Genomic DNA, 120,996 nt, shown 5'->3' on the forward strand with positions numbered 1-120,996 from the left:
TCCCAACCACCCCGCTCTACCAGCTTATATTTCATCTCATTTCTATATTTTTTAGTTCTGATGAAGGGTCATATGGACTCGAAACCCTCTCCGCAGATGCTGTTAGACCTGCTGAATTTTTCCAGGTATTTTTGTTTTTGTTCTAGATTTCCATCATCCTTTTGCTTTTATCAGAGTGTAAAATGGGCTATTAGTTCACTATGAGCTCGAGTTGTGCTGGAAAATACCAGTTTTATGCTTGGAGTATGTGTTTAATATAAAAAAGACTCGAGAAATGTAAATTCAATGGAGATTTTGATATCTCTCCCCTTGTTTTCCAAAATTATTTGAAGAAAACACACTGGGCAGGAAGTGCTAGAAGCTAAGGAAAATATTGCTTCAGTGTAGCTGATTGAAGGGTTCTGGTTTATCCTGGGAAATTATCCTGCATTCAGCTATCAGCCACAGCACTGGGCAAAACTATCAAATCCAAGCCCAGGCTTTTGGAAAAGGCCGAGGCCTTCAGGTAATACATTTAAAGAAGGCATTAAAAGATATTTCAATAAATGTGTCTCCAGGTATGAGAGCCAAATTACTCTGGTGCTGGATTAACAACCAGAGATTGTGAGTTCAAATCCAACCACGGAAAGTTACATACATAGAATTACAGTGCAGAAACAGGTCATTCGGCTCAATTGGGCCATGATGGTGTGTTTCACATGAGCCTCCTCTCATCCCTCTTCATCTCACCCTGTCAGCATATCCTTCTGTTCATTTCTCCCTCATGTGCTTATATATTTTTCCCTTAAAAGCACCTATGCTATTTACCTCAATAATTCCATGTTGTGAAGGTGAATTTAATAAAGTTTGGAATTTGTGGAACAGAAACAAAATAAAAAAACAAAAATTTTCAGGTTGTCCTAAAAACCCAAAAATTGTCCTTCAGGGAAGGGAACCTGCTACAGCTGCCTGGTCTGGTCTATGTGACTCCAGTCCCACACAACATGGATGACTCTGAACTGCCCGAGCAAACAATGATGAACAGTCACTACAAAGTCCAATTATAAGAGGGAAATCAGATAGATCTGGACAATCCTGGCATTGTGTCAGAATAAGATTAGGGTGATCTCAGCCCAGTGAAATCTGTAAAGTCTCTCTTACCAAGGTCTGAGGACAAGTACCCAAGCGAGGAGAGCTGCCCCACAGACTGGTCAAGTAGCAGTGATACTCACTGAATCGTATCAATCTGGTAACATCCCAGACTCCTCCGTCACCATCCCTGGGTATGTCCCATCCCACTGGCAGGTGGGGAAGTCTCAATTATGACTCCATGGAGTCTCATGGCTTCAGGTCAAACAAGTTCAAGGAAAACTTCCACTCCCCTCCTGATGAATGAGTACTTCACCATGTTAATCATCACTAGGGAAGTAGACTAAGGACAAAACCCAACACTGGGTATCCATGAGGTGCAGTGAACCATCAGCAGCAGGATTGTTTTCCACCACAATCTCACAGCCCGGCACAGCCCTCATTCCATGATTATCATCAAACCAGTGGATAGACATGTCAGGAGCAGCATTGGCTTCCTCTCTGCCTCTTGCCTCTCTGTCCACTGCCTCCTCTCAATCTGGGCTGAGATCGGGAATTACCCTCAGCCCCACGCCCCCCCACCTTGGCAATGCAAGGAGGGGGACTGCAGCCTGAAGGTGCATCCTTCAGTGCTCCTTGACACACTGAGTTTGAACTAGTGTGCAGTCATTCCGACCCTGGTCTGCTGCCAGTTATAGGTTATAACCCAATCTCCCCTTACAATGAGTCTGCCCCCTCACTGGGGACAGTAGTTCATTGGCTGTAAAGAGCTTTGGGACATTTGGTAGTCGTGAAAGGCTCTACATAAATGCAAGCCTTTTTTTTTCTTTTCTGAGGAGCTTACAGAAATGGGGATGGGTGGGGGGAGGTGGGTGGGAGGCCTTGGATGGATTTGAAATGACAGGAAACATCCAGATCCCAACACACAGACAGAACTGACCATTCACAGTCCACAGGATAATAACCAGCTCCCAACACACACACACACAGAACTCAACAATAGGAAATCAGTAATAATCCTCAGACACTCTGCACCTCCCAGATAATTACACCTCACCTTCTCATATTCAGTAATGACCCAGCAACAAAACTCAGCCTGTAAATCAGAAGGGAAATGCTTCCAATAAACACACTCAATATCCAACACTCAGCTCCAGACAAACAGTTCAGCACAAAGCACCCAGTAAACAGCTCTCTCAGCTGGATCTTCTCACACAGCATAAGGGGCATTTCCACACCTGATTCCCCACAGGATAGTCAGACTGCCTTAACATTAGTGTGGATATTATGTGATGTAATTATTATAAATTCTGTTCCTTCACTCACCATCTCCTCACTTGGTTTTCAGTTCCTACAGGAAGTGAACCAGCTCTGGAAGAGGAAGAGGAGAGATTGGGCAGAGTGGGTGGGCTCTCTGATTGATGTCTCTCACAGCCAATCCAAATATTTCTGGAGTAACATGAGTTTCCTGAAGCTGGGAAACTGACCAGTGAAACGGAGGCGACTTTGAGCAGCAGATCAGGTGGGGATTTAAACTTGTCATTGTCCCATCTGAATAAAACCTCACTTATTGCAGCTGCTGTCTCAGTTCTGCTGGTAAATGTTTGACAGAGATTCCTAGTGTGGGAATAGCATTCTTCATCCTCAGAGGCTTTCAAACTGACAACATCAGTGTGGGATGTGTAGCCTCAGATGTGTTTGACAGCAGATCAGAAGAGGAAGACCCACAGCATTCTAGGTAGCAATGTCGTGCAGGGGTGGGATCAGCACAGGCAAAGGAGAGATGGATGAATGGCCTACTCATGCTCCTATTTCTTATGATCTATCCTTTTCCTCTCCTCCTATTTTGCATCTTCTTCCTTTTACCTCCGTCTGCTCTCTCTCTCTCCTGGTAATGCAGAGGGTTACATGCAGGCTAAACTCCCCAAGAGTAGCAGGTAATAAGCAGACCAAAAAGCCCCAAAAAGCAGATCAGAGAAAAGCACTGTAGTCCTACCAAATCCTCTTGAGAATTGTAGACAACCAGTCAAGTAATAGGAGAAAACGGCTCCATTCTCAACCATGTTGGAGCCCAGCACACGAGCGCAAGACACAATGTTAAAGTGTCTTCAGACAAAAATGATGAGTGGATGATCAAAACTCGCCTCCTCCTGAGGTGTGGGGAGAACTTGTACACAGGGGAATAGCAAAGTGGCACTCACTGTGAAACAGTCTCTAACTGAGGAGTCAGCCCCTTCAGCAAAGGAGGAGAGAGAGTTGGATAAATCATGTTTCCTTTTCATGTTTTACAGAAGGATTGCACTGTACTACACCAGAGAATACAGAGAGGATAGACACTGCAGATAGATCCTGACCATCACCCAAGGAACATAGTTGCACAACTGTGGGAAGACATCCAGTCCCTTCACAGCATTGCTCAACACAGAGAAGGTTGGACAGTGAAACCATCATCTGGAAAGCAGAGGAGCTTTGACATATCATCAGCTCTGAAACTGGTCAGCGGTGTGGAACCATCCATCAGAACCAACCTTTCCGAAGGTTTGGCTGTGGGTGATCAGTCAGGGCGAGGCTGGGAAGAAGTGTGAATGGGCTTAAAGTGTGGTGAGAAATTCAATTCTTCATTGAGCCTCAAGAACCACTGACTCATTCCTACAGATGAGAGACAGTTCAAATGTGAAGTATGTGAGGAGGACTCCATAGGCTCACACGACCTCCTAATGCATAAGGTGCATCTGTTGTACAACTGTTAATACAAGGACATCTACATGGAAGAGAAACCATTCAAGTGTGAGGTATGAGACAAAATTTTCACACAGTTAGGGAACCTCCTGGTCCATCAGGATCCACACAGGGGAGAAACCCTTCAAGTGTGACGTTTGTGATAAAGCTTCTGTGGCATCTTCAAGCCTCCTGATACACCAGAGGATTCACACTGGGGAGACACCATTCAGGTGTGAGGTTTGTGAGATGGTTTTCACCTGATGTTCCAAACTCCTGATGCACCAGACGATTCACAAAGGGGAGAAACCCTTCAAGTGTGAGGTGTGTGACCGAGCATTCACACAGTCATTGAACCTCCGTGCACATCAACGCATTCACACAGGGGAGAAACCATTCATGTGTAAGGTGTGCAACAAATCATTCTCGAGCTCATCGTTCCTCTGCAAACACCAACCTATTTACGAGAAACTGTTCACTTGTGAGGCAGGTGACAAAGCCGTCTTGGAATCATGGCGCTTCCGTGAACACCGACACATTCACACTGGGGAGAAACCATTCACATGCAAGGTGTGTGACGAATCATTCGCACTGTCATTGTCCCTCCACATACACCAACGCATTCACACCGGGGAGAAACCGGTCAAGTGTGAGGTGTGTGACAATACTTTCACACAGTTAGAGAACCTCCTGGTCCATTAGAGGATCCGTCAGAGGGAGAAACTCTTCAAGTGTGTGGTTTGTGATAAAGCTTTTGTGACATCTTCGAGCCTCCTGATACACCAGAGGATTCACACAGGGGAGAAACCATTCAGGTGTGAGGTTTGTGAGATGGCTTTCACCCAATGCTCCGAGCTCCTGATGCATCAGAGGATTCACACAGGGGAGAAACCCTTCAAGTGTGAGGTGTCCAACCAAGCATTCACACAGTCATCGAACCTCCATGCACATCAATGCGGTCACACGAGAGAGGTGTTCACTTGCAAGATATGCAACAAATCATTGTTAACCTCATCGATCCTTAGTGCACATCAACACATTCACACAGTGGAGAAACTGTTCAAGTGTGAGGTGTGTGACAAAGCTTTCTTGTGGTCATCCAAACTCTTGCTCCATCAGAAGATCCACACAGGGCAGTAATCCTGCAGGTGTGAGGTTTGTGATAAAGATTTCCTGGTGTCTTTGACCCTCCTGGGACACCAGAGATCCACACAGGGGAAAAACGCTTCAACATTTGTGACAAGTCTTTCACCCAAACCTTTGAGCTCCAGAGACATCAGCAGATCCACACTGCACCTTAAGCAGAGAAAATGCTGATTGAAAAACATCACAATGCAGAACACATTCGTGAGGAGTTAAAAGAGGCTGGAAGATTTGCCTAGCTTGGAGCTAGCATAAGAAATAACAGTGTAAACCTCATTGTGAAAGATAGTTCTGGGATTAGATGTTACCTGGCTGGGAACGTAAATGGGAGCAACCTTTTTGGAAGCTGAGAGCAACTGTGAACTAAGCAACTGTGTTCTAAGTTCTGTAACTCCTGGAGAGTGTGAGATGCGATAAGTAAATCATTTCTTGAGTTTAAAGTATAAGTTGTCTTCAAAAGAAAATATTGTTTAGTCAATTGTGTTTTTGTTTGGAAATGTGACAGTAAAACATGAAATCTCGACATGTCATCCTTTCAGCTATTAACTAGAAGTTTAAATTTCTCTTTAAAAGTGATCAGTCTCCACAGAGCTCGTAACCTGAGAAGGGGCCCAAGTGCCCCCATTGTCACTCTCTCTGAAAGTTCCCAGAGCTCGGTGTTAGGACCCCTACTCTTCCTGGTATATATCTGTAGTAACTGTACCTTTAAGGAATGTAGTGCCTGCAGCTTTAAGACTTATTGTACCGTATAGTATCACATGATAGTGTGAATGAATCAGCCTGAAGCGTGGGGAGCCTCAGTGGTGGAGTTTGTGTCCAGTTCTGGAAGCATGTAACTGCTGCTGAAGCCTAAATAAAGTTCACTGTTTCCTATAAGAAACATATCCGGAAATTCAAGCCCATAACAACTGGCGACGAGGATAAATTAGTTCCAGTGCTGACCCTTGCCCAGTGAATGACAATATCAGATGAAAGGGAAAATATACTCACCGGGTATGCCACTTTTTCGCAGGATCAACCCTTTCGACTCATCCACAGAGGACTGTAGTCAATATATCGAACACTTCAGTTTCTTTTTCCAAGCAAATGAAATAACGGTGGAAAAAAAAAGCAAAGCAATTTTTCTAAGCATCTGTGGGAGTAAAATTTATAATTTAATCTGTAGCTTGACAGCCCCAAATGCTCCTAATTCGAAGACCTTCAGCGAATTGATAGAACTCGTAAAGGGTCATTTTCAACCCAAACCCTCCATAATCACTCAGAGGTTGATATTTAATTCGAGACTGAGTGCCCCAGGAAGACCATAGCAACATACATAGCAAAGTTGAAACAGCTAACTGGACATCGTGACTTTGGGGAGACCCTAAACGATATGTTAAGGAATTATTTGGTCTGCAGTGTGCACAATGATGCTATTCAACAATGGTTGTTAGCTGAAGTAAATATCGATTTTAAAAGAGCATTGGAAATAGCGTTTGTGATGGAAAGCACCGACTGGGATTCGCATGCCTTACAGGGTGTACAAAATGGCACCGTTTTCCAGTTATGGCAGGAACAGACCACCAGGTGTGGTGCAAAAAACCAGGGAGTCAGCCGCAAAGTGGGTGACAGTCCCTGCTATCCAAAAATTTACAAAATATACAGGAACCAGCTCAGCAGCAAATCTGAAAATGAATTGTTACCATTGTGGAAGTAACCATATCCCTGAAACTTGCTGTTTTAAAGACGTGGAGTGCCATCATTGTCATTAAAGAGGGCACATACTGAAGCAATGTAAAGAAAGATTGAGACAGGTTCCCAGGCAGTAAAGTAAGCTGATCGAAATACATAATGTAGAAGAACCAGAAACCACTAATTCACGTGTTTATTCTCTTTTTAATGTGAAAGTAGGGAAAACAGAGCCAATCACTGTTACTCTGCAGGTCAATGGAAAACTTTTGATTATGGAAGTGGATACCGGGGCATTAACCACTCTGGTGGGGGAGCACAGATTCAAATATTTAAACAAGGGTACTCAACGATTGTATATGAAGCAGATTTCAGCCAAATTGAAAATGTATACTGGTGAAGTCATACAGGTGAAAGGTATTACTACTGTACCTGTTTATTACAAGCACCAGATAGCAATGCTCCCTGTGATTGTAGTGGAAGGTGAAGGACCAAGCCTTCTAGGTCATGATTGGTTAAAATATATTAAACTAAATTGGTCTGAAATTTTCCAGCTGAGAGCTGGAGAACTGTCAGAGCTGATGAAGAAATATGACAAGGTCTTTCAAGAGGAATTGGGGAAAATCAAGGGCCTGTAGGCTAAGATCTATGTTGACTCTGAAGCAACTCCTCATTTTTTAAAAAATCCAGGCCTGTGCCTTATGCCCTGAGAAAGAAGGTTGACACCGAATTAAACCATTTAGAGAAGCTAGGTATTATTCAGCTGGTTCAATTTTCAGAATGGGCAGCATCCATAGTCCCTGTCTTGAAACCGGATCAGACCATCCATATCTGTGGATATTATAAACTAACAGTAAACAAGGCTGCCAATTTGGACAAGCACCCTATCCCTATGATCGAGGATCTATATGCCAAATTATTAGGAGAGAGGACTCACACTAAATTAGATATGAGTCACTGGAACTGGATAGTACGCCCAGAGGATTTGTAACCATAAACACACACAAAGGATTTTATTAACACACATGCCTGCCATTTGGTGTTTCTTCGGCCTGCTCGATTTCCCAGAGGACGATGGAGAACTTGCTGCAAGGACTACCTGACGTCTATGTCTATGTGGACAATGTCCTAATAACTAGGTTAACAGAAGTGAACACTTGGCTAACTTGGAAGAAGTCTTGAAACGATTCTTGGAAGCAGGGGTGCACTTGAGAAAGGAAAAGTGTACTTTTCAGGCAAATTAAGTCATTTACTTGGGCCACTGGGTGGATACTTAAGGGTTACATCTGGTAGAAGAAAAAGTCAAAGCTATTAAGGAGGCACCCTTGCCTACAAATGTCTCAGAGGTCAAGTCATTCTTGGGTATGGTAAATTACTATGGTCGATTCCTAACCAACTTATCAATGGTCCTAGCCCTTCTACACTCATTATTGAAGAAAAATGTTGATCTTGGAAGTCACCTAAAGCCTTCACAAAAGTTAAACAGCTCTTGCACTCTTCGAACTTCATAGCACACTACGACTCAACAAAAGAATTGGTGCTAATTTGCGATGCATCCCCCTATGGCGTGGGAGCGGGACTATTTCACAAGATGGACAATGGTTCAGAAACGCCGTTAGGCTATGTGTCCAGCCACCTCTCTATGACTGAGAAGGGTTATTCACAAATCGAGAAAGAAGGATTATTGATTATGTTTGGAGTTAAAAAATTCCATCAGGATGTACATGGCCAACACTTTACTCTAGTATCTGCTCTTGTATCTGTTTAGCGAAGAGAAAGCTATCCCTCCCATAGCTTCCACAAGGATTCAAAGATGGGCTTTGATTTTATCAGCATACAAATATACTTTTATGTAGACCAGGGATGCATATAGCCAATGCAGGTGCCCTCAGTCACCTTCCTTTGCAGGGGAGCATTGAACATGCTCCAACTCCCCAAGAGATGATATTAGCGATGAGTTTCCTGGATTCTTTGCTAGTCTGCACAAGAGAAATAAGAAACTGGACGAGCCGTGATCCAGTCTTGTCTAGAGTACGAGACCAAGTATTGAAAGGCTGGTCCTAGAAACCAGTTCTTGAAGAATTGAAGCCATTCTTCACCGGGAGGAATGAATTGAGTAGTCAGGATGGTATCCTATTATGTGGTGGACAAGTGGTTGTTCTTTCACAAGGAAGAGAACCGTTCTTAACTGAGTTGCATAGTGCGCCTCCTGGAATTTCCAAAATGAAAATACTTGCAAGGAGCTATATCTGGTGGTTAGGTATAGACAATGATGTAGAAAAATGGTTAAACTCTGCCTCCAGTGCCAGCAACAGAAGTTGCCTGCTGCAGCCCCACTACACCCATTGGAATGGCTTGGTCGACCCTGGGTGAGACTGCATATGGATTCTGTAGGTCCATTTCTAGGTATCATGTTTCTACTGATAATTGATGCACTTTCCAAATGGTTAGATGTGTAGGAGGTTAGATCAGGTACGACTATAGAAAGGTTACATTGAAGTTTTTCTATACATGGATTGCCAGAAGTCATTGTCTCAGACAATAGTACTGCATTTACTAGTGATGAATTTCAAAGATTTGTGAGCCTAAATCATATCAAACACATAAAGACAGCACTGTATCATCCATTGTCTAACGGATTGGCTGAGAGAGCAGTTCAAAGTTTTAAAGTTGTAGCGAAAAATTATTGGATCATTGGAGACTAAACTTTCACGTTTCCTGTTTCACTATTGAACAGCCCCCCTTCACTACAACAGGTTCAGCACCTTCAGAATTACTTTTGAAGTGCTGCCTTCATATGAGATTAAGCCTGGTACTTCCCAATTTGGAGGGGAAGGTGGAGAAAAGTCAAGGGAATCAAAAAGTGACTCGTGATTTGCATAGCAGAGAGCGAGAATTTACTGTCGGTGAAACAGTATTTGTAACGTTGGTTACCTGGAGTAATAGTTTCTGTGACCGGACCATTGCCGGACCATGTAGAAGTGGAGGGTTGAATCACCCGAAAACATGTGGTTCATTTGAGAAGAATGAAGATACCCCAGCAAACCAATGTTCCACCTGTTACCATTGTAGAACCTATGGTCTCCATTGTGATTGGTCAACCAAGGATAGATATACCAGATGTCTCTGTTGGAGTGGATAACACTGAACTGCCTGGGCCCAAGCAGGTACCTGATGTTGCTGCAGTTCCAGAAAATGAAGATTATAAGAGCTTCTAAAGTCGTGGAGATACGATGTTCCACCCAGATCAGGAAACCACCTGAGAGACTGAATTTATAATTTCATAACCCATATATTTGTAATGTCATGAATGTGGTTGTTCTTGCAAATACAAATTTATAAAAATGTAGTAACTGTAGATTTAAGGAATGTAGTGACTATTGCTTTGGGACTTATTGTACTGTGTAGTATCACGTGACAGTGTGAATGAATCATCCCAAAGTATGGGGAACCTTCGGGGTGGAGTTTGTATCTAGTTGTGGCTCTTGATGGAAGAATGGAACTGCTGCTGAAGCCCTGTAAATAAGGTTCACTGTTTCTTATGAGAAACATGTCCAGAAAATCAAGTCTATAACAATATTAAAGACAGAGACCTTGGAGTACAGGCACAATTTCAAAATTTGCAGGCAATACGAAACTTGGAAACATTGTGAACTGAGGAGGACAGTGTAGAATTTCAAAAGGATGTGGACAGGTTGGTGGAATGGGCGGACAAGTGCCAGATGAAATTTAATGCAGAGAAATGTGAAGTGATACATTTTGGTAGGAAGAACACAAAGACAATATAAAATAAAGGGTACAATTCTAAATGGGATGCAGGAACAGAGGGACCGAGCACTGTGATTGTGACCTGCGAGCATATGTGCATAAATCATTGAACGTGGACAGGTTGAGAGTGCGGTTAATAAAACATATGGCATCCTGGGCTTTATCAATAGGGGCACAAGAGTGCAAAAGCAAGGATGTTAAACCTAAAGAAAACACTGGTTTGGACTCAACTGGAGTACTATGTCCAGTTTTGGGCGACGAACTTTAGGAAGGATGTGAAGGCATTAGAGAGGGTGCAGAAAAGATTCACGAGAATGGTTCCAGGGATGAGGAACTTCAGTTACGTAGATAGGTTGGAGAAGTTGGACTGGTCTCCTTGGAGAAGGTTGAGAGGTGATTTGATAGAGGTATTCAAAATCATAAAGGGTATGGACACGGGAGATAGGGAGAAACTGTTCCCATTGGTGGAAGGATCGAGAACCAGAGTGCACAGATTTAAGGTAATTGGGAAAAGCAGTGGAGACATGAGGAAAAACTGTTCACACAGCAAGTGGTTAAGATCTGGAATGCACTGCCTGAGAGTGTGATGGAGGCAGGTTGACTTGAGGAATTCAAAAGGGAATTGGATCATTATTTGAAAATGTGCAGTGCTGCAGGAAAAGGGCAGGGGAGTGGCACTCGGTAAATTGTTCATTCAGAGGGCCAGCACAACACAAGGGACAGAATGGACCTGTACTGTTAAGATTCAGTGATTCTATGAGCAGGAGGAGGGAGATAATGATGAAGAGGAGAAGGGAGACAATGAGAAGAAGGAAGATGATAATGACAAGGAGCTGGTGGGAGAGGGGACTAAAGGGATCTGAGGAGTGGGCAGGAAAATGGAGTTGAAGTCCAAGATCGGCCATGATCATATTAAATGGTGGAACAGGCTCAGTGGGCCAGATGGTCAACTCCTCCTATTTCTTGTGTTCTTGTGACAGGACAAATAAGAAGACAGGACAGATAAGAAGACAGGACAATAATGAGGAGGAGAGATGGAGTGAAGGAGGGAGAGATGGAGCAATGAGGCTGACACTCCAGTGCAGTTCTGTGAGAGTGTTGCACTGTTAGAGGTACCATGAGTTAAACCAGCCAGCTGCCCTCTCAGGTGAATGTAAAAGATCCCATGTCACTATATCGTAGAAGAGCAGGGGACTTATCCCTGATGTCCTGGTCAATATGGGTCCTGCAATCAACGTCACAAAAACAGAGTGTGTGAGGAGGGGGAAGTTGGGGAGAAGGTGGGTATAGGGATAAGATGGGAGGAATGGTGGATGAAGAAGGGGTTATGGTGCTATGGGCTTTCCTGGGAAGAGTGGAATATTCCTCAAGTTTTATTCCTGACAGACTGTTAGAACTGTGCCTAAACAATAGAACTTGCATGAGTGAATGAAAGCAGAATGGTTAATCAGCAGTACTGATTGAAGGCAATCGCTTAAGATGTCCATTCCAGTTGACACAGGGACTTTACCACCTTTCACAGCTTCAGGACCCCAGACACAAAGACAACCCTGACACCTGCAGCTCTGACTAGTTACCACTTTAAATCAAATCAAACTTTCAGGTTGCCAGTTTACAGGGGGAAAAGCATTCTGTACACAGCCTTGGGATTTAACCCCTTAGAAACTGAATCTAATACAACAGAAATATTATGTTGTCAGTCGTGGCTTAGTTTTGCACTCTCGCCTCGGAGAAGATTGTGTGTCCACACTCCAATGCAGTACTGAGGGAGCGCTGCACTGTCAGATGAACCATCTTTCAGATGAGTTAAACCAAGTTCCCGTCTACCCTCTCTGGTTAATGTAAAAGATCCAATGACACCACGTTGGAGAAGAGCAGGGGAGTTATCCCTGATCTACTGGCCAATGTGGATCCTGCAATCAACATCAACAAAACAGATTATCTGGTCATTATCACACTGCTGTTTGTGGAAGCTTGCTGTGCGCAAATTGACTGCCATGTTTTCTATTACAACAGTGGATACATTCAAAAAGCACTTCATTGGTCTAAACGCTTTCAGACGCCCTTAGTTTGTGAAAGTTGAGATAAAGAAGCAAGTCTTTCTTCCGTTGGGAGATATTACACTTCCTGCAAACTGGAAAGTGTAAACCCATTGATGGAGAAAGTAAGCCAGCCCAGAGTGACATTAACCAATATATTGTGCACAGGACTCTTAGTATAGGCTCCTGGGTGTCTCAGTGAATAGGAACACACCATGCTATCAAATCAGTTGGTTTGGGCTAAGTTAAAAAAGTGAATTTATTGTGAGTTATAAATCTATACAGAAGATTGATAAAACAACAGATAAACAACAACACAATATGCAAAACAAAAACAGAATTACCTGGAAAAACTCAACAGGTCTGGCAGCATCGGCAGAGAAGAAAAGAGTTGACGTTTCGAGTCCTCATGACCCTTCGAAAGAACTTGAGTTCGAGTCCAAGAAAGAGTTGAAATATAAGCTGGTTTAAGGTGTGTGTGTGGGGGGGCGGAGAGATAGAGAGAGAGAGAGGTGGGGGGGGGTTGTGGTTGTAGGGACAAACAAGCAGTGATAGAAGCAGATCATCAAAAGATGTCAACGACAATAGTACAATAGAACACATAGGTGTTAAAGTTAAAGTTGGTGATATTATCTAAACGAATGTGCTAATTAAGAATGGATGGTAGGGCACTCAAGGTTTGTCTCTAGTGGGGGTGTTTTTTTTTATATATAATGGAAATAGGTGGGAAAAGGAAAATCTTTATAATTTATTGGAAAAAAAAGAAAGGGGGAAACAGAAAGGGGGTGGGGATGGGGGAGGGAGCTCACGACCTAAAGTTGTTGAATTCAATATTCAGTCCGGAAGGCTGTAAAGTGCCTAGTCGGAAGATGAGGTGTTGTTCCTCCAGTTTGCGTTGGGCTTCACTGGAACAATGCAGCAAGCCAAGGACAGACATGTGGGCAAGAGAGCAGGGTGGAGTGTTAAAATGGCAAGCGACAGGGAGGTTTGTGTCATTCTTGTGGACAGACCTTTCTGTCTGTCTTTCTTGGACTCGAACTCAAGTTCTGTCGAAGGGTCATGAGGACTTGAAGCGTCAACTCTTTTCTTCTCCGCCGATGCTGCCAGACCTGCTGAGTTTTTCCAGGTAATTCTGTTTTTGTTTTGGATTTCCAGCATCCGCAGTTTTTTTGTTTTTAACACAATATGCAGTTCACATCAAACTTTGAATCAACCAAAAGAATAAAGCGTTTGAAAATGACTCAAGATCTTTCTCAGAACATGAAATGAATCTTGGAAGAGTGTAAGGTGAACATATCACACTGTTAATACATGAAGGTATGATGGCCTGGGGTAACTCAGGTCTATAGAGACACGTCCCAACTCCTGCACCATACTCAATATAGTAGTTCTCTCAGACAGGAGAGTACAAACATTCCCCATGGTATGAGTCAAACACCCATTACCTGAAGAGCCACCAACAAACACCCATCACCAATTAAAGCAGGTTCCAACTCGACCCCATACCCACTCCTGAGAGCTGCCTCACTTTACTAACACACACACACACACACACACATCAGAGGAAACTCTCTCAGAATACTACAGACAGAAGTTCCTTTAAGTTCCCTGTGCTTTAGACTGGCTCCCAATTCTGATGGTCAGAAATGACACCGCACTTCAGTGGCACAGGATGGAGTTCGTTTCCATCATACAAACACATGCAGAATTGAAGAGATTGACAGTAGTTTGTAAATCTATTAGAGTGGACAATGACACTGCAGTCATCTGCAAACTGTAGATCATGTGTATCTATGGTGGTCAGTTTAGTTTTGGTACGGATGTGACTGAGATAAATGAGTTCCCCATAGTGATGGTATTTAATACTGACACCAGAGGGCAGTTGAACTTTGATGAGGTGAATAGTCACTGTCAGGTAGATTATAAATAGAATGGGGGCTATCACACAGCCTTGCTTTACACTAGTCTGGATTTTGAAGGCTTCAGTTTCAGATCTCCCACTCAAGACAGTTGCAGTCATATCATCATGAAGCAATTGCAGGATTGTGATGAAGTATCTTGGACATCCAAATCATTGGAACACAATCCACAGAGCCTTGCAATTTACTGAGTTAAATGCTTTGGTTGCATAAATGAATGTAATAAAGAGTTCCTGGTGCTATTCACAGCATTATTTTTTGGATTTGTCTGGCAACAAAGACCATGTCGGAGTCTCCTCTGGAAGGTCTAAAGCCAAGTCAAAGTTCTGAGTGATGTCTATATCACTTGATCCATTGGGGGACTGATGTCTGCTGGACAGATCATCGACTTGTTCGATCGGTGATGGACATCCATCCAGCACCACAACATCACAATGTCCAAAAGTCCAAGAAGAGGAAGATCAATACCTCAGCCCTAAAACAGCCTGACCAAAGAGAGGAATTCCAGGTGCAGCTCATGACCAATCTGGAAAATCTTCACATCCTGAACAGTGGGATCAAATAAAGTCCACTGTACTAAACTCCTGTGTCCAGACCATTGGGTTCGAGTATCATTGTCACCAGGACTGGCTCGATGAACATGACGTGCCAATATGTGACCTCCTGGAATGAAACCAATTGACCTTCATTGCCTGTCAGAACAATGCAAGGTCAGAACTCAAGAAGGCAGCATTTCAACATCTCAAGGCTAGTTCTCAAAGACAAACCCAGAATATAAAGGACATGTGGGGAGAGAAAGCCCGAGAGCTCCAACATGCGAAGCTTTTTTGATGTCATCAGAGCCATCTATAGACAGCTCAAATGGACAAAATCCCCTTTGTTCACAGGATGGTGTTTGTTTCTCTTCTTAAGGATGACAATGCTGTTGTTAATGCTGGAAAGAAGATTTTGAACAACTCCTCAACCATGAATCCACGGTGGCAACTGATACCCTCCAGTCTATCCCCCAGTGCCTGTGGTAGAATCCAGGGGTGACTCGCCATCGATGGGAGAGCTTCAACAAACAATCAAACACATGAAAAACAATAAAGCCTGGTGGCCCCAATGGTATTCCAGCTGAGGTCTTCAAAACTGGTGGACTTCTGCTCACATAAAGACTCCATGAACTCACCCTACGGATTTGAGTGAAAAAGAGCTCCGCCCAAATTCAGGAATGTGACAATTGTAACTATCTTCAAGAAGGGAGATAAATCATAGTGCGGAAACTATTGAGGTATTTCCCTCTTGTCTATACCAGAGAAAATCCTGATACATATTTTCCTGAATCGCCTACTTCCTGTGGTGAGGAAATCCTCCCAGAGACACAGTGGCATCTGTGCACAAGCGGGAGATTCTATACATATTGTTGTCTTCTTTTGGTGATGTTTGATGATCTGGTCAAAGGTTAAGTTTGCCTTTCTGAAAATTTGGGCTGATGGTGGGGAAGGTTTGAGACAGACACTGCTGAGACAGACAGGGCTTTGGAACAACAAGTCCCCTGTTGTGAACTATGGAGGGTAACCAACACAGACAAGTCTTAGTGGAACAGAAGCAGATGACCTGGCTCCAAGTCCATGTGGAGGTGTTGGTGTATGGTGAGAGAGGAGTAGGTGAAACAATCCTGTTGCACGTCACATTGATTTTGTCTCCCGTGTGGGATCACTGATGTTCCAGGAGATCCAACAACTGTGTGAAGACTTTATTACAGAACTCACACCGATAGGGTTTCTCCCCTGTGAGAGTGTATTGATTGACCAGGAGATACGCTGACACCTCACACCTGAATGGTTTCTCACCAGTGTGAATACACTGGTGCTTCAGGAGGTCAGAGGAGTGAGTGAAAGCCTTGTCACAAACAACACACCTGAAGAGTTTCTCCTGTGTGAATCATGTGGTGGCCCAGGAGGATCAAAGATGTCACAAAAGTGTTCTGACAAACCTCACATTTAAGAGTTACTCCCTTGTGTGGATCCTTTGGTGGAGCAGGAGTTTTGGTCACCTCGAGAGTGATTTGTCACACACATCAAACGTGAATGGTTTCTCACCTGTATGGGTGCGTTGGTGCGTGCGGAGGATCGATGATTGTGAGAATGATTTGTCACATGTCTCGCACGTGAATGGTTTCTCCCCTGTGTGAACACGTTGGTGTACGCGGAGGCTCGATGACACCGAGAAGGATTTGTTACAAACCTCGCATGTGAATGGTTTCTCCCCAGTGTGAATGCGTTGGTGAGCGCAGAGGTTTGCTGACTGAGAGAATGATTTATCACACACCTCACACTTGAATGGTTTCTGCCTTGTATGAATGCGTTGGTGTACACAAAGGTTCGATGACCGTGAGAATGATTTGTCACACACATCGCACGTGAATGGTTTCTCCCCAGTGTGAATACGCCGATGCATCAGGAGTTTGGAGGAGTGGGTAAAACCCTTCTCACAAATCTCACATCTAAAGGGTTTCTCCCCTGTGTGAATCCTCTGGTGTATCAGGAGGCTTGTAGATATTGCAAAAGCTTTATCGCAAACCTCACACTTGAATGGTTTCTCCCCTGTGTGAATGCGTTGGTGTGTGCGGAGGGTTGATGATGATGAGAATGATTTGTCACACACCTCACACGTGAATGGTTTCTCCCCTGTGTGAACGCGTCGGTGTCTATGCAGCTTGCATGACTTGGAGAAGGCTTTGTTGCACACATCACACGTAAATGGTTTCTCTCCAGTGTGACTGCGTTGGTGTATACGGAGATACGATGACATAGAGAATGATTTGTTGCACACATCACACGTAAATGGCTTCTCCCCAGTGTGAATGTGTTGGTGTACACGGAGATTCCATGACTGTGAAAACGATTTGTCACACACCTCACATGTGAATGGTTGTTCCCTTGTGTGGATGCGCCCGTGAACCACCAGTGCCGAGGACTGTGCAAAGCCCTTGTTACACACATCACACTTGAACGGCTTCCTCCCTGTGTGAATGCGCTCATGCGCTTGGAGGTTGGATGAAATCGAGAATGATTTGTCACACACCTTGCACGTATATGGCTTCTCCCCAGTGTGAATACGTCGGTGATTCACGAGTGTCGATGACCTTGTGAAGGCTCGTTCGCAAATCTCACACTTGAATACTTTCTCTTCCATGTGGCTGTCCTTGTGTTACAGGTGGTACAACAGATCCACCATGCGTATTGGGAGAACTTATCAACCTGTGGAGCCCTCCACACACACCTCACACTTCAACAGCCTCTCACCTGTGAGAATGAGTCAGTGATTCAAGAGGTTCAATAAATGATTGAAGCTCTCACCACTCTTGGAGCTACTCACATTTTTTCCCAGCCTCACCCTGACCGATCTCCCACAGCTGAACCTTCAGAAAGGTTGGTTCTGATGGAAGATTTCATACCACTGACCAGTTTCAGATCTGATGATATGTCAAAGCTCCCCTGACCCCACCGATTTCCAGATGATGGTTTCACTGCCCAACCTCCTACGTGTTGAGCAATGCTATGAAGGGACTGGATGTCTTCCCACAATTGTGCACTTGTTCCTTGGGTGATGGTCAGGATCTATCTGCAGTGTCTATCCTCCCTGTATTCTCTGGTGTAGTACGGTGCAATCCTTCTGTAAAACAGGAAAAAAGATGCTTGATTTTCCCTAGACAACTTGGCTACTTACTCTTGTCTGCCGAGCTCCACTATCTTCCCAGGCACCCTTGGGACAATGGAAAAGACAGTTGGGTGGAGTGTAAAATGGGCTATCAATTCACTATGAACACATCATATGCTGGCAAAGACCAGTTTTACCCTTAGAGTATGTTTTTAATATATAAACACTCAGGAGAAATGATAGATTTTGAAATTTCTCCCTTGATTTCCACAATTATTTGAGGAAAACATGTTGAGCAGGAAGTGCTAGAAGCTAAGGAAAATATTGCTTCAGTGGAGCTGATTGAAGGGTTCTGGTTTATCCTGGGAAATTAGATACACTGCACTCACTCAGACTGCACATCCCAAATTCAGCTATCAGCCACAGCACTGGGCAAAACTATCAAATCCAAGCCCAGGCTTTTGGGAAAGGCCAAGACCTTCAGGTAAAATCTCCAAAGACATTTCAAAAATGTGTCTCCAGCTGAATTGCTGTGGAGAATACAGAGATAGGGAGGGGCAAGGCCATAGATAAACTTGAAAACAAGGATGAGAATTTCAAAATCGAGTTGCTACCTGGCCAGGAGTCAATGTAGGTCAGTGAGCACAGGGGTGATTGGTGAATGGGTCTTGGTGTCAGTTCGGACGTGGGCAGCAGAGTTTTGGAGGAGCTCAAGTCTACAGTGCAAGATGTGAAAGCAGCCAGGAGAGCATTGGAATAGTTGAGTCTAGAGCCTACAAAGGTCTAGATGAGGGTTTCAGCAGCAGAAGAGCTGAGGCAGGACATCACTGGTCTCTCCAGTGAGTGGAGTTTGCACCTCTTCCTATGCACGGAGTTCCTATTCCTGACCAACACAGGGAAATGACAGTGACAGCCAGGGATGGTAACAAAGAACTCTTCATAGAATCATACAGACTAATAGAATAGTACGGCATGAAAGGAGACTATTCAGCCCATTGAGTCTTTGCCAGCTCCTTCCCCTAATCCCTACAATTGCTCCTCTTTTCAAGTATTTCTCCAATTCCCTAGTGAAGGTTACCATTGAATCTACATCCACTGCCCTATCAGACAGTGCATTCCAAATCCTAACCATACATTGTGTAAAAAATATTTTCCTTCAGCCGCCTCAGATTCTTTTGCCAATCATCTTTTATCTGCAAACTCTAGTTATTCCAATAGAAACAGTTTCTCTTTATTTACTCTAAACCCTTCATGATTTTTAACATCTCTAACAAATCTCCTCTTAGCCTTCTCTGCTCTAAGGAAACAATCCCAGCTTCTACGCTCTATCCATGTAACTGTAATTCCTCAATCCTGGAACATTCTGGTAAATCTCTTCAAAATTCTTCCTTGAACATACCCCAGACCACCTCAGCCTCTCTTTAACAGACAGGCTGAATGGACAACCTTAATGAGCAAGACACAGTCTACAAACCAACTAGCTGTTTTAAGTTACACAAGACAGCTGAATGATCAGGAAACAGTACAAAGCAATTCTGAAAGATGTCCGGTCGCTGTAAAACCGGAGGCAAAGGGCGCGCCAAGGCCAAGACTCGCTCCAACAGAGCCGGGCTCCAGTTCCCCGTCGGCCATATCCACCGGCTGCTGCGCAAGGGCCACTATGTCGAGCGGGTCAGGGCCGGAGCCCCCGTCTACCTGGCCGCCGTCCTCGAGTACCTGACGGCCGAGATCCTCGAGCTGGCCGGCAACGCGGCCCGGGACAGCAAGAAGACCCGCATCATCCCTCGCCACCTGCAGCTCGCCATCTGCAACGACGAGGAGCTCAACAAGCTGCTGGGCGGGGTCACCATAGCCCAGGGTGGGGTCCTGCCCAACATCCAGGCTGTGCTGCTGCCCAAGAAAACCGGACGCCCCAGCAAGGTTTACGCCTGAAGGGGAGACACCGGGAACAGATCAAATCCACAAACCATACATTTCTCTGCATCAAATCAGATTCCATTCACCCCCTCCCTACACATCGATTTCAAAGCACAACCTCACTTCTGAGCACTGAGCCAACTCTTCAGCTGGTCACAATGAACTCCAGTATTAACCTCTGGAACAGCTGGCTGTAAAACCTGAAGTAAGGATGGTCGTGTTAAACACACGAAGCTCAATATAATCCTGAATCAGGGAGCTGGCTACTGTGCTGTCCAGCAACAACAACAACTTGGATTTCTATAGCACCTTTAACATTGTAAAACATCCCAAAGAACTTCAAGGTGAATTATCAGACAACATTTGACAGTGAGCCAAATAAGGAGGTATTAGGAGAGATGACCAAACACTTGATCAAAAAGGGAGATTCGAAGAGATATTTTAAAGAAGGGAAGAGAGGTAGAGAGACGGAGAGGTTCGGGGTGGATTCCAGAGCTTAGGGCACAGGCAGCTGAAAGCTCGTCCACCGTGGTGGAACGATTAATTTCGCAGACGCTCAAGAGATCAAAATTGAAGGAGTGCAGAAGTCTTAGAGGTTTGTAGGGCTGAGGAGATTGTCAACCTTGGCTCAAGAGGTAGCACTCTGACCTCTGAGTCAGAGGATTGTGGGTTCAAGTCCCTCTCCAGGACTTGAAAATTGAGGCTGACATTCCAGGGCAGTGTTCAGGGACTGTTGCTCTGTAAGTGGTGTCATCAGATGGGAATATTAAACCAAGGATCCTTTAGGGCTCTCTCTGGTGGGTGTAAAAGATCCCATGGCACTATTTTGAAGAAGAACAGGGGAGTTATCCCTGGTGTCCTGACTAACATTAATCCTTCAATCAACATCACTAAAAACAGATTATCTGGTCATTATCACATTACTCTTTGTGGGAGCTTGCTGTGTGCACATTGGCTGCCACGTTTCCTCCATTACAACAGTGATCACACTTCAAAAGTACTTCATTGGCTGAAAAGAGCTTTGGGGCTTGGCCGAAATAGCCAAGTGGTTATGGTACTGGGTTTGTAACCCTGAGATCGAGAGTTCAAATCTCACAATGGCAAACTATGGAACAATGTAACTTCATCTGAAACAGATGGAAACGGGTTTGTACTCGAAAGAGTTACAGATGCTGCCAGACCTGCAGGAGTTAGGAGGCTGGTAAAAAGACCTGGTCTGAACTGAAAAAAAAAAAGAAAAAAAAAAAGAGAAAAAAAAAAAACAAAAAAAAGAGCTTTGGGACATCTGGTGGTCATGGAAGGCTCTATGTAAATGCAAGTCTTTTTTTTCTTTTCTGAGGTAGAAGGGAGGGAGGTGGGGGGTGTGGGAGGTCTTGGAGGGACCAGCAGGAAACATCCAGAACAGACAGAACTGACCATTCACAGTCCACTGGATAATAACCAGCTCCCAACACACACCCAGAACTCAACAACAGGAAATCAGTAAGAATCCTCAGACACTCTGGATTATCTCCCAGATAATTACACCTCACCTTCTCATATTCAGTAATGACCCATCAACAAAACTCAGCCTGTAAATCAGAAGGGAAAGGCTTCCAATAAACACACTCAATATCCAACACACAGCTCCAGTCAAACAGTTCAGCACAAAGCACCCAGTAAACAGCTCTCTCAGCTGGACCTTCTCACACAGCATAAGGGGCATTTCCACACCTGATTCCCCACAGGATAGTCAGACTGCCTGAACATTAGTGTGGATATTATGTGATGTAATTATTATAAATTCTGCTCCTTCACTCACCATCTCCTCACTTGGTTTTCAGTCCCTACAGGAAGTGAACCAGTTGTGGAAGAGGAAGAGGAGAGAATGGGCAGAGTGGGTGGGCTCTCTGATTGACGTCTCTCACAGCCAATCCAAATATTTCTGGAGTAACATGATTTTCCTGAAGCTTGGGAAACTGACCAGTGAATCAGAGATGACTTTGAGCAGCAGTTCAGGTGGGGATTTGAACTTGTCATTGTCCCATCTGGATAAAACCTCACTTATTGCAGCTGCTGTCTCAGTTCCCCCGGTAAAGGTTTGACAGAGATTTCTAGTGTGGGGAATAGCATTCTCCAACCTCGGAGACTTTCAAACTGACAACATCAGTGTGGGATGTGTAGCCTCGGATGTGTTTGACAGCAGATCAGAAGAGGAAAACCCACAGCATCCAAGGCAGCGATGGGGTGTAGTGGTGGAATGAGCACATTTTCTTTTATTCATTTACAGGATGTGTTTTTCGCTGGCTGGGCCAGCATTTATTGCCCATCACTAATTGCCCTTGAGAAGGTGATGGTGAGTTCCCTTCTTGAACCACTGCAGTCCATGTGGGGGAGGTACACCCACAGTACTGTTAGGAAGGGAATTCCAGGATTTTGACCCAGTGGCACTGAAGGAACAGCGATACATTTCCAAGTCAGGATGGTGAGTGACTTGGAGGAGAACTTCCAGGTGGTGGTGTTCCCATCTATCTGCTGCCCTTATCCTTCTAGATGGTAGTGGTCATGGGTTTGGAAGGTGCTGTTGAAGTAGCCTTGGTGAATTCCTGAAGTGGATCTTGTAGATGCTACACACTGCTGCCACTGTGCCTCAGTGGTGGAGGGAGTGATTGTTCGTGGGTGCGGTGCTAATCAAGCAGGCTGCTTTGTCCTGGACGATGTCAAGCTTCTTGAGTGTTGTGGGAGCTGCACTCATCCAGGCAAGTGGGGGTATTCCATCATGCTCCTGACTTGTGCCTTGTAGGTGGTGGACAGGCTTTGGGGAGTCAGGAGATGAGTTGCTCGTCGCACGATTCTTAGCCTCTGACCTGCTCTTGTAGCTACAGTATTTATATGGCTAGTCCAGTTCAGTTTCTGGTCAATGGTAACCCCCAGGATGTTGATAGTGGGGGAATTCAGTGATGGTAATGGCACTGAACATCAAGGGACGATGGTTGGATTCTAACTTGTTGCAGATGGTCATTGCCTGACACTTGTGTGGCGTGAATATTACTTGCCACTTGTCGGCTCAGGCCAGGTCTTGCTGCATTTAGACATGCACAGGAGAGACAGGCACAGGGACGAAATGGAGAGAGGCACAGAAGAGAGAGGGGGACACAGGAGAAATGGGGACACAGAAGAGAGGGGCACTGCAGAAGGGCAAAGGAGAGGAGACACAAGAAAGAGAGGGAACACAGGAACAGGAGAGAAAGGGAGAGCACAGGGGAGATGCACTGGAGAGAGATCAAGGGAACATGAGAGAGGGACCCTGGAGACAGAGGGGCATGGGAGAGAAAGAGGCTTGGGAAGCAGGAACAGAAAAGAGAGTGGGAGGGGAAATTGAGCCATTACTTGGGGAGTGACTATGTTACTCAGTGAGTGAGTCTGACTTGGGGAGTGAATTTGAGAGTAATCTATGCTTGGAGAACTACACTGTGACTTAAGGAGTGTGATTTGGAGATTGATACGAGGGTGAGCAACTCTGAGGAAATAATATAGAAAACCATGGGACAAAGGCAAGAGGTGGGCCAGTGCTGGTGACAGCGAGATAGGGCGGTGCTGGTGAAAATGGTGCTCGGGTCAGGATGGGACAGGGGGTGGGTAGACAAGCCACCCAAAATCCAACCCAGCTTCTGTTGAAAGGTTATCTCGAGCTGAAACATTAACTGTTTCTCTCCACAGATGCTGCCTGACCTGCTGAGTATTTCCAGAATTTGTCCACTTTTGCCTCTTCAGTTGTAGCCAGAGAATTTCCTGCAATGGTTAATCTTCCCACCCCCATCGCTCTGGAGTCCAACCAAGGGTGTATCCTCGGTCCCATAAGACCAAAAGAGCAGAAATTAGGCCATTCGGCCCATCAAGTCTGCTCTGACATTCAATCACGGCTGTTAAGTTTCTCAACCCCATACTCCCGCCTTCTCCCTGTAATCTTTGATCCCCTTACCAATCAAGAATCTATCTATCTCGGTCTTAAATACACTCAATGACCTGGCCTCCACAGCCTTCTGTGGCAATGAATTCCACAGATTCACCACTCTCTGACTAAAGAAGTTTCTCCTCATCTCTGTTCTAAAAGGTCTTCCCTTTACTCTGAGGTTGTGCCCCCGGTTCCTAGTCTCTCCTACTAATAGAAACATCTTCCCCACGTCCACTCTATCCAGGCCTTTCAGTATTCTGTAAGTTTCAATCAGATCCCCCTTCATCCTTCTAAACTCCATCAAGTAGAGACCTAGAGTCCTCAAATGTTCCTCATATGTTAAGCCTTTCATTCCTGGGATCATTCTCGTAAACCTCCTCTGGACCCTCTCCAGGGCCAGAACATCCTTCCTGAGATACGGGGCCCAGAATTGCTCACAATATTCTAAATGTGGTCTGACCAGAGACTTATAAAGCCTCAGCAGCCCATCCCTGCTTTTATATTCTAGTCCTCTCGAAATAAATGCCAACATTGCATTTGCCTTCCTAACTACCAACTCAACCTGCAAGTTAACCTTAAGAGAATCCTGGACTAGGACTCCCAAGTCCCTTTGCACTCCAGATTTCTGAATTCTCTCCCCATTTAGAAAATATTCTATGCCTCTATTCTTGCAACCAAAGTGCATAACCTCACATTTGCCCAAATTGTATTCCATCTGCCACTTCTTTGCCCATTCTCCTAACCTATCCAGATCCTTCTGCAGCCTCCCCACCTCCTCAATACTACCTGTCCCTCCACCTATCTTTGTATCATCTGCAAACTTAGCCAGGATGCCCTCAGTTCCTTCATCTAGATCATTAATCTATAAAGTGAAAAGTTGTGGTCCCAACACTGACCCCTGTGGAACTCCACTAGTCACCAGCCGCCATCCTGAGAAGGACCCCCTTATCCCCACTCTCTGCCTCCTGCCAGACAGCCAATCTTCTATCTATGCTAATACCTTGCCTCTAACACCATGGGCTCTTATCTTACTGAGCAGTGTCCTGTGCGGCACCTTGTCAAAGGCCTTCTGGAAGTCCAGGTAGATAACATCCATTGGCTCTCCTTTGTCTAACCTACTCGTTACCTCCTCAAAGAATTCTAACAGATTTGTCAGGCATGACCTCCCCTTGATGAAACCATGCTGACATTGCCCGATTTTACCATGCACTTCCAAGTGTTCTGAAATCTCATCCTTAGTAATGGACTCTAAAATTTTACCAACGACCAAGCCCACCTATTTCTCATCCACACGCTGCCCCTGTGTAAAACCATCTGATGACCTGATGTCAGATTCACAGAGGGTCTCTTACAATCTGTCCCATTTTACCTCGAGTCAGAAAGAAATGCCCCTCACCACCAGACAAAACAGAAATCTAGTAGTAAAAGAATGGCAAGCAAACAGCTTCAAGAGGAAGAGAAATGATTTGAGAACCGGGCCATGGAGTGGAGCACCTTAGATCTACAATCTTAACTGGGGCAGGGGCTAAATGGAGGACAGGCCCTTCAGCACCAGTAAGGGAGATGGAGTCAAAACTGGGAGAGTCAAACTTTTATACTTTTACTTCACAGTCTGGAGAAAACAGTCTCTCACCAGTCACAGAAAACCAATGTAGTCCCATGTTATCCATTTAACCAAGTTGATGGAGGGGGTGAAGAGAGGGGGGATGGGGTTGAGGGGGTTAAACGGCTGCGATCCTGGTTCCCGCCGCCTGAGGCTGGGATTTACAGGTGCGCACCTCCAATTCCAGCCCCGCCCACGTGACAGCCGCTCGGGCTCGCGCTTTCTCAGATTCAAACTCCCGAATGCTGGGCACCAATTGCCGCTGCGCGCGCCAGAACTACAACTCCCTTCAGGCACCGCGGGCTGGACCTCCCCTGATTTGACACCACCGCTCCTTAAGACGTTAGCGTATGGTCACATGCAGCATGGGTTATGTAGTTCCAAACTGGTGGCAGTCTGTCCCCATGGCGCCTGCACGGAATTGGAAGAAGCAATGAATTATGAAAGCCCCGCCCCAATTCTGAATGAAACAAAAACTGCTGGAAAAACTCAGCAGGTCTGACAGTATCTGCGAAGAGGAACATAGTTAACGTTTCAAGTCCGAATGACCCTTCAACAGAACTAAGTAAAAATAGAAGAGGTGAAATATAAGCTGGTTTAAGGGGGTGTGGGACAGGTAGAGCTGGATAGAGGGCCAGTGATAGGTGGAGATAACCAAAAGATGTCACAGACAAAAGGACAAAGAGGTGCTGAAGGTGGTGATATTATCTAAAGGAATGTGCTAATTAAGGGTAGAAAGCAGGACAAGCAAGGTACAGATAGCCTTAGTGGGAATGGGGTGGGGTGATCGAAATAGGCTAAAAGGTAGAGATAAAACAATGAATAGAAATACATTTTAAAACAATGGAAATAGGTGGGAATAGAAAAATCTATATAAATTATTGGAAAAAAGGGGGATCGGAAAGGGGGTGGGGATGGAGGAGAGAGTTCATGATCTAAAATTGTTGAACTCAATATTCAGTCTGGAAGGCTGTAAAGTGCCCAGTCGGAAGATGAGGTGCTGTTCCTCCAGTTTGCATTGAGCTTCACTGGAACATTGCAGCAAGCCAAGGACGGACATGTGGGCATGAGAGCAGGGTGGTGTGTCGAAATGGCAAGTGACAGGAAGGTCTGGGTCATGCTTGTGGTCAGACTGAAGGTGTTCCACAAAACGGACACCCAGTCTGCGTTTGGTTTCTCCAATGTAGAGGAAACCACATTGGGAGCAGCAAATGCTGTAGACTAAGTTGAGGGAAGTGCAAGTGAAATGCTGCTTCACTTGAAAGGCGTGTTTGCACCCTTGGACAGTGAGGAGAGGGGAAGGGGCAGGTGTTGCACCTTCTGTGGTTGCATGGGAAAGGGTTGTGGGAGGGGGTTGAGGTGTATTATTATATTATGTTATATTATATATATTATAATGACATATTACCACCAGTTTGGAACTATATTACCCATGCTGCATGTGACCATACGCTAACATCTTAAGGAGCTGGTTATTATCCTGATACAGTACCTCTGAGGGGATGTTGCCCAGTTGGAGCGACAGTGCTGAGGGAGAGCTGCCTCATCGGAAGCTTCTTTAAAGATTTTACCGGAAGGTCTTGGCCTTTCCTAAAAGCCTGGGCTTGGATTTGATAGTTTTGCCCAGTGCTGTAGCTGATAGCTGAATTTGGGATGTGCAGTCTGAGCGAGTGCAGTGTATCTAATTTCCCAGGATAAACCAGAACCCTTCAATCAGCTCCATTGAAGCAATATTTTCCTTAGCTTCTTGCACTTCCTGCCCAGTGTGTTTTCTTCAAATAATTTTCAAAAACAAGAGGAGAAATTTCAAAATCACCATTGAATTAACATAGCAGACTGGCACTCACTGTGGAACAGTCTCTAACTGAGGAGCCCAGGAAGAGAGGGAGTTGGAGGAAATCATGTTTCCTTTCCCTGTTTTACAGAAGGATTGCACCATACTACACAACTGTGCGAAGACATCCAGTCCCTTCACAGCATTGCTCAACACAGAGAAGGTTGGACAGTGAAACCATCATCTGAAAATTGGTTGGGTCAGGGGAGCTTTGACACATGATCAGATCTGAAACTGGTCAGTGACGTGGAACCTTCCATCAGAACCAACCTTTCTGAAGGTTCGGCTGTGGGCGATCAGTCAGGGTGAGGCTGGGAAGAAGTGTGAGTGGGCTCGAAGTGTGGTGAGAGAATCAATCATCCATTGAGCCCCATGAACGACTGACTCATTCTTAAAGGTGAGAGGTGAGACAGTTATAAATCTATACAGAAGATTGACAAAACAGCAGAAAACTAACAACACTTTATTCAGCTAACACCAAACATTAAACCAGCAAAATAACAAAGCATTTGAAAAAGATTCAAGATCTTTTCATCAATATGAAATTAATCTTGGAAGAGTATGAAGTGAACATATCACACTGTTATTACATTGAGGTATAATGGGTTGAGGGAACTCAGGTATGCAGAGGCTCACTCCCATTCCCTCACCATACACAGGATTGTAACTCTTTCAAGTACAAACCTGTTTCCATCTGTTTCAGATGAAGTTACATTGTTTCATAGTTTGCCATTGGGAGATTTGAACTCTTGATACTCTTTTGAGTAAACCTGTTTCCATCTGTTTCAGATGAAGTTACATTGTTTCATAGTTTGCCATTGTGAGATTTGAACTCTTGATCTTGGGGTTACAAACCCAGTACCATAACCACTTGGCTATTTAGGCCAAGCTTTGAACTCTTGATCTTGGGGTTACAAACCCAGTACCATAACCACTTGGCTATTTAGGCCAAACCATACACAGGATTGTAGTCCTCCCAGACAGGAGAGTACAAACATTCCCCATGGTATTAGTCAATAGCTGTCACCTGAAGAGGATCTGTCTATAATTCACATCACCAACTAAACCAGGGTCTGATTCTACCCCATACCCACTCCTGAGAGCTGGCTCACGTTACTAACACACACACTCTCACATTAGAGGAAACTTTCTCAGAATACTACAGACAGAAGTTTCTTTAAAATCCCTGTGTTTTAGTCTGGCTCCCAATTCTGATGGTCAGAAATGACACAGAACTTTAGTGGCACAGGATGGAACTCGTTTCCATCATACAAACCCACCAATGGTTACAGAGATCCAGTGGTTACATGGGTCCATGGACCCATCAGTTTCCTGGAAGACACTCTTCCCCCAGGAGCGTTGGACAGCGCTTTCTAATTCCCAACTCTGCTCTTTGGCCCTCTATTCACCACAATGCTTCTGTAGCCAAGAATCGGATTTCTCCCTCATATCCACCTTGTACACCCTTATTCCCAAAATTACTTTACTGTCTTCCTTCCTGGTTGATCTCCCTGTTTCTCAAGTCCAAGAGATAAGGACTTGAGCGTATCTGGTACACAACTGGTTTTGCTATCCATCACCAGATCTGACTGGACCACAGCAAGCACTAGTGGTCCTGCTTTCCTCTGCCAAAACTGCTCATTACTCCAGGACCATCCTGAAGAGAAAAGATAACCCACAACTTCTCCTCCTCAAAACCAACTGTGTCCTTGTAGAAGTTATGTTCCAGCTGTACAGAGCTCTGTTTAGACCCTATCTGGAGAACTGTGTTCAGCTCTGAGTACCGCACCTCAGGAAGGATATCCTGGCCTTGGAGGGAGTGCAGCGTAGATTCACCTGAATGTTCCTGGGTCTAAAAGGATAAAATTATGAGGACAGGTTGTACAGACTGAGCTTGTATTCCCTTGGATGCAGAAAATTAAGGGATATTCGAATTGGGGTGTTTAAGATGATTAACCGAGTTGATAGTTGGAGAGAAACTATTCCTCTGGTGGGAGAGTCCAGAACAAGGGGGCACAGCATTAAAATTTGAGCTGTGCTGCTCAGGGGTGATGTCAGCAAACACTTCTTCACAAAAAGGGGACTGGAAATCTAGAACTCTCTCCCCATAAAAATCTGTTCAGGCCGGGGGTCAACTGGAAATTTCAAAACTGAGATTGGTAGGTTTATTCAGCAGGTCTGGCAGCATCTGTGGAGATTCCTCTCCGCAGATGCTGCCAGACCTAAGTTTTTCCAGGTATTTTTGTTTTTGTTTTGGATTTCCAGCATCTGCAGTGTTTTGCTTTTATCTTGGTAGGTTTATTGTTAGACAAGAGGATTAAGGGTGACATGGCCAAGATAGGTAGATAGAGTTAAGATACGGCTCAGCCATGATCCATCTGAATGGTGTAACAGGTTCAAGGGTTTATTCCAGTTCCAACATTCCTTAAATTCCTCTCCATTGCCCTATGCTCTCTCATCTCCAACACTGAAGAGGTCAGGGTTATCCTTTTCAACCTCCAGCTGAGCTTCTGACCCCAAACCCTCTCCATCACAAAGATCACCCACTTCCCCCATGGTAACATCGCCCATTTCCAACACCCCCAACCCCACATTAGTCCATCTGCTGTTGAAATCCTCATCCAAGCTGTTGTTGCTTCTAGACTAGACTTGACCATTCCAATGCTCTCCTGTCCAGCTTCCCATCTTCCACCCTCCATAAACTTCAGGTCAGCTAATACTCTGCGGTCTCTATCCAAACTCAGACACCTACCACCCCTGTACTCACTGACCTACACTGGTTCCCAGGCCCCCAGTGCCTCCAATTTAAAATTCTCATGCCCCAGTACAAATTGCTCCATGGGCCTCACTCCCTCCCTATCTCTGTCACCTTTCGCCCCATCACCCTCCGAAATATCTGCACTCCTCCAATTCTGGCCTTTCGTACATCCACCCACTTCCTTCCCTTCACCATTGGTGTCTGTGTCTTCAGCCATCCAGGCCCCATGCTCATGAATTCCCTCCTTAAATCTCTTTGCATCTTTATCTCTCTCTTCTCATTTAAATCTTTGACCAAACTTTTAGTCATTCCATCTTCCTTATCAGCTCTCCCTTGATTTGAGGATGACATCTAGCCAAGGTGGCAAGTTTCTGCCATGGGTCTTCATGTGACTGATCAGGCTGATTCTCAACCCACAGCTCTTTTTGCATATGGGGCAGGATGTCCCACGGGATAGTGGGATTTGGAGCACAAGGTAGTGGGATCCGGAGTGAGGATTTGCTTTCGTTTCTTTCCTTCTGTGCCGTGGCTCTGCCTCATCATTAAGGTGTTGGAACTCAAAGCGAGATGCAGCTTGAAGAACGAGTATCCCCATTCTGAATGATTGGCAGCAAGCTCCTCCCAGTCATTAAGGTCAATGACACTGTGCCTCAAGGAAAGTATCAGTGTCATTGAAGTGTTTACTTTGTCCTCCCCTGGAATGCTGACCTGGTGGGACAGACTGTTTCTGACCATCCGCACACAGTGGCCAGTCCATCAAAGCTGTTTCTGCAGGACATTTTCCGGAGCGCTTGTGGACCTGGCTTCAAGAAGGACGCTGGCATTTGTTCGAAGCTCCTCCCATTGAATCCGCAGGATTCAGCGGAAACATTGTTGATGGATTTTCCCTAGTGCTCTGATGTGCCGCTCATACACAGTCCAGGTCTCACAGCAGTTTAGGAGTGTGGTAATGACAAGTGCTCTGTACACAAGGGACTTGTGTTGTCTTTGTCTTTACTTTTTTTTTAACTCTTTCATTTTAATTGGATCTGAGTATCACTGGCAAGGCCAGCGTGTTGCTCATCTCAAATTACCTTTGAGAAGATGGTGACGAGTCGCTTTGCTGAACGTCTGTAGTCCAAACTTTATTACATACATCACACTGATGGGGTTTCTCCCCTGTGTGTCTGTGTGTTGATGGACCAGGAGATACACTGACTGTGCAGAAGCCTTGTCACATACCTCACACCTGAATGGTTTCTTCCCTGTGTCTTGATGGACCAGGAAATACACTGACTGTGTGAAAGCCTTGTCACGTACCTCACACCTGAATGGTTTCTCTCCTGTGTGGATCCACAGGTGCTTTAGGAGATCAGAGGATTGGGTGAAAGCCTGGTCACAATCATCACAGTGTTTGCCACTGTGTGAATTCGCTGGTGAACCAAAAGGATTGAAGACTTTACAATACGTTTATCACAAACCTCACATTTGATGGTTACTCCTCTGTGTGGATCCTCTGATGGCTGCGAGAATGATTTGTTGCACACCTCACACTTGAATGGTTTCTCCCCAGTGTAGATGCATTGGTGTTTCACAAGCGGCGATGACCATGTGAAGGCTTTGTTGCACATCTCACATTTGAAGGGTTTCTCCCCTGTGTGAATACGTTTGTGTACGCAGAGATCCAGTGACCTTGAGAATAATTTGTCACACACCTCACAACTGAACATGTTCTCCCCAGTGTTGATACATTGGTGTCTCACAAATTTCGACAACCGCGTGAAGTCTCGGTCACACACCTCACTCCTGAATGGTTTCTCTTCCATGTGGCTCTTCAAAGATACACCTAGCGTGTGCAGACACCTTATGAGCCTGTGGAGACGTCCTCACACTTGAACAGCCTCTCACCTGTAGGAATGAGTCAGTGGTTCATGAGGCTCGATGAATGATTAAAGCTCTCTCCACACTTGGACCCACTCACACTTCTTCCCAGCCTCACCCGGAAAGGTTGGTTCTGATGGAAGGCTCCACACCACTGACCAGTTTCAGATCTGATGATATGTCAAAGCTCCCTTGACCTTACTGATTTCAAGATGATAGTTTCACTGCCCAACCTTCTCTGTGTTGAGCAATGCTGTGAAGGGACTGGATGTCTTCCCACAGTTACGCAATTGTTTCTTGGGTGATTGTCAGGATCTATCTGTGGTGTCTATCCTCTCTGTATTGTCTGGTGTAGTACAGTGCAATCCTTCTGTAAAACATGAAAAGGAAACATGATTTCCTCCAACTCCCTCTCCTCCTTTGCTGAAGGGGCTGACTCCTCAGTTAGAGACTGTTCCACAGTGAGTGCCAATCTGCTATTCCCCTGTGTGGGGAATCAGATACAAGTCCTTTCTTTTTCCTCACTTGACAGTCACACACTCTTTGTTTCCAGCAGGGACACTGGATAGTGACCAGGAGCAGATAACGTGGCTACTTTCTTTCCTCCTCCCAGGCTTTTGGGAAAGGCCAAGGCCATCAGGTAAAGTCTTTAAGGAAGGCATTAAAAGATGTTTCAGTAAATGTGTCTGCTGGATTAAAAATCCAGAGATTGAGAGTTCAAATCCAACCACAGAAAGTTACATACATAGAATTACAGTGCAGAAACAGGCCATTCAGCACAGTTGGTCCATGTTGGTGCTACCTCTCACCCCTCTTCATCTCAGCCGACCAGTGTATCCTTCTGTTCCTTTCCCCCTCATGATGCTTATCTAGTTTCCCCTGAAAGGTATCTATGCTAAGGATGCTAAGGGGAGGCAGCGGCATAGTAAGGGAAGGTGGTGACGTAGTGGTATTGTTGCTGGACTTGTAACCCAGAGGCCCAGGGTAATGTTCTGAGGGTTCAAATCACCACAGCACATGGTGGAATTTGAATTCAATGAAATCCTGGAATTGAAAGTCTGATGTCGGCCAGGAAATCGTTGCTGATTGTTGTAAAAACCCATCTAGTACATTAATGTCATTTTGGCACCCTCTCTGCCATTTGCCTCTCGGCCCACTGCCTCCTCTCTATCTGGGCTGAGATAAGGAACTACCCTCAGCACCACCTCCCACCCACCCTGTCTATGCAAGGAGGGGGACTGCAGCCTGAAGGTGCATCCTTCAATGCTCCCTGACACACTGAGTTTGAACTAGTGTGCAGCTATTCCTACACTGCTCTGCTGCCAGTTATAGGTTATAACCTGATCTCCCTTTACAAGGAGTCTGCCCCCTCACTAGGAGACTGCTTCACAACGATGGTCAGTAGGATAGTGAACCATGAGGGGAATCACAATGCTCCCACTGAATGTCAGGTCACTATCTAACTTTTTACATGACAACAATACACATCAACTAGTTCCATTTATATAGCACGTTTAACATTTCAGTGTCCCAAGGTGCTTTGCAAGAGTGTTAACAAAGTTTGGGAGCTTGCTGTGCCACATTGGCTGCCATGTTCCCTATATTACAACTGTGACCACACTTCAAAAGTACTTCATTGGCTGTAAAGAGCTGGCAGTCGTGAAAGGTTCTATGTAAATGCAAGTCTTTATTTTTTTTTCTTTTGAGGAGGTTACAGAGATGGGGAGGGGCGGGGGTGGGAGGTCTTAAAGGGATTTGAAAAGACAGGAAACATTCAGATCCCAACACAGAACAGAACTGACCATTCACAGTCCACAGGATAATAATCAGCTCCCAACACACATACAGAACTCAACAATAGGAAATCAGTAAGAATCCTCAGACACTCTGCACCTCCCAGATAATTACACCTCACCTTCTCATATTCAGTAATGACCCATCAACAAAACTCAGCCTGTAAATCAGAAGGGAAATGCTTCCAATAAACACACTCAATATCCAACACACAGCTCCAGTCAAACAGTTCAGCACAAAGCACCCAGTAAACAGCTCTCTCAGCTGGATCTTCTCACACAGCATAAGGGGCATTTCCACACCTGATTCCCCACAGGATAGTCAGGCTGCCTGAACATTAGTGTGGATATTATGTGATGTGACATATTATAAATTCTGTTCCTTCACTCACCATCTCCTCACTTGGTTTTCAGTCCCTACAGGAAGTGAACCAGCTGTGGAAGAGGAAGAGGAGAGAATGGGCAGAGTGGGTGAGCTCTCTGATTGACGTCTCTCACAGTCAATCCAAATATTTCTGGAGTAACATGAGTTTCCGGAAGCTTGGGGAACTGACCAGTGAAACGGAGGCGACTTTGAGCAGCAGATCAGGTGGGGTTTTAAATTTGTCTTAAATTTTAAGATTTCCGTATCTCTCTTTTGCATTGTTCATCTTCATTGCTTTCCATTTCTCTCCTGGTGTTTGACAAGATGTTCACTAAAACCCGCTTTCACAGCCATATCTCCTTTCTCAGTGACTGTCTCCGTCTCCGAATTACCCGACGTGGATTTCAACTGAAATTCCACCCATGTTTCGAACCCACCCAGGATAACAGGTATCTCCGGGACATACAACGTTTCTCGGACTGCTGTTCCCGTCGCATCCTGAGATCCACACTCTGCCATGCGCCGCCATATGAACACACTCGACCTCTCCCTCCAGCAGCAGCGCCGCACCCTTTTTCAAAGCTGCGCGTGCTCCCAGTTTCATTTTATTCTTCGTCTCATCCGACGCCTCAACAAGAAACTTTTTCTCTTTCTCTCAAGTGCTAAGGAATGCAAGCTCCAACAACTTATCGACACCAACACCCATCTAGGACCCTCCACCCCTGCCTGTCCCTCCGTCCCCACCCCATCTTCCAATCCCAGCCCCAGCCATGTATTCACTAGACCCCCTGACCTTCCTCTCTCCGATGCTGAACGTTCAGTGCTCAGCAAAGGACTTAGTTTCATACCCTTACGCCCTCACCTCAATCAATTTCGGGCTCGGCACAATGCTGAACTCTTCTTCCGCTGTCTTCATCTCCGGGCTCACTTCTTTGGGCAGGAGTCCTCTCCCCGTTCAACAGATCCTTTTACCCACCTCCAATATTCTTCCTCCACCTGGACCCCTCCGTCTGGATTCTTAACTTCTCTTGATCTTTTCATTGAGAACTGTCGGCGCGACATTAGTCGGCTCAATTTCTCTGCTCCTCTCACCCATTCTAATCTCTCTCTCTCTGAACTTACCGCACTCCGTTCTCTCAGGTCCAACCCTGACATTGTCATCAAACCCGCTGACAAGGGTGGTGCTGTTGTTGTCTGGCGCACTGACCTCTACCTCGCGGAGGCTGAGCGTCAACTCGCTGACACTTCCTCCTACCTCTCCCTGGGCCATGAAACCCACCACTGAACATCAAGCCATTGTTTCCAGGACTGTCACTGACCTCATCTCCTCTGGGGATCTTCCTCCCACAGCTTCCAACCTGATAGTCGCCCAACCTTGGACGGCCCGCTTCTACCTCCTACCCAAAATCCACAAACAGAACTGTCCCGGTGGACCGATCGTGTCAGCTTGCTCCTGACCCACAGAACTTATTTCTCGTTATCTTGACTCTCTTCTATCTCCCCTTGTCCAGTCCCTTCCCACCTACATCCGTGATTCCTCTGACACCTTACGTCACATCAACAATTTCCAGTTCCCTGGCCCCAACCGCCTCCTCTTCACCATGGACGTCCAATCCCTCTACACCTCCGTCCCCCACCAGGATGGTCTGAGGGCCCTTAGTTTCTTCCTCGAACAGAGGCCCGAACAATCCCCATCCACCACTACTCTCCTCCGTCTGGCTGAACTTGTTCTCACACTGAACAATTTCTCCTTCAACTCCTCTCACTTCCTCCAAATAAAAGGTGTGGCTATGGGTACCCGCATGGGCCCCAGCTATGCCTGTCTCTTTATGGGGTATGTGGAACATTCCTTGTTCCAGTCCTACTCCGGCCCCCTTCCACAACTCTTTCTCCGGTACGTCGATGATTACTTCGGTGCTGCTTCATGCTCTCGTCGGGACTTGGAAACATTTATTAATTTTGCTTCCAATCTCCACCCCTCCATCATTTTCACGTGGTCCACCTCTGACACTTCCCTTCCCTTCCTTGACCTCTCTGTCTCAATCTCTGGTGATAGACTGTCCACCAATATCCATTACAAGCCTACTGACTCCCACAGCTACCTCGACAACAGCTCCTCACACCCCGCTTCCTGTAAGGACTCCATGCCATTCTCTCAGTTCCTTCGCCTCCGTCGCATCTGTTCCGATGATGCTACCTTCAAAAACAGTTCCTCTGACATGTCCTCCTTCTTCCTTAACCGAGGTTTTCCACCCACGGTCATTGACAGGGCCCTCAACTGTGTCCGGCTCATCTCCCGTGCATCCGCCCTCACGCCTTCTCCTCCCTCCCAGAAACATGATAGGGTCCCCCTTGTCCTCACTTATCACCCCACCAGCCTCTGCATTCAAAGGATCATCCTCCGCCATTTCCGCCAACTCCAGCATGATGCCACCACCAAACACAGCTTCCCTTCACCACCCCCGTCGGCATTCCGTAGGGATTGTTCCCTCCGGGACACCCTGGTCCACTTCTCCATCACCCCCTACTCCTCAACCCCACCTATGGCACCTCCCCATGCCCACGCAAAAACACCTGCCCCTTTACTTCCTCTCTCCTCACCGTCCAAGGGCCCAAACACTCCTTTCAAGTGAAGCAACATTTCACTTGCATTTCTCCCAACTTAGTCTACTGCATTCGTTGCTCCCAATGCGGTCTCCTCTACATCGGAGAGACCAAACGTAAACTGGGCGACCGCTTTGCAGAACACCTGCGGTCTGTCCGCAAGAAATGACCCAAACCTCCCTGTCGCTTGCCATTTTAACACTCCACCCTGCTCTCTTGCCCACATGTCTGTCCTTGGCTTGCTGCATTGTTCCAGTGAAGCCCAACGCAAACTGGAGGAACAACACCTCATCTTCCGACTAGGCACTTTACAGCCTTCCGGACTGAATCTTGAATTCAACAACTTTAGGTCTTGAGCTCCCTCCTCCATCCCGACCCCCTTTCTGTTTCTTCCCCCTTCCTTTTGTTTTTTCCAATAAATTATATAGATTTTTCTTTTCCCACCTATTTCCATTATTTTTAAATATTTTTAAATCTTTTATGCTCCCCCCACCCCCACTAGAGCTATACCTTGAGTGCCCTACCATCCATTCTTAATTAGCACATTCGTTTAGATAATATCACCTACTTCGACACCTATGTGTTCTTTTGTTCTTTTGTCTGTGACATCTTTTGATGATAAACTTCTATCACTGCTTGTTTGTCCCTACAACCACACCACCCCTCCACTTCTCTCCCCACCCCAACACCAACGCCCCCCCCGCAACCTTAAACCAGCTTATATTTCACCCCTTTCCTTTGATTCACGTAGTTCTGTTGAAGAGTCATGAGGACTCGAAACGTCAACTCTTCTCCGCCGATGCTGCCAGACCTGCTGAGTTTTTCCAGGTCATTGTTTTTGATTTAAACTTGTCATTGTCCCATCTGAATAAAACCTCACTTATTGCAGCTGCTGTCTCAGTTCCTCCTGGTAAATGTTTGACAGAGATTTCTAGTGTGGGAATAACATTCTTTATCCTCGGAGGCTTTCAAACTGACAACATCAGTGTGGGATGTGTAGCCTCGGATCTGTTTGACAGCAGATCAGAAGAGGAAGACCCACAGCATCCAAGGCAGTGACAACGTGCAGTGGTGAGATCAGGAGTTATGGGGGGCATAGGAGGGAAGGAGGAGGAACAAAGGAGAGAGGCACATGACAGACAAGGCCACAGAACAGGGGCACAGAAGGGAGAGAGAGAGGTGATTGACAGGATGCTCCATTAGGTGTGAAGTGACTTGATGACTCAGGGACGTCCTGGCCCGCTCCCCTCCCCCGGCCCGCTCCCCTCCCCCGGCCCGCTCCCCTCCTCTCGCCCGGCCCGCTCCCCTCCCCCGGCCCGCTCCCCTCCTCTCGCCCGGCCCGCTCCCCTCCCCCCGGCCCGCTCCCCTCCTCTCGCCCGGCCCGCTCCCCTCCCCCGGCCCGCTCCCCTCCTCTCGCCCGGCCCGCTCCCCTCCCCCGGCCCGCTCCCCTCCTCTCGCCCGGCCCGCTCCCCTCCACCGGCCCGCTCCCCTCCCGCGGCCCGCTCCCCTCCCCCGGCCCGCTTCCCTCCCCCGGCCCGCTTCCCTCGCCCGGGACATCCCGGCCCGCTCCCCTCCCCCGGCCCGCTCCCCTCCCCCGGCCCGCTCCCCTCCCCCGGCCCGCTCCCCTCCCCCGGCCCGCTCCCCTCCCCCGGCCCGCTCCCCTCGCCCGGCCCGCTCCCCTCGCCCGGCCCGCTCCCCTCCCCCGGCCCGCTCCCCTCCCCCGGCCCGCTCCCCTCGCCCGGCCCGCTTCCCTCGCCCGGCCCGCTCCCCTCCCCCGGCCCGCTTCCCTCCCCCGGCCCGCTTCCCTCGCCCGGGACATCCCGGCCCGCTCCCCTCCCCCGGCCCGCTCCCCTCCCCCGGCCCGCTCCCCTCCTCTCGCCCGGCCCGCTTCCCTCCCCCGGCCCGCTTCCCTCGCCCGGGACATCCCGGCCCGCTCCCCTCCCCCAGCCCGGCCCACTCCCCCGGGACATCCCGGCCCGCTCCCCTCCCCCAGTTCCTCTCCTGGAAATATCCCAGTCTAGGCCTTGTTTGACAGTGATATTGTTCAGTGTGCAGTACGCTAGGATGATTGTGACCATTCTCTCTCTCTGGGGAATACTGCAATCCACTCCCAGGTGTAGCCAGTACCTGAAACAATTCTTCAGCATTCCACTAGCTTCTCTCTGTGAGCTGCCTGAGAGAGACACGGGCATCAATAAACATCACCTCCTCCTCAATGTGTGTTGCATAAAATGGTGGCATCAGCCACGGAAGGAAAGGATGGGCCTTGTTCCTAATCACCAACTCCTCAATCCTTTCCATCTCCCTCTCTCTCTTTATCTCCTGTATCATTACAAAGATGAGAGGGATGGAGAGGAAGCTCATCATTTTAAACGCTAACATAAATGAAAAATAAAACAGAAAATCCAGACAATATTATTGAGGTAATAATATAATTATGATAATATTTAAATAATGCAACTATTTCTCTTGTTCATATGACACAGCTGAAATAAACTATTTTCTGTAGTTTGCTGAAATAATTGCTGACCACAACATGTAGACTGGAGTCATGAACATGACTGACTGTTGGTGTCTGAACACCCAAAAACCCTGAGTGTAATTTGAAGAGCCGCCTCAAACAGGAGCAATCTGCAGAAACTCACCACTCTCATTATTCCCATCTGGGGCCGTGGTCATTTCTGTGGCTGGTACCAGCTTCCTGGGTGGTGTTTAATAAATCAGAGCCTAAGATCACAAAAGTTCAATTTACTCTTGATATAATTTACATTTAAAATTCCTGACATGGTCAATTTCAGCCGGGTAACACTGATAAATCTGAAATAAACTAGCGTAAACTCTCGGCCAAAATCACTATGGTTGTTGTATAGTTGCCAAGGAGTTTTACTGAAGCAATCACTTTAAAAACTTGTGTATGACCAATTGAAACGGTTTTATTTAAGGTTGGTACATTGTGATCTGATTGGCTTCATGATCAATGCAGTGTGCAAACATCTACAGGATAATTTCTTCACTCATTTTACAACATGTTTTTGTTTCAATAAATGGTGGGTGGGGTTTGTACAGGGAGCCCAGAGTCTGAGGAATTATTCGTGTGGCCCTGACAACAACTTTAATCCATGTTCATGGAAAAATCCATCTGGAGTTGGACTTGAACCCACAACCTTGTTCTCTGAGTCAGAGGGTTGTGGGTTCAAGTCCCACTCCAGGACTTGAGCACAAAAAATCATGGCTGACACTCCAGTGCAGGACTGAGGGGTGGAAGAGATTACAGAGATAGGGAGGGGAGAGGCCATGGAGGGATTTGAAAACAAGCTCAAAAACCTCACTAAAACTAACACTGAGCTTTCCTGGGAAGACTTGGTTATTCCTCTAGTTTTATTCCTGACAGACTGTTAGAACTGTGCCTAAACAATAGAACTTTCATGAGTGAATGAAAGCAGAATGGTTAATCAGCAGTACTGATTGAAGACAATCCCTTAAGATGTCCTTTCCAGCTGACACAGGGGCTTTACCACCTTTCACAGCTTCAGGAACCTGGACACAAAGACAACACTGACACCTGCAGCTCTGACTAGTTACCACTTTAAATCAAATCAAACTTTCAGGTTGCCAGTTGACAAGGAAAACAGCTTGGCCTAAATAGCCAAGTGGTTATGGTACAGGGCTTGTAACCTCAAGATCCAGAGTTCAAATCTCACAATGGCAAACAATGTAATTTCATCTGAATAGGAACAGATGGAAACGTGTTTGTACTTGAAAGAGTTACAGGGGAAAAGCATTCTGTACATAGCCTTGGGACTTAACCCCTTAGAAACTGAATCAAATACAACAGGAATATTATAAGTTACCGTCATTCATGGCTTTGGTAGCACTCTCATCTCTGAGTCAGAAGGTTGTGGGTTCAAGCTTCGCTCCAGAGACTTGAGCACTGAGGCTGACACTCCAGTGCAGTACTGAGGAAGCACTGCACTGTCAGAGGTACCACCTTTCAGATGAGGCAAACCTGCCCTCTCAGGTGAATGTAAAATATCTGATGCTATGTTTTAGAAGAGCAGGGGAGTTATCCTTGATGTCCTGGCCAATATGGATCCTGCAATCAACATCACATAAACAGATTATTTGGTCATTATCATGTTGTTGTTTGTGGGAGCTTGCTGTACACAAATCTGCTGCCACGTTTCCTACATTACAAAAATAACCACACTTCATAAAGTGCTCATTGGCAAGTGTTTTCAGATGTCCTGTGCTTCTGAAAGTTGACATATAAATGCAAGTCTTTCTGTCTTAGGGAAATGCTCTGCTTCCTGTGAACTGAAAATGATAAATCCATTGATGGAGAAAGTATACCAGCCCACAGTGACACTGGTCAATATATTGTGTACAAGACTCTTACTGTAAGCTCCTGAGTGTTTCAGTGAATAGGAACACACCGAGCTCATAAATCAGGGAGTTTGGGTTAGGCTAAAAGAATGAATTTATTTTCAGTTATAAATCTATACAGAAGATTGATAAAACAGCAGATAAAAATCACAATATTCAGCTCAAACCAAACTTTAAATCAACCAAAATAACAAAGCATTTGAAAATGACTCAAGATCTTTCCCAGAACATGAAATGAGTCTTGGAAGAGTGTAAGGTGAACATATCACACCGTTATTACATTGAGGTATGATGGGCTGAGGGAACTCAGTTCTGTAGGAACTCACCCCCACTCCCTGAGTAGCTCTGTAGCCATCGATACCTTTATTCTCTTCCTTCCTGATCAAAGGCAGCATTTACTGCCCATCGAGAATATCTCTTGAGAAGATGGTGGTGACCCGCCTTCCTGAATCTCTGCAGTCCAAACCGCTGCAGTGAAACACTTAGATAAAAGCAAAATATTGCGGATGCTGGAAATCTGAAACAAAAACAAAAATAGCTGGAAAAACTCAGCAGGTCTGACAGCATCTGCAGAGAGGAATACAGTTGACGTTTCGAGTCCGTATGACTCTTCATCAGAACAGAGATTCTTCATTCTGATGAACAGTCATACGGACTCGAAATGTCAACCGTGTTCATCTCCGTAGATGCTGTCAGACCTGCTGAGTTTTTCCCGCTATTTTTGTTTTTGTTGCAGTCAAACACTTGTTGCCTTAGTTTTTTAAATTCATTCATGGGATGTGGGCATCGCTGGCTAGGCGACGATTAGTGGGATTTATCATCCCAAACTGCCCATGTTTAGAGGGCATTTAAGAGTCAACAACATTGCTGTGGGTCTGGAGTCACATGTAGGCCAGACCAGGTGAGGGTGGCAGATTTCCTTCCCTAAAGGACATTAGTGAACCAGATGGGTTTTTACAACAAGAAACTATGGTTCACGGTCACCATTAGACTTTTAATTCCAGATTTTTATTGAATTCAAATTCCACCATCTGCCATGGCAGGATTTGAACCTGGGTCCCCAGAGCGTTACGCTGGGTCTCTGCATTACTAGTCCAGTGACAATATCACTGTGCCATTAGTTTGGCACAGCTAATCCGGTATTGGATATCCTCGTCGATGGCGGCCTTTTGAGAGAGGTGGCTGTTGAGGTCTGGGAAGTGCTCAACACATTCCAGAGTCTCTACTTCAACATATATGGGGGATGGAATGTTTTGTAAGAAATTGGGGTCTTGGTTAAACAGATATTTTCTGCATAATATAACACCCCCTAAAAAGCTTTTTAAAAAGGCAACAATTTTTAAACAGTCTGTGGGAACAGGCAAGGTCACTTAGTTCATGCTGTCATTACTGTGTTAAGATGGCGTCTCCTGTACCCCCTTATCTATGCAATTGTTTAAAAAGGACCAGGATATGACCCTCAGCAAGATGTAAACTAAAAAGCTGACCTCGAGGGGGGTGACGCACAAGGCGGGTGGTAACCACCCTGACGTTTGGAGTACCTGTCCTGTATCCATTGGTCAGAATAGTTAGATGATTGACACTGGGTAAGTTACCAGACCCCCAAAAAAGGGTACATAGATTGGTGTCATACTGGTGAGGTACTGCTGAGGTGGCAGTGCTCGTTGGGCAGCTGTTTTCTTCAGATGGAAGATGGACCAAAGGAGGAGGAGGAAGGTCGAGAGATCGAGGGAAGAGTTTCCTAACACTTTGATTAGAAAGCGGAATGCTGTTATCACAAGCTGTTACCGGTCATATACGTTTTTTTCTGTCTAATTAGTTAATGTATCATATCTAAACTGTTGTTTCTTTATAAACTTACATGCGAATAGTCAACTGCCTATTTAGGTATCGGTGGTCCAGAACCCAGAAATCTTACAGTTTAGCTGACCAGGTGTGTGTTGATATTTGAATTTTGACTTGGCAACGTTCAAAGACAGGCCGGGTTTCTTGTATGTAGAGTTGGAGAAATCGAGAATGGTTTGTAAATCTGTTAAAGAGTGGGCAGTGACATTGCAGTCATCTGCAAACTGTAGATCATGTGTATCTATGGTGGTCAGTTTAGTTTTGGCACAGAGGCAACTAAGGTAAATGAGTTCCCCATCTTGACGGTTTTTAATACTGACTCCAGAGGGCAGTTGATCTTTGATAAGGTGAATAGTCACTGTCAGGTAGATTGTAAATAGAATGGGGGCTATCACACAACATTGCTTGACACCAGTCTGGATTTTGAAGGCTTCAGTTTCAGATCTCCCACTCAAGACAGTTGCAGTCATATCATCATGAAGCAATTGCAGGATTGTGAAGAAGATTCTTGGACATCCAAATCATTGGAGCACAATCCACAGAGCCTCGCGATTTACTGAGTTAAACGCTTTGGTCACATCGATGAATGGAATGAAGAATTCCTAATGTTGTTCTCGACATTTTTCTTGGATTTGTCTGGTAACAAAGACCATGTCGGAGGTTCCTCTGGGAGGTCTAAAGCCAAGTCAAAGTTCTAAGTGATGTCTGTATCACTCGATCCATGTGGGGGACTGATGACAGCTGCACAGATCATCGACTTGTTCAACTGGTGATGAACATCCACCCAGCACCAAGTCATCATAATGTCCAAAAGTCTAAGAGGAAGAAGATCAATATCTCAGTCCTAAAACTGCCTGACTGAAGAGAGGAATTCCAGGTGCAGCTCATGACCAATCTGGAAAATCTTCACACATCCAACTCACTTCCTGAACAATGGGATCAAATAAAGTCAGCTGTACTGAACTCCTGTGTCTAGACCATTGGGTTCGAGCATCATTATCACCAGGACTGGCTCGACGAACATGACGCTCAAATATGTGACCTCCCGGAATGAAAACAATCGGCCTTCATTGTCTGGCAGAACAGCTCAAGGTCACAACTTAAGAAGGCAGCATTTCGACAGCTCAAGGCTGATTCTCAAATAAAAATCCAGGAGATAAAGAATATGTGGGAAGAGAGAGCCTGGGAGACCCAACAATACGCTGTTCATCATGAAATACAAATTTTTTTTGAACCGTGACTGCAATATCTTCTCCAAATCACTTTGACACTTGTCTGGAAGGTAACTCAATATTACATTTAAATTTTCAAGTACCTCTTGAAGGGGAAGTATGATAGAGGAAGGATCCTTGTGGGGTTAAATATAGAGACCGTGACTAAAATGCACGGTGAAGATTCAGAATGCAGCTGTCAGCAGAAAATACAGAACTAGACAGAGTGGGGGTTCCTTGATAAGCCACAAGATGTGCTTTGTCTATTGTAAATTGTAGGTAGAGTAACGGTAAAATCCTAACCTGCTAAGGACATGCTTTATTGTGATAGGGTAATCTAATTCTTGTATGTGTGAATTTGATTAGTGAATCATGGTATAGTAATGACTTGTGTTAATCTGTGATTGGTAGATGCAAATAAACCACTTATCAGGAACGTATAAGAATAACGATGTGTAATTGATCGGAGGAGTTCGTATGTCATCTAAGGATACGTGTGCGACTTGTCAATGTATATATAATCACACTGCATGGCAATCATGTTAAAGGATTTCCAGCATCTGCAGTTTTTTGCTTTTATCTTGTTAAAGACAACTGCTAGTTAAACAGGTGATGGGCATTGATTATCCCATCTAAATAAAATCAAAAAATACAGCTGGAACACTTTGTGTGGAAGCTACTTGGAAGTTAGTAGCACTGAGGAGTTGTCTGGAAAATAAACCAGCTTGAACCAAAAGCCCAGCTTGGATTAATTCTTCCACCACAACCTCTTATTGTGAGTAACATGGTAGCAGAGAATGGTTTTAAGCTTTGCTGATCAGTTGCTGTATATGAAGATTTTTGTTTTAATCCTCTGAGGGAAAAGAAGTTTACTGTTGCTGACCATTTAAGTTACGGAATGGCAGAAGGACAGTGCAAAATCGCAAGCTTTGATTATCCACCAATTTTTTTTTTACTCTGAACCTTATCAGCAATGGAAGGCTAAAGTCAAAATGTGGACCCAGGTTACTTCCATACCCCAGAAGAAGCAAGGTATGGCTTTGGCATTATCATTACTAACCAAAAGTAAGATAAGGAGTAAAGTATTTTCAGAATGGAAAGTGGATGATTTGGATCATGAAGAGGGATTGAACCTTCTGTAACAATTTTTGGATAAGTTTTACAAAAAGGATGAGTTATTGAAAGCATATGATTGGACAATCTTTAATAGGTTTAGGAAATCAGATCATCAGTCCATGGAAGAATATATCATGGATTTTGATAAATGGCACAGGAGACTACAGAGATTTGAACTTGAAATTCCGGAATCTGTATTGGCATTTAAATTACTGGACTGCGCTCGCATTTCCCACGTTGATAGTCTTTTAGTACTAACAGGAGTTCAGTTCCAAGGGAAAGAATCTCTTCTAGATCAAATGGCTGCTGCCCTAAAAAGATTTCTGGGGAAACAGTCGTTCCCTGCCACTTTCTTAGCAAATGCGAACAAATATGCTGTGAAACAAAGGATAGAGGATTCAATGGTGGCTAAATTTTGAGGTCAACCAAATATTAGATGAAGATGCCAATACAAAGATAGGGCTAATGACAAGAGGTCTGAAAATTGTAACCCTAGCCAATTTGAGAGTCGGGACAAAAAGTGAGTCTGGGACAGTGACCATAGGCATTTAAACCCAAAAAATGCATGGGGAATGGTTAATCGGTGTTTTTGGTATGATTCTCAGTATCATTACGAGGTGAACTGCCCACAGCGAAGGAATCGTGTTTTTGAAGTGACCCATGAGACGAATTCATCTGAAACTGAAAATGATGATGGTCACTGTCACAATGGAATTATATTGATCACTGAGAGTTTGAATACGGTGATGAGTATCTTGATGTACATTCCTTCCTGCAGTTCTGGACAGTGGTTGCACTTCTACGGTGTGCAGCATGGATTGGCTTGACTGCTATCTGGAGTCTCTTGATGATGCAGACCTGCAGAAGGTCAAGGAATATGAAAGCTCTGCCTGCTTCAGGTTCGGAGATGGCAATACATTAACATCCTCCAAACGGGTGGTTCTTCCTTGTAAAATAGCAGGGATCAATCCGTTTATCAGTCCTGATGTGGTTTCTAGTGAGATACCGCTATTGAGTCGATCTGCGATGAAGGCGGCTCAGATGAAGCTAGATATGAAGAATGTTAGAGTAGTCGTGTTTGGAAAAAATGTGGATCTACGTTTTAGGCCATTACTGCTTGCCACTAAGGAAGCCAGAGATTTCTCATCAAAAAGTTCATGAAGTTTTGTTAATGGCTGAGAGCCACTAAGGAAGCCAGAGATTTCTCATCAAAAAGTTCATGAAGTTTTGTTAATGGTTGAGAATAAAAATTTGGTGGATAAAAAGATCGTTTGGAAATTACAGAGACAGTTTGCACATCCGGCACCACAGAAACTGAAAACTCTGCTCTGAGATGTGGGAATGGTCAATTTGTTTGGGACAAGGATAGGGATTTTTTTTTTAATACACTTCATAGATATGGCAACCAGATTTAGCGTATCTACTGTGATACATAGTAAAGACAAAAGGACCATTGCCGATGAGGTAATGGAGAAATGGGTAGCAACAGGATTAGAAACACCAACGACGTTCCTCACAGATAATGGTGGGGAATTCACCAATGATGAATTTCGAGATATGTATGGAAATTTAAACATCATAGTTATGCACACTGCAGCTGAGAGCCTGTTTTAATAATGGTCTTTGCGAAAGAAACCATGCGGTAATAGACGACATGTTACATAAAATATTGGCTGATCAACCAGATTGTAAATTGCAAATGGTGCTAGCATGGGCGGTGCATGCAAAGAACTCTCTGCAAATGGTTGTGGGGTACAGTCTGTATCGGTTTGTGTATGGAAGAAATCCAAAGTTCCCTTCAGTGTTGTCAGATGCTCCCCCTGCTCTAGAAGGGACCAGCATTAGATCCACCTTTTCTGCTCATCGCAATGCTTTGCATGCGGGCAGAAAAGCTTTAATTAAAGCTGAGGTTTCGGAGAAAATTCGGCAGGCCCTACGGCACCGCATAAGACCATTGGGAATGCAGTTTAGACAAGGAGATGTGGTATATTATAAGAGGGAAGGCCAGAAAGAGTGGAAAGGGCCTGGCAAGATAATAGGGAATGATGGGAAAGTAGTAATTGTGCAACACGGCAATCAAACTGTTAGGGTACATTCTTCAGAGTTAATTGGTGCTGTCTATTCCTTTACAGGTTCTGAACAGGATATAGAACACGAGGAAGCACCATGTACTTCACATACACACAGACTGGGTAGTTACGAGGAGCAGACGAAGGCAGATGCAGGGTTGACTGACTATGAACAAAGTAATACTGAGGTACAGGATAACGCTATTCATCCAAAAGGGCAACTACCCAAAGTAGGAACAAAGGTAACTTACATGCCAGAAGGGACCAGTATGTGGAGGGATGCCACCATCACAGGGAGAGCAGGTAAGGCCACTGATAAATACAAACATTGGTAAAATGTGCAGGATGAAGGACAGGAGAAAAGACCTATCGATTGGCAAACCGAGGTAAAGATGTGGAAACCCAGAAAGTGCAGTCTGAGTTCTGAAGTGGACCAGAAAGTGGTTGTGACCCTAGAAAAAAATCAAGGACTTGCAAACGGGGTTCTGCTCACATGGGAGGATGATCATATAGCAGTGCAGAAAGGGAGAATAGAGGCTATAGCTTAACAAGAAGGACTAGAGAGCAAGCTAGCAATCTCAATAAGAGTAGAAGTCCCTGTGACCAAGAGATTCTAGTAGTTGCTAATAAATTGGAAAATAAGCTGATAAAGGAAGCGAAACGGAAAGAATTGGAAAGTTGGGAGGAATTTGGGTATATTCTGAAATACCTGACAAGAGGACAGCCAGCTTTATCTCACAGATGGATCTGTATAGGAAAGGTACTCCCAGACGGCACATATAAGGCCAAAGCGAGATTAGTAGCCCGAGGCTTTGAAAAGAGACTAGGAGATCAGGATGTCAGAGTAGATTCGCCTACTGCAGGGAAAGTGAGTTGGAAGGTTTATTTAACTATTTTGGCATCCTATTCCTGGGAGTGCAAAACGATTGATATATAGGCTGTGTTTTTACAGGGGGAGGAGTTTCAAAGGGAAGTTTTTTTGAAACCGGCCAAAGAAGCCGGGGATGTAGAGGGAGAGATGTGAAAATTGAACAAGTGTGTTTATGGGTTGATGATATTTTTCCGTGAGGTCTGTCCTGTTGAAAACAGGTTGCATTCAGTTAAAGGCAGACTCCGTGATGTTCTACTGGTACCATAAGGAGAAACTAGCTGGAATCTTGCATGTTGATGGTTTCCTGTGGGGAGGCTCTGTCGAATTTGAACAATGTGTAATCGCGAAGATAAAGGAATTCAGGTCGGAAGTCAGGCTTGAGGGGCCTTTAAATACATAGATTTAGACATTAAGCAGAGCAAGTTAGGAGTGACATTGAATCAAAAATCTTATCTAGAAAATATTAATCATATTCCAATAACTCGGGTTAGATCTTCACAAAAAGAGATCCTGCTACCAAGGAAGAAACAGAACAGTTAAGAAGTTTGATTGGGCAGCTGAATTGGTTGTGCATTCAGACTAGGCCTGACGCTAGTTATGATGTGTTGGAGCTGAGTACCATGATGGAACATGCTACAGTTGAGCAAATTCTGAGAGCAAATAAAACACTTAAAAAATTAAATTCTGAGAGATGTGTGCTCAAGTTTCCAGCCTTGGGTGATCCAGAAGATGTGCGATTGGTCATTTTTAGCGATTCTTCACATGCCAATCTTTCAGATGGTTACTCTAACGCAGCAGGGTTTATCATATTCTTGGTGGAAAAGAATGATAAGTGTTGCCCACTGGCTTGGGAGGCCAAGAAAATAAAAAAAGTCATGAAAAGCACCTTAGCTGCTGAAACACTGGCCTTGGTAGAAGCATTAGATATGGGGGCTTACTTATCCAATGTACTGACAGAAATATTATATCAGGGGCAATGTGAGAAATGTTTGCCCATAGAATGTTATGTTGATAATCGGTCTCTTTGGGATAATTTTCATTCCACAAAGTGTCACTGAAAAAAGACTAAGAATAGACCTAGCCAGCATAAAAGAAATGTTAGAGAGAAGGGAGATCTCTAAGATAAAATGGGTGGACACAAGTCACCAACTATCAGACTGTTTTACAAAAAGAAGCACCTGCTCTAAGAAATCATTAAATATATTGGAAGAGGCGTGTCTTATTTTATAACGATGCAATAAAAAAAAGCTTTTTTGTTCATGTATGTATATATTTGGTAAAGGAAATATGGGAACTAAAGATGTGGAAAAACATGACATTATTTCCTTCTGTTTGTTTAAAAAAATGTTCTTTAAGGTTTATTTTTCAAAGTTTTCATTTAAAAAGAGGGGAATCTGTAAATGTATAAATAATCACACTGCATAGCAATCACCTTGTTAAAGACAATTGCTAGTTAAACAGGTGATGGGCATTGATTATCCCACCTAAACAGAATAAAAAGATACAGCTGGAACACTTTGTGTGGAAGCGACTTAGAAGTCAGTAGCACTGAGGAGCTGTCTTGAAAATAATCCAGCTTGAACCAAAACACCAACCTGGATTAATTCTTCCACCACAACCTCTTATTCTGAATAACACGACCCCGCCACCCCCTCCCCGCCTCACATATGCTCGAATAAACCAGTGAAATCTCATCTGATCATTGAAAGTAAGGACGGTGATGGAGCTCCCACTTCAACCTTATTATCCAATTTGATTAGCGGAAGATAAATTTCAGAATCCTTCATTTCTACCTTTTTCTTTATCTACCACCACTAATACCTTCTTTTGGTCCTCTTTCCTGTCAAAGTACTTTTTAAGCATATTTACATGACACACCTTATGTTTCGTTCTTATATCTCGAGTACTTGTTAAATAATTTGCTTCACTCAGCTTCTTTTCAATCCTGTAAGGCCCATTAAACCTTGCCTTTAATAAGTCACCCAGTACCGGTAACGGAACTAGCACTTTTGCCTCATCAACAAAACCACGAGCTGTAGTTTTCCTATCTGCCTTCACTTTCATTACTTGCTGTGATATCTTTAAATGTTCCTTAGTTAACTCTCATACTCTGTCCAATCTTTAATACATAGCCCAGGAGTGCCGTTTCTGAATTTTGACCCGATTTCAGATGAATCAATTTCAGTGGTCCTCTTACCTCATGACCATGGGCTAGCTCAAAAGGACTAAAACCAGTCGATGCATTAGGAGCATCGCTAATAGTAAATAACAAGAAGGGATTCTCCTATCCTAATCCTGTGGATCGTCCTGGCCATATGCCCTCATCATAGTTTTTAAAGTTTGATGCCATCTTTCCAGAGCCCCTTGTGACTCAGGATGGTAAGTTGTTGACTTAAACTGTTTTATCCCCAAACTGTTCATTACTTCCTTAAACAGCTGTGACCTGAAATTTGAACCTTGATTTGATTGTATTTCTTTTGGTAAACCATATCTTGTAAAAAATTTAGTCAACACCTCCACAATTCTCTTTGTTGTAATATTTCTCAAAGGTATTGCTTCAGGAAACCATGTAGACATAACCATTATGATCAGCAAGTACTGATTTCCACTTATAGAATTAGGGAGGGGTCCGACACAATCAATCATGACCCTAGTAAAAGGTTCTTCAATGCTGGAATTGGAATTAAAGGTGCCAACCTAATCACTGCTTGTGGCTTCCCCATCACCTGACATGTGTGACATGTTCTACATAACTTAACCACATTTCTATACAATCCAGACTAATAAAAATGTTTTTGTATTTTCGCCTGTGTCTTTCTAATTTCTAAATGTCCTCCCATTGGAATTTCATGAGCTATTCTCAGGATCTCATTTTTATATCCAAATGAGTATAACAATTTGATGCACTTCCCTCCAGTTGAAAACTTTGCTGAAACGTGATAAGGCCGGCATTTTCTCATTAAAACATTACTCTTAAGGTAATATCATTCTGGAATACATTCTGCCTCTGTTTCTGAGTAAGTTGTCTGATATAACTGTTCTGTTTGCATATCCTTCTTCTGTAACTCTACCAGCTGCCTTGAGCTAAATACCTCAGCTGTATTATCCTCCAATCTTTCTTCCTGAACAATCTTAGCAAAAACGGTGTCAGTTAATTAGACTTCCACACCTCCTCCCTGCCTTCTAACTTCCTGTTTCAACCTGTGAGCCTGTGATCTTGTTATCACACAATCTGGAAACAATCCAGGATGTTCTCTCTACAACACTTCTGGAGAAAACACCTCTACAGGCTGCTCAACTACCATCGGCATCACTGGCAACTGTGACCCAGTTATGTCATTACCTACAATTAACTGAACCCCTACAATGGGAAATTTTTCCACTACTCCAACAATCACCTCACTTGTTTTCTACTTACTCTTTAACTTTACCTTTCAGAAATGGAATAGGTTTAGCATCTCCATATACCCCACCTGTCCTTGCAATACTCCCTCTGAGCAACAAATATCCCTATCCCACAACATTAAGGATTAACTAACCCATGTCTCTTAAAATTTTAATATCCTTACCTATTCCACTCAGTACACATGGAAAGACTTCCCCTTCACATACAAAATTGTTAAATATTTCTGCAACCTGCTCCTCAGAACTCCCTTGGGTAAATTGTGAACACATCCCACTTCTTTACCTATCACTGATTCTTCCTGCTTTACCTGTGCACAAACAACTGTTTTTTCCTGTGCCTGAACCTCAAAACCCACAGTACTTTTATTTCCAGTACTTTCTGCACCCAAATAATCCCAACAGATTTTCTCTGTAACTTCCAACACACTGACTTCATGTGTCCAACTTTATTACAATGAAAACACCTCAATTTTCTACCCTCAGCACTTTCCTTTTCATTCTGAGAAAAAAAACTTCCTGGGAATTTCCACCTCTCCTTCCCTTCCCTGACTACCCACCTTCCCAGTTTCTATCCGTCTCTGATTTAAAACAGTGATGAAAAAAAGTTTAGATCTATGAACTAACTCATAAAGATCAGCTATCTCTCCTGCTTGTCTTGCCGTTTCAACCTTCTGTTCCTCCACGAGTTCTCACTATCGAATAAATTGATTCTTTAAATTATTACAAAAGATTTACTTCTCTTAGAACTGCATCAGTCATCTCTACCTTTAATTCCCATATCCACCGGTCAAAATTACTTTGTTTTACTTTCTCAAGCTCAATATAAGTTTGCCCAGGCTGTTTCCTCATATTCCTAAATTTCTGCCTGTATGCTTCAGGAACCATGCACTCAAAATAGCCTTTTTTACTATATCATAGTTCACCAACATTTCTTCTGACAGTGAAGCATAAACCTCATGTGCTCTACCCACCAACCTAGATTTTAACAGCAATGTCCAGTTTTCCTGTGGCCATTTCATCTGTTTAACTATTTTCTCAAATTTAAAAAAAAATCCTTCAACATTTTTTTCTTCAAACTTTGGAAGAGCTTGCACAAATTTAAACATCTCTCCACTGAGTTCTGATCTGGAAATAAGTCCTCCCTCACCATCTGGTATTTCTATTTTAACTGCCAGCATTTTAAGCTGGAATTCTCCGTCTCTCTCTTTTTCTCTTTTCCCCCTTTTCCAACCTCGCCATTTCTAATTCCATTTCCTGTTTTCTTTCTCTCTCCTGCCTTTCTGTCTGTCCCCTTTGGAATTCCCTTTTTCTTTCCTTTTCGTTCTTTCTCTGCTCTTTCTTTTTCTGCTGCCACTAGTTCCAATATTTTTATTTGCAACTGAATTTGATCCCATTCCAATGACCTAGCCCTTGGAGAAATCGGTCTCTCGGGTATTCCTTTCAATTTTTGTGTTGGTGCATGAGGAATTGCAATGAATTCAGTAATGACTTGCTGCATAACCTGCATGTGAATGGTTTCTCCCCTATGTAAATGCGCTGATGTGTACGGAGAGTCGATGACTTGGAGAATGATTTTTTACACACCTCACATATGAATGGCTTTTCCCCAGTGTGAATTTATTGGTGTCCATGGAGGGTCATTAACTGCAAGAATGACTTGTCGCACACCTCGCATATGAATAGTTTCTCCCTGTGTGACTCCGTTGGTGTTTGCGAAGGCTTGCTAACTGCGAGAATGACTTGTCGCACATCTCGCATGTGAATGGTTTCTCCCCTGTGTGACTGCGTTGGTGCATGCGGAGGCTTGATGACTGTGAGAATGACTTGTCACACACCTCGCATGTGAATGGTTTCTCCCCTGTGTGAATGCGTTGGTGTATGCGGAGGCTCGCTAACTGTGAGAATGACTTGTTGCACATCTCGCATGTGAAAGGTTTCTCCCCTGTGTGACTGCGTTGGTGTTGGCAGAGGTGTGCTAACCGAGAGAATGACTTATTGCACACCTTGCATGTGAACGGTTTCTCCCCTGTGTGACTGTGTTGGTGTTGGCGGAGGCTCGCTAACCGTGAGAATGATTTGTCGCACACCTCACATGTGAACGGTTTCTCCCCTGTGTGAATGCGTTGGTGAATGCGGAGGCTTGACGACTGTGAGAATGACTTGTTGCACAGCTCACATGTGAATGGTTTCGCCCCTGTGTGAATGCGTTGGTGAATGCGGAGGCTCGCTAACTGTGAGAATGACTTGTCGCACACCTCACATGTGAATGGTTTCTCCCCTGTGTGACTGTATTGGTGAATGCGGAGGTGCGCTAACCGTGAGAATGACTTGTTACACACCTTACACGTGAACGGTTTCTCCCCTGTGTGAATGCGTTGGTGTATATGGAGGTGTGATGACTGTGAGAAAGACTTGTCGCACACCTGGCAGGTGAACGGTTTCTCCCCTGTATGAATGCGTTGGTGCTGATGGAGGGATGACAAGTTCAAGAATGATTTGTTGCACACGTCACATGTGAATGGTCTCTCCCCAGTGTGTACGTTCTGGTGCCTGAGGAATTGCGATGAACTCGGGAATGACTTGTTGCATAATCTGCATGGGAATGGTTTCTCCCCTGTGTGAACGTGTTGGTGAACACGGAGGGTCGATGACTGCGAGAATGACTTGTTGCACACTTCGCACATGAATGGTTTCTCCCCTGTATGAATGCGTTGGTGTACACGGAGGGTCCATGACTGTGAGAATGATTTCTTGCACACCTCGCACTTGAATGGCTTCTCTCCAGTGTGAATGCTTTGATGTCTATGGAGGGTTGATGCATCAAAGAATGATTTGTTGCACACCTCACACATGAACAGTTTCTCCCTGGTCTGAATGTGTTGATGTACGTGGAGGATCGATGACCTTGAGAATGATTTGTCACACACTTCACATGTAAACGGTTTCTCTCTTGCGTAAACACTCTGGCGCCTCAAGAGATCAGATGACTGTGTAAAAGCCATCTCACAAACGTCACACCAGAAGGGTTTGTCCCCGGTGTGGTTCTTCTGGTGTCTCAGGAGGCTCGAAGATGCCAAAGGAGCTTTATCTCAAACCTCACAATTGAAATTTTTCTCTTTCATATAGCTCCCCTTGTCTTCACAGTAGTCAGAACAGTTCTACCTTGTGTATCAGCAGATTTTATGAGCCTGTGGAGCCCTCCTCACACACTTCAGCCCTCCTCACACACCTCACACTTGAACAGCCTCTCACCTGTAGGAATGAGTCAGTGGCTCATTAGGCTCGATGAATGATTGAAGCTCTCCCCACACTTGGAGCCCACTCACACTTCTTCCCAGACTCACCCTGAACAATCGCTTACAGCTGAACATTCAGAAAGGTTGGTTCTGATGGAAGGTTCCACACCACTGACCAGTTTCAGATCTGACCTAACCAATTCCCAGATGATGGTTTCACCGCCAAACCTTCTCTGTGTTGAGCAATGCTATGAAGGAACTGGATGTCTTCCCAGTTGTGCAGTTGTTCCTTGAGTGAGGGTCAGGATCTATCTGCGGTGTCTATCCTCTCTGTATTCTCTGGTGTGGTGCGGTGCAATCCTTCTGTAAAACAGGAAAAGGAAACATGATTTCCTCCAACTCTCTCTCCTCAGTTAGAGACTATTCCACAGTGAGTGCCAGTCTGCTATTCCCCTGTGGAAGTCCTTTTTTTTTCCTCACTTGACTGTCACACACCATCTGTTTCCAGCAGGGACACTGGATAGTGACCAGGAGCAGACAATGTGACTACTTTCTTTCCTCCACCCAGTCCCTATCTTCCCAGACACCATGAGGACAATGGAAAAGATGTCGGACAAGTGTAAAACAGGCTATCAATTCACTATGAGCTCTAGTTGTGCTGGTGAAGACCGGTTTTACCCTTAGAGTATGTGTTTAATATAAAAGTTGAGCAGAAATGTTAATTCAATGGAAAGGTTGAAATTTCTCCCCTTGTTTTCCAAACTTACTTGAAGAAAACACACTGGGCAGGAAGTGCTGGAAACTAAGGAAAATATTGCTTCAGTGTAGCTGATTGAAGGGTTCTAGTTTATCCTGGGAAATTAGATACACTGCACTCGCTCAGACTACACATCCCAAATTCAGCTATCAGCCATAGCACTGGGCAAAACTATCAAATCCAAGCCCAGGCTTTTGGGAAAGGCCCAGGCCTTCAGTAAAATCTTAAAAGAAGGAATTAAAAGACATTTCAATAAATGTTTCTCTGCATCTCCCAGATAATTACACCTCACCTTCTCATATTCAGTAATGACCCATCAACAAAACTCAGCCTGTAAATCAGAAGGGAAATGCTTCCAATAAACACACTCAATATCCAACACACAGCTCCAGCCAAACAGTTCAGCACAAAGCACCCAGTAAGCAGCTCTCTCAGCTGGATCTTCTCACACAGCATAAGGGGCATTTCCACACCTGATTCCCCACAGGATAGTCAGGCTGCCTGAACATTAGTGTGGATATTATGTGATGTAATTATTATAAATTCTGTTCCTTCACTCACCATCTACTCACTTGGTTTTCAGTCCCTACAGGAAGTGAACCAGCTGTGGATGAGGAAGAGGAGAGAATGGGCAGAGTGGGTGGGCTCTCTGATTGACGTCTCTCACAGCCAATCCAAATATTTCTGGAACAACATGAGTTTCCTGAAGCTTGGGAAACTGACCGGTGAAATGCAGGTGACTTTGAGCAGCAGATCAGGTGGGAATTTAAACTTGTCATTGTCCCATCTGAATAAAACCTCACTTATTGCAGCTGCTGTTTCAGTTCCCCCGGTAAATGTTTGACAGAGATTTCTAGTGTGGGAATAATATTCTTCATCCTCGGACACTTTCAAACTGACAACATCAGTGTGGGATGTGCAGCCTTTGATGTGTTTGACAGCAGATCAGAAGAGGAAGACCCACAGCATCCAAGACAGTGATAACGTGCAGTGGTGAGATCAGCACATACACCGGAAAGGGGGACAGGAGAGAGGGGCACAGCCTCTTACCCAGTCGGAACTACATTACCCATGCAGCCACAGGAAGACCAGACCAGGGTCCCTGATGGGAGTTGTAATTCTGCCACGTGTTCAGTAGTTGGAATCTGAGAAAGCGCGAGCCCGAGGGGCTGTCACGTGGGCGGGGCTGGAATTGGAGGTGTGCACCTGTAAATCCCAGCCCCGGGCAGCGGGGACCAGGATCTCAGCCGTTTAAACGCCTCTACCTCCCATCCCCCCTCCTTCACCCCCACCCCTCCTCCTTCACCCCCAGCCCCCCTCCTTCACCACCCACACCCCCCTTCACCACCCACACCCCCCTTCACCACCCACACCCCCCTTCACCACCCATACCCTTTCAAACACCCACCCTCCCTCCTTCACTCCGCATGCCCCCCTTCACCTCCCCATTCCCCCTCATTCACCCCCCCATCCCCCACTTCCTTCACCTCCCATCCCCCATTTTCTGCAACCCTCATCCCCCTCATTCACCCCCATTCCCCTCTTTGACCCGCCAACCCCCACCTTCCCCCCCCCAGCCACCCCCATCTCAGACACCCATTAACTTGGTTAAATGGATAACATGGGACTACACTGGTTTTCTGTGACTGGTGAGAGACTGTTTTCTCCAGACTGTGGAGTAAAAGTATAAAAGTTTGACTCTCCCAGTTTTGACTCCATCTCCCTTACTGGTGCTGAAGGGCCTGTCCTCCATTTAGACCCTGCCCCAGTTAAGATTGTAGATCTAAGGTGCTCCGCTCCATGGCCCTGTCCTCAAATCATTTCTCTCCCTCTTGAAGCTGTCTGCTTGCCATTCCTTTACTACTAGATTTCTGTTTTGTCTGGTGGTGAGGGGCATTTCTTTCTGACTCGAGGTAAAATGGGACAGATTGTAAGAGACCCTCTGTGAATCTGACATCAGGTCATCAGATGGTTTTACACAGGGGCAGCGTGTGGATGAGAAATAGGTGGGGACTGAGGATAGACCCTTGGTCGGACTCCAGAGCGATGGGGGTGGGAAGATTAACCATTGCAGGAGATTCTCTGGCTACTACTGAAGAGGCAAAAGTGAGCCATGCGATAACGATCCCACTCAATGGACAACAGAGAAGAGTTAGAGGAGGAGGATAGTGTGGTCGGGCATGTCAAAGGCTGCAGAGAGGTTGCTTCCCTCTTTACAGATGTTGCCTGACCTGAGTATTTCCAGCATTTGCTGAATAAGTATCAGATTTCCAGCATTCACAGTATTTTGTAATTGTATTTGAAGAGCTGGGTGTGTGCACTTTAGGGAAGTGTAGACTATGGGGTGATTTGATGGAGGTTTGAAAATAACAACAGTTTGTGTTTGTGACTTCATGTGGACAAATTATTTCAATTGGATAGGTTAGGGAGGACCAAAGGTCATATTTACAAGTTGTGAAAGGACAGAACGACAGATTCATAAATTGTTAAAAGTAGCCCTGGGGCCCATTTTTCAAAGAATAGAATTGAAAAACAGAGAAGTTATGTTGAACTAGTACAGAACCTTGGTTAGACCACACTTGGAGAGCTGTACACAGTTCTGATCTCCATACTGAAAAAGGACATGAAGGAACTGGAGAAGGTGCAAAAACATTAATAAGGATGATCAGAATTGAGAGATTGTAACTATCAGGAAAGACTGAACAGGCTCGCACTCTTTTCCCTGGAAAAGAGAAGGCTGAGGGACGACATAATAGAAATCTTTAAAATTATGAATTATAAAATTAAGAATTTGGGGGTAAATGGGGAGAAGATGTTCCCACTTGTGTGGGGGAGTCCAAAACTAGGGGCCAGAAATATAAGATGGTCAATAATAAATCCAATGAGGAATTCAGGAGAAACTTCTTCACCAAGAGAATGATTAGAATTTGGAACTTGCTCCCACAGGGAATGGTTGAGGCAAATAGTTTCAATGTATTTGACGGGAAACATAGAAAATAGGAGCAGGAGCAGGTCATTCAGCCCTTTGAGCCCGCTCCGCCATTCAATATGATCATGGTTGATCGTCTATCTCAGCGCCATAGTCCCACTCTCACCCCATACCCCTTGACAACTTTAGAGTCAAGAAATCTATTTCCTTCTTAAATATATTCAGTGATTTGGCCCTCTGTGGTAGAGAATTCCACAGCTTCACCACCCTCTGAGTGAAGAAGTTTCTCCTTATCTCAGTCCTAAATGGTCCACTCCGTATCCTGAGACTGTGACCCCTCATTCTAGACCCCCCCAGCCAGAGGAATCATCATCCCTGCATCCAGTCTGTCCAGCCCTGTCAGAATTTCATCCATTCCAATAAGATCCCCTCTTATTCTAATAAACTCCAGTGAATACAGGTCTAGTCAATCCAATTTCTCCGCACATGACAATCCTGCCATCCCAGGAATCAGTCTGGCGAACCTTCACTGCACTCCCTCTATGGCAAATATATCCTTTCTCAGGGAAGGAGACCTTAACTGCACATTATACTCCAGGTGTAGTCTCACCAGGGCCCTGTGAGAAAGCAGATGGGCCGAATGGTCTGTTTCTCTTCTTTAAAAACTAGAATGAAAACTAAGAAGTGCTGGAAATACTCAGCAGATTAATATTTCATCTCAAGGCGGCCTTTCATCAGAAACTAGGTTGGATGTTGGGCGACTCTTCCTGTTGTCAGAGAAAATCCCCAATGTCACCAGGATCAGCGCAACACCGCGACCACAACCCCGCTGTCACCAGCAGCACCACACTCACACCAACACTGTGACCTGCACGCTCACTGCCCCGCCCCACTCTCACCACCCCGCCCCACTCTCACCCCCGCCCCACTCTCACCACCCCGCCCCACACTCACCCCCGCCCCACACTCACCCCCGCCCCACACTCACCCCCGCCCCACACTCACCCCCCGCCCCACACTCACCCCTTCCCCACACTCACCCCCGCCCCACTCTCAGCCCCGCCCCACACTCACCCCCCACCCCCACACTCACCCCCGCCCCACACTCACCCCCGCCCCACTCTCACCCCCGCCCCACTCTCACCCCCGCCCCACACTCACCCCTTCCCCACACTCACCCCCGCCCCACACTCAGCCCCGCCCCACTCTCACCCCCGCCCCACTCTCACCTCTTCCCCACACTCAGCCCCGCCCCACTCTCACCCCCGCCCCACACTCACCCCTTCCCCACATTCACCCCCGCCCCACACTCAGCCCCGCCCCACTCTCACCCCTGCCCCACTCTCACCTCTTCCCCACACTCAGCCCCGCCCCACACTCACCCCATCCCCACACTCAGCCCCACTCTCACCCCCGCCCCACTCTCACCTCTTCCCCACACTCAGCCCCGCCCCACACTCACCCCATCCCCACACTCAGCCCCACACTCAGCCCCGCCCCACTCTCACCCCCGCCCCACACTCACCCCTTCCCCACACTCACCCCCGCCCCACACTCAGCCCCGCCCCACTCTCACCCCCGCCCCACACTCACCTCTTCCCCACACTCACCCCCGCCCCACTCTCACCCCCGCCCCACACTCACCTCTTCCCCACTCTCACCCCCGCCCCACTCTCACCCCCGCCCCACTCTCACTCCGTCCCCACACTCATCCCTTCCCCACACTCACCCCCGCCCAACTCTCACCCCTGCCCCACTCTCACTCCGTCCCCACACTCACCCCCGCCCCACACTCACCCCTTCCCCACACTCAGCCCCGCCCCACTCTCACTCCGTCCCCACACTCACCCCCGCCCCACACTCACCCCTTCCCCACACTCAGCCCCGCCCCACTCTCACTCCGTCCCCACTCTCACCCCCGCCCCACTCTCACTCCGTCCCCACACTCACCCCCGCCCCACACTCACCCCTTCCCCACACTCAGCCCCGCCCCACACTCATCCCTTCCCCACTCTCACCCCCCCCACACTCACCCCCGCCCCAGTCTCACCCCCCGCCCCACTCTCACCCCCCGCCCCACACTCACCCCCCCCCACACTCACCCCCGCCCCACTCTCACCCCCGCCCCACTCTCACCCCCCGCCCCACACTCACCCCCACCCCACTCTCACCCCCCCCCCACACTCACGCCCGCCCCACTCTCACCCCCGCCCCACTCTCACCCCCGCCCCACTCTCACCCCCGCCCCACTCTCACACCCGCCCCACTCTCACCCCCGCCCCAATCTCACCCCTTCCCCACACTCACCCCCGCCCCACACTCACCCCCCGCCCCACACTCACCCCCTGCCCCACACTCACCCCCGCCCCACACTCACCCCCCCGCCTCACTCTCAGCCCCGCCCCACACTCACCCCCCACCCCCACACTCACCCCCCACCCCACACTCACCCACCCCCCACCCCACACTCACCCCCGCCCCACACTCACCCACCCCCCACACCCACACTCACCCCCCACCCCACACTCACCCACCCCCCACCCCACACTCACCCCCCGCCCCACACTCACCCCCACCCCACACTCACCCCCCGCCCCACACTCACCCCCACCCCACACTCACCGCCCCACACTCACCCCCGCCCCACACTCACCCCCCGCCCCACACTCACCCCCGCCCCACACTCACCCCCGCCCCACTCTCACCCCCCACCCCACACTCACCCCCCGCCCCACACTCACCCCTGCCCCACACTCACTCACCCCCGCCCCACACTCAACCCCGCCCCACTCTCAACCCCACCCCACACTCACCCACCCCCCGCCCCACACTCACCCCCCCCCCCACACTCACCCCCCGCCCCACACTCACCCCTTCCCCACACTCATCCCCGCCCCACACCCACCCCCCACCCCACACCCACCCCCGCCCCACACTCACCCCCAGCCCCACACTCACCCCCACCCCACACCCACCCCCCGCCCCACACACCCCCACCCCACACCCACCCCCGCCCCACTCTCACCCCCGCCCCACACTCACCCCCCGCCCCACACTGACCCCCACCCCACACCCCGCCCCACACTCACCCCCACCCTACACTCACCCCCGCCCCACACTCACCCCCGCCCCACACTCACCCCCACCCGACACCCACCCCCCGCCCCACACTCACCCCCGCCCCACACTCACCCCCGCCCCACACTCACCCCCACCCCACACTCACCGCCCCACACTCACCCCCGCCCCACACTCACCCCCCGCCCCACACTCACCCCCACCCCACACTCACCCACCCCCCGCCCCACACTCACCCCCCGCCCCACACTCACCTCCGCCCCACACTCACCCCCTCCCCACACTCACCCCCGCCCCACACTCACCCCCCGCCCCACACTGACCCCCACCCCACACCCCACCCCACACTCACCCCCACCCTACACTCACCCCCGCCCCACACTCACCCCCGCCCCACACTCACCCCCACCCCACACCCACCCCCCGCCCCACACTCACCCCCGCCCCACACTCACCCCCGCCCCACACTCACCCCCACCCCACACTCACCGCCCCACACTCACCCCCGCCCCACACTCACCCCCCGCCCCACACTCACCCCCGCCCCACACTCACCCCCGCCCCACACTCACCCCCACCCCACACTCACCCACCCCCCGCCCCACACTCACCCCCCGCCCCACACTCACCCCCGCCCCACACTCACCCCCGCCCCACACTCACCCCCGCCCCACACTCACCCCCGCCCCACACTCACCCCCCGCCCCACACTCACCCCCGCCCCACACTCACCCCCGCCCCACACTCACCCCCACCCCACACTCACCCACCCCCCGCCCCACACTCACCCCCCGCCCCACACTCACCCCCCGCCCCACACTCACCCCCGCCCCACACTCACTCACCCCCACCCCACACTCACCCCCGCCCCACACTCACCCCCCGCCCCACACTCACCCCCCGCACCACACTCACCCCCCGCACCACACTCACCCCCGCCCCACTCTCCGCCCCGCCCCACACTCACTCACCCCTTCCCCACACTCACCCCCGCCCCACTGTCAGCCCCGCCCCACACTCACCCCCCGCACCACACTCACCGCCCGCCCCACACTCACCCCCGCCCCACTCTCACTCCGTCCCCACACTCACCCCCGCCCCACACTCACCCCTTCCCCACACTCAGCCCCGCCCCACACTCATCCCTTCCCCACACTCACCCCCGCCCAACTCTCACCCCTGCCCCACTCTCACTCCGTCCCCACACTCACCCCCGCCCCACACTCACCCCTTCCCCACACAGCCCCGCCCCACTCTCACTCCGTCCCCACACTCACCCCCGCCCCACACTCACCCCTTCCCCACACTCAGCCCCGCCCCACTCTCACTCCGTCCCCACTCTCACCCCCGCCCCACTCTCACTCCGTCCCCACACTCACCCCCGCCCCACACTCACCCCTTCCCCACACTCAGCCCCGCCCCACACTCATCCCTTCCCCACTCTCACCCCCCCCACACTCACCCCCGCCCCACTCTCACCCCCCGCCCCACTCTCACCCCCCCGCCCCACTCTCACCCCCCCCCACACTCACCCCCCCCCACACTCACCCCCGCCCCACTCTCACCCCCGCCCCACTCTCACCCCCAGCCCCACTCTCACCCCCACCCCACTCTCACGCCCCGCCCCACACTCACGCCCCGCCCCACTCTCACCCCCGCCCCACTCTCACCCCCGCCCCACTCTCACCCCCGCCCCAATCTCACCCCTTCCCCACACTCACCCCCGCCCCACACTCACCCCCCGCCCCACACTCACCCCCTGCCCCACACTCACCCCCGCCCCACACTCACCCCCCCGCCTCACTCTCAGCCCCGCCCCACACTCACCCCCCACCCCCACACTCACCCCCCACCCCACACTCACCCACCCCCCACCCCACACTCACCCCCGCCCCACACTCACCCACCCCCCACACCCACACTCACCCCCCACCCCACACTCACCCACCCCCCACCCCACACTCACCCCCCGCCCCACACTCACCCCCACCCCACACTCACCCCCCGCCCCACACTCACCCCCACCCCACACTCACCGCCCCACACTCACCCCCGCCCCACACTCACCCCCCGCCCCACACTCACCCCCGCCCCACACTCACCCCCGCCCCACTCTCACCCCCCACCCCACACTCACCCCCCGCCCCACACTCACCCCTGCCCCACACTCACTCACCCCCGCCCCACACTCAACCCCGCCCCACTCTCAACCCCACCCCACACTCACCCACCCCCCGCCCCACACTCACCCCCCCCCCCACACTCACCCCCCGCCCCACACTCACCCCTTCCCCACACTCATCCCCGCCCCACACCCACCCCCCACCCCACACCCACCCCCGCCCCACACTCACCCCCAGCCCCACACTCACCCCCACCCCACACCCACCCCCCGCCCCACACTCACCCCCACCCCACACCCACCCCCGCCCCACTCTCACCCCCGCCCCACACTCACCCCCCGCCCCACACTGACCCCCACCCCACACCCCGCCCCACACTCACCCCCACCCTACACTCACCCCCGCCCCACTCTCACCCCCGCCCCACACTCACCCCCCGCCCCACACTGACCCCCACCCCACACCCCGCCCCACACTCACCCCCACCCTACACTCACCCCCGCCCCACACTCACCCCCGCCCGACACCCACCCCCGCCCCACACTCACCCCCACCCCACACTCACCGCCCCACACTCACCCCCGCCCCACACTCACCCCCCGCCCCACACTCACCCCCACCCCACACTCACCCCCGCCCCACACTCACCCCCACCCCACACTCACCGCCCCACACTCACCCCCGCCCCACACTCACCCCCCGCCCCACACTCACCCCCACCCCACACTCACCCACCCCCCGCCCCACACTCACCCCCCGCCCCACACTCACCTCCGCCCCACACTCACCCCCTCCCCACACTCACCCCCGCCCCACACTCACCCCCGCCCCACACTCACCCCCACCCCACACCCACCCCCCGCCCCACACTCACCCCCGCCCCACACTCACCCCCGCCCCACACTCACCCCCACCCCACACTCACCGCCCCACACTCACCCCCGCCCCACACTCACCCCCCGCCCCACACTCACCCCCGCCCCACACTCACCCCCGCCCCACACTCACCCCCACCCCACACTCACCCACCCCCCGCCCCACACTCACCCCCCGCCCCACACTCACCCCCGCCCCACACTCACCCCCGCCCCACACTCACCCCCGCCCCACACTCACCCCCGCCCCACACTCACCCCCCGCCCCACACTCACCCCCGCCCCACACTCACCCCCGCCCCACACTCACCCCCACCCCACACTCACCCACCCCCCGCCCCACACTCACCCCCCGCCCCACACTCACCCCCCGCCCCACACTCACCCCCGCCCCACACTCACTCACCCCCACCCCACACTCACCCCCGCCCCACACTCACCCCCCGCCCCACACTCACCCCCCGCACCACACTCACCCCCCGCACCACACTCACCCCCGCCCCACTCTCCGCCCCGCCCCACACTCACTCACCCCTTCCCCACACTCACCCCCGCCCCACTGTCAGCCCCGCCCCACACTCACCCCCCGCACCACACTCACCGCCCGCCCCACACTCACCCCCGCCCACTGTCAGCCCCGCCCCACACTCACCCCCACCCCACTCTCAGCCCCGCCCCACACTCACTCACCCCCGCCCCACACTCACCCCCCGCCCCACACTCACCCCCCGCACCACACTCACCCCCCGCACCACACTCACCCCCGCCCCACTCTCCGCCCCGCCCCACACTCACTCACCCCTTCCCCACACTCACCCCCGCCCCACTGTCAGCCCCGCCCCACACTCACCCCCCGCACCACACTCACCGCCCGCCCCACACTCACCCCCGCCCACTGTCAGCCCCGCCCCACACTCACCCCCACCCCACTCTCAGCCCCGCCCCATACTCACTCACCCCCGCCCCACACTCACTCACCCCCGCCCCACTCTCACCCCCCGCCCCCCCGCCCCACACTCACCCCCGCCCCACACTCACTCACCCCCCGCCCCACACTCACCCCCGCCCCGCTCTCAGCCCCGCCCCACACTCACTCACCCCCTCCCCACACTCACCGCCCCACACTCACTCAACCCCTCCCCACACTCACCCCCGCCCCACTCTCAACCCCGCCCCACACTCACCCCCGCCCCACTCTCAGCCCCGCCCCACACTCACTCACCCCCACCCCACACTCACTCACCCCCTCCCCACACTCACCCCCGCCCCACTCTCACCCCCGCCCCACACTCACCCCCCGCCCTACTCTCACCCCCCCGCCCCACTCTCACCCCCACACCCTACCCCACCCCACTCTCACTGCCACATCCCACTCTCACTGCCTCCTTACTCTCACTGCCCCAGCCAAGTCTCACCACCCCGCCCCACACTCACCCCCACACCCTACCCCACGCCACTCTCACTGCCCTACCCCACTCTCACCAGCAGTGCCCTCCCACCCCCCACCCCATTCTCACCACCAGCCCCGCTCAGGCTATCATCCCCCCTCCACCACTCCCAGGTCCCATGGTTGAAGTGGCCCTTATTTGATTTCCTGTTAACTAGTCATGCTGAAACAAAAAATCACCAAAAGGTTAATAAGGAGGGAGAAATTAGAGTAAGAGAGAAAGCTAGCTAGATCGTAAGAGTTTCTATAGATATTTAAAAAGGAAGAGTTAACAAAGTGAGTATTGACCTCATAGAAAGTGAGTCTGGGGAATTAATAATAGAAAATAAGGAGATAGCCGTTAATTTGAAAATGTATTTTGCACTTGTCTTCGCTATCGAAGATACAAGTACAACATCCCCAGAGAGAGCTGTAAATCAGGAAATGGAAGGGAGGGAGGAACTCAAGCAAATTACAATCACCAGGGAAGTGGTACTTAGCAAATTTGTTGGAACTGAGGGTTTACAAGTCCCTGGATCCTGATGAGTTTCATCCTTAGGTCTTAAGACAAGTGGCTGGTGACATAGATGATGCATTGGTTTTAATTTTCCAAAATTCCTCAGGTACGGAGAAGGTTCTATTAGATTGGAAAATAGCTAGTGTATCTCCTTTATTCAGAAAGGAAAGGAGACAGAACTCAGGAAACTATAGGCCAGTTAGCTTAACATCTGTCACAGGGAAAAGTTATTATTAAAGACGTTATACCAGGGCACTTAGATAAATTCAAGATAATCAAGCAGAGACAATGTGGTTTTGTGAAAGGGGAGATCATGTTTAACCAATTTATTGGAGTTATTTGAAGAAGTAACAGGTGCTGTGGATAAAAGGGAACTGGTGGATGTATGTACTTAGATTTTCACAAGGTATTGGTTAAGGTGCCACATCAAAGGTTATTGTGGAAAATGAAAGCTCCTGGGGTAGGGGGTGACATATTGGCATGGATAGAAGATTGGCTAGCTAACAGGAAACAGAAAGGGGGCATAAATAGCTCATTTTCTGTTTGTCAGGATGTGACAAATGGTGTGCCACAGGGATCAGTGCTGGGCTCTCAACTATTTATAATTCATATAAAGGATTTGGATGAAGGGACTGATGGTATAGTGGCTAAACTTGCTGATTACACAAAGATAGGTAGGAAAGTAAGTCGTGTGGAGGACATAAAGAGGCTGTAAAAGGATATATGTAGGTTAGGTGAGTGGGCACAGATCTGCCAAATGGAATATAATGTGGGAAAATGTGAGGTTGTCCATTTTGGTAGGATGAATAAAAAAGAGGTATATTATCTAAATGGTGGGAGATTGCAGAGCTCTGAGCTACAGAGAGATCTGGATGTCCTATGGCATGAATCACAAAATGTTAGTATGTAGGAACAGCAAGTAATTAGCAAATCTAATAGAATGTTATCATTTATTGTGAGGGGAATTGAATACAAAAGCAGGGAGGTTATGCTTCAGTTATATAGAGCACGAGTGAGACCACATCTGGAGTACTGTGTAGAGTATTGGTCTCCTTATTTAAGGAAAGATGCATAGAAGCAGTTCAGAGAATGTTTACTGGACTAATACTGGAATGGGCAGGTTGTTGTATGAGGAAAGGCTGGACAGGCGAGGCTTGTATCCACTGAAGTTAGAAGAGTAAGTGTAACTTGATTGAAGCATATAAAATCCTGAGAGTACTTGACAGGGTGGATGCGGAAAGGATATTTCCTCTTGTGGGAGAATCGGGGTTAGTGTTTCAAAATAAGGGTCACCCATTTAAGATAGAGATGAGGAAAATCTTCTTCTCTCAGAGGGATATGAGACTCTTCCTCAAAAGGTGGCTAAGGCATAATCCTTGAGTATCTTTAAGGCAAAGGTAGATAGAGTCTTGATAAGCAAGTGGGTGAAAGGTTATGAGGGGGAGACAGGAATGTCAAACTGAGGTTAAAATCAGATCAGCCATGATTTTATTGAAGAGTGGAGCCGGCTTGAGGGGCCGAGTGGCTGACTCCTGCTCCTAATTCGTCTGTTTGTATGTATCAACCAATCTCCAAGTAACAGTCACTCTCCAGGCACAGAGTAACTCCGTAATTCACAGTGTTACATCCCGAGCACAGAGTCAATCCCAGAGCACAGAGACACTCGCAAAGTCACAACTCGACTCTGAGTGTCATTCCCCAAGTCATATTCTTAATCCCCAAGTCAAAGTCACTCTTTGAGACACATCGACACTCTCCAAAGGCTGGTACAATCTCTTCTTCCTCTCTCTGTTCCTCACTCCCATGCCCCGTCTCCTGTATCCCTCTCTCCCATTCCCACATCTCCCATGTCTCTCCCTCCTGCCTCCCTCTCTCCTGTGTCCCTCTGTCTCCTGTGCATATGCTGATCCCTCCACTGCACGTTGTCGCTGCCTTGGATGCTGTGGGCCTTCCTCTTCTGATCTGCTGGCAAACACATCCAAGGTTACACATCCCACACTGATGTTGTCAGTTTGAAAGCCTCCGAGGATGAAGAATATTATTCCCACACTAGAAATCTCTGTCAAATGTTTACCAGGGGAACTGAGACAGCAGCTGCAATAAGTGAGGTTTTATTCAGATGGGACAATGACAAGTTTAAATCACCACCTGATCTGCTGCTCAAAGTCACCTCCATTTCACTGGTCAGTTTCCCAAACTTCAGGAAACTCAGAGATAAAAACAAAAAAACTGCGGATGCTGGAAATCCAAAACAAAAACAGAATTACCTGGAAAAACTCAGCAGGTCTGGCAGCATCGGCGGAGAAGAAAAGAGTTGACGTTTCGAGTCCTCATGACCCTTCGACAGAACTTGAGTTCGAGTCCAGGAAAGAGCTGAAATATAAGCTGGTTTAAGGTGTGTGTGTGGGGGGCGGAGAAATAGAGAGACAGAGAGGTGGAGGGGGTTGGTGTGGTTGTAGCGACAAACAAGCAGTGATAGAAGCAGATCATCAAAAGATGTCAACAACAATAGTACAATAGAACACATAGGTGTTAAAGTTAAAGTTGGTGATATTATCTAAACGAATGTGCTAATTAAGAATGGATGGTAGGGCACTCAAGGTATAGCTCTAGTGGGTTTTTTTTTTATATAATGGAAATAGGTGGGAAAAGGAAAATCTTTATAATTTATTGGGAAAAAAAAGAAGGGGGAAACAGAAAGGGGGTGGGGATGGGGGAGGGGACTCACGACCTAAAGTTGTTGAATTCAATATTCAGTCCGGAAGGCTGTAAAGTCCCTAGTCGGAAGATGAGGTGTTGTTCCTCCAGTTTGCGTTGGGCTTCACTGGAACAATGCAGCAAGCCAAGGACAGACATGTGGGCAAGAGAGCAGGGTGGAGTGTTAAAATGGCAAGCGACAGGGAGGTTTGGGTCATTCTTGCGGACAGACCGCAGGTGTTCTGCAAAGCGGTCGCCCAGTTTACGTTTGGTCTCTCCAATGTAGAGGAGACCACATTGGGAGCAACGAATGCAGTAGACTAAGTTGGGGGAAATGCAAGTGAAATGCTGCTTCACTTGAAAGGAGTGTTTGGGTCCTTGGACGGTGAGGAGAGAGGAAGTGAAGGGGCAGGTGTTGCATCTTTTGCGTGGGCAAGGGGTTGTGCCATAGGAGGGGGTTGAGGAGTAGGGGGTGATGGAGGAGTGGACCAGGGTGTCCCGGAGGGAGCGATCCCTACGGAATGCCGATAAGGGGGGTGAAGGGAAGATGTGTTTGGTAGTGGCATCATGCTGGAGTTGGCGGAAATGGCGGAGGATGATCCTTTGAATGCGGAGGCTGGTGGGGTGATAAGTGAGGACAAGGGGGACCCTATCATGTTTCTGGGAGGGAGGAGAAGGAGTGAGGGCGGATGCGCGGGAGATGGGCCGGACACGGTTGAGGGCCCTGTCAACGACCGTGGGTGGAAAACCTCGGTTAAGGAAGAAGGAGGACATGTCAGAGGAACTGTTTTTGAATGTAGCATCATCGGAACAGATGCGACGGAGGCGAAGGAACTGAGAGACTGGGATGGAGTCCTTACAGGAAGTGGGGTGTGAGGAGCTGTAGTCGAGATAGCTGTGGGTGTCGGTGGGTTTGTAATGGATATTGGTGGACAGTCTATCACCAGAGATTGAGACAGAGAGGTCAAGGAAGGGAAGGGAAGTGTCAGAGATGGACCACGTGAAAATGATGGAGGGGTGGAGATTGGAAGCAAAATTAATAAATTTTTCCAAGTCCTGACGAGAGCATGAAGCAGCACCAAAGTAATCATCGATGTACCGGAGAAAGAGTTGTGGAAGGGGGCCGGAGTAGGACTGCAACAAGGAATGTTCCACATACCCCATAAAGAGACAGGCATAGCTGGGGCCCATGCGGGTACCCATAGCCACACCTTTTATTTGGAGGAAGTGAGAGGAGTTGAAGGAGAAATTGTTCAGCGTGAGAACAAGTTCAGCCAGACGGAGGAGAGTAGTGGTGGATGGGGATTGTTCGGGCCTCTGTTCGAGGAAGAAGCTAAGGGCCCTCAGACCATCCTGGTGGGGGATGGAGGTGTAGAGGGATTGGACGTCCATGGTGAAGAGGAAGCGGTAGGGGCCAGGGAACTGGAAATTGTTGATGTGACGTAAGGTGTCAGAGGAATCACGGATGTAGGTGGGAAGGGACTGGACAAGGGGAGAGAGAAGGGAGTCAAGATAACGAGAAATGAGTTCTGTGGGGCAGGAGCAAGCTGAGACGATCGGTCTACCGGGGCAGTTCTGTTTGTGGATTTTGGGTAGGAGATAGAAGCGGGCCGTCCGAGGTTGGGCAACTATCAGGTTGGAAGCTGTGGGAGGGAGATCCCCAGAGGAGATGAGGTCAGTGACAGTCCTGGAAACAGTGGCTTGATGTTCAGTGGTGGGGTCATGGTCCAGGGAGAGGTAGGAGGAAGTGTCTGCGAGTTGACGCTCAGCCTCCGCGTGGTAGAGGTCAGTGCGCCAGACAACAACAGCACCACCCTTGTCAGCAGGTTTGATGACAATGTCAGGGTTGGACCTGAGAGAATGGAGTGCAGTAAGTTCAGAGAGAGACAGGTTAGAATGGGTGAGAGGAGCAGAGAAATTGAGACGACTAATGTCGCGCCAACAGTTCTCAATGAAAAGATCGAGAGAAGGTAAGAATCCAGAGGGAGGGGTCCAGGTGGAGGGAGAATATTGAAGATGGGTAAAAGGATCCGTTGAACTGGGAGAGGACTCCTGCCCAAAGAAGTGAGCCCGGAGACGAAGACGGCGGAAGAAGAGTTCAGTATCATGCCGAGCCCCTAAATTCATTGAGGTGAGGGCGTAAGGGTATGAAACTAAGTCCTTTGCTGAGCACTGAACGTTCAGCATCGGAGAGGGGAAGGTCAGGGGGTATAGTGAATACACGGCTGGGGCTGGGATTGGAAGATGGGGTGGGGACGGAGGGACAGGCAGGGGTGGAGGGTCCTAGATGGGTGTTGGTGTCGATGAGTTGTTGGAGCTTGCGTTCCTTAGCACTTGAGAGAAACAGAAAAAGTTTCTTGTTGAGGCATCGGATGAGCCGAAGAATAAAATGAAACTGGGGGCACGCGCAGCTTTGAAAAAGGGTACGGCGGTGCTGCTGGAGGGAGAGGTCGAGTGTGTTCATATGGCGGCGCATGGCACTGAGAGTGGATTTCAGAATGTGACGGGAACAGCAGTCCGAGAATCGTTTTATGTCCCGGAGATACCTGTAATCCTGGGTGGGTTCGAAACATGAGGGGTGGAATTTCAGTTGAAATCCATGTGGGGTAAGTCGGAGACGGAGACAGTCACTGAGAAAGGAGATATGGCTGTGAAAGCGGGTTTTAGTAAACACCTTGTCAAACACTAGGAGAGAAATGGAAAGCAATGAAGGTGAACAAGGCAACAGAGAAATCCGGAAATCTTGTCGCAGAGAGGAACAGAACTTCTTCAAGGAGGTAGGCATTTCTTGAAGAGCAGTGGCAGTCAATTAAACACAGAGATAAAAACAAAAAAACTGCGGATGCTGGAAATCCAAAACAAAAACAGAATTACCTGGAAAAACTCAGCAGGTCTGGCAGCATCGGCGGAGAAGAAAAGAGTTGACGTTTCGAGTCCTCATGACCCTTCGACAGAACTTGAGTTCGAGTCCAGGAAAGAGCTGAAATATAAGCTGGTTTAAGGTGTGTGTGTGGGAGGCGGAGAGATAGAGAGACAGAGAGGTGGAGGGGGTTGGTGTGGTTGTAGCGACAAACAAGCAGTGATAGAAGCAGATCATCAAAAGATGTCAACAACAATAGTACAATAGAACACATAGGTGTTAAAGTTAAAGTTGGTGATATTATCTAAACGAATGTGCTAATTAAGAATGGATGGTAGGGCACTCAAGGTATAGCTCTAGTGGGTTTTTTTTTTATATAATGGAAATAGGTGGGAAAAGGAAAATCTTTATAATTTATTGGGAAAAAAAAGAAGGGGGAAACAGAAAGGGGGTGGGGATGGGGGAGGGGACTCACGACCTAAAGTTGTTGAATTCAATATTCAGTCCGGAAGGCTGTAAAGTCCCTAGTCGGAAGATGAGGTGTTGTTCCTCCAGTTTGCGTTGGGCTTCACTGGAACAATGCAGCAAGCCAAGGACAGACATGTGGGCAAGAGAGCAGGGTGGAGTGTTAAAATGGCAAGCGACAGGGAGGTTTGGGTCATTCTTGCGGACAGACCGCAGGTGTTCTGCAAAGCGGTCGCCCAGTTTACGTTTGGTCTCTCCAATGTAGAGGAGACCACATTGGGAGCAACGAATGCAGTAGACTAAGTTGGGGGAAATGCAAGTGAAATGCTGCTTCACTTGAAAGGAGTGTTTGGGTCCTTGGACGGTGAGGAGAGAGGAAGTGAAGGGGCAGGTGTTGCATCTTTTGCGTGGGCAAGGGGTTGTGCCATAGGAGGGGGTTGAGGAGTAGGGGGTGATGGAGGAGTGGACCAGGGTGTCCCGGAGGGAGCGATCCCTACGGAATGCCGATAAGGGGGGTGAAGGGAAGATGTGTTTGGTAGTGGCATCATGCTGGAGTTGGCGGAAATGGCGGAGGATGATCCTTTGAATGCGGAGGCTGGTGGGGTGATAAGTGAGGACAAGGGGGACCCTATCATGTTTCTGGGAGGGAGGAGAAGGAGTGAGGGCGGATGCGCGGGAGATGGGCCGGACACGGTTGAGGGCCCTGTCAACGACCGTGGGTGGAAAACCTCGGTTAAGGAAGAAGGAGGACATGTCAGAGGAACTGTTTTTGAATGTAGCATCATTGGAACAGATGCGACGGAGGCGAAGGAACTGAGAGAATGGGATGGAGTCCTTACAGGAAGTGGGGTGTGAGGAGCTGTAGTCGAGATAGCTGTGGGTGTCGGTGGGTTTGTAATGGATATTGGTGGACAGTCTATCACCAGAGATTGAGACAGAGAGGTCAAGGAAGGGAAGGGAAGTGTCAGAGATGGACCACGTGAAAATGATGTCCTTGTCCTCTTGTCCTCACTTATCACCCCACCAGCCTCCGCATTCAAAGGATCATCCTCCGCCATTTCCGCCAACTCCAGCATGATGCCACTACCAAACACATCTTCCCTTCACCCCCCTTATCGGCATTCCGTAGGGATCGCTCCCTCCGGGACACCCTGGTCCACTCCTCCATCACCCCCTACTCCTCAACCCCCTCCTATGGCACAACCCCTTGCCCACGCAAAAGATGCAACACCTGCCCCTTCACTTCCTCTCTCCTCACCGTCCAAGGACCCAAACACTCCTTTCAAGTGAAGCAGCATTTCACTTGCATTTCCCCCAACTTAGTCTACTGCATTCGTTGCTCCCAATGTGGTCTCCTCTACATTGGAGAGACCAAACGTAAACTGGGCGACCGCTTTGCAGAACACCTGCGGTCTGTCCGCAAGAATGACCCAAACCTCCCTGTCGCTTGCCATTTTAACACTCCACCCTGCTCTCTTGCCCACATGTCTGTCCTTGGCTTGCTGCATTGTTCCAGTGAAGCCCAACGCAAACTGGAGGAACAACACCTCATCTTCCGACTAGGGACTTTACAGCCTTCCGGACTGAATATTGAATTCGTCGTGAGTCCCCTCCCCCATCCCCACCCCCTTTCTGTTTCCCCCTTCTTTTTTTTCCCAATAAATTATAAAGATTTTCCTTTTCCCACCTATTTCCATTATATAAAAAAAACCCCACTAGAGCTATACCTTGAGTGCCCTACCATCCATTCTTAATTAGCACATTCGTTTAGATAATATCACCAACTTTAACTTTAACACCTATGTGTTCTATTGTACTATTGTTGTTGACATCTTTTGATGATCTGCTTCTATCACTGCTTGTTTGTCGCTACAACCACACCACCCCCCTCCACCTCTCTGTCTCTCTATCTCTCCGCCCCCCACACACACACCTTAAACCAGCTTATATTTCAGCTCTTTCCTGGACTCGAACTCAAGTTCTGTGGAAGGGTCATGAGGACTCGAAACGTCAACTCTTTTCTTCAGGAAACTCATGTTGTTCCAGAAATATTTGGATTGGCTGTGAGAGACGTCAATCAGAGAGCCCACCCACGCTGCCCATTCTCTCCTCTTCCTCTTCCACAGCTGGTTCACTTCCTGTAGGGACTGAAAACCAAGTGAGGAGATGGTGAGTGAAGGAACAGAATTTATAATAATTACATCACATAATATCCACACTAATGTTCAGGCAGTCTGACTATCCTGTGGGGAATCAGGTGTGGAAATGCCCCTTATGCTGTGTGAGAAGATCCAGCTGAGAGAGCTGTTTACTGGATGCTTTGTGCTGAACTGTTTGACTGGAGCTGTGTGTTGGATATTGAGTGTGTTTATTGGAAGCATTTCCCTTCTGATTTACAGGCTGAGTTTTGTTGATGGGTCATTACTGAATATGAGAAGGTGAGGTGTAATTATCTGGGAGATGCAGAGACACATTTATTGAAATGTCTTTTAATGCCTTCTTTAAAGATTTTACCTGAAGGCCTGGGCCTTTCCCAAAAGCCTGGGCTTGGATTTGATAGTTTTGCCCAGTGCTGTGGCTGATAGCTGAATTTGGGATGTGTAGTCTGAGCGAGTGCAGTGTATCTAATTTCCCAGGATAAACCAGAACCCTTCAATCAGCTACACTGAAGCAATATTTTCCTTAGCTTCGAGCACTTCCTGTCCAGTGTGTTTTCTTCAAATAAATTTGGAAAACAATGGGAGAAATTTCAAAAGCCCCATTGAACTGACATTTCTCCTGAGTGTTTTTTTTATATTAAACACATACTCTAAGCGTAAAACTGGTCTTTGCCAGCACGACTGAGCCCATAGTAAATTGCTAGCCTGTTTTACACTCCACCCGAGTCTTTTCCATCTTACAATTCGCCAGATGGCGCCCGTGAAGGTGGGCAAGTGGGTGGAGGAAAGCAAGTAGCCAAATTGTCTAACCAGTGTCTCTGGTGGAAACAGAGGATGACAGCAAAAAGAAAGGACTTCCATCTGATCCCCACACAGGGGAATAGCAGACTGGCATAATCTGTAACTGAGGAGTCAGCCCCTTCAGCAAAGGAGGAGAGGGAGTTGGAGGAAATCATGTTTCCTTTTCCTGTTTTACAGAAGGATTGCACCATACTACACCAGAGAATACAGAGAGGATAGACACCGCAGACAGATCCTGACCATCACCCAAAGAACAACTGCACAATTACATGGATGAGAAACCATTCAAGAGTGAGGTCTGCAACCAAGCCTGCACACAGTCATCGATGTTCTTGAATCACCAACTCATTCATGTAGGTCAAAAGCTCTTCAGCTGCGAGGTGTGCAACAAATCATTCTCAAAGTCATGGAACCTCCACATGCACCAACGCATTCACACAGGGGAGAAACCATTCACATGTGAGGTGTGTGACAAATCATTCTCGCTGGCATCGACCCTCCGTGTACACCAACGCATTCATACGGGCGAGAAACCATTCCCTTGCGAGTTTTGCAACAAATCATTCTCCCAGTTGACCAGCCTCCGTGCACACCAATGCATTCACACAGGCGAGAAACCATTCTCCTGCGAGCTGTGTAACAAATCATTCTCCATGTCATCACAACTCCTCATGCACCAACGCATGCATGCTGGGGAGAAACCATTCACATGTGTGGTATGTAACAAATCATTCTCGGAGTCATCGAGCCTCCGCAAACACCAACGCATTCACACCGGGGAGAAACCATTCACGTGCAAAGAATGCAACAAATCATTCTCGGACTCATCACACCTCTGCAGACACCAACGCATTCACACTGGAGAGAAACCATTCACATGTGATATGTGTGACAAATCATTCTCAATTTCATCGACCCTGCGGGAGCACCAACGCATTCACACCGGGGAGAAACCATTCACGTGCGAAGTGTGCGACAAATCATTCTCGCGACTTACGAACCTCTGCGCACACCAACGCATTCACACCAGGGAGAAACCATTCACATGCAAGGTGTGCGAGAAATCATTCTCATGGTTAACGAACCTCCGTGCACATCAAAGCATTCACACAGGGGAGAAAGCAGCCAAATGTGAGGTGTGTGACAAATCCTTCACACAGGTAAGAAGCCTCCTGCGACATCAGGCAATCCACAAAGGAGAGAAACCCTTCAAGTGTGAGGTTTGCGATAAAGCTTTTGTGAGGTCTTCAAGCCTCCTGATGCACCAGAGGCTTCATACAGGAGAGAAACCATTCAAGTGTGAGGTTTGCAATAAAGCCTTCACGGCATCTTGGAGCCTCCTGAAACACCAAAGGAATCACACAGGGGAAAAACCCTTCAGGTGTGAGGTTTGTGAGATGGCTTTCACCCAATCCTCTGATCTCCTGAGACACCAGAGGATTCACAGAGGGGTGAAACCCTTCAAGTGTGAGGTATGTGACCGAGCGTTCACACGGTCATCTACGCTTGTGCAACACCAACGCATTCACACAAAGGAGAAACCATTCACATGTGATGTGTGCAAAAAATCCTTCACCCAATCATCGACACTTGTGCAACACCAACGCATTCACACTGGGGAGAAACCGTTCAAGTGTGTGGTGTGTGATAAAGCCTTTACAAAGTGTTCGAAGCTTCTGGTCCATCAGACAGTCCACACAGGGGAGAAACCCTTCAAGTGTAAGGTGTGTAACAAATCATTCACAGAATCAGCGACCCTTCGCATACATCAACGTATTCATACAGGGGAGAAACCATTTACGTGTGAGGTGTGTGACAAATCATTCTTTTGGCCTTTGGCCTTCCGCATTCACCAACGCACTCATGCCAGGGAGAAACCATTCATGTGAAACCATTCGTATGAGACCATTCATGTGAGAGGTGCGTGACATATGATTTTCACATTCATCAAACCTCCAGAGACACCAAAGCATTCACACAGGAGAAACCATTCAACTGTGAGATGTTCAACAAATCGTTCTTTGAGTCGACATCCCCCCTGCTCCATCACAGGAATCACACAGTGGAGTAACTCTTCAAGTGTGAGATTTGTGATAAAGCTTTCGTGAGATCTTCAACCCCTCACCCCCCCCGGGACACCAGGAGGTTCACAACTCTTCAGGTGCAATGTTTGTGACAAGGCTTTCACTGACTCCTCCGATCTCCTGAAGCACCAGCAGATCCACACTGGTGATAAACCATTCAGGTGTGAGCTGTATTAGTAGTCAACATGTACCCTGATCCATCAACGCACCCACACAGGGAGAAACCCTATCGGTGTGAGTTCTGTAATAAAACCTTCATACAGCTGTCAGATCTGGAACATCAGGGAACCCACATGAGAGACAAACTTTTCCAGTGTGACGTGTGACAGGATTGTTTCACCTATTCCTCTCTCATCACAAACTGATGTCTCCACACAGACTTGGAACCGGGTCACCTACTTCTGTTGCACTGAGAGTTGTCTGTGTTGTTTACCCTCCAGTGTTCACACAGGGGAGCTGTCGTTCCAAAGCACTGTCTGTCTCAGCAGTGTCTGTCTCGAACCTCTCCTACTATCACTGCAGTAGTTTCAAGAAAGTCAATTTAATCAGATCACCAAAAGAAGATATCAATATGCATAGAATGTCCTGCTTGTGCACGGATGTCACTGTGTCTCTGGGAGGATTTCCTCACCATAGGAAGTAGGCGATTCAGGAGAATGTGTGTCAGGATTCTCCGTAATCTGGACAAGAGGGAAATCCTCAATAATTTCCACAGTGTGATTTATCTCCCTTCTTAAAGATAGTTACAATTGTCACATTCCTGAAGCCGGAGAGAGTCCTTTTTCCTACCAAATCTGTAGGATGAGTTTATGGAGTCTTGATGTGAGCAGAAGCCCACCAGCTTTGAAGACCTCAGCTGGAATACCATCGGGGCCACAGACTTTGTTGTTTTTCATCTGTTTGATTGTTTGTTGCAGCTCTCCCATCAATGGTGACTCACCCATGGATTCTACCACAGGCACTGGGGGATAGACTGGAGGGTATCAGCTGTCACTGTGGATTCATGGTTGAGGAGTTGTTCAAAATGTTCTTTCCAGCGTTAACAGATGGCATTATCATCCTTAAGAAGAAAAACACCATCCTGGGAACAAAGGGGATTTTGATGTCCACAGATGGCCTCGGTGACTTCATAAAAGCTTCACATCATGATGATCAGCATGTTGAGCCTCTCGGGATTTATTTTCCCATCACCTGTCATTTCTTTATCTTCCAGATTTGTTTTTGGGCATCAGCCTTGAGCTGTTGAGATGCTGCCTTCTTGAGTTGTGACTGTGGGTTGTTCTGCCAGACAATGAAGGCCGATTGCTTTTGCTCCAGGAGGTCACTTATTTGAGCATCATGTTCATCGAGCCAGTCCTGGTGACGACGATGCTCAAACCCAATGGTCTGGGCACAGGAGTTCAGTACAGCTGACTTTATTTGATCCCAATGTTTGGGAATTAAGTTGATGTGTGAAGATTTTCCACATTGGTCGTGAACTGCACCTGGAATTCCTCTCTTCGGTCGGGCTGTTTTAGGGCTGAGATATTGATCTTCTTCCTCTTAGACTTTTGGACATTGTGATGTCTTGGTACTGGGTGGATGTTCATCACTGATCGAACAAGTCGATGATCTGTCCAGCAGGTATCAGCCCCCACATGGATCGAGTGATACAGACATCACTTAGAACTTTGACTTGGCTTTAGACCTTCCAGAGGAACCTCCGACATGGTCTTTGTTCCCAAAAAAATCCAAGAAAAAATTTGAGAACAGCACCAGGAACTCTTCATTCATTGTTGTGGTCAAAGCATTTGACTCAGTAAATTGCGAGGCTCTGTGTAATCCAATGATTTGGATGTCCAAGAAACTTCATTATAATCCTGCAATTGCTTCATGATGATATGACTGCAACTGTCTTGAGTGGGAGATCTGAAACAGAAGCCTTCCAAATCCGGGCTGGTGTCAAGCAAGGCTGTGTGATAGCCCCCACTCTATTTACAATCTACCTGACAGTGACTATTCACCTCATCAAAGATCAACTGCCCTCTGGTGTCAGTATTAAGTTCCATCTAAGATAAAGGCAAAATACTGTGCTGCTGGAAATCTGAAACAAAAACAAAAAATGCTGGAAAAACTCAACAGGTCTGACAGCATCTGTGGAGAGAAAGACAGAGTTAACGTTTCGAGTCTGCTGAAGAAGAGTCATACGGACTCGAAACGTTAACTCTGTCTTTCTCTCCATAGATGCTGTCAGCCCTGCTGAGTTTTTCCAGCATTTTTTGTTTTTGTTTTTGTTAAATACCATTTAGATGGATAACTCATTTACCTTGGTCATCTCCACGCCAAAACTAAACTGACCACCATAGATACACATGATCTACAGTTTGGCGATCACTGAGGTGTCCACTATGCACCAGATTTGCAAACCACTCTCAATCTTTTCAATTCTGCATGTGGTTGTATGATGGAAACGAACTAAATCCTGTGCCACTAAAGTGCAGTGTAATTTCTGACCATTGGAATTGGGAGCCAGACTAAAGCACAGGGATTTTAAAGAAACTTTTGTCTGTTGTATTCTGAGAGAGTTTCCTCTGATGTGAGTGTGTGTGTTAGTAAAGTGAGCCAGCTCTCAGGAGTGGATATGGGGTAGAATCAGACACTGCTTTAGTTGAAGTGAATTATAGACAGATCCTCTTCAGGTGATGGATGTTTGACTAATGCCATGGGGAATGTTTGTACTCTGCTGTCTGGGCGGACTACTATCCTGAGTATGGTGAGGGAGTGGGGGTGAGTCTCTATGGACCTGAGCTACCTCAGCCCATCATACCTCGATGTACTAACAGTGTGATATGTTCATCTAACACTCTTCCAAGATTCATTTCATGTTCTGGGAAGATCTTGAGTCATTTTCACTTGCTTTATTAATTTGGTTGATTCAAGGTTTGGTGTGAGCTGAATATTGTGTTGTTGTTTGTCTGCTGTTTTATCAATCTTCTGTATAGATTTATAACTCACAATAAATTCACTTTTTAGCTTAAATCAAGCTACCTGATTTGTCACTTAATCTATCAACGTTCCTTTGCAACTTTTCACTCCCATCTACATTACAGTGTCACCTAACTTAGTGTCATTAGTAAACTATCCTATACTATTCCTCCATCAAAGTCATTGATCAGTATAATGAAAAGCTGAGTCTCCAGTACAGATCCCTAGGGAACACCACTGGGCATATCCTGACAATCAGAGAACATTCCCTTTATCCCTCCTCTCAGTCTCCTATCTCCCAAACAAATTATCAACCCATGTCACAAGGTTCCCTCCAATTCCCTGCACGTTCATCTTGGTGAATAATCTGTGCAGAACATGATCAAATACCTTCTGGAAGTCCATATAGACAAACCTCCATAGACCCTGTCCAGCATGTTAATGATCTCCTCAAATTGTTTTATATAATTGATCATGTTGGATACAATGACTTGCTGCAAAAGAATGCAATAACAGCTATAACGACCCAGAGAACATGATGAACATAAGAAATAGGAGCAGGAGAAGGCCATTTGGCCCCTGCTGCACCATTCAATACAATCAGGGCTAATCTACCTCAAGCCCATCTTCCCACACTATCCCCATATCCCTTATTCCCTCAGCATCCAGAAATCCATCAGTCTCGGTCTTGAATATATTCAATGACTGAACATCCACAGCTCCCTGGGAGAGAGAATTCCAAAGATTCACAACCCTTTCAGTGAAGACATTTCCCATCTTAGCCCTCATCGACTGATCTCGAATTCTGAAGCTTGAATTACAGGTCGAAACAAACCTTCTGCAGCAACAAACCTCCAAGTGTCAGCTAGAGAGTGATATTTCCATTGTCACAGTCAATGCAGTTCCCTTTCCTTCACTTAAACTGGTTGTGCAGTCTCCTGCCTCACACTGACCCCGTTTATAAACTATTGTGATGTCTGATCTCACTGGGATGTGCAGTGTGAGGGTGAGGCTTGTCCTGTGATCACATGGTTTGACCCATCCAGTTAAAGGGCCTTCACTTTGATTGTCTCCTAACAATGATATTATGTTGTTGTATACATTTATAGCAACAGGAGGACATTCAGCCCCTCGATTCTGGTCCCAATTTAATTCCATGATGCCTGATCCGTATCTCAAATCCATTTCCCTGCCTTTTGATCCTGATCCCCTGACACACTTTGGGATATCAGAACAGGAGGAGGCCATTCAGCCCCTGAAGTCTGCTCCACCATTCAGTTCAATTATGGCTGATTTGTATCTCAACCCCAATTAGTTCCATATTCCTTAACACCCTTCCCTGATATAAATTTCTCAATTTTACATGTCAGTTTTCATTTCAAAGCAGTAACTCTGTTTGGGATGTTGGGCAAACTGAAGACAGGAGTTAAAGGGACAGTATTTGCCTGGACACTGGAGGTAACATTGTTCTCTGAATGTTGGGCGGTGCACAGCTTGGGAGAAACATTGCATTAGTTTGTGTCAGTGGGAAGCCAGTGAGAAGGGGGCTGAACAGGAACTACTCAGATTGGTTGAGAAGTTAAACAGAAAGTTCCCTGACTGTCACACTGTCTAGAGAAGGAGATTTGACAGTTGTATCTGGACCAAACTTTACACTGCCCCAGATGGGACTTGAACCCACAATCCCTGGCTTAGGAGGCCAGTGCCTTATCCATTAGGCCACTGGGGCTGGACAAGATGGGGGTTTGGTGATTGTAACTTTGACCCTTTGTCTCGATGTAATCACTGCCAAATTTGATGCCTTTCTTTTCATCCACAACCAGATTGGATCAATTCCAAACATTCCAGTCATGAGCTGACAGGATCAGGATTTGCTTTTTGTGTGTTAGTAATTAATGCTGGCAAAGTGTAGATTGTATGTGAGAAGCAATTGTCTATCCAGAAGTTTCCTTGCTTGTCCTGTCTCGAAGTTTCAGTGATTTCCCCAACCCAGATTCCCAGCCATCTCCTTGACCTCACTGTCTCACCCGGTCTCACGACTCTCATCGTATCAATCACAGAGAAGGCCACCTCTGATCACTTCCATGTGTTACTCAGCACCCACATCCCCCTCCCACATTTCAGCTCTACCTCCTTCTGTATCTGTCCCTGGAAAAAACTACTCCCCAATTCACTAACAACTGCACTCTCCAAATCCCAACTGTCTAGGCCTTTGGGCCTCTGTTCACCACAACATTTCTGCAGATCCTGATTTACTCATCCCCACCCTCACCTCCACCTGAGATGCCCGAGGCCCCAATAAAACCATTCCCCTCTCTCACTCTGGCCCTTTCCCTGGGTACAGACTTCATATCCACTCCCTTAAGTCCAAGAGACACAGACTTGAAAGGTTATGGCGAACAACTGGTTAACTATCCACTGCCGGTAGACATCCAGGGACAGTTTAGATGGAGCTTAATTCTGTATCTAACCCGTGCTGTACCTTCTCTGTGAATGTTTGATGGGACAGAGTCAACATGGACAAGTTATTCCATCCCCATTTTAAATGTGGAGAAGTTATTTCTTCAAGTTCATATCCCAGTGTTTTTTAAATGTGATGAGGGTTTCTGTCTGTGTCACCCTTTCAGACAGTGAGGTCCAGACCCTCACCACCCTCTGGGTGAAAAAATTACTCCACAAAACCTCTCTAATCCTTTCATTAATTAGTTTAAATCTCTGCTCCCTGGTTATTGACCTCTGCTCAGGGAAATAAGATTGAAACAATCCCATCAGCTGCCTCTGCCACTTCCCTCCCTTCCACTAGCCCGCCTGGACAAACTTCCATTAATGCTCCTCCCTGCCCTAGCCCTGAACTCACATCTTTCTCTAGTTTCTCTCCTATCTCTCCTCATGTCCTCTCTGAGCTCATCTTGTCCATGAGACCCACCTCCTGTTCCCTCGACCCTCTTCTCACTAAGCTGCTGATCACCCATGGTCCCCATGTTAGCCGATATTGCTCATGCTTCTCTTCAGATGTTGTCCCTCCTTTAAATCTGCTCTTATCACCCCTCTTCTGAAAAAAAAACCTTGATCCCTCCATCCTTGCAAATTATCATCCCATCTCCAACCTCCCTTTCCTCTCCAAAGTACTTCAACGTTTGTCACCTCCTAAATCCTGGAAAGGGACATGGAGTCAGGTGAGAGGTCAGGGGTGAAGAGCAGAGCGAGGGGCCAATCAAGGGTGGGTGGCATCAGGCGATGGGCGAGAGGCCAATAGAGAGGTCTGGTGAGGAGTGAGGAATCCCTTCCAAGTCACTCCGACAGCCACAGAGTCAATATCCAACTCACAGTTACTCCCCAGACACAGCTTGCAAACTGAGTACAGTCATTTCCTGAGCACTGAGACAAGCTCCCCTCTCTGTTGCTCTCTCCTATGCCCCCCTTCCAATGCCCCTCACCCTCATGTGCACACTTCTCTCCTGTGCCCATCTTTCCTGTGTCCCTCTCTCCTGTGTATGTGCTGATCTCACCACTGCACATTATCACTGCCTTGGATGTTGTGGGTCTTCCTCTTCTGATCTGCTGTCAAACACATCTGAGGCTACACATCCCACTCTGATGTTGTCAGTTTGAAAGTGTCCGAGGATGGAGAATGTTATTTCCACACTAGAAATCTCTGTCAAACATTTACCAGGGGAACTGAGACAGCAGCTGCAATAAGTGAGGTTTTATTCAGATGGGACAATGACAAGTTTAAATCACCACCTGATCTGCTGCTCAAAGTCGCCTCCGTTTCACTGGTCAGTTTCCCAGCTTCAGGAAACTCATGTTACTCCAGAAACATTTGGATTGACTGTGAGAGACGTCAATCAGAGAGCCCACCCACTCTGCCCATTCTCTCCTCTTCCTCTTCCAGAGCTGGTTCACTTCCTGTAGGGACTGAAAAATCAAGTGAGGAGATGGTGAGTGAAGGAACAGAATTTATAATAATTACATCACATAATATCCACACCAATGTTCAGGCAGTCTGACTATCCTGTGGGGAATCAGGTGTGGAAATGCCCCTAATGCTGTGTGAGGAGATCCAGCTGAGAGAGCTGTTTACTTGGTGCTTTGTGCTGAACTGTTTGACTGGAGCTGTGTGTTGGATATTGAGTGTGTTTATTGGAAGCTTTTCCCTTCTGATTTACAGGCTGAGTTTTGTTGATGGGTCATTACTGAATATGAGAAGGTGAGGTGTAATTATCTGGGAGGTGCAGAGTGTCTGAGGATTCTTACTGATTTCCTATTGTTGAGTTCTGTGTGTGTGTTGGGAACTGGTTATTATCCTGTGGACTGTGAAAGGTCAGTTCTGTCTGTGGTTTGGGATCTGGATGTTTCCTGTCTTTTCAATTCCTTTTATGACCTCTCACCCCCTATCTTTAAATTTTGGAGAGGGTACAGAAGACATTTACTAGAACGGCTCCAGGATTGAGGGATTGCAGTTACGTGGATAGACTGGAGAAGGTGGGACTGTTTCCTTTAGAGCAGGGAAGGCTAAGAGAAGATTTTTTAGAGATGTTTAAAATCAGAGTAAATAAAGAGAACATCCCAGAGATGTGAAACTAAGTTCAAATCTGGACTCTAAAGGATACCCAATGCTGCTCCTGACATGTCTATATACTGGTTTGATTATAATCATGGAATGAGGGCTGTGCTGGGCTGTGAGATTGTGGTGGAATACAATCCTGCTGCTGCTGATGGCTCACTGTACCTCATGGATACCCAGTTTTGGGATCTGTCCTTAGTCTCCTTCCCTAGTGATGATTAACATGGTGAAGTACTCTTTCATCAGTTGGGAGGGGAGTGGTAGTTTTCCTTGAACTTATTTGACCTGAAGCAATGAGACTCCATGCCATCAATATTGAGACTTCCCCACCTGCCAGTGGGATTGGACATACCCAGGGATGATGACGGAGGAGTCTGGGATGTTTCCAGATTGATACGATTCAGTGAGTATCACTGCTACTTGACCAGTCTGTGGGGCAGCTCTCCTCACTCAGATACTTGTCCTCAGACCTTAGTAAGAGAGACTTTACAGATTTCACTGGGCTGAGATCACCCTAATCTTATTCTGACACAATGCCAGGATTATCCAGATCTGATTTTCCTCTTATTATTCGACTTTTTAGTGATTGTTTATCATTGCTTGTGAGGCCACTTCAGAGGGCAGTTCAGAGTCATCCATGTTGTGTGGGACTGGAGTCACATAGACCAGACCAGGCAGTTGTAGCAGGTTCCCCTCCCTGAAGGACAATATTTGGGTTTTTAGGACAACCTGAAAGTTTTCATGTTTTTATTATGATTCTGTTCAAAAATTCCAAAATTTATTAAATTCAGTTTCACAACATGGAGTGGTTGAGGTGAATAACATAGATACCTTTAAGGGGGAACTACATAAGCACATGAGGGAGAAAGGAGCAGAAGGATATGCTGACAGGGTGAAATGAAGAGGGGTGAGGGGAGGCTCATGTGAAGCACAAACACCAGCATGGACCAATTGAACCGAATGGCCTGTTTCTGCACTGTAATTCTATGTATGTAACTTTCCGTGGTTGGATTCAAACTCTCAATCTCTGGATTGTTCATCCATCACCAGAGCAATTTGGTTGTCATAGCTGGAGACACATTTACTGAAACATCTTTTAATGCTTTCTTTTAAGATTTTACCTGAAGGCCTCGGCCTTTCCCAAAAGCCTGGGCTTGGATTTGATAGTTTTGCCCAGTACTGTGGCTGATAGCTGAATTTGGGATGTGCAGTCTGAGTGAGTGCAGTGTATCTAATTTCCCAGGATAAACCAGAAACCTTCAATCAGCTACACTGAAGCAATATTTTCCTTAGCTTCTAGCACTTCCTGCCCAGTATGTTTTCTTCAAATAAGTATGGAAATAAGGGGAGAAATATCAACATCTCTACTCCATTAACATTTCTCCTGAGTGTTTTTTATACTAAACACATACTCTAAGGGTGAAACTGGTCTTCACCAGCACAACTAGAGCTCATAGTGATTTGATAGCCCATTTTACACTCCGCCTGATTGTCTTTTCCATTGTCCTCACGGTGCCTGGGAAGATGGTGGGAGGGGTGGGGGCATGGTTGCAAGAAAGTAGCCACGTTGTCTGCTCCTGGTCACTATCCAGTGTCCCTGCTGGAAACAGAGGGTGTGTGACAGTCAAGTGAGGAAAAAGAAAGGACTTGCATCTGATCCCCCACATAGGGGAATAGCAGACTGGCACTCACTGTGAAACAGTCTCTAACTGAGGAGTCAGTCCCTTCAGCGAAGGAGGAGAGGGAGTTGGAGGAAATCATGTTTCCTTTTCCTGTTTCACAGAAGGATTGCACCGTACTACACCAGAGAATACAGACAGGATAGAGACTGCAGATAGATCCTGACCATCACCCAAGGAACAACTGCACAACTGTGGGAAGACATCCAGTCCCTTCACAACATTGCTCAACACAGAGAAGATTGGGCAGTGAAACCAACATCTGGAAATCAGTCGGGTCAGGGGAGCTTTGACATATCATCAGTTCTGATTCGTTCATCAGTCATCAACGCTTGTGAATCACCGACGCATTCACACTGGGGAGAAGCCATTTAAGTGTGAAGTGTGTAACAAAAGCTTTACACAGTCATCAGGCCTGGTGAATCACCAGTGCATTCACACAGGGGAGAAACCATTCACATGCCAGGTCTGTGACAAATCATTCTCACATTGATCTCCCTTCCGAAGGCATCAACGCATCCACAATGGGGAGAAACTGTTCAAGTGTGAGCTGTGTGACAAAGCCTTCACAGACTCATGGACACTTCTGAATCACCAACACGTCCACACCGGGGAGAAGCCTTTCAAGTGTGATGTGTGCGACAAATCACTCTTACACTTATTTCATTTCAGCATACACCACCGCATTCACACCGGGGAGAAACCATTCAAATGCAAGGTGTGTGACAAATCTTTCTCACACTCATCTTACCTCCACGCACACCAGCGCATTCACACAGGAGAAGCCATTCCAGTGTGAGGTGTGTGACAAGAATTTTGCGCGATTATCAATCTTGGGGCATCACAGGCGCATTCACACAAGAGAGAAACCATTCACGTGTGAGATATGTAACAAAGATTTTGCACAGTTATCGGACCTGGTTAATCACCAGCGCAGTCACACAGGAAAGAAACCGTTCAATTGTAAGGTGTGCGACAAATCATTCTCGCAGTCTTCGAACCTCCATGCACACCAACGTACTCACACAGGGAAGAAGCTGTTCACATGTGAGGTATGCAACAAATCATTCTCAAAATTATGGAGCCTCCAATTGCATCAGAATGTACACACTGGGGAGAAACCCTTCATATGTGAGGTTTGCAATAAAGCTTTTGTGACGTCCTCAACTCTCCTGATACATCAGTAGTTTCACACAGGGGAGAAACCCTTCAGGTGTGAGGCTTGTGAGAAGGCTTTCACCCACTCCTCTGCTCTTCTGAAGCACCAGAGGATCCACACAGGGGGGAACCCTTTCAAGCATGAGGTTTGCGACCAAGCCTTCACACACTCACTGTCCCTGGAAACAGCAACACATTCACACAGGAGAGAAGCCGTTCAAGTGTGAGGTGTGTGACAAAGCCTTCAGAAAGTCATTGAACATTCTGTTTCAACTGAGGATCCACAAAGGGGAGTAACCCTTCAAGTGTGAGGTTTAGAATAAAGCATTTGTGATCTCTTTGGCTTTCGTGGAACCAGAGGATACACATGGAGGAACATATCTTCAGCTTCCATGTTTGTGACAAGGCTTTCACCCACTTCCCCAATTCCTAATGCACCAATAGATCCACACTGGTGAGAAACTGTTCAGGTGTGTGACAACTCACACAAGTCAACACACTCAGGGGTGAAACCCTATCGGTTTGGGTTCTGTAATAAAGCCTGCACAGTTGTCAGACCTCCTGGAAACATCAGCGAACTCATGCAGGGGGTAAACCCTTCCAGTGTGACATGTGTCAGGATTGTTTAACCTACTCCTCTCTCACCATACACCAACATCTCCACATGGACTTGGAGTCGGGTCACCTCTGTTACACTGAGAGTTGTCTGTGTTGTTTACCCTCACACAGGGGAGCTGTCGTTCCAAAGCACTGTCTGTCTCAGCAGTGTCTGTCTCAAACCTCAATAGTTCAATCATTTCAAGAAGGCCAAATAAACCTTTGACCAGATCACCAAACATCACCAAGACATCAATATGTATAGAAGCTCCTGTATAAATTCAGCATCCTTTCAGTGCAGCTTCAGGTACAAGTCATTCACTGACTCTCACTCTGACTAAGAAGGAAATCAGATACTCAGTGGTTAGAAAGATTTCAGCTTCTGATCTACCAGCACAAGCACCCGGGGAAGGAGCCATTCCTGGGGTAGTAGTGGAGGGACTTCAATTAGCCTTAGCATCTCTGGGAGAATCAGCCAGGGATCCCGTTCCTCATCAGTGACCCCAGCTGGGAAGTCTGGGGGAGGGCAGGATGTGTCTCCGCTGTGACAGTCTCCATTGTCTCACAACATTCACTGCCTGGGTCTACACATGCTGAATAGCCACTCGAACAGAGCACTCGAGGCCAATCAATGTCCACAGTCTGTGCTCCAGGTCAGTACCTTGAGGATTGGAAGGAATGTGAGAGGACAACAGCTTGTATTTATAGAGCACTTTAATATAGTCAAACATCCCAAAGTGTTTCATAGAGACATAATCAGAGAAAAATTAACACTGAGACAAAGAATTAGGAGGGAATGACAATAATATGGTCAAAGAGGTGGGATTTAAGGAGGGACCTAAAGGAGGGGAGGGAGATAAAGATGTAGAGAGGTTTAAGGAGGGAATACTAAAGATCTGTTAGCACCCAAGGTGCATCTGTTACAAGCACTGAACTACCTCCTCTTTCACCATGATCTGTGCAGCATCTTCTTCCTTGGTAAAGACAGATACAAAGTATTAATTTAATACCTCAGCCATGCCCCCTGTCTCCATGTAGAAATCCCCTTTGTGGTCTTCAATCAGCCCCACTGCTCTTTTTACTACTCTTTTAAATGCTTATTGAGGACTTTTGGATTCCCTTTTATGTTAGTTTCCTATCAATCTTTCAGTCTTCTTTGTGACCCCTGTGCAGCTGATCCAGCTGTGGTGCAATGGACTTGGCTCTGGCTGCACTCCAGATGAACCATCACTTCCATCAGTATTCAAAACTGAATACTGGTCAGAGAGTGAGATACACTCAGGAACTCCTGCGTTTCCTGCCTTCCTGACATCTCCACTGAAAACCCTAGCTTGAATTTTAATGCTAAGTCCCCTGTGCTGGTAAAGTGAGCCAGCTCTCAGGAGTGGGTATGGGGTAGAATTGGGCCCCACTTTAGCTGGTAATTTTCAAATGGTTTGTTATTGTGGCTAATTCTAAGTTTGGTGTAAGCTGACTATTGTGATGTTGTTTGGTGTTTTACCAATCTTCTGTGTAGATTTATAACTCACAATAAATTCACTTTTTTAACTTCACCCAAACCGTCTGATTTGTCAGCATGGTGTGTTCCTATTCACTGAAACACTCAGGAGCCTTCTTGAACCGCTGCAGTCTATATGGTGTAGGTATACCCACAGTGCTGTTAGGGAGGGTGTTCCAGGATTTTGACCCAGCAACAGTGAAGGAACAGCAATATATTCCCAAGTCAGGATGGTGGGTGACTTGGAGGGGAAATTCCAGGTGGTGGTGCTCCCATCTATCTGCTGCCCTCAAACAGGTCAATCAGCAGAAACTTGCCACTCTCATTATTCCCATCTGGGGCTGTGGTCATGCTGGTTGGTACCAGCTTCCTGGGTGATGTTTAATAAACCAGTGTTAAATATCCTGAATGTTTGATGTAACTTACATATAAAATTCCTAAATTGTGGGTTCAAGTCCCACTCCCAGGACTTGAACACAAAAAAATCATGGCTGACACTCCAGTGCAGTACTGAGGATGGAAGCGATTACAGAGATAGGGAGGGAAGAGGCCATGGAGGGATTTGAAAACATGCTCAAAAACATCACTAAACTAACACTGAGCTTTCCAGGAAAGAGTGGGTTATTCCTTGAGTTTTATTCCTGACAGACTGTTAGAACTATGCCTAAACAATAGAACTTTCATGAGTGAATGAAAGCAGAATGGTTAATCAGCAGTACTGATTGATGACAATCCCTTAAGATGTCCATTCCAGCTGACACAGGGACTTTACCACCTTTCACAGCTTCATACACCTGCTCCTTTAGCTGTCCAGAATGCTTCCAGCCTGGCTCAGGACAGTTGTTGAAACATGCAAAGGCTATGGGCCCTGACAATATTCCAGCAACAGAACTGAAGACTTGTGTTCCAGAACTTGCCACGCCCCTAGCCAAGCTCTACATTCAAGAAGCTTGATACCATCCAATGCAAAGCAGCCCGCTTGATTGGCACCAAGTCCACAAACATTCACTCCCTCCCTCTACAAGATGCACTGTAGGAATTCACCAAGGGTCCTTCAACAGCACCTTCCAAACCCACAACCACTACCATCTAGAAGGACAATGGCAGCAGACACATGGGAACAAAACCACCTGGAAGTTCCCTTCCAAGCCACTCACCATCCTGACTTGGAAATATATTGCTGCTCCTTCAATGTCATTGGGTCAAAAACCTGGACCTCCCTCCCAACAGCACTGTGGGTGTACCTACACCACATGGACTGCCGTGGTTCAAGAAGGCAGTTCACCACCACCTTCTCAAGGGCAGTTAGGGACGGGCAATAAATGCTGGCCTAGCCAGCGAAGCCCACATCCCATGAACGAATTTTAAAAATTGGTGAATTTGGAGAAGTTCAAAATCCACGCACATAAGAACATAAGAAATAGGAGCAGGAGTAGACCATTCAGCCCCTCAAGCCTGCTCTGCCATTCAGTAAGATCATGGCTGATCATCTTGTGTTTCGATTTCCATATTGCCATCTAACCCCGATAACCTTAGATTCTTGTTAGGCAAGGGAATCTATCTATCTCTGCCTTAAAAAATTCAATGACCCCACCTCCACCACCTTCTGAGGCAGAGAATTCCAAAGTCGCACAACCCTCAGAGAAAAGATCACTCCTCGTCTCTGTCCTGAAAGGGCAATCTCTAATTTTAAAACAGTGCCCCCTAGTTTTGGACCACAAGAGGAAACATCCACCTTGTCAAGGCCATTCAGGATCTTGTATACTTCAATCAAATCACCCCTCACTCTTCTAAACTCCAGTGGAAACAAGCCCAGTCTGTCCAACCTTTCCTTATAAGACAACCCACTCATTCCCGGTATCAATCCAGTAAACCTCCTTTTAACCGCCTCCAATGCATTTACACTCTCCCTTAAATAAGAAAACCAAAACTGCATAGTATTCGAGTGCGATCTCATCAATGCCCTGTGTAACTGAAGCATAACATCCCTACTTTTATGTTCAATCCCTCTCGTAATAAAGGATAGCATTCCATTAGCCTTCTTAATTACTTACTGTACGTGCATACTAACTTTTTGTGACTCATGTACCAGGACAACTAGATCCCTCTGCAACTCAGAATTATGCAGCCGTTCTCCATTTAAGTAATACTCTGTGTTTTTGTTCTTCCTGCCAAAGTGTACAACTTCACATTTTGCCACATTAAACTGGCATCGGGGAGGCAACATAGCTATCTGGACTCTCACAAGAACCGTGTCAATCCCCCTCACTATACTATCCCCTAATACCACTACATTCCTTTTAGCTCCCTCGCTTGAATGGCTTCCTATATCGCAGTACCATGGCCCATTAGCTCATCCACCTTGCAGACCTGGCTTTCATCCACACAGGTTGTGAGCATCTCAAAGCTGTTTGACAATTGCAAAGTCTGAGCCCTGTCCACTACTGTCTGCTCAGTCCCATTGCCTGCCTCACTGACAGTCACTTCCTCCAGTCCCTCACTCCTGACCAAAACAGATGACCCCCTTCTAGGAGGTGTGACTGTCTTCTGGAACAAAGTATCAGGTATTTCTCCCTCTCCCTTATGTTGCGCAGTGTCTGCATTTCGGCTTCCAGGTAAATTATCCTGATCTGGAATTCCTCAAGCTGCTTACTCTTCCTGTAGACATGTTTGTCATGGATCGCCTTGGCATCCAAAATAACCCATATCCCACAGCTGCAACATAACACCTGCCTCGCCATTCTAACTTATAATTAGTTAATTTACTTTAATTACTTTCTTCCTATGTATGCTACAATTTACTGTGTTTACTGAATGCAAGTACCACTCACAACTAAAGGTTCTATGCTTAGCTACAAAGGTAAGTGTTTTAGATGTTTGTTTAAATTACTGAATTTTTAATCTTTATTGTTTTATTTTAGTTTTCAAGTTTTCAAATTTTGGTTTATTATTTTAAAGTCTTAGTTCTTTTTATTTATAGATCTTGCTGAACTCGCCTGTCCTAAGCTGGTTTTCACACACTATCCCTGAGACTGAGCACTTACCGGCCAATCAACTTACTGGCTTCCTGTGATGTCACAGTTGCTTCTTTTCTCTTTTTCCCTCCTGCAGCCTCACAGCAGCTGAAAAAGTGAAACAGTGAAAAAGTGAGCTCCTCGGCTCCCGACTGTCTCCTGCAGATCTGCTCCACTCCGACTCCCAGCAAGGTAGGCATAAACAAATCCTAATTGAAAACTTGTCTTCATTTTCTCCACGGGTGTTGTGTTGACAAAACCCCTGCATCCTGTCCTCTGGTTCTCAAACACACTCCCGAGATAAGTCAATCCCACCTTCTGCAGCACAATAGTTTAAAAAATGGAACCTGCTACTTGGACGACAAGTGACAACAAGTAAGGGCTCATCCGAAATTCAAACCCAGCACCTCACACACATTCAGTCACAGAATGTCCAAAAGTGAGAATCATACCCCGAGACCAATGAGCCACTGGTCAAACAGCTTTTCAGCCAATATATACTTTCATTGCCAACCAAAGCCGATCAGCCATCCTTTCAACTTTTGATAATAAAAATAAAAAATGCTTTAAGCATCCAGCAGTTCAGGCAGCATCTGTGGAGAGAGAAACATAGCTCATGTTTCGATGATCTTTCATCAGGACTGGGAAAAGTTAGAAATGTGATCAGTTTTACTGAGCAAGTTTTACTAAGCAAGTGAAAACGGGGAGAGTGCCTCTTCCGGCCACTGCAGCGCTGCTGTAAATGTTTCTCTCATGTCTGACTGAAAACAATTAGATCATCAATATAAACAGCACAATTGCTTAGACTGTTCCATCAGTCTTTGAAATGTCACAGGTGCATTCTTCATACCAAATGGCATGACTTTAAACTGATATAGTCCATTTGGCGTTATAAAAGCTGATATCTCCTTTGCTCTTTCCGACAACGGTACCTGCCTTTTAGCAAGTCAATCTTTGTGATAAATTTCGATTGTCCCACTTTCTTAATGCAATCTTCGAACTGTGGTATGGGAAATGAATCCGCTTTTGTCACCGCATTCACCTTTTGATAGTCTACTCACAGTCTTTGTGTTCCATCTGGTTTCGGTACCAGTACAACAGGCAAACTCTTGTTACTGCAACTAGACTCAATGATATCATTTTGAAGCATGAAATCAATTTCTTTTTGAACTTGTGATAACTTTGCCAGATTTAATCTATCAAGTTTTTGCCTTATTGAAGATGATATTTCTATATGATATCACGTATAGCTAAATGTGTCTTTCCCAACTTAATTCCACTAACAGGTTTGTGTGACTGCAATAGCTTTTGCAAATCACTTTGACACTTGCTTGGAAGGTAACTCAATATTTCATTTAAATTTTCAAGCACCTCCTCATTATCCAATTTGATTTGAGGAAAATCAATTTCAGAGTCCTGCACTTCTGCCTCTTTCTCATCATCCACCATCACTAAGACCTCTTTTTGTTCCTTTTCCCTGTCAAAGTACTTTTTAAGCATATTTACATGACACACTCTCTGCTTCTTTCTTCTATCTGGAGTATTTATTAAATAATTTACTTCACTCAATTTCTTTCCAATCTGTAAGGCCCACAAAATCATGCATTTAATGAAACACTTGTACTGGTAACAAAACTAGTACTTTTTCTCCAGAAACAAACTATGAGTTTTAGCTTTCTTTTCGGCTTTCACTTTCATCACTTGCTGTGATGTCTTTAAATATTCCCTAGCCATCTCACATGCTCTGTTCAATCTTTCTCTGAAATTTGATACATAATCCAGGATTTTGACCCACCAATTTCTCATGAATCAATTTCAGTGGTCCCCTTACCTCATGACCATAAACAAGTTCAAAAGGACTAAAACCAGTCGATGCATTCAGAGCATCTCTAATAACAAATAACAAAAATGGAATTCCTGTATCTTAATCCTGTGGATAATCCTGACAGTACGCTCTCACCATATTTTTTAAAGTTTGATGCTGTCTTTCCAAATCTCCTTGTGTCTCAGGATGATAAGCTGTTGACTTAAGCTGTTTTATCCCCAAACTTCATTACTTCCTTAAACAGCTGCGACATGAAATTTGACCTCTGGTCTGATTGTATTTCTTTAGGTAAACCATATCTTGTAAAAAATTTAATTAAATCCTCCAGTATCTTCTTAGTTGTAATATTTCTTAAAGGTATTGCTTCAGGAAACCTGGTAGACACATCCATAATTGTCAGTAAATACGGATTTCCACTTTTAGTCTTAAGGAAGAGTCCTACACAATCAATCATGACCCTGGTAAAAGGTTCTTCAAATACTGGTTTTAGGATTAAAAGGCACTGGCTTAAACACTGCTTGTGGTTTTCCTGCTATTTGACATCTATTTGACAGGTTCTACAGAATTTGATCACACCCCAATGCAATCCTGGCCAAAAAAACCCTCTGTATCTTTTCCTGTGTTTTCCTAATTCCTAAATGTCCCCCCATTGGAATTTCATGAGCAATCCTCAGAATCTCATTTCTATATCCTAATGGGATAACAATCTGATGCACTTTCCTCCAGCTTTTATTTGCTGAGACAAAATCTGACCACCACATTCTCATTAAAATATCTCCTCAAAGATAATAACATACTGGAATTCATTTTGCTTCTGTTTCTGAATAAGCTTTCTGATATAACTGTTTTAATTGCAAATCATTTTTCTGTAACTCCACCAACCTCTGAGTTAAACACTTCAGTTAAACTGTCCTGTATTCCTTCCTCCTGAACAGTGTTATTAAACACAGTGCCAGCTAATTGGATTTCAACACCTTTCTCGTCTTTGAACTGCCTGCTTATCTTGTTTTTCTTGTTCTTCCCTAGGAGCCTTTGATCTTGTTACAACACAATCAGGAAACAATCCAGGATGTTCCTTCTGTAACACCTCTGTTGAAAACACTTATACAGGCTGCTCAGCTACCACATTTGTGATCCAGCTATATCATTACCCAGAATAAATTGAACCCCTGCAATGGGCAATTTTTCCACCACTCCAGCTATAACTTCACTTGTCCTCCATTTGCTCTTTAAATTTACCTCCCCATCTCCATGAACCCCACTTAATATTACCTGCTCCTGCAATACTCCCTTTGAACAACAAATATCATTATCCCACAACGTTAAGGATTGACTAGCCCCCGTTTCTCTTAAAATTTTAGCATATTTACCTACCCCACCCTGTACATATGGAAAGACTTTCTCTTCACACACAAAGTCTTTAAACATTTCTGCAACCTGCTCTTCAGAATTCTCTTGGGTAAACTGTGAACACATTCCCACTTCTTCACCTATCACTGATTCTCCCCGTTTCACCTGTACACAAACCACTGGTTTCTCCTGTGTCTGAACCTCGGAACACACAGTACTTTTACTTCCAGAGCTTTCCTGTACCCCAACAATTCCAACAGGTTTGTCCTGTATTCTCCAATACATGACTTAGTGTGTTCCATTTTATTACAATAAAAACACCTCAATTTTTGAATGTCACTTATACCTTCAGCACCTTCCTTTTTATCCTGAGAAAAAACTTCCTGTGAACTTTCAGCTATTCCTTCTCTTCCCTGACTTTCTGCTTTCCTTTCACCTTCCCACTTTTTATTCTTTTCCAATTTGAAAGGGTGACAGAAAAAATGTTTAGCTCTAAGAATTAACCCACAATCATCCACTATCTCTGCTGCTTGTCTTGCAGAATCAACCCTCTGCTCCTGCACATGAGTTCTCACTACCGAAGGGACTTAATCTTTAAATTCTTCCAAAAGAATTACTTACCTAAGAGCTGCATATGTCGTCTCTATTTTTGACGCCTGTATCCACTTTGCTTTATTCTTTCAAACTCAGTATAAGTTTGCCCAGGCTGTTTTCTCATATTCCAAAATTTCTGTCTGCATGCTTCAGGAACCAACTCACATGCACTCAAAATAGCCTTTTTCACCACATCATAATTCACCAACATTTCTTCTGATAGTGAAGTATATACCTCAAGAGCTCTACCTTCTAACTTAGACTGTAATGATAACGTCCAGTTTTCCTGTGGCTATTTCATCTGTTTATCTAGCTTCTCAAATTAAATAAAGAATGCTTCAATATCTCTTTCCTCAAACTTTGGAAGAGCTTGTACAAATTTAAACACCTCCCCACTGGGTTCTACTCTGGAGATATGCCCTTCTTCACCTACTGGCACCTCTTTTTTAACTGCCAGCATTTTCAGTTGGAATTCTTTCTCCCTCCCTTTTTCGCTTTCCTTCTCTATCTTCACAATTTCTAATCCCCTTTTAAAAGCCATTTCTCTGTCCTTTGCTTCTGATTCAGTTCCTTTTATCAGTTCCTTTGCTTGTTCAAATTCAAGCATCTTAATTTGGAACTGAAGTCTCACTACCTCCAGCTGTGACTCATTAGTATCAGGTTTCACTTCCAACTGTAGATGCTGTGCTATACTTTTAATTATAACTGATTTCCTAGCACCCTTAGGTAACCCCAATTTTAACTTATCTGCCAACACTGTCAACTTATTTTTGGTTATTTTCTCCAGCCCAATCAGAGTTATACCTTCTTCTCCCAGGCATGTCTTAGCAATTGCCAAAGCCATCTGGCAGTCTCACCACTTCTAAAATACCTCACCAACTCCTGAATTCAAAGAGCCTCTTGTACTCGTAACCTTAAGATTCACCAATTCCAAACTAATCAAGGAATTAGAAATATTTTTATCCCGCTAGAGCCCCCAATTGTTCTGACACAACAGTTGGTAAAGCTGAGTTATTTAAAAATCCCAGAGGAAAACTTTAAACAACTGTTATAACCTATATTTTCAAGTGGCAGGTTTGAGAGGCAGCTCTAAATTCAGGAATCAGACAATCAGTTCAAGAGGTTTATATGAAACCACATGGGGCATTTATTAATTTACACAAGTTAAATATATACACATGGCTACAAGTTACTATCATAACTTAGAACAAATTCCAAAAATAATCTCCATTAAGGCAACAGCAACCCATAGATTTTAAGCAATCACCAGGCAAAGCATTTTCACCTCACAAATTCAAAATGAGGTTCCTTTCACTTTGGTTCCTTTGCAGACACAGTGGTAGGGCTTACAGGCTTTGATTTTACATGACAATTCATTGCCACAGAAGGCTGTAGAGGCCAGGTCATTGAGTGTATTTAAGACCGAGATAGATAGGTTCTTGATTGGTAAGGGGATCAAAGGTTACGGGGAGAAGGCGGGAGAATGGGGTTGAGAAACTTATCAGCCATGATTGAATGGCGGAGCAGACTCGATGGGCCAAATGGCGTAATTTCTGCTCCTATGTCTTATGGTCTTATGCCTCTGCACACGCAAAACTGCTTATGTTATGCCTATCACATCTCATTGAATGTAAATGCTCATCGTATCACCAGTTCCTTTGAACTCCACCTCTTCTAACAATTAAACCCCTTTCATTGTACCAATGTTATTAGTAATATATACATTGATTGGTTTCTGCTAGCTAGGTGCCAGATTTCACTCCCCTTCTTGAATGCTCTATTCAACAAAATGCTCTTACATCTCCAAACTAGTATACATCAAATTACCCAGGCTAGCTGGCTTTAATCCAATTAAGAAACACCCATAGACTAACGCTTCATTAAAACAAATAATTTCCAATAATGTTATATACATTAATAGCTTCATGACACCTTGGAGTATGTGTTTAATATAAAAAAATCAATAAGGATAAAAGTTAATTGATTTTTTTTAAACTTTGTCACCTGTTTTCCAACATCGTTTGAAGAAAATACACTGGGCAGGAAGTGCTCGAAGCTAAGGAAAAGATTGCTTCAGTGTAGCTGATTGAAGGATTCTGGTTTATCCTGGGAAATTAGATACACTGCACTCGCTCAGACTGCACATCCCAAATTCAGCTATCAGCCACAGCACTGGGCAAAACTATCAAATCCAAGCCCAGGCTTTTGGGAAAGGCCGAGGCCTTCAGGTAAAATCTTTAAAGAAGGCATCAAAAGACATTTCAATAAATATGTCTCCAGATATGGCAGCCAAATTGCTCTGGGGATTACAGGGGTAGGGAGGGGCAAGGACATGGAGGGATTTGAAAACAAAGATGAGAATTTTAAAATCGGGGTGTTGCTTGACCAGGAGCCAATGTCGATCAGTGAGCACAGGGGTGTTTGGGAATGGGTCTTGGTGTCAGTTCGGACATGGGCCGCACAGTTTTGGAGGAGCTCAAGTTTACAGTGCAAGATGTGAGAGCAGCCAGGAGAGCATTGGAATAGTTGAGTCTAGAGCCTACAAAGGTCTGGATGAGGGTTTCAGCAGCAGATGAGCCGAGGCAGGACATTACTGGTCTCTCCAGTGAGTGGAGCTTGTGCCTCTTCCTATGCACAGTGTTCCTATTCCTGACCAACACAGGAAATGACAGTGAGAGCCAGGGATGGTAACGGAGAACCCTTCATAGAATCATACAGAATCATAGAATAGTACAGCACTAAAGGAGTGTGGCAGAGCTACACTGTCAGAGATGCCGTCTTTCAGATGAAATCTCAAACGAGGCCCCTTCTGCTCTCTCTAAGGTGGGTGTAAAAGATCCCATGGCACTATTTTGAAGAAGGACAGGGAAGTTATCCCTGGTGTCCTGCCCAATATTAATCCCTCAATCAACATCACTGAAAACAGATTATCTGGTCATTATCACATTGCTGTTTGTGGGAACTTGCTGTGCACACATTGGCTGTCATAATTCCTGTGTTACAACACTTCAAAAGTACTTCATTGGTTGTAAAGAGCTTTGGGATATCTGGTAGTTGTGAAAGGCTCTATGTAAATGTAAGTCTTTATTTTTTTTTCTTTTCTGAGGAGGTTACAGAGATGGGGAGGGGTGGAGGTGGGAGGTCTTAAAGGGATTTGAAAAGACAGGAAACATTCAGATCCCAACACAGAACAGAACTGACCATTCACAGTCCACAGGATAATAACCATCTCCCAACACACAGACCCTGAACTCAACAATAGGAAATGAGTAAGAATCCTCAGACACTCTGCATCTCCCAGATAATTACACCTCACCTTCTCATATTCAGTAATGACCCATCAACAAAACTCAGCCTGTAAATCAGAAGGGAAATGCTTCCAATAAACACACTCAATATCCAACACACAGCTCCAGTCAAACAGTTCAGCACAAAGCACCCAGTAAACAGCTCTCTCAGCTGGATCTTCTCACACAGCATAAGGGGCATTTCCACACCTGATTCCCCACAGGATAGTCAGTCGGCCTAAACATTAGTGTGGATATTATGTGATGTAATTATTATAAATTCTGTTCCTTCACTCACCATCTCCTCACTTGGTTTTCAGTCCCTACAGGAGGTGAAACAGGAAGAGGAGAGAATGTGCACCTATGTTTCACCTTTGGTTAACAGAGTAGAGAAAACCCGAACTGGATTATCTTGTCGGTTTATCTTTCATGAGACTCTCGGGCTGGGAGATTGTGAAACAAAAACAGAATTACCTGGAAAAACTCAGCAGGTCTGGCAGCATCACCAGACCTGCTGAGTTTTTCCAGGTAATTCTGTTTTTGTTTTGGATTTCCAGCATCTGCAGTTTTTTGTTTTTATCTCTCGGAGATTGTGAATTTCAGCGGGGCTGTTTTACCCTGTTTATCACCAGAATGGGCGGAGCGGGTGGGCTCTCTGATTGACGTCTCTCACATTCAATCAGAGACAGAAGCACAGTGACATTCCCGCCAGAATTTACATGTCAATCACTCTGCTAAGCCAATCGCAGAGGAGGGGGCAGGTCTTTCCTGACACAAAAACAAAAATACCTGGAAAAACTCAGCAGGTCTGGCAGCATCTGCAGAGAGGGATACAGTTGACGTTTCGAGTCTGCATGACTCTTCATCAGAACTAAGGAAAAGGTCTTTCGTGACAATCACCGGGTTGGAACTACATTACCCATGCTGCATGTGGCCGTGCACCTGCGCATTAAGGAGCGGCAGCATGGAATTAGGGGGAGACCCAGCCCGCAGTGCCTGATGGGAGTTGTAGTTCCGGCGCGCGCAGCGGCTGTTGACACCCAGTGCTCGGGAGTTCGAATCTGAGACAGCGCGAGCCCGAGTGGCTGTCATGTGGGCGGGGATGCAATTGGAGGTGCGCACCTGTAAATCCCAGCCCCGGGCGGCGGAAACCAGGATCGTAGCCGTTTAACCCCCTCAACCCCATCCCCCTCCTTCACCCTCCATCAACCCTCTTTTCACCTCCATCCTCCCCTTCACCCTAACAACTTTAGTCCTAATGACATTGATAGGATTAGAAAGAAAGGAGAAACAAAAACAAAAATAGCTGGAAAAATTCACCAGTAGCTATACCTTAGGACAGTGAATAGATCAGGAGACAATGAGGGCATGTAAAAAAGGAAGTACATTAATCATGGGTGGCTTGAATCTTCATGTAAATTGGGAAAATCAAATTGGCAGAGGTAGCAATGAGCAAGAATTAATAGAATGTATTCGACACTGTTTCCTAGAATAATATGTTGTGGATCCAACCAGGGATCAGGCTATTTTGGATCTGGTAAAGTGTCATGAGGCAGGTTTAATAAACGATCTCAGAGTAAAAGATCCCCGAGGAAACAATGACCATAACGTGGTAGAACTTAGCATTCAGTTTTGAGAGTGAGAAACTTGGATTTGAAGCAACTGTGCTAAACTTAAATAAGGGTAATTACAAAGGAATGAGAGCAGAGTTGGCTGGCGTGAAAAGATGGTTGATGAACAATGGCAGTTTAAGAAAGTAGTTCATGACTCACAACAAAGAGATATCCCAGTGAGGGTGAAGGATTCAAGGAACGGGATAACCCAACCATGGTTAACCAAGGAAGTTAAGGATAGTATCAAATTGAAAGAAAAAAACATACAATGTGGCAAAGATTAGTGATAAGCTAGGATTGGGAAAGTTTTAAAAACCAACAAAAGATGACCAAAAAATAAAGAAGAGGGAGAAAATAAACTTTGAGGGTAAACTAGCAAGTACTATAAAAACGGATAGCAAGGAGTTCTTTAAATACATAAAAAGGAAGAGAGAGGCCAAAGTGAACATAGGCCCCTTATAGAATGAGGCTGGAGATATAATAATGGGGAACCAGGAAATGGCAGAGGAGTCGAATAAATACTTTGCATCGATCTTCACGGTAGAAGACATTAATAGCGTTCCAAAAACACTAAATGATCAAGGGGCAAAAGAGGGGAAGGAAATAAATACAATAACTATCACCAGATAAAAAGTACTAGGAAAACTAATGGGGCTAAAGGGCGATAAGTCCCCTGGACCTGATGGGTTGCATCCTAGGATATTAAAGGAAGTAGCTAGAGAGATAGTGGATGCTCTGATAGTAATGTTCCAAGAATCCTTAGATTCTGGAAAAGTCTCAGAGGATTGGAAAACTGCCAATATAACACCTTTATTCAAAAAGGGAGGGAACAAAAAACAGGTAACTATAGGCCAGTTAGCTTAACATGCATCATTAGGAAAATGTTAGAGTCTATTATATAGGCTGTAATAGCAGAGCATTTAGAAATGCATAATATAATCAAGTAGAGTCAGCATGGCTTCACTGAAGGGGAAATCATGCCTGAAAAATTTATTAGAATTCTTTGTAGAGGTAACAAGCAGGATAGACAAAGGAGAGCAATAAATCTAATATATTTGGATTTATAAAAGGTGTTTGTTAAGGTACCGCACATAAGGCTACTCAATAAGATAAGAGCCCATGGTGTTGGGGATAGTATATTAGCATGGATAGAGGATTGGCTAACGAATAGAAGACAGATTTGGGATAAGGGGGGCATTTTCAGGATGGCAGCCTGTAACTAGCGGAGTGCCACAGGAATCAGTGATGGGGCGTCAATTATATACAATATATATTAATGACTTTGATGAGGGAAATGAATGTACTATCACCAAGTTTGCCGATGACTCAAAAATAGGTAGGAAGGCAAATGGTGAGGATGACACAAAGATTCTACAGAGGGATATAGACAGATTAAATGAGTGGGTAAAAACTTGTCAGATGGAATATAATGTGGATAAATGTGAGGTTCTGCAGTTTGGCAGGAAGAATAAAGGAGCTGAATATTATTTAAATGGAGAAAGATTGCAGACAGCTGCAGCACAGAGGGTTGCAGCATGAATAACAAAAAGCTAGCATGCAAGTTCAGCAGGTGATAGGGATGGCAAGTGGAATGTTGGCCTTTATTTCAAAGGGAATGGAGTATAAAATAGGGAAGCCTTGCTAAAACTATACAAAGCATGAGTTAGACCACACCTAGAACACTGTGAACAATTTTGGTCCCCTTATCTAAGGAAAGATATACTGGCATTGGAGGCAGTCCAGAGAAGGTTCACGAGGTTAAACCTGGGTAAGGAGGGATCTTCTTATGAAGAGAGGTTGAGTAGGTTGGGCCTGTACTTTAGAAGAATTAGAGGCGACCTAATTGAAACATATAAGATTCTTAGGGGGCTTGACAGGGTCGATGCTGAGACGTTGTTTCCCCTTGTGGAAGAGTGTAGGACCAGAGGGCATAATCTCAGAGTAAAGGGTCACCCATTTAAGACCAAGATGAGGAGGGATTCCTTCTCCCAGAGGGTTGTGAATCTGTGGAATTCTTCACCTGTAGAGGCTGGGTCGTTAAATATATTCAAGGCTGAGGTGAACAGATTTTTAATCAGTAAGGGAATCAAGAGTTCCGGCAAGAAGGTAGGAAAGTGGAATTGAGGATTATCTGATCAGCCGTGATCCCACTGAATGGCGATGGGCCCCATCCTCCCTCCTTCACTCCCCCATGCCCCCCTTCATTCAACCCCCATTCCCTTCCATCACCCCATCCCTTCATTTACCCCCAAAACCCATTCCCCCTCCTTCATCCCCAACACCTCTCCTTCACCCTCCATCCTCCTTCCTTCACCCTGAAACCCCATTCCCCCCCTTCCCCCATCTTTCACCACCACCCCGCATCTCAGACACTTATCCACTTGGTTAAATGGATAACATGGGACTACATTCGACTTTGGTTTTCTGTGACGGTGAGAGACTGTTTTCTCCAGACTGTGGAGTAAAAGTATAAAAGTTTGACTCTCCCAGTTTTGAATCCATCTCCCTTACTGGTGCTGAAGGGCCTGTCCTCCATTTAGACCCTGCCCCAGTTAAGATTGTAGATCTAAGGTGCTCCACTCCATGGCCTGGTCCTCAAATCATTTCTCTCCTTCTTGAAGCTGTCTTTTTTAAAATTCATTCATGGGGTGTGGGCTTCGCTGGCTGGGCCAGCATTTATTGACCATCCCCAGTTGCCCTTGAGTAGGTGGTGGTGAGCTGCCTTCTTGAACTGCTGCAGTCCATGTGGTGTAGGTACACCCACAGTGCTGTTAGGGAGGGAGTTCCAGCATTTTGACCCAGCAACAGTGAAGGAAGGGTGATATATTTCCAAGTCAGGATGGTGAGTGACTTGGAGGGGAACTTCCAGGTGGTGGTGTTCCCATCTATCTGCTGCCCTTGTCCTTCGATGTGGTAGTGGTTGTGGGTTTGGAAAGTGCTGTCGAAGGAGCCTTGGTGAATTCCTGCAGTGCATCTTGTAGATGGTACATACTGCTGCTGCTGTGCATCACCGGTGGTGGGAGTGAATGTTTGTGGATGTGATGCCAATCAAGCAGGCTGCTTTGTTCTGGACGGTGTCCAACTTCTTCAGTGTTGTAGGAGTTACACTCATCCAGGCAAGTGGGGTGTATTCCATCGCATTCCTGACTTGTGCCTTGTTGATGGTGAACAGGCTTTGGGGAGTCAGGAGGTGAGTTACTCAATGCATGATTCCTCGCCTCTGACCTGCTCTTGTAGCCGCATTATATATATGGCTAGTCCAGTTCAGTTTCTGGTCAATGGTAACCCCCAGGGTGTTGATAGTGGGGTTTTCAGTGATGGTAATGCTATTGAAATCAAGGGGCGATGGTTGGATCCTGTCTTGTTGGAGATGGTCATTGCCTAACACTTTTGTGGCGCAGATGTTACTTGCTACTTGTCAGCTGAAGCCTGACTATTGTCCAGGTCTTGCTGCATTTGGTCATGGGCTGCTTCTGTATCTGAGGAGTCGCGAATGGTGCTGAACATTGTGCAATCATCAGTGAACAACCCCACTTCTGCCCTTATGATGGAAGGAAGGTCATTGATGAAGCAGCTGAAGATGGTTGGGCCTAGCACACATTCCTAAGCCACTCCTTTATGACTAGATTTCTGTTTTGTCTGGTGGTGAGGGGCATTTCTTTCTGACTCGAGGTAAAATGGGACAGATTGTAAGAGACCCTCTGTGAGACTGACATCAGGTCATCAGATGGTTTTACACAGGGGCAGCGTGTGGATGAGAAATAGGTGGGGACTGAGGATAGACCCTTGGTCAGACTCCAGAGCGATGGGGGTGGGAAGATTAACCATTGCAGGAGATTCTCTGGCTACAACTGAAGAGGCAAAAGTGAGCCAAGCGATAACAGTCCCACTCACTGGACGTATCCCTTGGCAGATGGGCCAAATGGTCTGTTTCTGTGTTTTTATAACTGGAATAAAAAAACAATTCTGGAAAAACTCAGGTGAGGCAGTATCTGTGGAGAGAAACAGTGTTAACATTTCAGCTCGAGATGACTTTTCATTAGAAACCAGGTTGGATTTTGGGTGGCTCTTCCTTTTGTCAGAGAGCACTGCTCCTCCACTCACCACCTGCCCACCATGCCATGCCACCCAACATAAACCCCGCCATTTACACCAGCACCGCCCTGACTCGCTCTCACCAGCACTGGCCCACCCCCCCCACCATGGTCTAATTGTGTCTTATTTGATTCCAGGGTGATGAACTCGGTGGAAATAAATCTCCAAATCACACTTCTCAAGTCATAGTGCTGCTGTCTGAGCACAGACTTACTCCCAAATTCACTCCGTGAGTCAGACTCACTCGTCAAGTAACAGAGTCATTCCCCAAGCACTGGCTCAATCTCCCCTCTCATTCTCTTTTCTGTTCCTTCTTCCCATGTCCCTTTCTCTCATTCCCCTTTCTGTCCCATGCCACTCTGTCCACGCATTCCTTCCCTCCTGTGCCCCTCTCTCCTGTGTCTCCCTGTTTCCTTTGTGCCTCTCTTTTTCGCTCCTGTGTCCCTGTCTCCTGCGCACATACTGATTCCACCACTGCACGTCATCACTGCCTTGGATGCTGTGGGTCTTCCTCTTCTGATCTGCTGTCAAACACATCTAAGGCTACAAATCTCACTCTGATGTTGTCAGTTTGAAAGCCTCCGAGGATGAAGAATATTATTCCCACACTAGAAATCTCTGTCAAATGTTTACCAGGGGAACTGAGACAGCAGCTGCAATAAGTGAGGTTTTATTCAGATGGGACAATGACAAGTTTAAATCCCCACCTGATCTGCTGCTCAAAGTCGCCTCCGTTTCACTGGTCAGTTTCCCAAGCTTCAGGAAACTCATGTTACTCCAGAAATATTTGGATTGGCTGTGAGAGACGTCAATCAGAGAGCCCACCCACTCTGCCCATTCTCTCCTCTTCCTCATCCACAGCTGGTTCACTTCCTGTAGGGACTGAAAACCAAGTGAGGAGATGGTGAGTGAAGGAACAGAATTTATAATAATTACATCACATAATATCCACACTAATGTTCAGGCAGTCTGACTGTCCTGTGGGGAATCAGGTGTGGAAATGCCCCTTATGCTGTGTGAGAAGGTCCAGCTGAGAGAGCTGTTTACTGGGTGCTTTGTGCTGAACTGTTTGGCTGGAGCTGTGTGTTGGATATTGAGTGTGTTTATTGGAAGCATTTCCCTTCTGATTTACAGGCTGAGTTTTGTTGCTGGGTCATTACTGAATATGAGAAGGTGAGGTGTAATTGTCTGGGAGATAATCAAGAGTGTCTGAGGATTCTTACTGATTTCCTATTTTTGAGTTCTGTGTGTGTGTTGGGAGCTGGTTATTATCCTGTGGACTGTGAATGGTCAGTTCTGTCTGTGTGTTGGGATCTGGATGTTTCCTGTCTTTTCAAATCCCTCCAAGACTTCCCCTCCCTCTATCACTGTAACCTCCTCCTCAAAAGAAAGATTGACTTGCATTTACATAGAGCCTTTCATGACCACCAGATGTCCCAAAGCTCTTTACAGTCAATGAAGTACTTTTGAAGTGTGGTCACTGTTGTAATGTAGGGAACATGGCAGCCAATCTGTGCACAGCAAGCTCCCACAAACAGCAATGTGATAATGACCAGATAATTGTTTTTAGTGATGTTGATTGAGGGATTAATTTTCGTCAGGACACCAGGGATAACAGCCTTGTTCTTCAAAATAATGCCATGGCATCTTTTACATCCACCTTAAAGAGAACAGAAGGGGCCTTGTTTGATATCTCATCTGAAAGACGGCATTTCTGACAGTGCAGCACTGCCACACTCCTTTAGTGCTGGACTATTTTATGATTCTGTATGATTCTATGAAGGGTTCTCTGTTATCATCCCTGGCTCTCACTGTCATTTCCCTATGTTGGTCAGGAATAGGGACACCGTGCAAAGGAAGAGGTACAAGCTCCACTCACAGGAGAGACCAGTAATGTCCTGCCTCAGCTCATCTGCTGCTGAAACCCTCATCCAGACCTTTGTAAGCTCCAGACTCAGCTATTCCAATGCTCTCCTGGCTGCTCTCACATCTTGCACTGTAAACTTGAGCTCCTCCAAAACCCTGCTGCCCATGTCCTAACTGACACCAAGACCCATTCACCAATCACTCCTGTGCTCACTGATCGACATTGGCTCCTTGTCAAGCAACACCTCAATTTTTAAATTCTCATCCTTGTTTTCAAATCCCTCCATGGCCTTGTCTCACCCAATCTTTGTAAACTCCAGAGCAATTTGATTGCCATTTCTGGAGACATACTTATTAATATGTCTTTTCATGCTCATAGTGAATTGATAGCCCATTGTACACTCTGCCCAACTGTCCTTACCATTGTCCTCACGGTGCCTGGGAAGATGGGGCTGCGCAGAGGAAAGAAAGTTGCCACATTGTCTGCTCCGGCCACTATCCAGAAAACAGAGTCAAATGAGGAAAAGGAAGGACTTGCATCTGATCCCCCACACAGGGGAATAGCAGACTGGCACTCACTGTGGAATAGTCTCTAACTGAGGAGTCAACCCCTTCAGCAAAGGAGGAGAAAGAGTTGGAGGAAATCATGTTTCCTTTTCCTGTTTTACAGAAGGATTGCACCGTACTACACCAGAGAATACAGAGGATAGAAACCACAGGTAGATCCTGATCATCACCCAAGGAACAATTACACAACTGTGGAAAGACATCCAGTCCCTTCACAGCATCGCTCAACACAGAGAAGGTTGGACAGTGAAACCATCATCTGGAAATTGGTTGTGTCAGGGGAGCTTTGACATTTCATTAGATCTGAAACTGGTCAGTGGAGTGAAGCCTTCCATCAGAACCAACCTTTCCGAAGGTGTGGGCGATCGGTCAGGGTGAGGCTGGGAAGAAGTGTGAATGAGTTTTAAGTGTGCTCAGAGCTTCAATCATTCATCAAGCCTCGTGAACCACTGACTCATCCCTACAGGTGAGAGGCTGTTCAAGTATGAGGTGGGTGAGGAGGACTCCAAAGGATTATAAGATTTTGTAAACTACAAGGTGCATCTGTTGTACAACTGTTAATACAAGGTCAGCGACATGGAAGAGAAACTGTTCGAGTGTGAGGTGTGCAACAAATCGTTCTTGCGCTCATCTCACTTCCGCAGACATCAACGCATTCACACAGGGGAGAAACCATTTACGTGTGAAGTGTGTGACAAATCATTCTCGGAGTCATCACATCTCCGCACACATCAACGCATTCACACAGGGGAGAAACCATTTGCGTGTGAGGTGTGTGACAAATCCTTTGCGCAGTTAACAAGCCTCCTGATCCATCAGACAATCCACACAGGGGAGAAACCCTTCAAGTGTGAGGTTTGTGGTAAAGCTTTTGTGACATCTACAAGGCTCCTGGTACACCAGAGCATTCATACAGGGGAGAAACCCTTCAGGTGTGAGGTTTGTGAGATGGCTTTCACCCAGGCCTCCAATCTCCTGATGCACCAGCGGATTCATACAGGGGAGAAACCATTCACATGCGAAGTGTGTAACAAATCATTCTCGCAGTCATCAACCCTCCGCACACACCAACGCCTTCACACTGGAGAGAAACCGTTCAAGTGTGAGGTCTGTAATAAGGGCTTTGCACAATTACCAGGGCTGGCGAGTCACCGGCGCATTCACAGGGGTGAAGAAAACATTCATGTGTGAGGTGTATAATAAGGACTTTGAACAATAATGGGGTCTGTTGGATCACCATCGCATTCACACTGGGAGAAGCCAAGTAAGATGCGTGACTGATTCTTCACGCAGTTAGCAATGCTCATGAAACACTGACTCATTCACGCTAAGGAAAAGATATTTCAGTGTGAGGGATGTGACAGAGCCTTAACAAGGACAACATCCTGATACACCAGACAATTCACACAGGGGAGAACCCATTCATATACGAAGTGTGTGACAAAGCTTTCACAAACTCATCAAACCTCCTGATCTATCAGAGGAGCCACACAGGGGAGTGACCATTCATGTATGAGATTTGTAATGAAGTTCACCTGAACACTTCAACCCTCTTGATCACCCCCAGAATCACACAGGGGAGAAACCCTGAGGGGTTTGTGACAAGGCTTTCACTCACTTCTCTGACCTCCTGAAGCAGCAGCGGATCCACACTGGTGAAACCATTCAGGTGTAAGGTGTGTGACAAAGCTTTCACACAGTTGCCATATCCCCTGATCCATCAATGCACTCACACAGGGGAGAAACCCTTTCAATCTGAGTTCTGTAATAAAGCCTTCGCACAGTTGTTGGACCCCCTGGGTATTATTGGATTTTGAATATGGAAGAAAAAAGCACTGTTCACAATGGAGAGAAATTGTAGATGTCTTCTGTGTGTGGATGAGGCTTCAGCAGATCATCTGGCCTGTGAAATCATAAATGCACAATGGCAAGAAACCATGGAAATGTGGGGTCTATGGGAAGGGATTTAATTACCCATTTGAATATGAGCAAACCCACATGGGAGACAAACTCTTCCAGTGTGACGAGTGCCAGGATTGTTTCACCTACTCCTCTCTTGCCATAGACCAATGTCTCCACATGGACATGGAGCCGGGTCACCTTCTATTGCACTGAGAGTTGTCTGTGTTGTTTACCCTCCAGTGCTCACACAGGGAGCTGTCGTTCCAAATCACTGTCCGTCTCAGCAGTGTCTGTCTCGAACATCTCCCACTGTCAGTCTAATCGTTTCAGGAAGGCCAATTTAACCTTTGACCAGATCACCAAACATCACTCAAAGAAGACATCAACGTGTATAAAAGCTCCTGCTTATGCACGGCTGCCACTGTGTCTCTGGGAGGATTTCCAGCCACAGGAAGTAGGCAATTCAGGATGTGTGTCAGGATACACCTTGTTATATACAAGTTGATGATCTCTCCACCAGGCATCTGTTCCCATTTCCTCTTCCACAGAGTAAAGGTAATTTTGGGAACAAGGGTGTAGAGTGTGGATATGAGGGAGTGATTAAACCAGATTGACAGCTACAGAAGCATTGTGGTGAATGGAGGGTCAAAGGGCAGAGAGTTGGGAATTAGAAAGCACTGTCCAACTCACCTGGGGGAAAAGCGTCTTCCAGGAATGGAAACTGATTGGTCCATGGACCCATGTGACCACTGGATCTCTGTAACCATTGGTGCGTTTATATGATGGAAACGAGCTCCACCCTGTGCCATTAAAGTTCGGTGTCATTTCTGACCATCAGAATTGGGACCCAGACTAAAACACGGATTTTGAAGAAACTTCTGTCTGTAGTACTCTGAGAGAGTTTCCCCTGATGTGAGTGCGTGTGTGTTAGTAAAGTGAGGCAGCTCTCAGGAGTGGGTATGGGGTAGAATCGGACCCTACTTTAGCTGGTGATGTGAATTATAGACACATCCTCTTCAGTTGACAGGTGTTTGACTAATACCATGGGGAATATTTGTACTCTCCTGTCTGGCAGGACTACTATCCTGAGTATGGTGAGGGAGTCGTGGTGAGACTCTACATACCTGAGTTTTCTCAGCCCATCGTACCTCAATGTAATAACAGTGTGATATGTTCACCTTACACTCTTCCAAGATTCATTTCATGTTCTGGGAAAGGTCTTGAGTCATTTTCAGATGCTTTGTTGATTGTTGGTTGATTCAAAGTTTGGTGTGAGCTGAGTATTGTGTTGTTGTTTTTCTGTTGTTCTATCAATATTCTGTGTAGGTTTATAACTCATAATAAAATCAGTATTTTTGTTGAACCCAAGCTACCTAATTTGTCAGCATGGTGTGTTCCTATTCACTGAAACACTCAGGAGCCTACATTAAGAGTCCTGTACACAATATATTGGTCAATGTCACTGTGGGCTGGTTTACTTTCTCCATCAATGGGTTTATCATTTCCAGTTCACAGGAAGCAGAACATTTCGCTAGAAAAAGAAGATTTACATTTATATATCAGCTTTCACAAACATAGGGCATGTGAATCAATTTCAGCCAATGAAATGCTTTTCGAAGTTTGTCACTGTTGTAATGTAGGAAACGTGGCAGCCAATTTGTGCGCAGTATGATGATCATGTTTGGGACCGTTAACATTTGAAGAGAAATATGAACACCCAGTGATTAACCAACAAAATTGCGCCTTAAGATTTTACATTTTTAAGCAAAAATGCTATTGTGTATAAAAGAAATAATCAATTTAAGCACTATTAACACTATAGTTTATGATTATTATGCAATAACTCAGTTCAATTTCTTTCTTTCCCCCAAGAGTTCCCTTATATGTTACAAGAATCTTAAAGGTTTAATCACTTCTTTAGCGATCAGGCAAAAGGTGTGCCACAGCCCTCGAGAAGTCACTTTAATTCTTCTCAGTATTTCAGCTATTCTTAATCCATAGCTTTTTAGCTGAGCAACCCTCCAACTTCTCTATGGATGCCTCAGCTTCTTGTTTGGATTGCAAGGAGAAACCCAACTGTCTTTGCACAGCTTCCAAACTAACTCTGCTGACTGATTCTGCCACAAGATTTAGCAAGGACCACTGTAGATTTTTCCACCAGCTTCAGACTAGGTGAATCTTCCAGCTGATTTTCCCCTCACAAGATCCTAACTCTGCTTCACTTTCCATTCCATGCAGTGAACAATGAAGTTAATATTTTCTCTGTTTAAAGTGCAGACCTGATGAACAGTCATCAGGCTTTCTCAATCCAGTGAGATGCAGTCTACACGAAAGTAAAACTGCAATTTCCTTCTGTGAACAAGCGCCCAGCTTAATTAAGCAAAAGAATCTTCTACCCAACTGTTTGATTCTGCAGTCCATATGAATAATTCATATTACTAATGGATATGATTATCCTCTCTGAAGGTTCCCTGGGTCCAGGAACAAACCCCCCAATGTTCACAAAGCTGCTTTCCGCATCTTTTCATTTGGAAACTACATACATAATTTACGTCCTTTATTGAAGTTAGGACAGATCTTTTGGCTCCATTACAAACTTAAAGATGACCCTCTATTGTTTTTGCTTTCACACCTCTACCCGTGACCTTGTAAGGTAAACATAGGTTAGCTTTTTACTGTAATAAACGCCAAGCTTGTTTGAATTGCACTTACTTCAGAGCTTTTACCAGTTTTTGTTTGCTGTTTGTGGGAGCTTGGTGTTGTTGTGAAAATCTAGTTTATAATTCATATGTTTTAGATTATAACTTTTGTTTAAGGAATTAAAGTTTTAAGTATATGCAGTTGACTCATCTGAAAGATGGTACCTCTGACAGTGCAACACTCCCTCAGTACTGAGCTGGAGTGTCAGCCTTAGTGTTCCATCTTGCCCTCCTTTATCTCCATCCCTCCTCCTCAATATTGTCCTCTCTTATTTGTCTTTTCACAAGAACACGAGAAATAGGATCAGGAGTTGACCATATGGCCTGTCGAGACTACTCCACACTTTAATATGATAGTGGCTGATCTTGGGCTTCAACTCCACTTTCCTGCCCACTCCCCATATCTCTTAATTCCATGTCTACTTCCAGATCCCTGTCATTATCATCTTCCTTCTCTTCTCTTCCTCATCATTATCTCCCTCCTCCTGCTTCTCATAGAATCATTGAATCATAACAGCACGGGAAACATCAAGTCTGTGCTTGTCCACTTAAGAAACAATTTACTTGATGCCAATCTCTTACCTTTTCTTCGTAACCCTGCACATTTTCCTATTTCAGATAGTTTTCCAATTCCCTCATGAATTCCTCGATTGAACCTGTCTCCACCACACCCTCAGGCAGTGCATTCCAGATCCTAACCACTCACTGCATGAAAATGATTTCCCTCATAGAGCCATAGAATAGTTATGGTGCAGAAAGAGGCCAAACGGCCTAAGTCATCTGCACTGGCTAAAAAAGAGAAAAAAAGAAACTAGACACCTATTTTAATCCCACTTTCCAGCACCTGGTCCATAGCCTTGCAAGTTACAGCGCTTCAGGTGAGATCCAAGTCCCTTTTAAATGAGCATTTCAGCCTCAAACACCAATTCGGGCAGTGAATTCCAGATGCCCACCACCCTTTGAGTGAAAAAGATTTTCCTCATGTACCCTCTAATCCTTCTACCAATCACCTTCAATCTATGCCCCCTGGTAATTGACCCCTCAGCTCAGGGAAACAGGTCTTTCCTGTCTACCCTCTCTAGGCCCCTCATAATTTTGGATACCTCAATTAGGTCATCCTTCAGCCTTATCTGTTCTCATAGCTGTAATTTTCAAAGCCTGGCAACATTCTTGTAAATCTCCTCTGTGCTCTCTCCAGAACAATTATGTCCTTCCTGTAATGTGACCAGAACTCTACCCAAAATTCCAACTGTGGCCAAACCAGCGTTTTATACAATTCCATCATTACATCTCCGCTTTTGTATTCAATATCTCGTCCAATAAAGGAAAGTATTGAATATGTTTTTTTTACACCTTATCCACCTGTACTGTTGCCCTTCAATGATCTGTGAACATGCTTTCCAAAGTCTCTCACTTCCTGAACCCCTCTCAATATCCTCTTGTTTATTTAGTATGCCCTTGCTTTGTTTGCCCTCCCCAAATGCATTACTTTACATTTTTCCACTTGGCACTTTTTTGCCCACTCAATAAAACCATTGATATTATTCTGGAGACAACAGCTATTCGCTTCACTATCAACTGCACGGCGAATTTTTGTGTCATCTGCAAATTTCCCGATCATGCCTTCCACATTTATGTCCAAATCATTAATATATACAACAAACAGCAAGTGCCCCAAAACTGAGCCCTGTGGAGCACCATTGGAAATTATTTCCCATTCACAAAAACATCCATGGACCATTATCCTTTGATTCCTGTCACTGAGCCAATTTTGAATCCAGCTTGCCACCTTCTTCTGTATCCCATGGGATCTCACTTTTCCGCCAAGTCTGCCATGTGGGACCTTGTCAAGTGCCTTACTAAAATCCACGTAGGTAACATCCACTGCACTACCCTCCTGTTACTTCCTCAAAAAATTGATTAAGTTAGCAAGACATGATCTTCCCTTCACAAAACCATGTTGACTATCCCTGATCAATCTGTTCCTTTCTAAGTGACAGTTTAACCTGTCTCCATTGCTTCTTTTGCCAATCACTTTAAATATGTACCCCCTGGTTCTCAATCTGTCCACTAATGGGAACGGTTTCTCCCTATTTTCTCTGTCTAGACCCCTCATGATTTGAATACCCCTTTCAAATCTCCTCTCAATCTTCACTTCTCCAAGGGGAACAGTTCCAACTTCTCCAATCTTTTTATTTAACTGAAGTTCCTCATCCCTGGAATCATTCTCATGAATCTTTTCTGCATTTTCTCTAAAACCTTCACATCTTTTCTAAACTGTGAGTGCTCAAGACTGGACACAATACTCCAGTTGAAGCTGAAGCAGTGTTTTATGCAGGTTTAACATAACTTTCTTGCTTTTGTACTCTATGCCCCTATTGATAAAGCCCAGGATACCGTATGCTTTATTAACATTCTCTCAACCTGTCCTGCCACCTTCAATGATTTATGTACATAAACCCCCAGGTCCCTCTGCGCCTGCACCCCTTTTAATATTGTATCCCTTATTTTATATTATCTCTCTGCGTTCAAAATAAATCACTTCATACTTCTCTGCATTAAATTTAATCTGTCATTTGTCCACCCATTTCACCAGCCTAAGTCCCTTTGAAATTCTACACTATTCTCCCTGCAGTTCACAATGCTTCCAAGTTTTGTATTGTCTGCAAATTTTGAAATTATGCCCTGTACACCAAGGCCTCTATCATTAATATATATCAGGAAGAGCAGGGATCCTAACACTGAGCCCTTGAGATTTTCAGATAGAGTGACAATGGGCCCTTTCTTGGGTTACAATCTCCATGGAGACCGATACCTTTTAAAGAGAAATTTTAAATTCCAGTTAATAGCTGAAGGGATGACACATTGAGATTTCACGTTTCAAAAGTTTTATTGAGTCAAATGAACAAACAAAAACACTATTGACTAAATACTACGGGCAGGATTTTACGTCATGTGGGTGGGCACACACCTGACCCGATCGGGCGTAAAATAGTGTGAGACTATGTCAAGTGAGTGTCCTGAAGTCATTGCGCACGTGTGTGATATTTCAGTCGGCAGGCACGCTGACAATTATGACGCCTATTAAGGCCATTAAAGTTTCTTACAGTTGGCGAGCAGGCGAATCAGCCAGGCAGCCTTTGGATTATTTCGGAAACCCCCATCTACGGGCAGGATGAGGTTTCCAACATTAATTTTAGAAAAATGAAAATATATCGACATAATTTTTATTATGCTTATGTTCATGTGAGAGAGTCCTATGTGGGAGCATTTTTTTCCAATTTTCAAAAGCTTCCATTTTGATTTTTAAATTCTTCTGCTCCCTGACGCAGCTCCCTACCTTGAGAGAGCTTTCAGCACGCACTCCGCCACGCATCTGCAGACTTTTGCGCTCACATTCCTCCTGCCTCCACCCCGGCAGTGCTGAGTTTCTCAGCGCGGCTTTCACCTTGGCTAGCTGTTAATTGGCCAGCCAGCGTGAAATCGAGGTCGGGGGCCAATAGTGGGTGGCGGACAATTCCCAACCACTCCTGGACCCACCCTCCGCGCCTGCCCAATAACCCAAACATCCTGCCGTTTATTCTTTTGTGTACTTATCACACATCGCACTCTCCAGGGAGTTACTGTTCTTGTAACAAACAGGTCACAGTTGCTCCCAGCTTCCAAAGGGGTTGCTTCCTTTTTACTTTCTCAGCCAGGTAACCTCTAATCCCAGAACTACCTTTCACTATGGGGGTTACACTGTTCATTCCTTACTCCAGATCCAAGCTCAGCAAATCTTCTAGTCTCTTTTAACTCCTCACAGACATGTGTTCTGCATTGTGATGTTTTAGAATCAGCATTTTCTCTGCTTAAGGTGCAGTGTGGATCTGTTGATGTCTTTGGAGATTGAAGGTTTGGGTGAAGGACTTGCCACAAACATTGCACCTGAAGCCTTTTCCTCCTGTGTAGACCCTGTGATGTCCCAGGAGGGTCAAAGACACCGGGAAATCTTTATCACAAACCTCACGCCTGAAGGATTACTCCCCTGTGTGGATCATCTGATGGAGCAAGAGTTTGGATGACCACGAGAAAGCTTTGTCACAAGCTCACACTTGAACGGTTTCTCCCCTGTGTGAATGTGTTGATGTGCGTGGAGGGTCGATGAGGTCGACAATGATTTGTTGCATATCTTGCAGGTGAACAGCTTCTCCCTTGCGTGAATGTGTTGATGTGCATGGAGGTTCGATGACTGTGTGAATGCTCGGTCACACACGTCACACTTGGAGGGTTTCTCCCCTGTGTGAATCCTCTGGTGCATCAGAGGTTCAGAGTATTGTGTGAAAGCCATCCCACAAACCTCACACCTGAATGGTTTCTCCCCAGTGTGAATCCTCTGGTGTATCAGGAGGCTTGAAGAAGTCACAAAAGCTTTATCACAAACCACACACTTGAATGGTTTCTCCCCTGAGTGGATCTTCTGATGGATCAGGAGGTTCCCTAACTGTGTGAAGGCTTTGTCACACACTTCACACTTGACTAGTTTCTCCCTGGTGTGAATGCATTGGTTGGTGTATGCGGAGGGATGACGACTGTGTGAATGATTTGTCACACACCTTGCATGTGAATGGTTTCTCCCTAGTTTGAACGTGTCGGTATTCATGGAGGCACCATGATTTCCAGAAGGATGTGTCACACGCCTCACACATGAACAGCTTCTCACCTGTGTGAATATGTTGGTGTTTGCGGAGGGACGATGAGTTTGAGAATGATTTGTTGCACACCTCACATGTGAATGGTTTCTCCCCTGTGTGAATGTGTTGGTGTATGCAGAGTTGTGGTGAATACGAGAATGATTTGTTACATATCTCGCATGTGAATGGTTTTTCCCCTGTGTGAATGTGTTGGTGTACAAGGTGGGTCGATGACTGTGAGAATTATTTGCCACACACCTCGCATATGAATGGTTTCTCCCCTGTGTGAATGCGCTGGTGAATCACCAGGCCTGTTGACTGTGCAAAGCCCCTGTTACAAACCTCACACTTGAAGGGCTTCCCCCCAGTGTGGATGCATCGGTGATTCACGAGGGTTGATGACTTAGTGAAGGCTTGGTCACACATCTCACACTAGAATGGTTTCTCTTCCATGTGGTTGTCTTTGTGTTAACGGTTGGACAACAGATGCACCTTGTGTTAAAAACAAAAAAACTGCGGATGCTGGAAATCCAAAACAAAAACAGAATTACCTGGAAAAACTCAGCAGGTCTGGCAGCATCGGCGGAGAAGAAAAGAGTTGACTTTTCGAGTCCTCATGACCCTTCGACAGAACCTTGTGTGTTAGGCAATTATATGAGTCTGTGGATCCCTATATCGATAACTTAGTGAATGTTTGGTCACACACCTCACACTTGAACTGTTTCTCTTCCATGTGGCTGTCCTGATGCTACAGATGGTAAAACAGGTGCACCTTGTGTGTGAGGAGATCTTATGAGCCTGTAGAGCCCTCCTCACACTTGAACAGCCTCTCACCTGTAGGAATGAGTCAGTGGTTCATGAGGCTCGATGAATGATTGAAGCTCTCACCACACTTGGAGCCACTCACACTTCTTCCCAGCCTCACCCTGACTGATCACCCACAGCCGACCCTTCAGAAAGGTTGGTTCTGATGGAAAATTCCACACCACTGACCAGTTTCAGATCTGATGATATGTCAAAGCTCCCCTGACCTGACCGATTTCCAGATGATGGTTTCATCGCCCAACTTTCTCTGTGTTGAGCAATGCTGTGAAGGGACTGGATGTCTTCCCACAGTTGTGCAGTTGTTCCTTGGGTGATGGTCAGGATCTATCTGCGGTGTCTATCCTCTCTGTATTCTCTGGTGTAGTACGGTGCAATCCTTCTGTGAAACAGGAAAAGGAAACATGATTTCCTCCAACTACCTCTCCTTCTTTGCTGAAGGAACTGACTCCTCAGTTACAGACTATCCCACAGTGAGTGCCAGTCTGGTATTCTCCTGTGTGGGGGATCAGATGCAAGTTCTCCCCACACCTCAGGAGGAGGCCGGGTTTGATCATCCACTCACTATTTTTATCTGAAGACACTTTAACTTGGTGTCTTGCGCTCGTGTGCTGGGCTCCAACATGGTTGAGAATGAAGGTGCTCATGGGGCTGCCTTCTCCTGCTACTTGACTGTTGTCCACAAATCTTAACAAGATTTGGTAGGACTACAGAGCTTTGTTCTGATGTGCTGGTTGTGGTGCTGTTTGATCTGTTTATTACCTGCCACTTTTGGTGTTGAGCCTACAAGTAGCCCTCTGTATTACTAGGAGAGAGGAGGAAGAGGAAAGAGGAAGAAGATGTAAAATAGGAGGAGAGGATAAGGAGAGATAGATCATAAGAAATAAGAGCAGGAGTATGCCATTCAGCCCATCGAACCTGCTGCTCCATTAAAGAAGATCATGGCTGATCTGACTGTGGCCTTAGCTCCACTTTCCTGCCCATTCCCCATAACCCTTGATTCACTTGTTGATCAAAATCTGTCTAACTCAGCCTTGAATCTATTCAATGACTCAGTCCCCACTGCTCTCCGGGGAAGAGAATTCCAATGACCCTCTGAGAGAAGAAATCCCTCCTCATCTCAGTCTTAAGTGGGAGACCCCTTATTTTTAAACTGTGTCCACTCGGTCTAGATTCCTCAAGAAGGAGCAATAGAAAGGAGGAGAGAGAGATGTAGGAGAGAGAGGATAAGATTGAATGTGGAGAGATCGGAGGAAAGGAAGAGAAATAGAAAGGGGCAAGGGAGAGAGATGGAGAGGTAGGTAGAAGAGAGAAGAGGAAAGAGGAGGGAGATGAGGAGGAGGAGATAATAGGAGGAGAGCAGAAGAGGAGAGTAAATGATTCCACAGAGTAAATAACTTCATTAAATTTAATACAACACTCAGAGAGCAGCAGCAGAGGTCCTTAAGACCATAAGACATAGGAGCAGAAGTAGGCATTTCGGCCCATCAAGTCTGCCCACCATTCAATGAGATCACGGCTGATTTGATAATCCTCAACTCCGCTTTCCTGCCTTTTCTCCAAAGCCCTTGATTCCCTTACTGATTAAAAATCTGTCTACCTCAGCCTTGAATATACTTAATGACCCAGCCTCTACAGCTCTCTGCAGTAAAGAATTCCACAAATTGATGACCCTCTGAGAGATGAAGTTCCTCCTCATCTATGTTTTAAGTGGGTGGCCCCTTACTCTTTGATTATATCCTCTGGCCCTATACTCTCCAACAAGGGGAAACAACCTCTCAGCATCTACCCTGTCAAACCCCCAAAGAATTTTATATGTTTCAATTAGGTTGTTTCTCATTCTTCTAAACTCCAGTGAGTACAGGCCCAACCGATTCAACCTCTCCTCATAAGAAAATCCCTCCATCCCTGGGATCAACCTAGTGAACCTTCTCTGGACTGCCTCCAATGCCAGTATATCTTTCCTCAGATAAGAGAACCAAAATTTCCCTATTTTTATACTCCAGTTCCTTTGAAATGAAGGCCAACATTCCACTTGCCTTCCCTATCACCTGCTGAACTTGTTTGCTAGCTTTTTGTGATTAATGCACGAGGACCCCCAAATCCCTCTGTGCTGTAGCTTTCTGCCATCTTTCTCCATTTAAATAATATTCAGCTCCTCTATACTTAATGCCAAAGTGCAGAACCTCACATTTACCCACATTATATTCCATCTGCCATATTTTTGCCCACTCACTTAACCTGTCTATATCCCTCTGCAGACTCTTTGTGTCATCCTCACCACTTGCCTTCCCACCTATTTTTGTGTCATCCACAAATTTGGCGATAGTACATTTATTTTCCTCATCCAAGTCATCAATACATATTGTAAATAATTGTGGTCCCAGCACTGATCCCTGTGGCACTCCACTAGTTACAGGCTGCCATCCTGAAAATACCCCCCCCATATCCCAACTCTCTGTCTTCTATTAGTTAGCAAGTCCTCTATCCATGCTAATATAATACCCCCAACATCATGAGCTCTTATCTTATTAAGTAACCTTATTTGTGGTACCTTATCAAATCCTTTGGAAATCCAAATATATTATATCCACTGGTTCCCCTTTATCTATCCTGCTTGTTACCTCCTCAAAGAATTCCAATAAATTTGTCAGTCATGATTTCCCCTTCATGAAGCCACGCTG

At 46.3% G+C, this 120,996-nt stretch overlaps 4 protein-coding genes and 1 non-coding gene across 8 annotated transcripts in view; 1 reads left to right on the forward strand and 4 right to left on the reverse strand.

The window, feature by feature from the left end:
* LOC121291760 (zinc finger protein 271-like) overlaps positions 1–2,434 on the reverse strand; it is a 19,536-nt gene extending 17,102 nt beyond the window's left edge. Inside the window, exon 1 of the mRNA XM_041213280.1 lies at positions 2,395–2,434. The gene's annotated coding sequence lies outside the window, so the exon portion shown is untranslated. The remainder of the gene's footprint in view (positions 1–2,394) is intronic.
* An 11,941-nt stretch (positions 2,435–14,375) lies between these two features.
* LOC121291759 (zinc finger protein 271-like) lies at positions 14,376–38,926 on the reverse strand. The gene is made up of 2 exons (XM_041213279.1): positions 38,763–38,926; positions 14,376–17,983 (listed from the first exon to the last, which is right to left on the reverse strand). The coding sequence occupies exon 2, from the start codon at positions 17,501–17,503 to the stop codon at positions 16,358–16,360; it is 1,146 nt and encodes a 381-aa protein (XP_041069213.1). The 5' UTR covers positions 17,504–17,983; positions 38,763–38,926; the 3' UTR covers positions 14,376–16,357.
* LOC121291757 (zinc finger protein 271-like) lies at positions 34,140–90,060 on the forward strand. Of its 4 annotated transcripts, XM_041213277.1 has the most exons (3): positions 34,140–34,256; positions 47,323–47,562; positions 75,636–79,601. In XM_041213277.1, the coding sequence occupies exon 3, from the start codon at positions 75,728–75,730 to the stop codon at positions 77,345–77,347; it is 1,620 nt and encodes a 539-aa protein (XP_041069211.1). In that variant the 5' UTR covers positions 34,140–34,256; positions 47,323–47,562; positions 75,636–75,727; the 3' UTR covers positions 77,348–79,601. The 4 variants fall into 4 exon arrangements, 2 of the variants coding, with proteins under 2 accessions (XP_041069211.1, XP_041069210.1); XM_041213276.1 differs by lacking the exons at positions 34,140–34,256; positions 47,323–47,562 and adding an exon at positions 74,627–74,667; XR_005946067.1 differs by lacking the exons at positions 34,140–34,256; positions 47,323–47,562; positions 75,636–79,601 and adding exons at positions 74,628–74,667; positions 86,857–90,060.
* LOC121291758 (zinc finger protein 271-like) lies at positions 52,598–56,126 on the reverse strand. Its single transcript, XM_041213278.1, has 2 exons — positions 56,090–56,126; positions 52,598–55,134 (listed from the first exon to the last, which is right to left on the reverse strand). Exon 2 carries the CDS (start codon positions 54,535–54,537, stop codon positions 53,176–53,178), a length of 1,362 nt encoding a protein of 453 aa, XP_041069212.1. The 5' UTR covers positions 54,538–55,134; positions 56,090–56,126; the 3' UTR covers positions 52,598–53,175.
* On the reverse strand, positions 82,163–82,235 carry trnar-ccu. Its single transcript has one exon. It is a non-coding gene; the product is annotated as a tRNA-Arg (tRNA).
* Positions 90,061–120,996: the final 30,936 nt, after the last annotated feature.

Source organism: Carcharodon carcharias, chromosome 19 (genome assembly GCF_017639515.1).
Source record: "Carcharodon carcharias isolate sCarCar2 chromosome 19, sCarCar2.pri, whole genome shotgun sequence".
Classification (NCBI taxonomy): domain Eukaryota; kingdom Metazoa; phylum Chordata; class Chondrichthyes; order Lamniformes; family Lamnidae; genus Carcharodon; species Carcharodon carcharias.

What these genes read in the sequence shown, in the direction of transcription:
- LOC121291757 (XM_041213277.1), top strand. Translation starts at nt 75,728, where the DNA reads ATGGATGAGAAACCATTCAAGAGTGAGGTCTGCAACCAAGCCTGCACA.
- LOC121291758 (XM_041213278.1), bottom strand. Translation starts at nt 54,537, where the DNA reads ATGGCTTTTACACAGTCATCTGATCTCTTGAGGCGCCAGAGTGTTTAC.
- LOC121291759 (XM_041213279.1), bottom strand. Translation starts at nt 17,503, where the DNA reads ATGGAAGAGAAAGTATTCAAGTGTGAGATTTGCGAACGAGCCTTCACA.